At 36.1% G+C, this 132500-nt stretch overlaps 4 protein-coding genes and 1 long non-coding RNA gene across 31 annotated transcripts in view; 3 read left to right on the forward strand and 2 right to left on the reverse strand.

Annotated features, from left to right (window-relative positions):
* LOC125666078 (corticotropin-releasing factor receptor 2-like) overlaps positions 1–9535 on the forward strand; it is a 76521-nt gene extending 66986 nt beyond the window's left edge. The window contains exons 6-13 of one of the 2 annotated variants that reach the window (XR_007366498.2): positions 3314–3467; positions 4136–4220; positions 5805–5886; positions 6790–6875; positions 7056–7191; positions 8075–8116; positions 8484–9312; positions 9418–9535. Coding sequence is in view for 1 of the 2 variants with exons in the window: in XM_048899199.2 (XP_048755156.1) it covers positions 3314–3467; positions 4136–4220; positions 5805–5886; positions 6790–6875; positions 7056–7191; positions 8075–8116; positions 8484–8720 (822 nt within the window). In the remaining variant the exon portion in view is untranslated. Of the gene's footprint in view, positions 1–3313; positions 3468–4135; positions 4221–5804; positions 5887–6789; positions 6876–7055; positions 7192–8074; positions 8117–8483 lie in introns of both variants that reach the window. The other variant, XM_048899199.2, reaches the window with a different exon arrangement.
* A 12408-nt stretch (positions 9536–21943) lies between these two features.
* LOC125666077 (rho GTPase-activating protein 21-like) lies at positions 21944–92085 on the forward strand. 25 transcript variants are annotated; one of them, XM_056151320.1, is made up of 23 exons: positions 22112–22204; positions 25419–25474; positions 42532–42678; positions 48932–48968; positions 52125–52375; positions 52784–54341; positions 59388–59513; positions 61835–61930; positions 63623–63715; positions 64158–64296; positions 65167–65224; positions 66831–66941; positions 69912–70001; positions 70750–70950; positions 71451–71462; positions 72490–72691; positions 73151–73290; positions 74868–74993; positions 75654–75762; positions 76618–76781; positions 81083–81208; positions 83832–83949; positions 88705–92085. In XM_056151320.1, exons 2-23 carry the CDS (start codon positions 25457–25459, stop codon positions 90804–90806), a joined length of 6024 nt encoding a protein of 2007 aa, XP_056007295.1. In that variant the 5' UTR covers positions 22112–22204; positions 25419–25456; the 3' UTR covers positions 90807–92085. The 25 variants fall into 25 exon arrangements, with proteins under 25 accessions (XP_056007303.1, XP_056007302.1, XP_056007295.1 ...); XM_056151328.1 differs by lacking the exons at positions 22112–22204; positions 61835–61930 and adding an exon at positions 21944–21967; XM_056151327.1 differs by lacking the exon at positions 61835–61930 and having other exon boundaries at positions 22065–22204.
* Positions 34607–47379, reverse strand: LOC125666087 (uncharacterized). The gene is made up of 3 exons (XR_007366505.1): positions 47042–47379; positions 45253–45362; positions 34607–35822 (listed from the first exon to the last, which is right to left on the reverse strand). It is a non-coding gene; the product is annotated as an uncharacterized LOC125666087 (long non-coding RNA).
* Positions 92086–95176: 3091 nt separating the features above from the next.
* Positions 95177–132500, reverse strand: part of LOC125665414 (gem-associated protein 2-like) — a 45530-nt gene continuing 8206 nt past the window's right edge. Inside the window, exons 3-10 of one of the 2 annotated variants that reach the window (XM_056151345.1) lie at positions 131320–131380; positions 111707–111794; positions 106541–106630; positions 104798–104857; positions 101861–102028; positions 100826–100894; positions 100616–100726; positions 95177–95560 (exon numbers count right to left, since the gene is read on the reverse strand). In XM_056151345.1, coding sequence (XP_056007320.1) covers positions 95462–95560; positions 100616–100726; positions 100826–100894; positions 101861–102028; positions 104798–104857; positions 106541–106630; positions 111707–111794; positions 131320–131380 — 746 coding nt within the window. In that variant the 3' untranslated portion in view covers positions 95177–95461. Of the gene's footprint in view, positions 95561–100615; positions 100727–100825; positions 100895–101860; positions 102029–104797; positions 104858–106540; positions 106631–111706; positions 111795–115739; positions 119333–131319; positions 131381–132500 lie in introns of those variants that run through there. The other variant, XM_056151344.1, reaches the window with a different exon arrangement.
* The window catches only part of LOC125666079 (glycoprotein 3-alpha-L-fucosyltransferase A-like), a 17426-nt gene continuing 14012 nt past the window's right edge, over positions 129087–132500 (forward strand). Inside the window, exon 1 of the mRNA XM_048899201.2 lies at positions 129087–129174. Coding sequence (XP_048755158.1) covers positions 129123–129174 — 52 coding nt within the window. The 5' untranslated portion in view covers positions 129087–129122. The remainder of the gene's footprint in view (positions 129175–132500) is intronic.

Here is a 132500-nt window from a genome sequence, read left to right on the forward strand (position 1 = left end):
CCTACGGGATATCATTGGTCCACTTTGATCAGTTACTAGTCATAAAAAGCAAGCTTCAGTGTACAATTTACTCAGTATCCTGAAATATTCGCTGCGTGTTATTTTCGATACAGTTGATTTTATCCCTTTTTCAAATTCACCCAAGGCGTTTTTGCTACTAAGAGCACTAGTACTCACTATTCCCTAGTGGTATTTAGGAGATGGCAGATGTAGGCCAGTCTGAATGGGGGCGAGTATTTCCTTGTATACTTCAAGCTCACTAAGCTCTACGGACTTTCAATTGTTTTATGATTGAATGGGGTACCCTGCACTTCCTAACCTTACTTCATACAACCATGACTTCAAATTCATAAAACTCTAACTTCAACTTTATAAAACCCTAGCTTCAACTTCCTGAAATTATAACTTCAATTTTAAAAAAAATCTAACTTCAATATACTATGTCCATAACTTCTAGCTAATAAAACCAGCTGAACATTTTGTTAATGAGCCCTAACTTTTAAAGGACACATCTCGTGTTTTCAAAGTATACAACATTACATGCATTTTGTCTTCTTTATGCTTATAGTAATTAATTCTAATAGTTCGTTCACCGAAATTTTGCGATAATTAACCACAATACAGACTTAAATCTAAGCCCCGATTTCAAAAAGTCAAGTTAATTAGGTAGGTAGTCACGTGGTACAGTGACGTCACATGCGCCCTTCGGATTGTGAAAGTACTGCGAGATATTATTAAAAACTCAACTTTTAGGGGCCTAATTTATTTACCATGGGCAACATTTAAATCGATGTTGACAAATTGTCCGAGTTTTATATGTGTTCGCCACCAGTGCACAATGTTTAAAACCCTAACTTCTGATTTGACGTGCGTGAGAGACATTTTTATTTGTGGCATTGTTTGCGCGTCTTCCTGAAAAATAATGGTGACGAAACAGATCAGCTTAAAATCTCGATTGCATAACTTTGTAGTTTTCTCTAAACAAGTACGATCAAGAAATCACTAATTAACCACGCAGACAGTGTATCAGCTAATCTCAGGCAGACAAAGGGAAATATTGTTATAGATTTTTGGATCATGCGACGTGATTTGAAATAGGTGATTAATTGCATGATACCCATTCCTAGAACTCATTTGTAGCGAACTTAAATGCATTTAGATGATATTGTGGCAAAAAGAAGGAAGAAAAACACTTCACGTTTTAAATCCACACAAGAAAGGCAGCTTTATTAGATTGTTTTAATTTTCATGGAAACACTAACAACGCCTCTGTGTACATGTATTTCCCCCATACCTACAGAGTTAAACCACTTCCGGATAGTGTCTATGATTTGTGTTACTACACTCAATAAGGGTTTTCAACTCTGACATTTCGCGCCACATTTTTGTAGTTTTCACTCTGTTTGCTCGCTATTTACCGATATTTCTTCAACTGCCGGTTTTGGTTTTTATTTGCATTTACATGTATCCATTATTTTTTGTTGTTGTTGTTGTTATTACATGTAGCAAAGGACACTTTGCAGGCCTTTGTTTTAAGAATCAAAAAATATAAGGAAATCGAGTTTGAGAAAAAAAAAACCAGAAAAGGGAACTCGCATACGGAACTTACATAAATAAACTACCGGTATACCATACAGCAATGATAATTAGATAAGGAATAATATTGACGATCTCTCAAAATGAATTATACGAGCCTCACGTCGTATACCGGCGGAAAGCGCGAGGTATTACACCTTCGGGTATTTTCAAAATAAAACTGAATTTATAGATATATCCAATGACTTCACAAATGCATATTCTGCATAAAATTCGGTATTTTTGAACTAAACCTTTGCAATATTTAGCACTGCTGATTAACGGTATGTTGACAGGGCTGAGAATTTACTTTCCAGCTAACGGTATTTATATGTATTTGTCCACATGTCGTCATACGGCTTAGGAATACACCGTGAAATATGTAAAAATCAAACTGGAAAACATCGAAAGAGGATTTTTGTGTTTGATTATTATTTAAGAATTGTTTGTAGATGATAAACTATCAGACGATACATTTGAATTTCCTGGGAATTAAATAAATAATGGAGGCTGGTTTGATATGCAGATTTATCTAAAAACATGACATAGCGTCTTCCATGTTCTGCTCTTTTGAACTTTTCTCTCCTTCTATACAAAAGAGTAATTGGCAAACGACATGTTTATCATTGAAGTATTCGATATAAAATCAGTGACGTTTGTTTGAGATAAACAGCATTATGACTTTGTCTCGAAAAGAATGGGACTATTTCTCAATCATGAAAAAGGTTTATATCATGGCGGTTGTTTTTTTTAATGTCCACAGATATAATTATGAAGTCGGCAGATTTGTTTTCTTCTCCAAATTGGTATAATCAAGGAGTCCATCAAAAGTGTGGAGATTGAGCATAAAATGATGTCTATTCAATGGCTATAAAATGAAAACGAAAGGGAGTATTTTGCCCCTAATCCCTGAATAAAACTGTCATTATGCACGTGCTTCCTTGTCTTTTTGTTGAATCGTCATTGCTGGTTAACAGATTTCGCTTACGTTAGGATAAAAACAAAAATTCAAATCAAGAGGGATCTGTACATAGAGGGGGTGTTAGAACACTATCTGTACATAGAGGGGGTGTTAGAACACTAACTGTACATAGAGGGGGGGGGGGGGTTAGAACACTAACACGGATCAAACTCGTCTTTTTCTGTTTAAATTTTGAAATCGAGGAGGGGGTGGAGTGGTGGGGAAGGGGTTGCTACATGCGACTCCACACTTCTAGATCTACGGTGATAAAACATATGAAACATGGGTGTTATAACATCACAGAATGACTCCAGTCCTATTCAACATTTTAGAACTACACTGTACCAGAGAAACTACCACATGCAGAACATTTTTAAAATTGATTAAAAAAAATTGTTCTCGATTTTTTCTCTCTCGGTGGAACACAGAGTCGCTGTCTGACTGTCCGTCCGTCCGAGTTCATATCTTCTAAACCTTTCATCAGAAATTGATCATAAAGCCTTGGGACAGGGCCCTTTAGACCAAGGTCATTTTGAAAGGTCAATGTCACTCAGAACATAAACCTTATATGAAGAAAAAGTTCATTATTTTAACAGTTTTTGAACGGGTATTGATCATATATCACACAATATTTGTCTAGTTTGTTCACAATACGTGAATGTATAAGCAATATATACCTTCAAAATTCCAACAGACTAGACAATTATTCCGTGATAAGTTATTCGTATTTGTGCAGTTAAATTCTGTCTATATATCGGTAGTTATTGCATATTTCAGTGGGCCTGTAAACTGGAGGTAGTTATATTCAACTATGCTCAGATGACCAATTTCTTCTGGATGTTAGTGGAGGGCCTCTATCTACATATAATCATCGTGTGGACATACTCCGCAGACAAAATCAGAAAGTGGTACTTCATTGTGCTGGGGTGGGGTAGGTATATGTAATCTCGGGATCAACGAGACTTTATTTTCAGCGAGACTTTTCGGGAATTTAACGTTAACTTTCTTCATCTCCATATACACGGTACATACAAAAGTATATGATAGTAAATGTCATGCGAGATGTCGTCACGAATTTACGTTGCGATAACTTTTGTTGTCGTGAGTACTAACAACTACAACGAAGGTTAAACAATGCATATTTCTGTCCCAGTAATCAAGTTAATTTTCTCTTGACTGTGCCAACATACAAGATATTTACGTTCTAATGCGATGCAATGAGTTTATTTTGGCATGAAGCATATGCATTAACCATATAAACTGCAAGTAGATATGTGCTGGTATGCATTAGATAAAAAGTGCAATTGATGCGATAGGTACTTTTTATATGTGTGTTAGAACTAGCCCAAGAAATTTCATTATTAATATGTACGGTATACAACCAAAAAAAAAATCCCCCCAAAAATTGCCACGTTTTTATTTTCGCCCATTTTACCTTTATACCAGAAATGACCGAATTTGAAACTGGACAAATTCGAACTTGGCAGCAATGAGAGAAAACTTTGTGCGAATTAAAAATGAATGTTGATACTTTTGGGCGAAATTATCACAAGTCGATATTGTCCTTCTATTCAGATTTTGAACTCTTTTTTTTTCCAGGTATACCTTTGATGATTATCGCTGTGTGGGTGGCCCTGCGAGTCTATTCCACTTCAGAACACCAAAAAAGCTCTGCGTTACTTGAGTAAGCATGATGTGCATACATGTATCTGTTAAATGACACAGAAAACAACTATCGACACATTTGTCTGTCCGTTCGATTAAAAATGCATTGACCCACAATTGTTCCGCAGCATAGATTCACAACTCCTTATATTATATCAATTTTCAACTTCATAATGGATTGACCCACAACTTCTTCAAAGAATGCAGAGTCACTGTTAGCACGAGACTGAACATTTTGTATGGTACAGTTCAATTCAGGGGATGGTTGCCGCTTTATTCAAAGTAGAATTTGTGCGATTTTTATAGGTGCTGGTTGCCACATTACCCATCATTATTGTAGCGGACAGTATAAGAGGGAACTTATACTGCCTCACTAGAGAGCTAGCTTTTCTGGTGATATGGTAGAGCCTCTCTCTTGATCACGCAAGTTAAGCAACGGCGAGCATGATCAGCACTTGGCTGGGTGACCGCTACACGTTACAAATATGTGGCAGCGTAGTGACTCTGGTGTTTGGTGGGGCTTCTTCAGGTAGAGTCTCTTCGGAGCTCTTGGACTTCGTGTCCATGTACAGACGTAGTTTCGTCCGGGGACGACGGTGGTTGTCGTCTGGAACGGTGGGTGCCGTTACTGAGCAGGTGCCAAACACTCAGAGAGAACTCACGTTAAGCTTCGGGACGAAGCTTCCCCGAGCGGGGGTAAGTGTAGCGGACAGTATAAGAGGGAACTTATTCTGCCTCACTAGAGAGCTAGCTTTTCTGGTGATGTGGTAGAGTCTCTCTGTGGCGAACGTGATCAGCACTTGGCTGGGTGACCGCCACACGTTACAATATTTATATGTTTTGTAGGTGCTGATGTGTCTCTCTGTTTTGTAGGTGCTGATGTCCCTCTGTTTTGTAGGTGCTGATGTATCTCTGTTTTGTAGGTGCTGATGTCTCTCTGTTTTGTAGGTGCTGATGTGTCTCTGTTTTGTAGGTGCTGATGTGTCTCTCTTTTGTAGGTGCTGATGTATCTCTGTGTTGTAGGTGCTGATGTGTCTCTCTGTTTTGTAGGTGCTGATGTCCCTCTGTTTTGTAGGTGCTGATGTCTCTCTGTTTTGTAGGTGCTGACATGTCTCTCTGTTTTGTAGGTGCTGATGTCTCTCTGTTTTGTAGGTGCTGATGTCTCTGTTTTGTAGGTGCTGATGTATCTCTGTGTTGTAGGTGCTGATGTCTCTCTGTTTTGTAGGTGCTGATGTCTCTGTTTTGTAGGTGCTGATGTGTCCCTGTTTTGTAGGTGCTGATGTGTCTCTGTTTTGTAGGTACTGATGGGTCTCTCTGTTTTGTAGGAGCTGACATGTCCCTCTGTTTTGTAGGTGCTGATGTATCTGTTTTGTAGGTACTGATGTGTCTCTGTTTGTAGGTGCTGATGTCTCTCTGTTTTGTAGGTACTGATGTCTCTCTGTGTTGTAGGTGCTGATGTCTCTCTGTGTTGTAGGTGCTGATGTCTCTCTGTTTTGTAGGTGCTGACATGTCTCTCTGTTTTGTAGGTGCTGATGTATCTCTGTGTTGTAGGTGCTGATGTCTCTCTGTTTTGTAGGTGCTGATGTGTCTCTCTGTTTTGTAGGTGCTGGTTGCCGCGTTACTCATCGTCACAAAGCGATCCTTTAGATTATGTGTACGTGGGCCCCACTCTACTGGTATTAGGCGTACGTATTACAGATACTTCATTAACATTGCTTATAAAGAAGGATGTAGAGGCACCGCCCATTCTATTCATACGGCGATACGGATGTTTCCAGCATGGCTGGTAAAGGAAACAAGTAATCAGCATTGTTTGTTGGAAACACCGCGGTGGTCTATAAGGGTAGAGCGTTCGCCCCGCATGCGGAAGGCCGGGGTTCGAATCCAGGACGCGACAGACCTAAGTAATTAAAACAGGCAGTGACAGTTCCATCGCCAAACGCTCAGCATCAGGTGTGAATGTCATGGATCCTCGGAGATGACCTTAAAAACGGATGTCCCGTGTCACAGGAGGTGTGGCACGCTAAAGAATCCTCATTGCTCAATGGCCGTAAGCGCCTAGCATAGGTCTAAATTTGAAGCCCTCCTTCGGTCTTGGTGACGTGTTCATAAGTGAAAATTTCTTGAGAGAGATGTTAAACAAGATACAACCTATCAATGGGTCAAATACTGTCTGACATGTTTCATAACGTTTCTTAGGCCGTTCTTAGCACACTGATTTTGACTACGGATAACTCCGTTTACCTGATCAAAATATAGGGCTTACGGCGGGTGTGACCTGTCGACAGGGGGTGCTTACTCCTCCTAGACACCTGATCCCACCTCTGGTATGCCCAGGGGTCCGTGTTTGCCCAACTCTTTATTTTGTATTGCTTACAGGAGTTATGAGATTGATCATTGTTCGTTATCTTCGCCTTTCATACAATCAATAAATCAATCAAAATACTCACTTCTGAGTCCGAAAACGCAGTCAGCATGGTTTATTGGACACTTTCAGAGTACTTGCTTCTAAGTAAAACAAAACTCTACTGGAATGAGTTCACCTAGTTAGGTCATGGTATGATTGTTTTCATTTTATTTCTTTTCAGATAAATATGCTGTTTCTCGCAACAATTATTTGGGTTTTAGTGACGAAATTGAGAGCGTCAAACAGCCTGGAAACAAGGCAACTTAGGTCTGTGAATTATTGTCGCACAAAAGTTTCAAGTCTTTGACTTTTATGTCTGGTAGTCTAACTAAATGACCCCAATGAAGTACATCTCTCTTAGTGTTTATGGCAATCAGGTTAATGTAAGAGAGATGAATGATGAAGACGACTGTTTTATTGGTTTTTATTCGGAATTTTCATTTCCAGAAAGGCTGTAAAGGCTACATTGTTGCTGTTCCCGCTGTTGGGAATTACGTATCTCCTATTTATTTGGCCCCCCACAGATCACAAAGCTGTAGTGGAGGCCCACAAATTTATCAACACCTTTTTGCAATCTTTTCAGGTAAAGTACAATCTTATTTTCACGACAGTTTCATTCTCATTATATTCACTATAAACCGAAAACTTGGCGACAATAGAGAGAAATAAAAGCATGGCTGGACTGAAAGCTGTGAGATAACTCGCCTACTCTATTTAGCCAGACCTGCATGTGCAATATGAATTTAAGAAAGTCTACGATTTTATGAAAAGGCAGTGCATAATCAATGTGATGTCATTATGAAAGTTTGAAAAAAGAGTGAAAGTTTGAAAAAACATAATATGTCACTAAATTTGGCTTTTAATAACGAAGTATATTAGTGGATAATGACATCTCCTGGGCCGGAAGGTCAAAGGTTAATTTCATCGTATATTAATGGATTGAAAATGTTTTGTCCTTCAGACGAACTTCAAGTTTTTCGATCGAGGAAGATTGGCCATAAATATCTATTATAAGGTCTAAAGTAATATTAGAACGATCCTTTTAAAAATGGATTTCACCCCTATCCCTTTCGGGTGAAAGTTTTTCCACAAAAAGGTCGATTTCGCAAGGTCTCTAACTACCGTTCCAATGAGGCAAAAATGGTCTCATCTTGGGTTGCAACCCCATCCCTTCCCTTTGAAAATTTGTGGATCCGCCCCTGTCAAGTTTTGCTACAGTCTTCATGGGTTATTGATGATATGAATTGTTTCTAATGCATGATGGTACTAGTTGGACACGTTATATACTTCATAGATAAAAGTTGGAATGGCAAGTTTTACGTCATGTGTTTTTAAATTTCGCTATATCTTCAGGAAGATTAGCACCATTGGAATTCTCTTTTTCGTATGGTTTATATAATTTAAAGGTGATTAAATAATTCCTATTCAAAATATAAATTGTTGATTTCTATTTTTTTTTTTTTCAGGGCTTCTTTGTCGCTTTGTTTTACTGTTTTCTGAATGGAGAGGTAAGAAACTAGACCCGGAAGTATTTCAAATCTGCGTACAGTCAACACACTAGATACTGTAAACCAACATTTATTGGCGGCTACTTTATTTCGCGAATTTTGACGTCTCTGTATGTGTGAAATATTCTCGAGAGGGTCGTTAAACAATATGCTATCAATCGATTCACCTGTGGTAAACTGGTTCGCGGGGAGGAATTTTCGCGATCAGACAGATGACAGAAATTCAAGGACTGGTTGGCGACAAGAAATATTCGCGACGATGAGATTCTCGCTAATCTCGCGAAATTGTCTCGCACGTGAATAAACCTTGGTTTACAGTAGTTTATTAAAGAAAGGATAAGAAAGTTAACCTTCTTTTGATTCACAGGTAAAGTCCGTGTTAAAGAAGAAATTCTCTACGCTCCGAGAAAATCGGACTTTGGCGACTCGATGTACAAAGACGTCCATAGGCTGGGCCAATGACATCACTATTCATAAAGACATGGGCGCCCTCACCAACGGCGACCATGTTATGTTTGCAACCCCCCGTAGTGAAAGGCCTGGAAAGAGATTGTCCAATAACAACAGTCGAGATGATGAAATGGAGTCGGAAAAAATGTTGTAGTGTCCTGTTCTCAATCGGAAGGGTTGTATACTACCATAAGTTAATGTCTTTAAATGGTTATTCAGTCGGCTGAGGGGTGGTACATGTATTAGTATCTATAATTGGGACCTAAAGCACAGACACGCGTTATAGGCGAATTATTATATCCTATTACATATGTATATAATCAGTGTATTATCAATTATCGAAAAAAAAAGTTCAGGACTATATTTCGTGAATTTCATGGCTGACTCTGTGTATTTCACGATTGTGTGCAAAGAGAAGAGGAAGAAGGCTTATATAGGCGCTGCCTGCTGCCTAATCCTTATTATGTTATTCATAATAAAGACTGTTTAAATTAAGATTGTGTGTAAAGATTGAGAATGTAAGAATACCGGTATGTAAAGTGCACCTGTTTTTTTATTGCGTGTAATATTAGTTTAACACATGTTGCTATAGTATAGTAGCGGGTCTTGAGGGGGTTACGGGGGTTGCAAATAAAAATAAAGTAACTTTTTGTCATTTTTGTTTCATCAACACCTCCTTTCTTGGGTGGCAAAGGACTTTGAGTAGCACCCAACCCCCGGAAAATTTTCTGGATCCGCCACTTCTGGTACATATATAACATTTGTACAAATGCAATACATATTCTTCTCAATTGATGTATGTCATTCGCTCGATACATTAATTTTGGTTCATTAAAAATGCTTTTTTACAGAATGTCTTGTCTACGCTGAATAGTCTCTTGGTGTGGTAATTTGAATTTGCTTCAAACCTGATTGGATCTTGTGAAGTACTCTTAATTTTGTATTCTTTATTAAATATAGGAATTATGAGATTGTTCACTGTTCGTTATTTGTCGTGTACGAGTTAATCTCGGCTGAGATTCTGCTCGACTGAATATTTGGACTACCCCCTTCACCGAATCTCGGAGCAGTCCTTCATAATTCATGTCGGGAAAGGAAAATTACTTTCACCTTTGGCCGGTTCTAGCAATTAATGTGCACTTAGGTGACACTGTTGTTTACTTCAAATAAGTTGGATGACTTTTAAACCAACTCTGTATCATTAATAATGCTGCACTACCTACCGTCTAAGTATGTAAATTTCATGAAATTAACTATCACTAGATTTTCCGTTCAAAAGATGACTTGCAATATTGTATCTATAGGTTTCTTTTTCTTCACATTTTAGCGATATACAAGACGGTATGTGAAGAACAGACTTTAGGAACTCTTCACTTTCAGGAGATAAAATATTGTGCCGTGGAGGTCATTATTTGAACGGAAAATTTAGTGACTGTTTTCATTTTGGTATTGTCATACCTAGACGGTAAGCATTGCAATATTAATAGTGATAGAGAGTGAATTTAACAGTCGAATCACTTATTTGAAGCGAACAGGAGTGTCACCTAAGTGCACATTAATTGGTAGACTCGGCCGAAGCTGAAAATAAATTTTCAGATATGAAGGACTGCTCCGAGATTCGGTGAAGACGACAGTCCAAATATCCAACGGAGATTAAGGTACGGGTTATAATAGGGTCCCAGTACCCCTTCTTTGTCGTAAGAGCCGATTAAATGGGGGCGGTCCTTCAGATAAGACCGAAAAAACCGAGGCCCCAGCAGGTGTGGCACGATAAAGATCCATCCGTGCTGAAAGGCCATGAGCGCCGAACATACAATGTAGGCCTAGATACAGACCAGGTACATTTGAAGGCGGTGCTTATTTTCTCGGTCTTTAACCTTTATTATGACTTGATGTGATGTAAAAAAAAAAAAAAAAAAAAAAAAAAAATTGTTGGCAGTCCCTTTATCAGTTTTGTGTCCTTCGGTTACCCATTATTCAATCATAAGAGGTCTGAAGAGTGGCGCCACCTGCAGGAAGCCCCAGGTGGTACATGTACCCCTACAACCCTAAATTGAGGGAGGACAGTGATAATGGATGACTCATCATTTATGGTCCCCTACCTTGCCTCCATACTCCTTCCGTGGACTCTTCAAATATTAAGTTGTTATCAACCGTAATTATGACCTGATGTGATGTAAACATAAGAACTTTCGGGTGAGCTCAAATGCGGCCAAAGGGTGCTGTGACCCCCTTTTAGTATACTATGGGTTCTAATACATTACAGTCTATCTCTTGACCAGTTTTGTGTCATTCGGTCACCCCCATAATCAATCATAAGAGAGTTCTGTAGAGTGACCCCACCCTCAGGCACCCCACCCTCAGGCACCCCACCCTCAGGCACCCCACGTGCTACCCCTATATAGTCACAAACATTGGGAACTTTCGGGTGAGCTAAATTTCCTTCAAGTATCAAATTAGATAATAAGGTATGTATTTATCGATTGTTTGAAAATTTATCAATTTTCGTCGATTATTTACCGTTGCGGTGATCTTGAGGTGGAGCGTTCGCCCCGCATGCGGAAGGCCGGGGTTCTAATCTTGACCGCGATAGACTTAAGTCGTTATATTAGGTAGTCATAGTTCCATCGCAAAACGCTCGGCATCAGGTGTGAATGTCACGGGTCCTCAGAGATTACCTTAAAAACGGATGTCCCGTGTCATAGCAGATGTGACACGATAAAAATCCCTACCTGCTCAAAAGACGATAGTGCCGATCATAGGCCTAAATTGAAGCCCTCCACCGGTATTAGTGACGTCTCCATATGAGTAAAAACTTCTCGAGAGGGGCGTTAAACAAGATACAATTAATCATCGATTATTTCCTCATTTTTTTAGTATTCCTTCTGCATGAGTACTTTCAGTACTTTGATGGATTTTCTAAGCTTTATGGCAGGGTCTGTAAGCCAGCACTCGGAACTACTCGGATGGAACGTAACGGAATCAGCCGAGGATTGCCGATTGATAAGCCCGTGAACTGATACAATTGGAAGTTCCGAGAACTCAAACACACACAAATTGCATACGTCATACAATTTACTTTCGTTTTTACTATAGGCCTAGTAATATGTTGTACGGTGTGACCGTTGAGACGAGCGAAGCCCATTAACATCTTGCAACACGACTTTTATCCGCCTCTTCATTTAACGTGGGAAATATAACGCGCTTGGTGTAAACAGTTACAAATTGTGACGTCATATTAGCTGCAATGTTTTTTCTTTTCTCAAACCAAGCAAAAACAAAACGTTTGAAGCTATGAGAAAGCTTTTCTGGAATTTAGAAACATTAATTGTACTTTCTAAACAGTCTAATTATTTTAATTACGTGATTGTCAATGAAGTATACCGCCAATCTCTACCTAGAGTTATCGTTCCTTACAAGGAACGACAACTCTGGGTAGAGATTACTTACTTATCACCCTACACAATGTAATATAGTTGAGCTTGACCTGCTAATATAAAACACGACGATTGAGTGCCTGTAATAAACCATTTGAATAAATAACAAGCAAATTAAATTGCCCTGAAACATTTAACCTATCGATACCACCAATTTATACTTAGAGCTGACCGACCTACGGCCATACGGCCTACTAATTCTCATGCTTGTTCTGTATGTGAAACTGCATTTAAAACCAGTGTTTTAGGTCAGAAATGTTGTAGGATATCCATCTTGAGAGGGCATTTATGATCCGTTTGTTTACAAATGTACTTTTAGTGAAATAAACCACTAACGAAATGATAAATATTACTTACGAAAAAGACTGTCAAACTTTGAGCCATGTTGGATGCAGAAGGTGAAGGTCAGAATTAGCGCATGCGCAATAGCCTAGTCCTAAAGTTGCGAATAGTGAGATTCGATTGGTATACCACAGTGACGGCGACATTTTTCCGGAGGCATTATGGGTAGTCCCCATCATTTTTCAGCTGATGAAGAGCAAACCACGTGACTAATCATTGGAGCGAGCTCGTCGCGTCGCTTCGCGACGCGAGCTTCGCTCGCTATTAACTCGTACCCGAGATGCATATCAAAAATCTTTTGTAAGTGGAGGTACAGAGTCAACACTAATTAGGATGTGATTGAGTTCATGGGCTTTGGATATGATCCACTTCACGGGCCTGGCTCTAACACTAAATAGGATGTGATTGAGTTCACGGGCCTGACTCTAACACTAATTAGGATATGATCCAGTTCACCTGCATCTAACCCAATCCTTGTAAACCCTAACCCAGTCCCTGTAGAGCATAGCCCAGTCCCTGTAGAGCATAACCTTTTTAGGATCTGTAGATGTGCGGAACGAATGTCATTTTCTCTGAAAATGCATGCATGTGCATGCACGTGCATTAGATTTTTTGTTTACAAAGTTTGGAATGCGTCTAACTTTTTTGTTTTTCAATGAAATCGTTTGATATTTATATCGTAGGTGAAGCTTGAGACCCTTAACTGTTTGGCATGGTCAAAACTTCAATTTTGCACGTGCATGTAAGTGTGCTTCAATTTGATTGGATAATACAAAAACGCCTATAACTTTCACGTCAATAAAGGAAAATTAATTATATTTACAGGATAGGTAGACATGCCAAATATCTACAGATCGATGCATTAAAAATTGCAAACGCGCATGCACGTGCATTGTCTTTTGAAGGTTCAATTCTTTCAATGACCATAACTTTTTTATTTTTTGTCAAAATCATTTGAAACTTGGGTTGTGTATGTATCTTGGGATTCTTAACAAAGGTATATAGTCATAACTACTATCCAGCACGTGCATGCACGTGTGCTATATTCTGTTTGGACGATTTTCAAATCGCCATAACTTTCTTATAAATGATGGAAACAATATGAAATTTATGCTGTAAGTATATCTATCAAATGTCTATTGAATGACATCAACATTGATGCTGAGTCATACTGACTTACGCGTGTATGCACGTGCATAACTTTTCTTTCATTTTTCAATGTCAAATGTACGTTTTGACCCCCACCTAGATTCAGTTACGTTGAGGGGAAGTTGACCCTGCAAATTAAATTGGAACTTAAATCGAAAAACTGAGACTGTGATGATCAATAGGCAATTTTTTTTTTTAATATCCTATGATTACCTAGTAAGCAATACACTCTGATGGCTCGTTTAACGCTGGAATTTGTTTTGACGTGAGAGTCGGCAGTGAATTTTTACCGATCAAGTTGAACTTTTTACAGTTTCAATCTTATTGGAAATAAGATTGCAAATAAACTGTACTTAGCATTGCCCTTTGCTATCGTGTCTTGTAAAGGTTGACAAGAATTGTCACCTTTTTTTCTTCAAGAATTTTGATATGAATAAAATGATTGTCCAGAGGATCGCCCGTTCGCACGTGGGATTTGGGGTTGTGCAGTAGATCGAACAAATTAAAACCATGGGCACAATGTGAATTATTTTTATTTTACAGGATATCGGAAATCAATAGTCCGTCATTCTCACAGTATTTGGAATTTATATATTTTTAAAGAAGTTATCATTTGAAATTTTACATCATACTATCATATGGCCGAGACATACAAGTGGGTGTTTTTGTACATGCGCGTTTTATCAATATGCGAATTAAGTGAGAGCACTGTTAAATAGCAGATATTCATAATTAAGGTATTTTTGTACGCATTGTGGTATTATGGGGTGTATTATGATAAATAGTGTCGAATTTCCAGTGTTTGAATTTAATACCATTCAAAAGATAATATTTTTATTACTATTTACACAATGTGGCGTCACTATTTTCCCTCTTAAAATTATCGAATTTTTCAGTCGTAATTAGAAAAATAGATATTTAATGATAAAATGATACATGTTTTCCAAAAGATCGTAATGAACTTAAACGTACATGTAGAAGCATACATTATTTACAGATATCTGCTTTCTGTAAATAGTCGCGTTCGTTTTAGATAAATATGTTTGTTGTACGTAAGTTATTCCAGTTCAGATGTTGATCGTCTGAAATAAAGAATAAGAGTGGCGTGACTCGAAGCGACGTATTCTGGTACCTTGTGTAAAACATTTCATCTAGAAAAATAATAAAATCACGACTTTTTAAAATTCAAAATTAAACTTAAACACTGGAAATTTTACACTATTTATCATAATACACCTCACAAGAAAAAAGGTGTCGAGGTGACCGCAAAATGGCAAAAATGACTTTTTATTTTTATTAAAAACATCAACTAAGGGGGGAGGGGGTCGTAATCGTCGGTCCGTCACTGCCATTGCCCTTTATTGAATTTGAACATTAAGGTCCAACTTGGTTAAAGGTTAAGGCTACAAATAGTTCATATCCATTAGGCCTGTATATCCGTCCTACTCTAGGAATAGGGTTTATAATGAAATAGTTGCATGTTTTAAGATTTGAAGAAGAAAATCTGTCTTGAAAACACAATTTCATTTCACCCAAGAATATCAGATTTCTGTTAGAAACACATGCCTATGGTTCACACATTGCAGTCCTTTTTTTAAAGGATAGCAACGTGTTTTTTCACATTACTTTAATTGTTTTAATTTGGTCGATCTACTTCACCACCTTAAATCCCCGGCGCAAACGGGCGATCTCCTGCACAATCATTCCAATTTCTTGAAAAACAAGAGCCAATTCCTGTCACCCTTTACAAGACATGATAACAAAGGGCGGTGTTAAGTACATTTTATTTGCAATTTTATATAGAATAAAATTGAAACTGTTTTTTAAAAAGTTCAAATTGATTGGTAAAAATTCACTACCGACTCTGGCGTCAAAACAAATGCCAGCGTCAAACGAGTCATCAGAGTGTATTGTTAACTAGGAAATCTTAGAATATCAAATTGTCCAGAGCATCATATTCTTAATATTTCAATTTAAGGCCCAATTTAATTTGCACGGGTCAACTTACCCCCCCCCCTCCCCCAACGCAACTGAGTCTAGGGGGAGGGGTCTACTGCACAATCGGATATCAGTAACGCGATTTTTCTTTCACGACTTTTTTTGTTGCGCAGTAGATCGATTGGTGCCTTTGTTCAATTGTCAAAGCACAGTGTAGCAAGAATTATATCGCACTGCATTTGAAATATTTTATAAAGTACAAACATCGCAATGAACTCTTAAATAAGCATAAGTGCCCTAAGTGAAGAAATGATTAATATAACATACAGATAAAGTCAGTATTACTATATATGGATATCCACTTCCGCTCCTATCCGGGGTTGAACTTTCCACCTGTGGAACTAAATCTAGCTGCATGTAACCAGCGCGCTAGACCGCTCGACCATCTCGTATGATCTACACAATTCTAAATGACGATTTCTAAATGACGATGGAACTTGCGCTACGCTGTCACACGCAACAGTCATTGCGTACATTATGTATATATATATATAAAGCTTCTGAAGATTTGAAATGAAAGCGCTAAAGCTTTACTAAACGTCTTCGTGTTTCATTTTTATTTTTTACCTATATATATATATATATATATATATATATATATAAATTCCGCACTAAATACTTCCATTTTGCATTATATATATATATATATATATATATATATATATATATACTAGATAGTGAATTTACCTGTTCAAGCATTTTTGATGATGGCATGTGATTGTTTCTCCTGTTTTCTAGGTACCCGATATACAAAACATAAAAAAATCAAGAATTTTATTGCTATGTAATGCAAACTTTAATATCAAATGAAAAATAACTAACATACACATTTATCAACCCCCCAATTTTTTTTTTTAAATTGACAAGGCATAATTATAAGAATTATCTGTTATAAGAGATTAACATTAATCCCAATGAGTAAAACACATTTCCGACATATAAAATCAATTAGATTATAACCCACCCACCCCATCCCCCAAAGTGTATGGTATGACCACGATATATCAAAATGTGCGAAGAAAAGTAAGGGTTACTATACAAATTCTTAATTTCTATATCCCGTGGGGATCCGGGGTAGAGTAGGTCCTCAGCACCCCTTGCTTGTCGTAAGAGGCGACTAAATGGGGCGGTCCTTTGGATGAGACTGCAAAAACCGAGGCCCCGTGTCACAGCAGGTGTGGCGCGATAAAGACCCCTCACAGCTCAAAGGCCATAAGCACCGAGCATAATAAGCCTAAATTTTGCAGCCCTTCACCGACAATGGTGACGTCTCCATATGAGTGAAAAATTCTCGAGAGGGACGTGAAACAATATAAAATTAATCAATCTTAATTTCTATAAAGGGAGATAACTCAGAGAAAAATATCTAATTAACAACGAATGGGTTTAGCATCGTCTACTCTCTCCGCCATCTTTATCCAATAAAACTCAGACATATTATTTTCGCAAAAGATTTAGTGCTACAGATTTCTGATAATAAATGTTTTATGGATCAGATACCTTAAATAAAATATTCGAGTATCAAATCAAGTTACAATTGATGTGTTTCCTTGAAAATAGTTTAGAAGGCTAAAACAAATTTGCGGCAGAGTATATGCTTTGCATCAAAATTATCTTGCTAACTTGGTTTTGTTGTAATGTTGTGCCCCCTTTCGATAATGAACAACAATAAGTATATCCTAATTAACTTTCTGATCAATGTCAAACAGTAGAGACGTATTGACCCTCAATGCTATATATATATATACATATATAATTAGCCTTGACCTACTAGAGTTTGTTCTTTTGAGATGATCCAATTACATGTACTAGTATGAAAGCGTCTGGTATTGTGTACCAGACGTTCTAGAGAAAAGAGCACGGTCTTGGTGATTTTCAGGATAGCAAAATGATTTAGATAAAGATTCGTTAATTTAAAAAAAAACCTGAAAATTTAGCTGATGAACAGAGATAAATTTATTACATTATCGTCTTCTTGCTTTAAACCATTTTCGAAACGCTACAGATCGCCATCATAACGACACGATAGGGGCACATTGTGTCTTGTTCCATATTTCTGGGGGGAGGGGGATTAAGCTGATCTACAATTTCAAAGGGTCTTTTTCTTCTTCATTTGACTGATCGACAAATCTAATTTTAGGGGTTCACCAAAAAAAAAAAAAAAAAACAAATTTGGCATTCAAAATGAAAACTCCATGAATTCTACGTGCTCTGAATATCGTGTTCAGAACGTAATTAAATTTGCTTTCGGAAATAATGATGGCATTGATAAATATTGCTATATATCAGTCTCCATTACAAATTACGAAAATCTTTAAGGATTTGTTTACAGCAACCAAGAATCCAATTAAATGGTCTATATTGATTGAGATCATGTTGGAGATTTTTTGGTTTTTTATACTACTTGTGTTTAACCTGATTCCTCTTCATTACTGCGTGTTGAGTGTATATTGCTAGGATACGTCTTTGATATTTTATTAAGCTTGTTAATGGCAAAACGGATTCCAATTTAATATACACGATCAGTCATAGCATGTCAATAAGATTTTACAAAATTAATTTATTAATTAGCAATATCATATTTACCAGGATATGGAGATTTGTATACATGTATAAGTGTGTGTCACTAAAAGACATGTGATTGTACGTTCCTTTATAGAAGTCGATGAAGAAAGCGTCAAACCCGTTCCCGGGATGCCGTAGGGAAAAGGAAGTGACGAAAGTACCAAAGGTCATGGGATTATTAATCAACAAAAGCCGTAAATATCCTGACTTAAAATTTAGAGGAGGTGACAAATATTCTTATAGGTGTTAGTGAAATTAGTAACAAATCCTTGATATAAGCTCCTAGATACTAATATATCAAATCTTTGGTGGAAGTAAATTACAAAATCGCCAAATCCCCCGGGTGAATGTCTCTGATGAAAATAAGAAAATATGAAAATAAGGGAAAGGTTCACCAGAAACGGGTCAGATACAAGAGTGGCCATTACATTTATCAAATATTGGTTAATGTCATAATTTGGGTAAACCATATACCTGAAAAGTGCTGAGAAGACGATTGCATGGGTTTACATAGCACGTTTGTAGGTTATTTGAATCTGCAATTGACCATTTTGGATTTTGGAGAGGGATCTGAAGGAAGACAATTGAATATATTTTTGATGTTGAATTCAGAGAAGAGGGGGAAATGGTCAGATATTTCGTATTTGAAACCTTTATATTACATATTTTATTAAAAACACACTCGAAATACCCAAGGAATTGAACACTAAAATATATAAGGAGGGGATATCCTATGTTTTCCGAAAGTGCTCTTCAATTTCAAGCACCTGTGATTGAGTACTTTAATGCCCAATTTCTGAAAACTTTTGACGTACATTTCATTATTAAAGTTTTAGTATTCCCAATTATTACGTAAAATCATGAAAAATAAAAATCATAAATCCATAATGTCAAATACTTCTTTTTTCTGATCTATTACAATTTTTTTTTATCTATGCTGTTATTGAAGTGTTACCTAGATTAATATGAAACACGCCAGACAGCATTTTACGCAATAACAGGTGGTATTGGTAAATTAAATCGATATTTAACGACCTTGATTAAAGCGAAATGAATGATAATTAATTACATATTGATAGATGAATGATATAATTACATATTGATAATTGAATAATAATTACATACGGACTAATTCGAAAAAAATTTCCCCTGATGTGGTCAGTTACATGTAAATGTATATCGCCGGTGTAGCATTAAATAGTGGCCTCGGGGGTCATTTTTCATCGGATGTTTGAGGCATTGAAAATTGAACGTGAAATTTTGACCCTTGTTAAAAATAACCCTTAGAGATCATTCTAGCGGTTAAATTTTAACACTGAAAATTGACCATAAATGTACAAAATGGTTTCTGTATAATCCACATATCGGACAAGTGGTGGGGGCATATTTCAGGGGGGTGGGGTGGTATTTATTTTTTTAACCACATTTCATATATTGCTAGTCTCAATTAAGAAACCCGATAGGCCGAAAATTGTTTGCATGGGTCAGTATCATTGCGATCGGGTTTTGGAATAATGGTTGTCAGAGACCAGGATGTTGGAGATGTAACATGTTAAAATATGCAGGAGACACTACGGATTACTCCGTTTACCTGATCACGATGTGGGGCTCGCGGCGGGTGTGGCCGGTCGACAGGGGATATGCTTACTCCTCCTGGGCACCTGATCCCACCTCTGGTATATCCAGGGGTCCGTGTTTGCCCAATTCTCTGTTTTGTATTGCTTATAGAAGGTGGGATTGGTCACTGTTCGTTATCTTCGCCTTCCCTTACTATTGTCAGGAAGGTGTTTAAGAATTTCGTAGTGAATTTGGTTTGGATCGACTGTAGTATTATGAGATTTAGTAGAAAACCCATGCGAACGAATCGTGCTCCTTTGTTAGCTGACCTGTTAAAGTGTTTTTACATTCATATGAAGCAGAATTTATTTAAAAAAAACAAAACAAAACTTCTACATAAGAAGAAAAATGTCTTGCTGTGGCCTTCAATTCGACATTTAGATATATCGACGACGTTTTATCTATTAACAATGATAACTTTCATTCATATACATGTCGATTCGATATACCCCTGTGAGCTCGATTTAAAAGACACCCACAGTGTCTCCCACTTCTGCTTCATACTTAGGTATTCTATTGAGAGTAGATATTAACGGCAAACTAACAACTCAACTTTATGACAAACTGGATGATTTCAGCTTCTCCATCGTCAACTTCCCATATTTATGTAGCATTATTCCATTATCACCTGTTTATGGTATTTATATCTCGCAACTGATTCGATACGCAAGAACTTGTTCTGCGTATGGTCAGTTTTTAAATGGAGGCAACCTACCGACAAACAAGTTCATGGCTCAGTAGTTTCAACAGTCTCAACATTTCACAAATTTTATGGTCGTTATAACGATCTAGTTTGCCATTACAACCTATCATTGGGTCAAATGCAGTCTGACGTGTTTCAAACCAATTGTTAGGCCGTTCTTGGCACACTGATTTTGACTAGGGATAACTCCGTTGACCTGATCAGGATATAGGGCCCAAGGCGGGTGTGACCGGTCAACAGGGGATGCTTACTTCTCCTAGGTACTTGATCCCACCTCTGGTGTGTCCAGGGGTCTGTGTTTGCCCAACTATCTATTTTGTATTGCTTATAGGAGTTATAAGATTGATCACTGTTCGTTATCTTCATCTATTATAAGTTCGACCAATGTGTAGGGTTCATTGCAATTTTCTTCGTTAGTTGTCTGTTTTATGATACGATGTATAGAATTTTATTTTATCTTTATTTATGCGTTTTCTGAAATTTGAAAACATGTTGACTGATGACCATATTTTTTCGAAATAGCTTCAGCTAATTCATTTTACATATCTTTTTGGTTAAATTGTCAGAATATCATTTCCAACTTTCAGGTGTTGTTTGGTTGATTGTTTAACGTCCCGTTCGAGAATTTTACACTCACATGGACGCTATGTCATTCTATAATTTGTAGTTTTTAATGTTTTAATGTCAGAATTAAATTTTTGTTTGAATTGATCAAGTGAATTAAGTTTTGAATTTAGCCAATTTGGATTACATGTGTTATTTTGCCAAATGTTTGAAAGTCCGCAACTGTTAAGGATATTTAAGGCGTATTGTTTTATGATATTATTACTTAATTTAATCTTTACTTTTTAAAGTTTAATTTTGTGTCAAAATGAGATTTATGCGTTTGTATTAATACGCACATGGGGTGTTGGCCAAATTCACCATACACTATGCAAATTGCAAAATTTAAGGTGGCCTCTTTCTATAATTGCCTTATTTAAAAATCCCCATCCTTCACATCTATTTAACACTTTTATCAACTAAATCGAATTGACATTTGATAGATTATGTTAACGTCCTTTTCTAGGAATCTTGAGAGATTCTGATATGCTAAATTAATTAATTATGAATAGATCTAAATTGGATATGTTAGGCGCATTGGCACGGTTCAAGAAAACGATATTTAACTACTTTTCCTCCCTTAATAATATCAAAATAACGAAAAGACGACAAATTGTAAAATGGCATAAATCAGCCACCATACATAGCCCCTAGGCCACAGGGTTTTGACACAATATGAGCAAACTGGTATTTACATATATAGTATAATAGTGAGCTCACTATTATACTAGCAGTTTGCTCACATTGTGTTAAAACCCTGTGCCCTAGGCTAGCCACTACGACCAGTCCTTTACATATGTAACTTTTCCGAAGACATTATCCCCCAAGCGACTGTTTACAATATTGTTTGATTTACATACTTTTAATAGTAATTTACCATAGGCGCTGACCGAAGCTGCTAGCTTGTGGGACGAAACATATTATGTACGAGTTGCTGCAGGACACAAAACGGAAATGTGAACAGGTAGACTAAATTTAGCAGTGCAGGTGTGTTAATTATTTTCAGTATTTCATTAATGAACAGAGCATATATACTATTGATTAATTTCGACTACTACATATATTTTATGCATTGACACGGTTCATAGAATCTTAGAAATATCAAAAAGCTTCTGTGTGTGACGGCATGGTTTGTAATGTAAACAAACATGGCGCGGGTTGTAGTTCTTTTAAAAAACCGCAGTGCAACATGAATCTTTACTAGAGAGGAAAACATATGTAAAGGTTGGTACAAAATTTCCTAATCCTCAGCATGCAATAATCTGCACCGCAATGAACTGCAATGATTAAAAGTCAAACTGTTTTAACAAACGTGTCGGCGTAATATTAACTTTAGACAGATATGTTAGACAGTTAGAATGGGCTTACAAGTTACGTTTTAGTGTCGTGCTTTTCTTCTCCAAACATTGCGTATCAGGCTAAAGTTGCAATTTATCTGTTAATTTGGTATGTTCGTAAACCTGCTTGTACGATGTGTCTTAATCCAAAATTCCTCTGACTCACAACTGTTTTGACCCTTATTCATTTCAATATAAAAAAAAAAATGCTGGATAAGAGTAAGTGAAATCTTGGTTTAATAGATATTTATTATACTTGTATAAATTAATGTATTATGCATATAGCACATAGGTAGATAAAAAGTTCAGTTGAGCCCATGGTTTAGTTAAGATAACAGAACCAAGTTTGAAAAGTATTACTTGCTGAATTACCATAGCAATAACATCATTTTTTTTTAATACATAGTCATAGAACTTTTAAGGCTTGAAATAATAATGTGTGATTCCAGTTTCCTGATCTACCCCTATTTTTCCATCCCTGACCCCAATTTTCGAAAGCTTTGGATGGGATGAAATTCTCGTAGTTATAAATTAGTTGCCCCTTGGTTACACCATAGACATGTCTATCGTTACACCAAAAAGTTGATGACACTAGATATTTTTTATTACTGTTTGATTGGAAAGTGATCAAAGTGGCAAGGCTAATTATGAAAGGAAGGGTAGAATGACCAATAAAGTTTGGAGCCAGATGAAATTCAACCAGGTCTTTTTACTACTTCTTTGCCTCCCCCTCCCCAAATTGGAAAAAAAAAAAAACCCACCAAAATTTGTTCTGCCTACCCTATTTCTTGAGAACATGTAATAAGAACTTTGCAATTAATTTTATTTGGCTTAAGCTCTGTCGCTAAAACCAAAAAATAATAACAAAAGAAATGGTGATCATTAAATATGCCGGTAAACGGTGGAGTTGGCAATATTGCAGCAGAGCTAGGAGTACAAGCGCATGAAGGATTACATAATGGCAGTATTTGGTCATTTAGATCATATTGATCGTAAGGCTTCTGTGTTTGAAATTGGTTCAAAACTTGGTCGCTGTGCCAAAACAAGATAACATAGACCTCATCGAATTGGCATAGACCGCAACATTGAAAAAAAAAATTAACACAAATTCAAAACAAATTCAAAACATTGTTAATTGCTTCTAATGTACAAATAAACAGAATAAATAATAGAATTCAAAGCATATTTTCTTTCCATTTCCATAACAATGTACTCCTTTTCTCATAACGTTTATCAGATGTTGACTTTTGGGATAACTTTATTGCTTTAAACGTAGAAAATCAGCATAGACAATTTGGTCTATCACAGTCACAATCGGCATAGACTGGTGTCATTTGACATAGACTCGATCTATTGGTTAACTTCAAACACTGAGGCTTATGGTAAGGTTACAACGATACACTTACCGTATGATACGATATGTATTACGTTACAGATCTGACAATATACATTTATTGCATGATAGTGAGGAAGATATGAAGATTTATTCACCCAAGAAAAAAAATTTCCCCGAGGGCAACGCCCGGGAATATGATTTTTCTTGGGTGAATAAATCTTCATATCTCCCGAACATTCATGAAATAAATTGTTTATTATACCGAAACAAAGCAAGACTCAAAAGTGCATTTGAAATTGGAGTCCGCTCATCTGTATACATTGTATGTAGCTGAGATCGTCCTAACGGTAACACCACACCGTCAACGTATTACGGTAGAGGGTACAAACAACGAAATACAGTGATATGATAACCAGTGTTTGTATTTCCATTCTCCTTGAATGTTGATTTACTTGCTTGTTTTTGTATTAACCAAACCATGCGATTCAACTGTGTATCAGAGACCCGCATAATTTGTACCTTACGAACTATGAAAGTAGAATGACTGACTTATTGTGACGTCATAATACACTTCTTCTACCTTGACGTTAAATTTATGGGAATGCACGAGGTTGCCCAAGGGGTAAATATGATTGGGAGATATGATGTTTGAGAGGGAGATATGAAGTTTTGTCATCCCTGGCATGTAACTGTCTAAACCAATCAGATTACGCGTTGCATAGAATTCTCATACTGAGGTGTAATAATACGATACATATCATGATAACTTTTAAGATTCTATGAATAATAACAAATAAACAGTTCGCTCCTTTGGTTTCATTTAATTGCATCTTACTGCTACAACTGCATGTTTTTCTTTTAAAAGATCAAATTTTTTAAACATCAACATGATCTACCGTTTTCTTTCGTTGCACTGAATCCAAAATGCTCTGGGACCCATACTGGAGTTTTATGAGTTGCTGGGGGAGAAATAATTCAGTGGCACAGTCTGCACCATGCTTTCTATTATCGAAATTTAGCCAATTTTACAACATAGTCTTAAAGCCAAATGGAACGGTTCAAATCAATGCGGACCGAGAATACCGAACGACAGTATAGTGTGAATTGAACCGTACCATAACATCACCCTGATATACTGTTTCACGGTTGATTGTTGTAGCCTTACTGCGATATCATATCATCCGATATTATGGTAATTGAAGCTTAAATTGATACATAGATGGTATAAATTTGAAGTTTGTCATATTAGCTGGCTTTCAATGTTTTTGGAAGGAATGTCTGCATGAAAATTAGTGATTTTATGCTAGAAAGTTGAAAATAGTGAGAAAATGTAAATTTTTGATGATGACACAATGTAGGTAATTTGGTCAGATTGAGAAATACAACTGTGTAAACGGGTTGGATTCTTTTTCTCATTTAAACACAGTGGTATACATGTTACATGTATAGTTCTTTTCAGGACTTGTCTGCCTCACTTAATTGTTATAAATCATAAAATCCATTTGGAATCTGGTTAAATTCTCCTTCATCTTTGGTGGAAGGAAATAATTTGACATGAATTCTATCAAGCCAAAAATGAAAAAGGAAATTTGAAATATAATGCTGGGCATTGCTTCTACAGAACCTGCTGAGTGAGTTGTAAATTTTTGCTGTTTGCATTATTGTTACGTAATATTGCCCTATGATGGGAAATCATCATCTTAAGTTATAAATTGTGTCTGTTATTGGGTGAGACTCGTCTACAATTGTTTTTAATTTGTTTCAGGCCTGACAATCTTGCTATAAGATGCCTACTCTGTAACAATGGATGTGGATAAAGAGGTACTTTTCAGGACATAGTTTTATATATATATATATATATATATATATATATATATATATATATATAATCCAAATAGAAAGAGTTGATATCACACAGTCAAAATAATTCAATAAAAAAAGCAGGAAAATATACAGTTCCAAAATATATTTAAATATATTTTGGAACTGTATATTTTCCTGCTTTTTTTATTGAATTATATATATATATATGTGTGTGTGTGTGTGTGTGTGTGTGTATATAATTTGTAAGATATGTACAGTGATATTTGGAGATTGAAAACTTTTAAATTTAATTCATTTAGTTACAAAAAGTAGTTTTAGAAGGAATGAATAAGTTCTTTCTCTCCTCCTGGAGAACAGGGCCTCTAACACACATTTTCCAGTTTTTCCAGTCTTGTGCTGATCTTGCTGTTTCAGTCCAGTTTGTAAACCCCCACTGCTCTCTTTCTCTCTCTTTTTTTATGACTCCCTGCTGGACTCAAACCCAATGATCTACGTAAAGGATATAAGCCAGAAATTGTCCATCATTCTGTGAGAGAAAGAACTGATCGAGGCCCGTACTAGGTGGTTGATTGTTTAACGTCCCTCTTGAGAATTTTTGACTTTTATGAGGACGTCGCCATTGCAGACGAAAGGCTGCAAAATTTATGCTTGGCAGTTGCGGCTGTTAAGGGGGGGGGGGGGGGGGGGGGGGGTGTTGTTATTGTGCCACACCTGCTGTAACAAGAGGCCTTGGTTTTTGCTGTCTCATCTGAAGGACTGCCCCATTTAGTCACCTGTTATGACAAGCTAGGGGTACTGAGTTCCCTCTGTAGGTGGGACAAATCACCCCCACCCCTACATCTCTCAAGGTCTCTTCCTCTCTATGGGGGATCGCAATAAAAATTGTCCATAATAAACATTTCTTTACACACACCCTCCTTAAAGAACGGACATCAGTTTTAATCTAAATAGGGAACAATTATTGATACAGTACTGCCACTGTAAGAATAATTTGTTCAAATTTGAGGTAATTTACGTACATCATCGTCGCAAACCATGGCCAATATGTACACTCCTCTGCGGACTCTGGACCGTGGCTTGAGACAATGAATGTACATATGCAGTCCAGCCTTGTTGGTCTGAACTTGATGGTGTCAACAAAAAACTTTAAAATATTCGAGGGTTCAAGATTTTGAGGTTAAAATGCATAATGAAAATTTAGTTGAGACTTCCAACTCACTTTGATGTACATGCATCCAAGGTTCATGTATTCGAAATATCAATGTTCGGGATTCTGAAGTTCAGCTGTATTTAAACTCACATAGAAATTTAGCTTGTCTATGATTAGGACCCCTCCCCGAAAGAAACACCCTTTATTGATTTAGTACACCATTTTTACACAGTCCTACACTATGTGCAGACCCAAGTTCTACAATGCATATATACATGTACAGAGATTTATCTACTAGGCTGTTTTTACTACCGGTAAAGGGTACCTTTCCCCTTTGACAACTAATGTATATTTCCCTTCCACTGGTAAAAATTCCCCTTCAGTTATAGAAACTAACACAAAATTGTATGAGAATTTAAACAAAAATCATTTCTATATACATATTTTAAGTAATTTTCTATAATTATCAGAGCCTTACAATATGGAGAAGAATAAATAATCAATTCTTATGCCAGTTTTGAGATATATTATAATCGGAGGATGTCCTCCACCCCACCCCCTCCCTTGGAAACTCACGACTGCATTCTCAAAAATTCATCTTTAATATGAAATGGGTAGTAACCTCTAAAAGCTGGATAAATCCCTGATGTATATTGTTGCAATTATTTGCTGGTACTGTTCGTAAAGGAGGATAACTCCTGCAGGTTTATTTGGTTTCATTTGAACACACTGTATGTGGTATTGATGTATAACAGTGTTAAATTTTTATACTGATTGCAGCTATTACATGTACAGATACTTATTTTGAAGTTTGAATCGGCTGACTTAATTAGGTAGAGATTCCCTCTCTTCTCTGAAAGCATTTTGTAAAAGTCCTGGGATATTTTTTTTTTCACAAAAAAATATTGGATTGTTCTTTCATAGTGACCCTCTCTCGATGATATTTTCTCCCCCGAAAAAGTATCAAATTCTCAGACAGTGAAAGTATGACCAGGGGTTCACAAAGATTTATCCATACTGAACAATGTATTTTTAAACACAAGAAGGGTAGATGGCACATACTTTTTTTTTTTTTAATTCTCAGAAAGTGAAAGTATAGGGGTTCACAAATATTTCTCCAGACTGAATATCTCTGATTTAAATTCTTTCTGAAGCCCTGCGACATTACAACATGCTTCATAGATTGTTTTTATAAAGCTTTTCTGACATGTAATCACAGAAAACGTGATAAAATAAGTCCCGGTAATGGGTGTTTTTCATTTCTTTATCATCATGAGCAGGTTTTCTTGCATTATAACTAAAAATACAGAAGACCCATACACTGTCAAAGGAAACATGTTCAAAACAGCTGGGCTTGTTTCTACAGGCGAGTTGTTTATGTATAAAGTTTGAAGTCTGTCTGATCGATACACAGCTTGTTTAATGCGATACAGCTGTAATGAGCTTATATAAAATTAGGCCTGTGAACCTTCAATAGGAGTCATAGAGTAAAAAGTGGATTAGAAATTGTCTGTTGAAACTCGTGTATAGATCAGTACTACACACATCAATGTGGCTCATTCGTTTAGTCTGATGAGAATATAGAGGGCAATATCTTCATTTGTCACATGTACAGACAGACTATAACTAGACAAACTGCATAGTTTGGAGTGGACAAGATTTGATGTGGTGTAAATGTTATTTTAACTTGCAAAACACATCAAAGAGAATGACCCTTTAACGTGGTGACAATTCAGTCATCGTTACAGTATAGGAACTAGTCTTGAGTGAATAATGTATATTTCATTACTTCATCATTCCAACAAACAAACATCAATCTTGTGATGACATATTTGCACAAAATTTATTTTTTTTAAGAATAGTACATGTATTATTAAGTAATTTTGGGCCCATTGGGCATTACAGAGATACCAAAGGTACTTGAAATTAGATCAAATGAGAGAGAGAGAGAGAGAGAGAGAGAGAGGAGAGAGAGAGAGAGAGAGAGAGAGAGAGAGAGGATTCCTAAATGAAAACAGAGGAAAATAGAAGACATAGCACGAATGATTTTATTTATGTTACAAGAGCCAAAACAGAATATTTTAGAAGATCTTTCATCATTTCATTACCAACTTTATGGAATTGTTTTACCATTATCATGATTATTAATAATGTTATTAGAAATTGCACAACTTTGACATTATAAGCATATAGTCAATAATTCATATTGTACTAAATTTACCTGTTTGAATTTCTTTAATTGTATGACATTACATCTTATTCAGAAAGTTTCTACTAAATATTAACTCATTTTGATAAGTAATATGATTTGTTTTCTTTAAGAATTTGTCATATCTGACTTTTCTTTATCATGTATTGTTTATTCGATAAGTTGGTAAAATCCTTGTTTAAGACTTGAAGATCTGAATACTTCTCTCATCCTCATATACAGTAAGCTAGAACATGTGATATCACCTACTATAAAATCTATTTATTACAAAGACTTAATTTCTACATCAAATTAAAATATTAAAAGTTCTAATTAATCCTTGCAATTTTTTTATTTGTTTGACTCATACTACTAATTCTACACCTCAGGTGAATTTAATTGGACCATGGTCATTAAATATTAATACAAAGTGTAAATATAGATTAGTTTGATATTGATTAAAGTTAACCATTAATTTAACGCATATACCCTGTTACTTATTTGGCTCACCATTTTACATTAAGTTCAAAGCTTCAAGTGGAGAGCATTATTAGAGTAATAAACCATAACCGTATATGCTGTGTGTTTCATCTGGCCGAAAGGTATGCCAATCCAAGTTATCGATGTTTCCAAAAATATTTCCACTGTTTATACTTTTGAACTGATTCTGTTTGGCTCCTGGAGATAATGTGAAATGTTTCACGATTTCTTTCTGGTGTTCTTCGTTCAGTATACACACACCACAGAAAATTTGAAGTTTACACAGGGAAATTTGTAATGTGATGGAAAATTTTATTGTCCAGTTCCGGAAGGCAAAAGTGGCTTCTCACCGAAAGAATGTCTATGTAAGTTGGTAGAGGAATTGGTACAGGTCTGTTGGTCATGTGACTTGAGGGTCCTGCGTAAATTGCTGAAGAAAGCTATAATGTTAACAAAATCCATCTTTAATTGTGTTAGATGTATAGATAAAGATTGAATTTGTTTTTATGCTTTGGATTTTTTTCTTGAGGGGTGCAGGGATGTTTATCTTTAATACAGCTAATGTATGTGTGAATTTTATTGCTCATAAAACTGATACTTCGAATTCACATTTTCATTTAGGAATTGCACCTTTTGTTCTGAAGTTAAAAAGTTTTCATTTAACACATGCATTTAATTTTAGAAAATCCTAGACTTTTTTCATGCAACATGTTGTTGTCACACAGAATACTGTGGTTTTTTCCAATGATTTCTATTTTGATTTACAATTTATTTCAATTGAATTTAAACCTGGAATACACTCACTGATTTTTATCAAAAGTTTAAGGTCGGGATAATTAAGTCAGATTTCAAATGAAATCCTGATGGGGGCGATTTAAAGGGAAGGAAAGTTCTGGCTGTGTATAAATGGTGTGCCTTTCATGTAAACAAACAATTTTTTATATGTGCCTTGATGGAATTAAATTATATATGTCACCGGGATACTAGATATAATTATATGCTTTGAACACCGCCATCGGTCATTCAGATGTGAAGACTGAGAATTAGTGCTAGAAATTTAAATTACTATGTGAAATGCAAGTGTTTTGCTCAAAGTTAGATTTAGATATAGGATGTACATGATATCTCATATGTTATCTTGACAGGTTATGAAATTTGATAAATGCGACAAAAAATTTGGGGTAATATTTATTTTTTGTGTGATTTAGAATTGCCATGATCATATGGCATCTTTGCGTGCTGGCCATTTCTCTGAACTCTGGGAATACACACACACACACCACTCTGTACATGATGTAGTGTTTCGACTTCATGCAGGTGGACATGAATTGTTGTGATCATTTCATGCTGGTGGGAAAATACAGCCCAGGTAATCATACATACATATTACGTCTGTGTCATTTCAGCTTTGGTGTGTGGGATCCTCCGGGCTCCTCCGAGGTTTTGTGGGTAATTTATTGAATTTATTGCCCCATGTTTAAAAGCGGGAATACGTTCCATTCTGTTGATTTGAGTTCAGGTATTTGGTACTTATTTAATGAATTTGATAATATTTAGTTAATTCTTGTTGTTGAGGTTGAGTTCTGGGTGTAATTTTTAAGCATTATACATTGCATAATTGAATGTCTTTATACAATAATGCCTAATTGTTACGATTGAGATCCTTCACTAGATTAATCTTATTCAAACTATATTATGTACATATACCATGTTACCTACTGTACAAACTTCAAATTAGGCAATGATGACGTCTCCGTATGAGTGAAAAATTCATTCTCTCTCTCTGTCTCTCTCTCTCTCTCTCTCTCTCTCTCTCTCTCTCTCTCTCTCTCTGTCTCTCTCTCTCTCTGTCTCTCTCTCTCTCTCTGTCTCTGTCTCTCTCAGACATACCTTAACTAACCCTACTGGAATTAGTAACAGTAAGTGCAGGGTGATGATTATGATCTATCTGACATTTTTAGAGTTCTTATTGTAGAATCACACTCCTGCTAATTGACTTATAATTCAGATCCTATAATCAAGACTTTTAACACCTAATTAACTTTTTATCTCATTTAATCTCATTCAGTCATGAGAATTGTCCGACCCTTTGGATGTTTGTCTGTGTGATGTCTGATAGAGTTTAGTCTTGGGCTCAGGGAATTATACCAATTACAAGTAATGACCCATACAAACCCAGGCAATTGTACATTCCATTGGTGCCTTTAAAAAATCCCCTTGGCCTAATTTGATATAATTTGGAAGTGTACTACAAAGAAATTTTTAAGGTTTTTAGTTTGTGAGGTATGTGCAGTGTATGATAACAAATAGAGAGCTATTTTTAGATCTTGGGTGAGCTATTTCTATTGGTCTGTGTTTGTTGTGTGCTGGGACGGTGCATTAAACATTGAACATTTTTATAACTTCCTCTGATTATATAGCTATCCTTCCAATTCTTTTCAAATTTGGTATGAAGCACCTTTGGTATAAGGGGGACATAAATTGTAAATTTAAAGACTCCTGCACACTGGGTCTAATGGGCATGGTAAAAATTGACCAATTTTAAAAAAAAATCTTCTCTAAATCAGCCTATCTGTAAGATAAACTAAATGTAAAGCTATGTAGAGCAGGCCATGGCAGGTCAAGGCCTCTACTAAAATTGTAAATTTCATGATCACCTGGGTAGAGATTCTGACTCAAGGGCAGGGCCAAACTTGGGAAATGGTGCTTATGTGTAAAACATTTGGATCAATAATTAAATTTCTTTGCCCATGGGGCTTAGAAGGTTATTGTTTAACTAATATTCAGGTGAGCTATAAGGCCTTCATGTTTCTTGTTGAGAGATGTGAATGTTTATGATGATGGGTTGAGATAACCTAGAACTAGTATTTATAGTTAAATATGTACATTGTGGGGACCTTGAACTAGTATTAAAGTTAAAACATGTACATTGTGGGGACCTTGAACTAGTATTAAAGTTAAAACATGTACATTGTGGAGACCTAGAACTAGTATTATAGTTAAAACATGTACATTGTGGAGACCTAGAACTAGTATTTATAGTTAAAACATGTACATTGTGGGGACCTTGAACTAGTATTTATAGTTAAAACATGTACATTGTGGGGACCTTGAACTAGTATTAAAGTTAAAACATGTACATTGTGGAGACCTTGAACTAGTATTAAAGTTAAAACATGTACATTGTGGAGACCTTGAACTAGTATTAAAGTTAAAACATGTACATTGTGGGGACCTTGAACTAGTATTAAAGTTAAAACATGTACATTGTGGGGACCTTGAACTAGTATTAAAGTTAAAACATGTACATTGTGGAGACCTAGAACTAGTATTAAAGTTAAAACATGTACATTGTGGAGACCTAGAACTAGTATTAAAGTTAAAACATGTACATTGTGGGGACCTTGAACTAGTATTAAAGTTAAAACATGTACATTGTGGAGACCTAGAACTAGTATTTATAGTTAAAACATGTACATTGTGGGGACCTATAGAACTAGTATTATAGTTAAAACATGTACATTGTGGGGACCTAGAACTAGTATTAAAGTTAAAACATGTACATTGTGGGGACCTATAGAACTAGTATTATAGTTAAAACATGTACATTGTGGGGACCTAGAACTAGTATTAAAGTTAAAACATGTACATTGTGGGGACCTTGAACTAGTATTAAAGTTAAAACATGTACATTGTGGGGACCTTGAACTAGTATTAAAGTTAAAACATGTACATTGTGGGGACCTATAGAACTAGTATTATAGTTAAAACATGTACATTGTGGGGACTTAATTATTACGTATTTATAGTTAAAACATGTACATTGTGGGGAACTAGAACTAATTAAGGATCATAGTTGAAACATATATGAAGGATTTAAGATGTAACAATAAGTTTGGGATAAAATTTAACTACTTTGATGAAATTTTCATTCTTTTGCTTTAAAAGTCATGCAGTCTTAATTCTACAGTCTCTCTCTCTTTCTCTCTCTTGCTCGCTCTCTCTCTCTGTCTCTCTCTCTCAAATAAGGTAAAATTAGTAATTAAATGTAAACTTTGAATTTTTAAGGGGTTTATAATTGTATCACCAAAATAAAGAAAACACTTAATTATTATCAGCTCAGAAAACAACATCCCAGCTAGGCTTTAACAGAATTTTATAACCATAAATAATACCAGTAAATTACAGATTTATATAAATTAGTTCCATGAATTAATCCTTAAAATTACATCCTAATACAAAAGTGTATATAAATTAAGATAAACAGTGTCCTTGAGGAACTGAAAAGTATGTATGTAATGAGTTCTAACTTTAATAGTCCAGTATTAAAGTGGCATTGTATACAGTGCTGTGGATATCAGATTATAGATACCTAAATGCATTTTAAAAGTATCACAACATTGTTTCTATTGTGTCATGGGCAGAGACCATTAAAAGGTGGTGGTGATCTTTCACAATTTAGATAAAAGGGTCACAAAGTGCATTTTAATCAACATGGAATGACATTGATAGGGTTTTTAAACATTTATAAAACATGGAGATCAGAGAGAACGCCCCGCAGTGAGTGTTTTCAATGCATGTAATTGAAGGACATTTAACACAACTAAATCCTCTGCTTTAAGATGTGTATCTCTGTCACTCTGATTGTCTTCTCTGTAAGTGTATGTCTAATTTTACCCCCTCCAACAGAGTGGCCCTGTCTTCACCTGCTGTGTGTTTTGTCTCCCCACTCTTCAAGGCTGAGGGATACGATTCCTGTAAACTCAGACCTATAAGGAGATTTTGTGCTTGACTTGAGTTTCATGTCAGCCATGACACAAAGGAAGTGAGTTTAGAAGATAGGGATTATCACTGTATTTGTGTGTTACTTAACGCATCTCAACACAAGTTCCCACCCTGACTGGTCTAGTGCGATGGTCGGTTAATTACGCTTTGAACAGGTAGAAAATCCCAGGTGAGGGGTTTTACAATCTGATGTTACTCAAGGTGTGATCCCTGTAATGTCATCTGTCTGATTGTTAAGGGGAGATAACTCTCTGGCTTTGTTTTGAAAGTGATTCCAGAAGGTGATAAGATTGGCTGTGTGTGACTATTAAGTCCACTCCTGTGTCGGAGTTTATTTGGATAGCAGAGTAACTTTATACTGAAGCCTCGGAGATAAGTCTTGACGAGTATCTATAAGTGATTTTGAGGTTTGAAGACCATATTGGGTGTCTGCATGCGGGCGTTGTGGTTTATGTAGATGTCAAATGGTATATTCCATATCATGTACCTGAAACTATTTATAGATCAGACACCGAATGGTAACTATTAATTTTTTACCTTTGCAATTAAAGGACATTATATATATATAATTAACTCTTGATTTAAAGCTGCAGCATTATGTGAACAGGAATAGAGTGAATTTTTAATTATATGCCCCCGGGCCTGGTAATCGGATATTATGAAGTACGTCTGTCGGTATGAAACATTGTGGTTCATATATTGTCTCTTGTATTTCCAAAATTGAAATTTATTTCTTATATTCTACATTTATATCTTTTTGGAATTCCCAGTCGTGAAAAGACACATGTTATGTTTATTAATATTCATATGTACATCATGTTCACAACTGCAGCTCGTTCATGGGGAAATTGACTAGCATTACAATTTGTAAGTCAAAGGAAGAAAGACCTCGGAAATGTGTAAATATTTAGGATTAAATTCATAGTGACTGGATATACCCGCTCAACATTGTGAAGAAATACTTCGTCCGGGAATCTGCTTAAAGCAGCTGCGCCCCTTCTCTCCAAGACATCAATCTAAATCTGTTTGTTTACTCGATATACTTCTCCCAGTGAAGCCCTCAAGATGCTATGTATATCTGAGTTTTTTAATTAGCACTTTGCATACTTGAGATATCACAAGAATTTCCATGTTTGTTTGGGATCAGGTTTGTTTGGTCTATGCTGTATTTTGTTTGAGTAATTGTTCTTCTTACAGTTTTAGATTTGGAGATTATATAAGTCTATTAAGTGAACTGCATCATGCACACACAGGTTAATTATGGATTAGTACTGTGATGTACTGTAATGTATATATGAATAGTAATGGAAGATTGTACTATATATATATATATATAGTTAAATTTCATCTTCTTTATTGAAAAATTAATTATTGTTAGAGATTCTCTGACATCATCATCACAATTCTATGACTCATTGTTTTTACATTTTTCTGGTAGAGTTCACTTGTACAAAACTTGGTTAAAGGCCATATTGTTTGTAATTTTAGGAAATAAAAGTGGTTTGATTATAGACATTTGATATGGGTTGAGAATCTATGAAAAATCCCCATTCCATTAAGTTGTGGTTAAGATGATGGAGAGAGAGAGTTTTCACAATACAAGCCCGTGGATGAGTCAGGTGGATTGAGATCATCCAATACACATCTGTTTTGAGGGATTATCAGGGTTTATGATAATACAGAAGTGTGCAGATTTCCAGTCTACAGCCAGTGTTCCTCAGCTGGCATCGGTGTTTATTTACCTAAAAAAAAATGAGACATTCATCTTTTGTTTTTCCACATTATGTTTTGAATTTATCAAAAACATTGTAGAAAGTTCAGGGTTGTTAATTTTTTTCCACGTTGACCTCTATCCTTGAAAGATTCATTATACAACTGTATATTTAGCCTCAATTGATTAATGATATACATTGGTTTAGTTGCATGTGACATTCACCCTGAATATATGTCTTGGAAAGGAAATTGTTTTTGGAAAGGGAAATCGGTTGAAAATGTGCTGTATTTCTTTACGTAAAAGATGGTGGAAAAACGAAGTTATATATAATAGTATTTATCTATATAAAAGATCCCCGTGGTCTATAGTAAAAGATCCCTTGATCTATAGTATTATTCTATAGAAGATCCCTTGGTCTATAGTAAAAGATCCCTTGATCTATAGTATTATTCTATAGAAGATCCCTTGATCTATAGTAAAAGATCCCTTGATCTATAGTATTATTCTATGGAAGATCCCTTGGTCTATAGTAAAAGATCCCTTGATCTATAGTATTATTCTATAGAAGATCCCTTGATCTATAGTAAAAGATCCCTTGATCTATAGTATTATTCTATGGAAGATCCCTTGGTCTATAGTAAAAGATCCCTTGATCTATAGTATTATTCTATAGAAGATCCCTTGGTCTATAGTAAAAGATCCCTTGATCTATAGTATCATTCTATAGAAGATCCCTTGGTCTATATAGTAAAAGATCCCTTGATCTATAGTATTATTCTATAGAAGTGCTTTCTCAAAATAATAAAAAGTAAACTACAACTGTAAAAATTTTGAAATTAAGACATTTAATGGACCTAATTAGCTCAGGTATATTAACACCTCATGTGCTATTTTTATTAGAGTTAATTTGAGTGCATGCTGAGGTATGCATGTGAGGAAAAGAATATTTTAAGAATTGAAAAAAAATGTAGACCTCAATTGTAAGAATTTGGGAAAATATGATTTTATGAATTTTGCCTGCATCAGAGTGTGTGTATCATGTTCATCCTCAAATATTTTATTAGAAAATATTTGATAGCGTGGATCATGATATTTTGAAATCTATACAAAGGAAGTTTTATTGTACATTAAATTAACCTCAATTATTTACATGTAAAAATATTTAGAGAAATATTAAAGGGAAAAGTGGCTTCACCTGTAGAAGAAACTGTCCATTGTATTAAGGGCCCTTCTGTTTAGTTAAAGCCCACATCATACCTACACGGCCTTAGGAATTCATAGCTCTGCGGTTTATGAATGAGTCGTCTAGGTCATTTTCATGACCTGGAAAACCTCATGGTTCTCATTTTATGCTGATGGGAGAGAGAGAGAGAGAGGGGGGGAAATGATGTGTTGTTGAACTGTTTTTGTATGTGAAAGGAACTTTGAAGAGACTACCAGCTTAAGTTCTGTTTGAGGAGAAGACACAAAGTGTACCACGTGTAGGTATATGACTTGATTGGCTGTTAGTTCACTCGGCATGCCAGGAGAATTCAGATTTTGACAGAATTTTGATATACTGTCCGTGACACGGGGTCAGACTGTATTTTGATTGAAAGCTTTAATTCTGGGATGTGGCTTGCTTACTAAGTTGAATCATACTCATCGGACTAAAGTCTAAGGTAAGTTTAAGTAAATATCTCAAATTAGATTGGTGGGCTAGCTTATATGCTCATGATGTATGCCTCTATAATATAACAGGTATTTATAGATCTCGTCTATCAGGTCAAATATGAAGTGAAATATATACACAGGCAAACTTCAGTCCCGTACTGTGTTGTTATAATTAAATATATGCCGTCCGTCTTTTGACTGAACAAAGGTAATGTATTTCTGAATAAATTATTAAATGTAATACGGCTTATAAGGATCATTTGTGACACAACTTTAAAGTTTCAGCTATATATTTCAGTGGACTTGCATTACAAGAGGAAGGACGAATTATTTTTATGTATATAATGTTAGTTCACCTTGAGGATGTTAAATTAAGGTACATTAGCGGTGGTGAACGAATATTAATGTTGAGCTAGGAGGGAGTGACTGTATAAGACATCATATCACCTGACTCCAACATTACGTTGTGGAAGTCAATACTTAATGCGTAATTCTATAGCAATTTCAGTATGATTTCACCTGTTGATGTAACTAATAGACTAAGGTGTGAATTGAAATCTTACCTCCATTTTTTCTGTGTGATAATCAGGTTTGTTTGGTGCATGGTTGCATGTACTTTACATGTAAATCAACTTAATTGTATGACTGCAGATTCAGAGAATTTTTATGTTTGTTGTTTTGACTCGGGAGGGTTGCCTTAATTTATCATGTAAACAAAGTTTCTTTATTGATTGTGTGTGTGTATGTATATGTGCATTGTGTGTAGTTTTAAAATTGAATGTTCATGAAAATGATGTCTTAACTGATATAAATTCATGGATTTATCAAAGTACTTTTTACTACTGGTAAATTTAGGTACCTTAAAAATTTCCTCTTTTGATAATTAAAGAATAGATATTTCCCCTTTTACAGGTAAAACATTTCCCTTTAATTGTAGAAAACTTAGATTGGAAAATTTTCCTACGAAAGATTGTATATAAATTATAACAAAAATATTTTTTAAAAAACCCCATATTTTACTATTATAAGAATCTAATAATGACCAGCCATTATACATTGTAATGTGAGAAAAATTTAAGAAATTTACACACACACACACACACACCCCCCCCCCCCCCCCCCCCTTCTCCATCCCAAACTGTCCGTGAGATTCTCACAGATTAATAACTTAGTGTCAGTTAAAATGTTTGGTGTAAATCTGCAAACAGATGAACACGCACAGATGGATTAACTGATGGATGCTGCATGCACTGGTGCAAACGAAACAAAAAACACCTAACTGTGTACCCTTCTAATAAACAGAGCTAGCAAAATGTTGGCAAACTAATAAACGGTTAAGTATATTCCTTTTAGTAATGAAGTGTTTTCCTGTACGAATTCACTTTCAGTATCCATCATGATTCAGAGGAGGTCCTTGTTTTAAGGTTTATGTTTGACACTACAAAATTACCCTTGTTATTAGTACACATATATTCAGGAATTCTAAGAATGCAAATTTGAAGTAAATTGCGATATATCAATGTGTGTGATAAGTTCAATATTAGTGGATTTGAACTGTAGGAATATGATGTTCTCTTTGGTATAACAGTGGTAGAATTAAATTCTCTCAGTGGAGCTATATATCAGTTGATTCATGAAATAGTAAATCTCAGTTGAACAATACATGAAATTGAAAAGAAAGAATTGTATGACTAGGGCACCTGCTAAAGATAATAAGAAAGGTGAGAAGAATGTTCTTGTAGGAGATAAATTAGCTGTTTTCTCGGGATATGAATCAGAGGGATGCCTTCAATTCGTTTCTCTCTGATGTTAAAGAATATCTTTGTTTTCACAGCCAGGGGCCTTTTTTATACACAGTTCATCTTCAGTATTAAAACCACACTAGAAACACAGTGCATGTTTTTCTGTCTTTCAGAATGAAATCAGACAGCATGATAGATGGAGGACTTAATTAACATCAATAATTATTCTCTGGTCAGGTTATAACATTGACAGATCAACTTCAGGTCACGTCATCATGTTCAGATAAAAGTGGACAGAATTTAGTCTTTTGAAGACTGCTGTAATTCATTATTTCAATTAAGTCTTAATATATTTTGAAGACTGTTGTAATTCGTTTGTTATTTTCACGTCCTTATTAAGTGGTGGTAGATTGTCAGGTGTTTGCTATCTGATTGAAGGGTAATAAATAGATGTGGCTGTATCTATTAGATAACGCTGATAATTGGCTTGTAGCTTTATCACACGTATAACATGACTTAATGTATCTATAGTGTATCTGTATGAGAGATATGACTTCAATTTTAAGTGTGTTACATGAACAGACTCTGAAGCAGTACTACTCCAAATGAACTGTTCCTACTATTCTGTTCTCAACTAGAAGTGAATTGTTCCATTCTCACACCAACCGTTCCATTTAAACTGTTCAGCGTTCCATTCTCACACTAACTGTTCCATTCAATTCAGTGTTCCATTCTTACACCAACCGTTCCATTCTCACACCAACCATTCCATTCAAACTGTTCAGCGTTCCATTCTCACACTAACTGTTCCATTCAATTCAGTGTTCCATTCTTACACCAACCGTTCCATTCTCACACCAACCATTCCATTCAAACTGTTCAGTGTTCCATTCTCACACTAACTGTTCCATTCAATTCAGTATTCCATTCTTACACCAACCGTTCCATTCTCACACCAACCATTCCATTCAAACTGTTCAGTGTTCCATTCTCACACTAACTGTTCCATTCAATTCAGTGTTCCATTCTTACACCAACCGTTCCATTCAAACTGCATGTTTAGTGTTCCATTCCAAGACCAAACTGTTCTGTTTCCAGACCAAACTGTTCCATTCTTGTTTAATCTGGTCGTTCTTGATAAGGTGTTCATTCCTTCATTAATTGTTTGTTCTTGCATGGTCATTGAACATTACGTTCAGTCTGAGACATCAGGGTCTGTATGAAGGCTATTAAGCCTGTAACTTTACACAGGGTGGGGGGGGGATGATTTTTGTCCCCTGATTATGGTCTATAGAGTTCATTCCCCTGACTTTACAGGAGACAGTACATAATGCTTTAAATGCATATATAATATATGCCAGGTTTACATTAATAGGCTGCTTTAGAGATAGACTTGAGCTTTAGAACTTGTTGAAATTTCAGCTAATGAGTGCCAGTAATTATATGCTTGTAGAATGTTTTATGATTTTATGACAGGAGAGTATAGTGACAGTATACTACATGTAAGAGTGGGTAGTTGAAATCTACATTGGTATTAATGAGCAACTATGTTGAGCTCCCATTGGCTATAAACCTTAATTGTTAAACTTCCATTGGGCAAATGAAAGATCATGAGGATATATGTGAGCTGATCTGTAATTGGAGAATGCGCAGATCTTATTTTTCTTGTATCAATATCAGAAATTGTTTCCCGGACTAGGGAGGGGGAGTCCTAATTAATTGATGACATACATGCAAACATAAAATATGTAGGTGTGTATACAATCTTCAAATGAGAATCCATACTCGTGGGGATTAATGACACTCTTTAGAATTTAATTTGTTATAACATACCTTTGTATAAGCGGGTGATTAAGCTAACGTCTTAATTTAACTGCAATATGAAAGTATTGAGATACATGTAATTGTCTCTAAAATTCAACTGTGTATTTTCCCCTGTGGTATTTTCTAAAAAATTAAAGAATATGTCGAATGAAAGTTCTCTGTTTATAAATACAACATTACGCAATCATGTGACGGGGGAGACTTGTTTTCGGAAACATGATAGGTACATGGAATGCTGTCTTAACATATGGTGTTGTCAGGTGACGTCATGAAGACCAGATTACTCCTCCTCACAGAATCAAGAGAAAAGATATGGAGTGTTGGAAATAATGAGCTCACCTCCCCCATAATGTTGTTCTTCCTGCTGTGTGTTGTATTATCTTCAAACAATCATACTGTCCTTAACTGCAGGGTCACATCTTCCACGTAGAAATGAATATGGTGAGAAAATACGATCAGTATGATTGCAGCATATTTTTATCCCACATCTAGAGACATTCGTGGCATAACATTGGCCAAGATCAGAGAAGATGAGGCACAGTAATGGTTTGACAGACATTGAGTTTGTGACTCGATGATTTGGCAGTTTCCCCCTCCTCCTGTTTATACAAGTGACACTTTGGGATTTCTTCTTTGTGAATCACACCTGCGTAATCATGTCTTTGATTCTGTAATCTGGTTCCCTTTTTTTGGCCACACTTTGCCGTCATCTGACTTCAGATTTCGAGGTTCACACTCAGGTGTTTCGACAGTTTGAACAGGCTTGTCACTTATTTTTGTTTTTCGAAAATGAGCGATCATGAACTGGTAAGTAAATAACACAAGTATTGTATTCAAATTATGCTTATGAGAGATCATGATATCTTTGCTTGTGTACTTTTAGTTATCGATATTACAAGAAACACAATATCTGAAGTGATATATTTTTAATTCCATTCCTACTCCATTGTTAAATTGTTGAAAAGGTATGATTTTGAAAAGCTCAAAGTCTGCTAATTATATGTAATGGGCGGCTTATGAATGTAGATCGATTGAGTCATATTTTTGTTGAAGTTTAGTTTTGACTACTATAAAAGTGGGAATATAAGCGTGGGGGAAATTTACACTAATTACGCGGCCACGTAATAAGCATGTAAATTTTCCCCATGTGTATAGTATAATTATTTGGTATAATATATACCGCTTATTTTTCCCACACGCGTATTTGAATGTTGGACGTGGGGAAACACGTTCTAAACACCTGGCGTAAATAACCACTTTCACAGTACATGTATTTCCAAAGCAAACCAAAACTGAAATGATTTGAGTATTGCATTTGATATAATATGTCATAGCTTTAACTCCATATGCAATGTGTATTATGTCTCCGGATGAGTGAAGATTCTCGAGAGGGACGTTCAACATTATACAATCAATTTCAATTACTACATGAAATTGGATTTATAGACTTGAAACTGTGAAAATATTTAGAGTATTCATTAGACTTGTGTATACAACAGACTTTATTTTTCCTTTCAGAGTGATGGCGACCAAACTATAATTGACTCAGTGGTGACCAGATGGCCTGCTCCAAAGACGATACTTATTCCTAAAACTGACCAGGGTTACGGCTTCACCCTGAGGCATTTCATCTTCTATCCACCCAACACTTCCACTCAAGAAGAGGTTAGTGTCGCACCTATAAGAGTTCAGCTTCTTCATATTCTGCTGTTTGACTGCGACCTCAGGATTGTGAGGTTAGCAGGGCTAGCTGTTGCTACAGGTTTTGGGACCGGGTCCCGATTCCTTTAGATGGGGATATTTATCGGAATTTTTTAGTCAAGTTGGGAAACTTTTGATTGATACAATCACCCAGTTTTTTTGTTTTAATCATAGATTTAGGTTTTTTCCTTCTTCTATAATTTAACAAACAATGTTCATTTGAGAAATGTATCTTACTTGCATTGTCTCAAAATTGGGAATTTTTAGACTTATTGTAATTGGGAAATGTTTTGCGTATTTTCCTTATATTGGATCTATAATATTAGGAGATTGACGGCCCTGGTTAATTTCTTTGCCTTTGAACCCCACTCTCAGGCACCAAATTTATTACCCACCCAGCGCTAAAGCCCTATGGGAGGGGGACTCTTTATCATACCCATGTACTGCTGCACAGAAACTCCCAGAAGTTCTTTTCGCCCGCCCATTCTCAGGTGCTTTATCCTTTACCCATTCATCAACGCTGGGACAGATAAGTTATCCTTTTAAGGCCTTCAGACCCATTAGCCTGTACTGTCTAGATAGGAACAGGCCAACAATGTAACCCTACCTTTTACCCCCACCCCCAATTTTTCTATCCTCGCCCTCCTGATGTTTTCGCCTAGGACAATATTTGTCACTATCTGTTTTAATGACTTAGATATGTTGCGGCCGGGATTCGAACCCCGGCCATCCACATGTAGGGCGAATGCTCTACCTTTCGACCACCCTGGTGGTGGGAGAAAAAAAGAGATCATTTGTCGTAAGAAAGATGAGCCATCGATCTGTACATGTGCTGGACAAACATTTATGTTTCTTACAATGAAGATAAGCATTTATTTTAATGTTGTTGAATATTTCCTGTAATTGCAAATTAATTATAGGGGAGCTATTGCTGTTGGTCTGTGTCCGTCGACTTGTGTCCTCCGCTGTACGTTAATACTACTGAACATGTTTAATGTTTTCTTGATAATTGCCCTCCAGTTCTTTTCAAATTTGGTATGAAACATCTTAATAGGACAAGGAGAACAAATAAACTATAAATTTCAGGACTCCTTTACTCCCCAGGGCCTTAAGGGTGGGGCAAACTTTGACCCAATTATCAAAAATCTTCTCTACAATCACACATTTATAAGAAAAACTTAAAATGCATAATCATGCAGAGGAGGGAGGCCTCGATCTACCAAAATTGTAAATGTTATGATCCCTGGGATAAAGGTAATTCTGACTCTATAGCTCAGGTCTGCAGGCCAAACTTAGCATATATATATATATATATATATATATATATATATATATATAATGTAGTGTTTATGTATAAATCATTAAAATAACATCTTCTGTAATGCTTAATATTGATACTAAATTGAAGGTAAATAGATATTTAGAAGGAGCAGAAAGTCCTTTACCAAAATCATAAATTACATGATCCCATGGCACTAGGGATTTTGGCACCATGGGTGCATGATATATGGAAAAGGATGAAAATGTTCAGAATGATTAAATTGATGTCTTTATCATTTGAAAGACTCCTTTGCTGGTACTATATAAAAACTAAATGTATATTTCGGAAAAGCAGATAGGGATGTTTCAAAATTGTAGGGGTGGATCGAGGTTCCAATCGAGTAGGGGTGGATCGAGGTTCCAATCAAGGACACAGGTCAATAATGGTCATATACTGTTAAGGACATGCACGTCATTTGTAACATTTTCCCGAAAATATTTTTTCATCTCATCGATACAAAGAGTTCTTGTAATGATTCCTGAAAAGGGGTAGATGTAGATTTTATATTGTAGTGATATTAGCATACTTTGTATTATATTGACTGGGAAGCCAGTGGTCAGATCACATACACTAGTAAGGCCAAGTAAAATTAATTAGTAGATTATCATTCCCGCCCGCCCCTCGAAAATCGCCACTCCCCAATTTTTTTTATTTTTCAAAATTACGATTTCCGGATATTTTTATGTCCGGTCCGGTATCATAAATGTATTTTGTTTCACTTTGCCTTTTAGAAACCCAAATACACATGTAATTATGATTTATAAAGCCTTTTCTCAATGAGAGAAGGCATTTTCGAGGTCAAGAATACCATGGCGAAAAATAAAAAATTAAATCCTCCCACCCGCCCCATTTTTTGGTGAAGTTTGAATGATAATCTACTAATTAATTTTACTTGGCCTTAAATGCAAGGGTCCCAGGTTTGATACCAGATTGTTCCGAAGGTTTTTCTTTCCTTCTTTGCTGTGTGTTACAGTAATATCTGTGAATGCAACTAATTGTAACACACAAGATAACTTTGATACAAAGCATCTAATCAGCCACTAATTGTTTTCTAGATAATTATTTTAATCTTCCACATACTCAATCGGAGAGGTGTGAAAATGTGTATCTGCCGTGTAAGGGGTTAAGAGTGTTAATTTACATATAGAGTGCTCAGTGAATGCACATGCAGTAAGTGAAGGATGAACGCATGGAGAAATGGAAAAGCTAGAACGTACAAATTATCTTCTCACTGGTGTGGTGTAGATCCTTTCTGGGATTGTAATAGAAATAAAGGTCCATTCAGAGATAGGGACTGGATTGAGAGAGCTGTTTGTTGCCCAGTCACCTGCAGATCAAGAAATTATGAGAATTGAAATTTTAAAAACTCTTTTGTGAGTTGCGCATGCTGAACGATGATAAAGACTTTTGTATCAAATGACAATTAAGTTTGTTTTTAAAAAAAAAAATTGTGGTATGCATATATTTTGTTTCATTATTTGCATGCTTCACATGATATACAAATAGATGATCGTTTATCGAATTGAGTGAACAGGTATTGGTGCTAGTATTTCATACATGACTTAACAAATTATCTAATTTTATTTTATGATCCAATTGTCTGCGGTGTTTTGCATGCTTTTTGTAAAGCGTTGATCTCTTTGAGCTAGTTGCCAATTTTTTTAACATCTATCTCTGACAAAAAGACAAGTTTATTTTGAAAATTAACAAACTCACCCCAGATTCACCTTTCCCTCACATAATCAAGATAAAGAATCTTTGAAGAGTTGATTTTACGGCAGATTTTGACATTTGATGAAAAAAAAAAAATCAAGATTTTAATCTGTTAAATACTTGGAGATCCGAGGCATATTTTAGGCACCTTTATCCATGAGTCAAGAAAGGGGCATTCGCTAATATAGACAGATAATCAGAGAGACCGTCTGCAGGGAATTACGTGTTTTTTCTTGAGCTGTTCTAGTTATAGATGTAGGTTTTAGAATCAGGGTAAAAAAATATCCTTAAACCATATGTACACGTCCCTCAATACAAAGTATCAAAACTATTTTGGAACTCTTCAGAAAAAGAAGGTATGAGAATTATGGGTCACTTGATTGTTTATAAATTAGTGATGGATGGCTATATTAAAGACTATATATTCATTTCTGATATATGTCTGATATAAAGATTATTTTTAGATTTTTTTTGCTTGTCAAGAATATTCAGAAAAATATGAGGTCATGCACCTTTATCGTCTGTCTCCTCCTCCCCCCCCCCCCCCCCCCCCCCCCCCCCCCCCCCCATGCAATATGCCTGAACTACTTGGGCTGATCTGCAGATACTATTTGATAGTTACATGTGCTTGTTTACTAAAAAGTTGCTTAAGTTAACTCAGAAAATGAGATCTCAGACATACACTGTACTAAATATTTAAAATGATAAAAGTATCGGAGACGAAATAATTCTGTATTCATGTCCAAGATTGCATGGTTATTCGTGAATTAAGGGGCCTTAACTCTGTATAGCAGGTAGAGACCATGATTATGCCTTAAAATCAATGAGTTGATGTATAAGTGGTTGTAGGTTCTAATATTTTACTTTTCAAATGTAAAAATCAGCTGATGGAAGCATTTTTTTGTTGTTAAATAATTACATTTAAATTGTATTACTATATATAGATTTGATGTATAAGATATATTATGTAAGTACAAAATATTGAATGTACAAAACTATGGATTACGTATCAAGTTTTACCTGAATTTGGTGACCCTTTAATATTTCCAACAATACAAAATTGTCCCTGTAGAAGAATGACATTGGTGTACATGTGCCCTTCTGGCATTTCTTTATCTCTCATGTAACTTTAACCTGTCCTTAGATCTGTTTTGAAATTTGAAATAAGCATTCTGTCTTTCTCTCTCTATCAGTGTAAGAGGTTGTGATGAAGCCTATTTCTTTCATTTATAAAAGCTTGTACCTGTGTAATGTGCTTTTGACATTGAGGTACCCCATACTCTATACATTTACCTGTGTGTGTATATTTGACAATCCATCCAGACCCATTGGAATGTGATGCTGTCAATCTAGAGGGAGGTTGTTTGAGTTCAGGGACTGCCAAGGTGACCTTCACAAGGTAATCCCAGAATTAATCCAATAGAACTTGGCACTGAATCACACCAACAGCTGGCAACATCAGGAACACAGGGGCATATCAGTTCAACAAAACATTGTCAGATTAAGTACAGTACGTAGATGTTCCAACGAGGACAGTAGAGGCGGCCCATTGTTTTGGCTGCATGTGATGAAAGTGTTTTTTGAATGAATTCCAAAATGACTTGGGTATGTGTAGGACATGCTACAAGATTAGATAATGTTTGGATGTTATGATTATACAATCCACAGAGAAAACTTGTTCTCAACCAAGTTTGTTTTTTGGCCACATACAATTTCTACGTTGTAGTTTGAAGTGGGCGTTACATATGTAAGAAAATTAATGGACGTGCAGGTTGATAATGATGTTCAAAAATTTGTATAGTGTATGTGATGACAATAGAACTCTTATTGAAACTAAATACAAGCATTGGAACTAATTTATTATCATACATGGTCTTAGGCCTTATATGCTCGGGGCTTATGGCCTTTGAGCAGGGAAGGATCTTTATGGTGCCACACATGCTGTGACACAGGGCCTTGATGTTTCTCATCTGAAGGACCACCCCATTTAATCACTGTTAATTGCTACTCAAATGGACATAACATAACACATCATTGATTATTTATAACTATTGTCATCAGATGAGAAACAGTTTAAAATGGAGGTAATTAAGATACCTGAAGTTGACAATAAATTCTATTGAAAGTGTCATCTGACTTGGTATGATATTTGTGAACAAGTCAGTGGGAAGTCTCATCTCTGTTCATACATCCAAAAAAAAAATAAACAGCTAGGTTGTGATATAAGGAAATCGCTTTGTTATGTGAGTGTTCAGTATGCTGGTGGATGTGCACTCATCTATAGGTGCATGTATGAAATAATTAAGGTAGATTGGATTATTAATGAGAACCAGATTTTATACAGTCTCTGATAATTGGTGACAAGTGGGGAGAGGAATTTTAAGATGGATATTTTAGAGTTAAAAGGTCGAAGATTTAGTCTTGGTTAGAGTAAGTAATATTCCATACTGCTGTATATTGCTCTATACTGTAAGTGGTTTTAATTTCGCGGTGCTAAAAGTTTGCGGTTTTTTATATTGGTCTAATTGCGGTGGTTTTATTTTTGTGGAATTCAATTCAATTCAGATTACTGGTAACTGTTCAAAACGTATTGTGTCACACTTGCAAAATGATTGCGGTTGTTTTAATTTCGCGGGAAAATCCCTGACCGCGAACATAGCGAAATTAAAACTACAGCAATAATTTCCCCATTTACAGTATTTTCAGAATTATAATTTGATTATTATTGGTGTTCTCGATATAATCACTGTAGTGTGGATGGAGGTTATATGGAAACTGGAATATTACTAAGGTTATATGGAAACTGGAATATTACTAAGGTTATATGGAAACTGGAATATTTTTTAATTAACTCAAGGTTTTAATTTTAATCGGATCCATACACAATGTGTTGATGCTGACCACCATGCACTCGGGCCTGGATTTCTCAAAAATATTAATGAAGTCAAAACTTGGACCTTAAGTCTGAGGTTTAACTCTAATTTTAACGTCCGCTCAAACAACAGAAAACTCTGACGAGATTTTTCCAAGAAATAATAGTCACTGCAATTCATTTTTTTTTTTCTCCTTCTTAAAACTTCATGATGTGACTTAAGTAATTCACTCAGTAACTACATGTAATTCAATATCCTAAGTTCATCGTCTGATCAGGACATAATTTAATAATGTGTTTTGTTCTTGCAGGTCACAGAAAAAGACCAAGATGACAGTGCAAATAAAAGTATGTTCTTTGTTGTCGGCGGAGTTATTTCCCTTTTGACATCACTGACCTAGAGACTAGCATAATGAAATTCCTGCAGCACTTTTAAAAACCCCCGAGTTTAAATTTTTGTGGCTTCAGGTTTAATCAGATCATCTGGATAAGAGAAAGACCTGACGGGTTATTCCTGTGTTCTTGTGAAGGACAAATATTTGTGTGAATGGAGGTTTGAATAACCCTTGTGTGTTTTATTTGTTGACACTGTTTTAAAGCAATGGAGTCATCAGCTGTCATTTGACAACTTTATTGAGATTAATATCTGATTACTATCATAGTATGCACTTTATTTATGTGTACTATTCCACAGATGCTACAAAGATATAGAGTAATTTAATAAACAAATTCTAGTTGGTGCCTCAGAATTTAGAGCATGCATGGATTAATTGATATCTTGTTGACAGATTAAACTAGCTGTTTTCTTTCAAACAAGGTACAAATTGAGACTTTTAACATATAGTTTTGTAATTGCCTTTTTGACCAAGCACTGCATGAGGATTAGAAGTAAAAACGGTAGCCCTTAACTATCATAGGGTGGGGGTGGGAGGGCTTGCACATACCGGGATGGTCAAAATTTGTGGCACGTTTTCACCTACAGCTCAGCTGAGAACTTTATATGAATGAGGAATGCTCAAATGGGATGTATATCAAAGAAACATATAGCATTTTTACAAAAATAATGATTTTATTAACTTTCATAAAATCTTCATTCTTTCCTTCATCTTATTTTATCATAATTATCCAGATTTTGGGGTATTGTAATGTGATAACTGAATCAGAGTTTTGAAAAAAAAAGTTTTTTTAGTGAGATTATATAAATTAAAACATGCTGTTTGATGCTATAAAAATCATATTTTACACATATATAGTAACGAGTATTAAAATACTGCAGGCGTGGATCTAACTTCTATAAATCTAGAATCCAGGGTTGCATTTTACAAAGGAACTTGCCACTAAAAACAAACAACTTTACATACTGGAATTCTCCCGTTTATTGTAAGATAAATCACTCCCATGTAAACCAGTGAAAACACAAAGTTGTAAATTAAGTTTCAGAAACTTTTTATTTCCCTTAATTTAAACTAATAAGTTTGTAATAAATTGAAGACTTGCGACTTTGTCATAAGTTGTTTTGTAAAACGGGCCCCAGATTTCCCCCAAAAGTTAAATAGATTGCTGTACTATCAACAGACTTGCCATTGATAAGAAATTCGTTTAATAAAAAATATGTAAACAAGCAAACAATGTGAGCCATACATACTGGTAAATTAACATGTCCAAGCTACATAAAGAATACAGTAATATGGTCTGTGTCAGAGTGTCACAGCTAAAGAGAATGATGTCAGCTGATGTAGAAGTAGGTAATGTGGGAAGGTGATGGTAGGAGAGAGATGGGTGGATGGTAGGAGAGAGATGGGTGGATGGTAGGGGAGAGATGGGTGGATGGTTGTATGTACTGTAATGCTTTTGTGATGGTAGGAGAGAGATGGGTGGATGGTAGGAGAGAGATGGGTGGATGGTAGGAGAGAGATGGGTGGATGGTTGTATGTACTGTTATGTTTTTCTGATGGTGGGAGAGAGATGGGTGGATGGTTGTATGTACTGTAATGTTTTTCTGATGGTAGGAGAGAGATGGGTGGATGGTAGGAGAGAGATGGGTGGATGGTAGGAGAGAGATGGGTGGATGGTTGTATGTACTGTAATGTTTTTCTGATGGTAGGAGAGAGATGGGTGGATGGTTGTATGTACTGTAATGTTTTTCTGATGGAAAAGAGTGGTCTCTCATCTTTATGATAGATATACTAAACAATATTTTATGAAAAAGAAGTTATTGAGATAATTTAACCCTGATCCACAAATTACACATTGTTCCATTGACATGAGAAATTCGCTATACGCTATACTTTGCTCTACCTCATAACGAATTCAGAGGAAAGGGGGGGGGGGGGTAAATAGGATCTGAAATTCCGTATTCAGCAGTGTCTATTTTTAAGTATGTCTGCTCATGTTTCTGTAAAAAAAATTATTGTTGATAGCTGATTAGTGATGAAACGATTGTCGCCGATGATCGATTGTCGGTCGTTCAGAGACCTACGATGCTACTAATCGATTACAAAATAAAAGTCGCCGACATCGTTGACCAAACAAAATCCGGAAATCACTTCAACTTTGTTCAAATTTTATTTTCTGTATGTCAAACCCGATCAAAAATAAGCAAACAAAATGGCGGGAGATATGAAGGACGGTAACAACAATGACATTCAACAGTCAAATAAAGGAGCCTATCTCTGATATCTTTGATACATTGAGATTATAGATAAATTCCATCACTTGATATATTGGAATACTGATTTATTTACCTGTGAACAAATGAAACAAAAAAGAATTCAAAAGTTGTTTCCATACATTTAATGATTCTGTTACATCTAATTTGAGGGGAAAACACTTAAATGCCAATTCCGATTATAATCGATTATTAATTGATTACTTGTGTCCGATTATTACCGATAATCGATTATGGTTTTTGGTCCGATTGCCCATCACTATAGCTGATGAAAACTTTCTCAGTTTATCATAAAGTTAGAACAGTATAGAATATGACTCATTGTTTCATAGTTCAAGCACATGGATGAGTTAGTTCCCCTTATTGTGCAGTGACTTAATTGACCCCGGATGAGATATCCATAATTTTATACTGGAGTGTGTGGGGAAAAAATCTATCTGAGGGTGAAGACAGGCATCCTCCAATCAAATATTAATACAGATAATGTAAATTTTCTCCACAGTGAATTATTAACTTACATACAATGATTTGGTCATTGTTTCTATAAAAACAAAAGAAATTCTAATGTCAAAATTGCAACAAAGGATTGCAGGATATATGTATGAATGCTAGTAGTGATTTTTATGTACTGTAAAGCTGTTTTTATACTCATTTTGGTAAGAAACGGCAGATATATGACTTTGACAGACCCTTAAAATTATGTTACCTTGACTTTAGGAGGAGGGTAATTTATGCATCAATTAATGAAACTCAAAGGTGTAGTTAATAATTTTGATACAACTAGTCTATTATTTTCACTCAGGGCCCTTTTGATGTTTGATATTTATGTATTTTAGGCCCCTCCTACAAACGTAAACGCCTCAGTTTCCTGGATCCGATGGATACCATCTTTGTTAAAAATGTTCGAACCTACAGTCCAGCTTATGACGCGGGTTTAAAGACGGGGGATCGAGTGATAACTGTGAATAACCAGCCTGTATCTCAGAAATCGTACGCTCAAGTGATTGGTCTCATTCAGCAGAGCGAGGGAATCCTGAAGCTAGAGGTGCTTACAAAAGACGAGGACAAGGAGGACACATGCCAAGTGGTGAGTCTACAGGGTGACACAAAAGAGGGGTCACCTGATAAAAGGGAAAGGTAGATGGTGTATAAGTAAGAGGTATAATTATAAATTGTTATAAAATTTTGTTTTTACGCATTGTGAATTGTATGCCATTCACTATCTGTTTAATTTGCATTTTTTTTAAAATTTAAGATAAGTTTTTTTTACTGATAGATAAAAATATATGACACAGATGTTCTTTGTTTGAAAACAGTCATGTCTAAACAAATGGAATTGATTGAAGCATCAGAAAGTAATTACTCGCCAGTCATGTACACAGCATGTTTATTATCTGCCCACATCCATACACAGGATTCCCTGTTCCAAGATGTGTGAAGCAGAAATTAGAGATGACATTCATTTGGTTCTGTCAAATCTTGATTCTATTTCCAGACCTGTAAAAGTCCAGCACAGACACAGCAGGCAGAGTTGTGTCAGAATCCACTGGAAAAGACCACCCTGTACAGAAATCCACCCTTTCGCAAATTCACTTCTAGCGACGATCTGCGAGAGAGGCCAAGGTCACTTCTGGCTAAAGAAGAAATTGCCCCAAACTCGGAGGATCGAATTCTTGTGAAAAGCATGGATCCCCCCAGTAAGTTAAAGACATCGACGTCTTATACGTCGGGTCTGAGTGTGTTTCGTGAGCCGTGGAATTCAACAGGAAGTGCTGGAATGAAAGAGCCCCCTTCTCGAGAATTTGTGGAAAGGAGGAGGGATTTCGAAACGAGGGCAAAGGAGAATCATGAAATCTCGCCGAACAGAGCATATTCTTTTGGATTGTTTTACAATGATAAGACAAGAAGTTCCAGTGATTTGTCAAATGCGGTGCCGCGCCGCCAGGAGCACGTGTTACACCCCACCGATTCTCAGGAGAATATCTGTAAATCAAACAAAACTCACACAAGAGTGATTCCCCTTGAGAATAGACAATCAAGGGAGATAATTCAGGATAAAACAGGGTATGCTGCATCTTCATCATCGTCTTCGTCGCGTCATAGTTTTCCAGATTCAGTTTCGAGTCGTATGTCTTCATCAGCTTCATCAGGACTTCAAAGTGTGCCAAATTCAAAGTCCGAATATCACACTGCAACAAGACAATATATACCCGTGGTCTCGGCACAACCCTCAATTTCGCACAAAATGTCAGCAAGTGTCGACAGTTTAGACTCGGGTTCTCGGTATCACAATCCCGAGAGAAATGTCCGTACACGGATATACGAACAACCAAACCAAGGGGGAGGGAGAACATTCATTGTGAAAATTGGAGACCGACATTACGAAGGAGGGGTTAGTCCTGGAAACGCACAAAGTGAAATGAAAGGGAACACTGTGAGGCAGGTCCCTAGGTACGGCACAGCGTTTGCCCTCACACGATCTCCCATGTCTGATCAGGGAAGAGTTGTGTCTCAGAAGAAATTCATGTTTGAAAATGGCAAAAGTGATAATACTCAGGCAAAGGCCACGGTGGATCATTACAAAACAGAAATCGACAAGATTACCTCTCATGGCAAATTTAGCAGTGTTGCAAATAGAGTGCAGAGTTTTGAAAAAGAGGAACAGTCACCAAGTTCAAACATCCGAATCCATCGGCGGTCATCTCAGGAACGTTGTGTATCTATGCCACCAGATTCATTAGGCCAATCAAGTCATTCGTCTCAACAGTCATATCAGGATTCTGCTCCAATCAGAATTTATGTCTCACAGGGATCTGGAAATTCCTCAAGCTCACCAATTGTGGAAATTGTTCCCATGTATCCGAACAATGGCAATAAATCAGTATCCGCCTCGCAGGAAGTGACATCACAGCCAATCATTCATATAAAACAGTCGGATGATGTTGATGGTGCTGCACTGAGCCGACGTAAGGAAGATGAGGAAATTAGTCATTCGTCAAAACCTGTCCGAAAACCCTCCTTCCTAGCTGCCGTCAATGCTTCCCAGCAAAGATGTAAGTCACTGTTTTATTCACTTATTTGTTTGAATATAGTAAGAGTTATCACCCTTTGATTGTGCTTTAGAGAAAACATTATATTTCTCTCTCTTGTATAATCTATTAGGGAGTTTTTTGATGACATGAATCCACTGTCATTTGTACACAGGGCTTAAATTTCTTGGGGGGGGGGGGGGGGGGGGGGGGGGAATCAATCTTAAGGTTGAGTTTTCTTTTTTGAGTAGTCTAATTTAGAGTAAAATCTCAGATTTAAGTCCAAGTTTTGATGTAAGGATTTTTCCAGAAATCCAGGACTGGGTAATTTAAGATGACATGTTCTGGTGTTGTGTTTCCCTTGTACTTGACTGGTACAGTACAGAAAAATCCTCCCATTAATGACACAATGGCTGTATTTTGATTGCATCATTACTAACATATTGCTGCAGTTTGCGGGGGAGGGGTGGGGGTGGGGAGCTGTTGAGGTCATTGGTTGAGGAGGTACACATGGAGATAATAGTGTATAGAACTGCTTGGCTGTAATTCTCGGGAATGGACTGCACCATCTTATAGGTCTGGTCCAATTTTAACCCCTGAGAAATGTGGTCCTCTTAAGATTTGAAAGTTTGATGGTTCAGTCGGAGAGGTCACCAGTCAGACAAACTAAACTGTCATCTGCATTTTAAATTGTCAGTATATGATGCACTGAAATGCTGAATAGTATATTATGTGTTAAGGTTATTATCTTTCGGTAGTTTAAAAAGCGCTTTCAGAGTCACTTTCACTTTGTAGGGCTTAGACAACCGGTAGTACTTAAAGTGACTTATGATACCTCTTAATTGGTTTGGCCATATGTAAACCATATGCTAATAAATATGGCGCGAGACTGCATGGTTTTAATAAAAAAAAATCTTAAGTTATTCTAGACATTGGGTGAATCATGTTACACAAGAAAAAGTGCATTCAGACTGGGAATTTAGAATGTGAATACTGTTTAAATATATGCATGAAATGCTGTATTGTGTCTCTTGGGGTTATCGTTTTTCTCAGTCGAGCTAAATAAGGAAGGATGCGCAGCAGATAAATGCCCTAATGCAGTCGAGTGCAGACGGATTGAAATTGACAAGTGCATGCTCTTATAAAAACACAAGATTGCTCGACAAGTCAAATGTAAACAGCACATCATGGTGGAGATTGTGTTTAAACATGAAAGCTACATGATTTTCGTTTCCTTTTTTTGTGTGTGTTGTAATTCTGTGATTTGGGTTTGTTTAATGTGGTGACTACATTTTTACATAGTGATAATTCGCTCTGATAAGGAGAAGCACGGAGAAATTGGATTTGCTTTGTCGTGTTTAAAAATTCAACTAGATAATGAAAGTTGGGAATTTGCCGAGAAGAAATGGGATTAAATCTGGTGGATTATATTCAGATTAGATGGATTTTTTTTTTATTTCTGAAGGAATTCTAGTGCAGTGAATATATTTTATAGTCTGCTCTCTTATACGTACAAGAAATTCAGTGATATTACCAAGGTGGAAAACACGGACACTCATGCTTAACATGCAATCACAACTCTATGAAACTTCTGCTACATTTTTGTTAGGAATATTTCTCTCAGAAATAACCATGATAATGGGAAAGAATAAGGACAATTGTATACCTTTTATATTATTGCCCGTGGATATGAACTGTGAAAATGCTTAGAGAAGTATGTGGTATGATATTGTGTATTGACTCCTGTCAGGCAGTACTTGTTGCATTCTGTTGTCGCGCGTGAACTTCATTAACATAACCCCTTAGTTTTGAGAGAAAACACATTGGAAATGTTTTGAAAGGAAAAATACACAGCTGATAATAACCCTTGGATTTTGAGTGGGGGGGACAGATATGTTGATCAGCATCATGGCTTTGGATTGCGACCAATTTCTGAATCTGTTTGACACCAAAATCAAGGAAATGTACACAGGACTGGGCTTGGCACACACATGGCCAAGCGGAGAACTCGACTCGCCAACCGAAGGTTCCTGCTGCATTTTATTCATGTTTTAAAAGTTTATTTCTGTTGGTTCCTTATTGTGGTTATGAACTTGCAACAAAATATTTCAACTGATTACCCTTAAACTATATAATACACAAGAATTTATGATAATGGCCTCTTCCTACTCTTTTAAAATCCTTGACAGTTGCGTATTGTGAGGAAATAATAATACTTATTGAGATAATTTAGGATTAGTCCATGTGTCAGTGTACACTATAAATGTGACCCTAAAATGACAATATGTAGCCAGAGTGACTTTCATTTAGTTTTCAATGTACCTCAATACCTTCCTTACAACACCCACCCCCCACCCCCCCCCCCCCCCCCCCCCCCCAACACCCCCCCATTCAAACTAATATTTTAGATTTGATGTCGATTTTAAGACAGCCAGGTAGGAAAATTCTTCGCAGGTAAATATTTGGTTGTCAAAACGTTTGAAGGTCACAGAAAACATAAATCTCAATTATATAACAGGTAGTTTCAATTTGAGCTGTCTGTATAGGTAACTCTGATCTCCAGCTGTCTGGATAACTCTGATCTCCATTTGTCTGGATAACTCTGATCTCCATCTGTCTGGATAACTCTGATCTCCATCTGTCTGGATAACTCTGATCTTCTGCTGTCTGGATAACTCTGATCTTCTGCTGTCTGGATAATTCTGATCTCCAGTTGTCTGGATAACTCTGATCTTCTGCTGTCTGGATAACTCTGATCTTCTGCTGTCTGGATAACTCTGATCTTCTGCTGTCTGGATAACTCTGATCTCCAGTTGTCTGGATAACTCTGATCTTCTGCTGTCTGGATAACTCTGATCTTCTGCTGTCTGGATAACTCTAATCACCATCTGTCTGGATAACTCTTATCTCCAGTTGTCTGGATAACTCTGATCTCCAGTTGTCTGGATAACTCTGACATCCATCTGTCTGGATAACTCTAATCTCCATCTGTCTGGATAACTCTGATCTCTATCTGTCTGGATAACTTTGATCTCCAGTTTTCTGGATAACTCTAATCTCCATCTGTCTGGATAACTCTGATCATCTGCTGTCTGGATAACTCTGATCTCCATCTGTCTGTCTGGATAACTCTGACCTTCATCTGTCTAGATAACTCTGATCTCCAGCTGTCTGGATAACTCTGATTTCCATCTGTCTGGATAACTGATCTCCAGCTGTCTAGATGACTCTGTCAGCTATAGTCAATTCAGACGGAAAATGTTTTGTAGGAAGTTGCATTGATAGTATGCAAGGTACATGAGGAAATATATCCATTGATTTGTACTGGGAAGGAAAGGGGTGACAACTATACATTATTCCAATATTTAAAATACTAAATAGGCAATATGGAAGTAGTTTGGGGGAAAATATCACAAGTTTGTATTTATTGTAACTTGTAGACATTATTGATTATAAATTAAGTCATATAGTGAAGTCATTTATAAAATGAATATAAGTTAATTATTACATGCAGTACCATTATGGAAAGTCTTCAAGTGATTCAAATTCCTTCAGGTCATGCAATCATAATGATTTAAACTAACATTCTGCCAATAGTAAATGCTGTAGATGTGTTAGCTTAGAAGCTTATTTTGTTTATATTACGTGTAAGTTATTTAAACTGTCACACAATTACAATAATATACGTATTATACTTAATTATGACATTTTTCACATATTCTGAAGGTTCAGTGTATTGAGTCATTTAAATTAATACATTCTAAACTGAGTATATCCACCTTTTTTCAGATTATTAATACATTACTTTATAGCTAGTATATGATATTTATAACTATTGTTATGTACAGACTGACAGACAGACAGAACAGAAATTAAAGCTTTAGTGAGCTTATATAAAAGCAATATGGATTGATTCTTTATCAGCTGACTTTTGTTAGATTTTCCCCTGATTAGGATATGAAAAGTACACAAGGCCTTTGTACTAATAAACACTGAAGTATTTAAACTCTGTGCCTTATTTATAGATCTATATGATTCTACAATCCAGGAAGATGATGCACGTATATATATTAAATGCTTTGAAATGTTATCATGATCAAATAGCTTTTTCTACATTATTTAGAATAGATTGAATCGGATTCCTGGGTGTGAGATATTTAGGTAGATAAAGAAACAAACATTACATTTATACCCAACACACTCTTTGATGGATCAAACAGCCCACTATTTCAAAGTGTGATCTATAAAAATATTGAACTGTCAGAGATATATAAGTTAAAATTATGATAATAAATACAGTTGTGCTTGTCAATGTACAGTCATATTACCTGGCAGCTATTAATATACACACATCAATTAATTTGACACTTCACATATTAAGTTACATCCCTTGTCTGCCATCGTGTGGTTAAATATATCCTTGTTGGTCTTAATAATTTTCTGATCTGTAGCTTTATATTTGACATTTGTTATTTTTCCATCAATTGTAATCATGCAACTACAATAATACCCTAGGGTGGGGCAACCCCTAAACTTGTATGAAAATTTCATAACTAGCTAGTATTATTCACAGTGAAAAATTTCTTTATAACCTCTTACATTTGGTAAGGTAAAGAAGGAAAGCTGATTTTCACCAATTGAACTTTGGCTGTCCCCACAAAGGGACGTAATTTATGGTATTTAAGTGTTATTCCACTTTTTTACATGTACAACTTTAAAAAAGAACCAACAATTTTCTTTTACATTTTACTGTTAATTATTTCGAACATTTTCTCGAGTGTGAAGATTTTACTGTGAATTTAAGCAGCTCCTGCACCGGCTCCTGTTCTAAAGTTTTGCAGTACTATCGGAGTTTTGCGAGACTTCGATCCCCAAAAGGCAGTAGAAAATAGATAAAAAGGAAACTCACAACATTTTAACCTGAATGTTCTCATCAACCATTCGAGGACCAACAGAACTTGCATGTATGCTGAACAAATCAACAGAATCTGCCCTGGAAGTGTACGATGATCCGGCAGTCTGGATATTTCTGATCTAGAATAACTCTTATATAACTTGTGTGTATTGTAGACTCGGAGAGCCAATCAAGTTCAGAACATCTGTCAAGTCCGGAACCCCCACCTGTCAATCATTCCACCAGCCCAGCCTGGGGTAGTCCCCTCTCTCCTAGTGCAACCTTCAATACCTCAGACAAAGGTAAAACTAACAGACAGAGACTGACCTCTAGTTTCTACATTGTCTTTGCATGTTTTGAAGTCTAGCCAGATTCTAATGCTGTAAACCTGTCCTCAGGTACAGTTAGCGATCAGCAATTTGTCCCTTCAAAAATATTACTTTCAATTTCTAAAGGAGTAAAAATTATAATCGCGATAAACATGCAGTCTCAAATTTGAAATTTAAAGACTTAATTAATTTTCATTAAAAGATGAAAATGTCCATATCGAAGAAAAGTGATGCAATTTTTTAATTTTGTGGTCTTTTTTTTCTTTCTTTCAATCACTTAGATGTGCAGGAAAAGTAAATGAGATTGTATTGTGTTAAAGTTTGGGCTCTATATTTTTTAGGGGGCAAAAAAGACTGAAAAACCCGTCATTTCTATATCAGTTTTATACCAACCTCAGAAATGGTTGGAAAATCTCATCTGTATAATATCAGAATTCTGAATGTCATTGATTTTGATAATATTGAGGTGCATTGAGATTCTTGCACGAATCTTAAGTAATATTTAAATGATTTAAATCTGAAGTATAATATCTAAATGATTTAAATCTGAAGTACAATATCTAAATGATTTAAATCTGAAGTATGATATCTAAATGATTTAAATCTGACAGAAGTACAATATCTAAATGATTTAAATCTGAAGTAATATCTAAATGATTTAAATCTGAAGTAATATATATCTAAATGATTTAAATCTGAAGTATATAATATCTAAATGATTTAAAACTGAAGTAAATATCTGAATGATTTAAATCTGACAGAAGTACGATATCTAAATGATTTAAATCTAAAGTAATATCTAAATGATTTAAATCTGAAGTAATATCTAAATGATTTAAATCTGAAGTAATAGCTAAATGATTTAGATACAGGACTGTTGATTGTGGGATTACAAACATAAAATTCTTTAATTCATTTTGTATGCACAACTTGCTGACTTTTTTAAAAAACCCTGTTAATACCAATGAATTTAAAAATAATCAAGCCGTACGTCATTTAGTGCAGTCTCAAATACGACGTTTTATTATGATATTGGATGCTTTGAAAAAGAAATAGACCCAGTAGTAATGGATGTGCTATGATCATGGTGGCTGTTCTATAAATTGTCAAAATTTCTTGTCATGATGGCTGTCCTATAAATTGTCAAAATTCCTTGTCATTTTGTCTGTTGACGGGAGGATTTTATGATACTCTGTTTAAGAACGTTCTGAAAGGTTGGGTATAAAAATGATTCTGGAGGGAAAACACTATACAGAAATGTTGATCAGAGTTGTCCTTAATTTAGAGCTGAAGGAAACGAATGTATTTTTGTGAATGTAAGAGAAATACAAATTTTCTATGGCATATAAAACCATCATGGAGTAGAAAGGCATGACTGTTCATTCTTAGTCCTGATAACTGTGTCAAGGTCAAGAGACTAATGATGGTGTCAAGGTCAAGAGACTAAAGATGAAAAACGTCCTTGGGCTCAAATGTATGCATCACAGTAGCACTGCATCATTTACACATTCTATTGTTTGTAGTTTACAAAAATTTCAAACTATATCCCTTGTAAATGTCCATGGAGTGCAGAGAAAATTGTTAGACGGGTGTTGTGTAAGGTTTACAGTCTTCGTAAGGATGATTTCAGCATTCAGTGGAGTATAGTTCAAAATTTATGATATCACAAACATTTTGAGTGATTGTCTGCATTTACACTAAGTAATTGTGCTTAGTGTTTTTATGTTTTTGTAATCAGAGATTTGGGAGCATATGGTTTTCAGTCTATCAGTCAGTCTGTCTGTCTGCAGAAACTATAACCTTGGTCGTAACTTTACAATGGATGGTGGTAGGGTTTTCGTATTTCACATGTATAACCACTGTGACAACTCTGCTGGGGAAGTCCGTGCTTCACAAACACATCTTGTTTTTAATGCATTTAACTGGACTGGGTATATATTATATTTTAGTAATTATCATATTATGTTCTATAAATTTTTCTCTTGTCCAGATTTTGAGATATAATCCTTTTACCATCTTTTATTTAGTTTTAATTTCACAGCGATAGTTTCAGAATGATTTGTTCACCTGCCCAATCGTTCTGGTAGTGTCATTGAGTTCTATCCAGTTTTATTTTGTAATGCAGCCTGACTATCTAGTTTGCCTTTTCATTTCTATTATTTAGTGTTACTTTAACATCATTTGGATGTGTATTTCATGTGATTTAGTAACCCTTCTACTTGGCTAAAATATTAACATATAGTGTACTTTGATGATCGGACTTGATCCATATATCATACGTTGTTCTTTTGCAGACTTTTCAACTGCCTCTAATTGTTCTGCAATAGCTTTGACTAGTACCCCTGTTAAAGAACCAGTCCAAACAGTTATTTTGCGAAAAAAGACAAGAAGTATTTCATTTATTGGTGTATTTTCTTAAATATCTATTAACCTCAGTAGTGCACGATTTGTTTGGGAAAACATTTTTAGATTTCTAATAGGGTTTTGGACTGAATTTATGCACTTATATGGTCTGAGTGGTTTTGGTGTAATTTAAAGCTAGCATGGCAAAATGAAATTTTATAGCGAAAGCCACAAAGAAATACAAAAATGTTTTGTACATTTATAATCACTTAAAAAATGCTAGCTTTAAAATGCCCTAGTAGCTAATGATTTTGTTTTTTCACAAACTTTGTGACACACGTACAAATCCATATCACTCAATAACAGAACTTTCAATGTGAAGCACAACTAAACCCAGGTTTTATAATTCCTCTGCTTTTTTTCTGAATAACTCATGAGGATACATATCCCCCCTCCATTTCCTAGACTGATGAAGGAGAAGGCTGGATTAGGCATTGTGCCTGCATGATGCTGAGGTCCTTAATTCATAACTTTCGAAAATAGATATTTTTCATAAGGAAAACAATGTGCACTCGCCGGGATTGTTTTCCAGGGGGAGTCTTTGTCTGTATAGTAGGATTATACTACAGACATGTCTGTGAATTTTTATTAAATTAAACCGATCCCAGGCATAGATACACTGGATACATGGGCACCATGGCTGTCCACTAGTCATTAGAATTTAAAGAGATGAAAATGCAGATCCAGGTATTTAAAGGGGGAATGTGTAGATAGATCCAGGATTTTAATGAGTGTGGGGGGTGTAGATTGATCCAAGATTTTAGTGTGTGTTTGGGGGGTGTAGATTGATCCAAGATTTTAGTGTGTGTTTGGGGGGTGTAGATTGATCCAAGATTTTAGTGTGTGTTTGGGGGGTGTAGATTGATCCAAGATTTTTGTGTGTGTTTGGGGATTTTAGAGGGGGGGGGGGGTGTAGATAGATCCAAGATTTTAGTGGGGGATGTAGATAGATCCAAGATTTTAGTGGGGGATGTAGATAGATCCAAGATTTTAGTGGGGGGTGTAGATAGATCCAAGATTTTAGTGGGGGGTGTAGATAGATCCAAGATTTTAGTGGGGGGTGTAGATAGATCCAAGATTTTAGTGGGAGGGGTTGGGTGATCTTTTGCCGAGGTTCACGGGCTCCGACTACATTGTTTATCTTCATACTGATATGTACATAGAGGCCCCTGGATGGTAATATTGACCTGGGATTATTGTGTACGAATTCCCAGATCAGTTTACCCTTTTAACACTTACTGAGCTATGACTGTCACAGTGACTTTTGTGCATGTTTTACTGTGTAAATCACATTTTATTTTTGAGAATTCGTTGTAATTTTGCATGACTCATTTGCGAAAATTTACGTCTCTTGAATGAACGTTTATGTGTAGAAAACTTATTAAGGTAATAAATAATGAGCGCAAAGTTTTGTCTCATGAATTATTACTCATTAATTTATGTACACAAAAATCAGGTCTCGCGAAATGAAACGTAATGTACAGTATTCTGGTCAGATTGTGTAACACTTCGTTTATTATAACAAGTAAACCATGTAGCATTTTGTGTAAACTTATAATGCAGTGTGTTTGATTTTTGTTGCCTGTGTGTTATAACACTATTGAGATTTGGTAGCCTTTCTGTAGCGCTCTATTAATTGTTTGATCCAGATATTAACAGTAACTGTCTCCGTATTGCAGTCCTGCCTGTCACCACAACAGATGACATCGCTATACCAAGTACACCAATCAAAGATAAAAAATCACATGTGGTGCTCCGACGAAAGTCAGAAAGTAAGGACAAGAAATTAAAGTCGCAAATTTTCACTGGCATGGGGAGAAATGCAAAAATTATTAAACAACTTCTCCCTATGGCTATTCTAAATGTTGTTGAAAATCTATCCAAATTTCTGGTTTTCCCCCTCAAGAACTGTTTGTTTTGAACATATTTTATTGTATCTGAATACAAATGGATTGGAAACGACTTATGTAAGTTCATCTCCAGTCAGGAGCTGTGCATGTCCTTGTAGATTTCAGAACTCGGTGTAATAACTATGCTCGTCCTTGTAGATTTTCGGGTTTTGTATTGCTGAATGTGCATTTTCTTGTAAATTGTAGGGATTTCACCGGGGCATGTTGTGTAAATTAAAGAGTTGTGTGGCAATATATCTAACTGAGCGTGTAAATATCAGGAATTTTTGTCGATAACTAAGCATGTCCGTTTTGTTAATTATAGCTTCCCCTGATGATGAGGCAATCAAATTGCAGAGACGGACATCGTACCTCATGGCAACAGCCAAAGACAGGGACTCACACAAATTGTCATTGGACAAGACTCACTCTCCCAGCCAATCACAAACAGAGATACATGTTCAGTAAGTAAATCATAGTGCTGTGTAGGTCACTTTCTTATTACAAAGTCTTTGTCTAAAATGAAAACTATAATAGATAATTTATTTGGGGGGGGGGGGGGGGGTTGCAGATTACAATTTGTTTTATTTTTTAGAATGTTAAATAGTTAAATTTTTACACTTTATCACTTTCATTTGTGAAACCCTATAGTATAGCAGAATTATGTTTTGAATGTAAATGAATTTGATTTACAAGACAAATTTTTGGCATTATTAGTTTTTTTTCTGTACAGTAGATTTCAGGATCAATGGGATGAATTTTGTGCTAGCCTCATATTTATATCACCTGCCTGATTTCACACCCATGGTAATACTGTATATAAATCAGGGGGGGGGGGGTTGAATAGTTAGCCCCCTTCCTTTTGTAGGGTCAAGGGATCTTCAGGGCCACCCCCAGAATTTTAGAATACAGAAACCTGCAATTTTGAGACATTTTTTGTGTATTGGATTGTTTGAATGGGGGCAAGGAGGAAATTTTTTGCACTGGTTAAAATAATTCACTAATCCACCAAGGTACCAGTTTAATATTATAACTAATGGCCCATCATAGTTTTGCTCCACACAGAGTGCTAGGCTAACAGTATAGTACGTGTCAAACTTGTCTTGTAAATCCTGTCTTTGAGGATTATGGAGAAATTTCAATATGGTAATATTTTTTGGCAATTAAAATATTAACTGTAAACATGATAGGAATGTGGTTGGTATAAATAACTGCACCCTCCTTGTATCCATTGAATGTGACATAATGTGCATGTGTGTTCTTGTGAATGCTGTAATCTACAATCTTGTAAATTCTATTAACTGTAATCTACAATCTTGTAAATTCTATTTCAGGATTACACCGCATCAGAAACCCTCCATGCGGAAACTTAAACATTTCTTTGGTGAAAAAGTAAGTGAAAATCTATTAACCATAAAAAATAAAAATAGCTAGCAACAAACTGAAATTAGCAATAATTAGAAACCATGGTTAGCAACATGTAAGTGGGAATAGCTAGCAACAAACTGTAAATAGCAATCATTAGAGACAACAGCTAGCAACACTGTATGGGAAACAATGACTGTAATTGTCAATAATTGGATTGATTGATTGTATATTGTTTTATGTCCATCTTGAGAATATTTCACTCATATGGAGATGTCACCACTGCCGGTGAAGGGCTGTAAAATTTAGGCCTATGCTCAGCGCTTATGGCTTTTGAGCAGGGAGGGATCTTTATCGTGCCACACCTGCTGCGACACGGGGCCTCGGTTTTTGCGATCTCATCCGAAGGACCGCCCCATTTAGTCGCCTCGTACGACCAGCAAGGGGTACTGCAGACCTATTCTAACCCGGATCCCCATTGGAAACGATACCCAACAACACAATGTAATAATCCATCATGCTAGCAACACAATGTAATAATCCATCATGCTAGCAACACAATGTAATAATCCATCATGCTAGCAACACAATGTAATAATCCATCATGCTAGCAACACAATGTAATAATCCATCATGCTAGCAACACAATGCAATAATCCATCATGCTAGCAACACAATGCAATAATCCATCATGCTAGCAACACAATGCAATAATCCATCATGCTAGCAACACAATGCAATAATCCATCATGCTAGCAACACAATGCAATAATCCATCATGCTAGCAACACAATGTGTAATTTTGAATACTTATTACAGCCATTGTCCTTTCTGACCTCTTTTCAGCAGAATTTATAAATCTGATGGGGCGGGGCATGAAGAAAACATCCAGTACATTAAAACATGCTTATAGCAAATAACTGAAGACGGACAATTTAGATTTGTTATAAATGTAATTCATTATATCTAATATAAGTTCATCATATGTTTTAAAACTGATCTAATATAAGTTCATCATATGTTTTAAAACTGCAGGGAATTAAGATCACTTCACTGTAAGCATGAATTCGTTATAAAGATGTTCTCTGTAACCCTACTGTACTGTATTAACTGGCAACCATAAGTAACTATATAAAGGATATTTCTGCCCACAAATCACTTTTATTTTACAACACTTGTATAGTTAAAAGCTTCACAATTTGTGATTAATCAACCTCTATTAAGATCGCCATCTATGTGTGAATCTATACTGTAGTAAGGTGTGGATCCAAGGGAGTGGGCCACAATACGGAAGCAGTAATTTCTTATATACATGTCTCACAACATGTCGAGAAATCTTATGTTTGTTTGCTAACGTAGGTAGGGTACATTAAAAACAAACACAAAATTGATCAAAGAAATTATATACAACACATTTTCAGTATCAGGATCCGAACTATGACATCCGCTGTGTATAATAATATTCTAATGAATAACTCAACCATGTTGTACTTCAATAAGTTGGCATTAGACGAAAGTGTTACCATCTAGATCGAACTTTGGGGAGGGGAGGGGGGGGGGCTGTTATAAAAATGAAGAACTTGACCCACTGACCAGAATACATTCAATCAGCCATTTATTGAATTTTATTTAGACCCCACGGATTATGGAGGCCACAGAGAGGAGACAGGACCCTGCTAGTCCTCTTCAGGAGGTCACCAAGAGAGGCTCTCTGTTGTGTAAAACGGACATCACGGATGGCAAGGTAAGCAGACACATGGTCATTCTCCACAGCAAGGGAAACGACTCAGAGGGGCATATCCCAAGTAAAGAGGATCGTTTGTAGGTAGTGTCATTTCCCAATCAGAGGGAAGACCAGGAAAAGAGTATTTTCCCAATCAGAGGGAAAATTGTGAAAAGTCACTTCCCAATCAGAGGGATGATCGGGAAACGATCATTTCCCAATTAAAGGGAAAATTGGCAAAGAGTCATTTACCAATAAAGGGAAGATTGGAATAAGAAAGGGTCTTATTTCCCATTAAAAGGAAGATCGGAAAAAGAGTCATTTCCCAATCAAAGGGATGATCTGGAAATATTTCATTTTCAAAGCAGAGAATGAAGATTGTTGAATGTGTCATTATCCCAGATAGAAGATGGTAGGAAGAGTCATTTCTTAATGAAGAAAAGTGCAAACAATTGTAGAAAGAATCCTTTCCAGATCAGGGAAAGAAAAGTAGTTTCTCAATCAGAGGTGAAAGATTTCAGAAAGATTTATTATAATCAAGCAAAGAGATTAAAGATCAGGAAACATTTCCTAATCAGGGAAGAAGTTAGATGGGTAAAGTACATGCATAGTGATCAGGGCTGAATTAAACATGAAATGGGGAAGGGGGGAGGGGTTACTGAGATGGAGGAGAATGTTTAACCCGTGTGCATGCAGTTCTAGCTGTTACTAAGAGGTAATTTTGTTGGAGTTGCTCATGCAATGTTTGATGCAACACTAAGCAACCACATAGCTCAGTATGCCAGGTAACGTATTTATATTTTATCTATCCTAGAGATCAATACTATCCTTTATATAAATATTAATAAATTTAAAGAAGAGGGAGGTGGGCTAAATACAACCCTTATCATACCATATTCTTTATCACTTAAAACCATCATTTTATTCATATCTTTAATATATGAAAGTAAGATAAACAAACCTGACAGTGAAATGTGTGAGTTTGTGTATGTAGCGATTTATGTTTAATGGCTGATAAGTTTGTTTATTTATCTTACTGTTGACACAAAAGAGTTTGAACGATGACAGTACGTGTATTATATGGTGGCATTAACAATATCGTTACAAAGCGGTTCTTCTACATGAAGCCATTTTTGTGGAAGCCTTGTAATACGTTTCAAAGCCTGTAAAAACAAAAAGGAAAATATTATGCAATTTACGATATAAAGGGGAAAAAACAACACATTGTGTTCTAAATTTTCAAATGTGTATTTATAAAGCTAATGTTGTTTTGAAGTTTGTTACTAATAGACCTTGTGTTTCTAACATGCAGACTCAGTGTGACCCGTCCTGTGTTGGGGTTTGTATATGATCTGTATCCATGGTAACAATCAATTATCAGGAAATTTCTTATCAATGTACCCTTCCATGTAGATCTGAACAATATTGGAAAGAAAGTGGATCTTTTCATGGTGAAATATTGGCACAATGTTGAACATGTCCCAGTCAGATGTGATCTGCCAAAGTGCATATTCATGCAGTTTTAGAAAAAAAACCTGAAGGACGAGTGAAGAGCGTACTCTAAACGCTTCCTGTAATGTTTTACAGATGATTTCAGATGATGAGTCAGAATTTTCATGTTGTCTCTCCAAAACTGCCTTTGTAGTGTGTCATGTTATTGATTGAGATAATATGCTGAGAAATTCTAAGTTACACCAAGAAAATAACACTTGTAGCAGCCTTCAGTGTTAGAGAAAGGTCAAAGTATGCAGATCAGAGGATCTCGCACTCCAATGTGCCAGTTCAGAAAATGCGGAAAAGTTTTTATGCTTTTTATCCATTTTCTGTGTTCAGTTTTTATTTGTAATTTAGCTGCTTACTATAATACAATAACAGTTCAATTCTAAAGCTAAACTCATAACCAAGAGAAAGCAAATCTGGATAATGTATCTGGACATACAATGTATACATACAGATAAAAAGTACTGCTTAAAATACTCAACAGGGGTCTTGGATTGAAAACAATACATTCTTTGGTGACAAATTTTATACATAAGTGTAAAACCGAAACAAAGTAGCTTTGTGTAATATTGCAAGTCTTTTTTCTCTCATTTAGATTTATATGTACAAAGCTTTTATTATATGGCACAGATTTTCAGTGGGGGGAAAATATCTTGTGAATTAGAAAAGAGGTCTCCATCTTTAATCTGCTGTGTGTATTTTGTGGAGTCATGTATTTTGTGACTACCTTTGCCCCGCTGTTCTCCCTTACCATTCAATTTACAACCTCAACAAACAAAATATTTAAAACCTTGCGGTGTTCTGGAGGTTCGTTATATACCCTTCATTGTTTCGTTGTTGGATACTGTGGATTTCACAGAGTGGGATCCGATTTTCCGGATCACCACACTGGTGTTTTCTGATTCCGTATCAGTATCCTCTGAAACTGATGATGTCACAATGATGTCACAATGCATCAACACAACGTTTTTTTGTGGAAAATATTTACCGCGTCACAAACAAAACTGCATACACAAAATATAATTTCACTGTATATCTGTGTTTTTGATAATTTGGATTACATTTATTTTCTTATAAATGTGGATTTAAAATGCATAAGGGGGTATGTAATAAATTTGTCATTACTATTACTACAGTAACTTGATCCAAGAGTAGGAGCACGTCTCGTTGACAGGCACGGATCATCTGATTCGGATCAAAGTCAACGCTTCACGTCTCGTGTGATCTGATGATCTGTGCCTGTCAACTTGACGTGATCCGACTCTTTGGATCAAGTTACTGTAGTAATAATTTATTAATTTTTAATTACATCCTACAGAAGTTGTTAATTTTTAGCAATGTACAAAATAATGAATGCACAATATTTCGAACTTCAGATAGGATTTATGTGAATTTTTGAATGACTTTGATGAAACAAGTAACATTAGAAGAAATGATAAGTGTATTTATATACAGTTGATTTTATGCTTGTGTCTTTGATTGAATTTGTAGAAAGCCAGTGACAGATCTTGGAAACCGGTGTGGGTGGAGCTAAGAGGTCATGCCCTCTACATTTCCAAGGAGAAGAAAGATCCGGTCATGGTATGTAGACCATTATAAAGAAAATGGCTACCCACTGTAGAGCAGTGGTTAAGTTTAGTGTTTAGACCGGTTTGGTTCTTCTTAAGACTGGTCCCTTTCCAGACTGGTTCCTCTCCAGACTGGTCCCTCTCCAGACTGGTTCCTCTCCAGACTGGTCCCTCTGCAGACTGGTTCCTCTCCAGACTGGTCCCTCTCCAGACTGCTGGTCCCTCTCCAGACTGGTTCCTCTCCCCTTATGGAACCAGTCTTGAGAGGAACCGGTCTGGAGAGGGAGTGGTCTAGAGAGGAAGCGGTCTGGAGAGAGAGCCGGTCTTCTCGTGTTGGAACAAGTTAGATAGAGAGTAAGTGATATCTCCCTACCACTCAGTGTGTCAACTACTGATAGGACTGTTGCAGATTTACGGAGTTGAAAATGCAGATCTTTGCTTAGTGTAGCAACGATTTGAATGAAATATTCTTCCTGAAGTGTAGTGCAGGAAAAGGTAAAGATAGAAATAAAGAACATAATACATACGAGATAATGAACAAAAATGAATAATTAAAAAGGTTAAAATCTCCAGGATTTGTTTTGATCACTTTCTTGCATTTATCGGTGTGTTCAGAGTCGCATAACGGAGGAGACATTTTCGATTGTCTATGACATTTTTAAAAAAAACAACAACATTTTAATCTAAGAAACTTTTTTTGTTGTTCATTGCTTAGCAATCGAGAAAAACTCTAGATAGATGATTTATTGACACAATTTTAGAGTCACACCTTCAGCTTCGATGACCAGCCTGTGTCTATAAAGTCCTGCCTAGTAGACATTGCTCACGATTACACAAAGAAGAAGAATGTCTTCCGACTGAAAACTTTCAATGGCTCGGAATACCTCTTCCAGGCGGAGGAGAATATTACTATGCTGGACTGGATCAGAGCCATTCAATCCAATAACAACCCAGACGCCGATGTAAGTGTCAAGAAACTTAACGGGACTGGTTTTAAATAGTTTGGTTTTGAGGTGTTTTAGGGTGCAGTGTGTTTCTGTGAAATCACTGGTATTCATGTGGTTTGGACACATACCCTCAAATTTAAATCACCCATGAATGTGAAAAAGACAGTTCCTCATCATGAAATTTCTCAAAGCACAAAAATTTAACCCCCATTGAAATAGGTGACCTGAAAGATTGATTTTTTCTTGGTGCACTTTTGACTATTTATATGTTTGTATTATATTGTATTATATAAAGTATTAATTGACTTATAATCTAAGTTTTTGATTGTGTTTTTATTCACATACCATTCTTAAAAGTTAGACAATATTATCTAGGTTCCATTGTGAGTCTTGCTTTCATTTTCGATGCCTAATTAACATTCAAAATACCCACTGCATGCATGCAAACATGTATTATTTTGTAATACTTAATACATGTTAATGAACCTCCATATTTACATTTTCCCTATTTTTAGAAACAATCTTATGTAAGTATGTTTTGTTTAAAAATATCAACCAATTTGGATTAAACTTGGCACACAGAGCTACAATTTCCTTCTGCTAAACATAGATTTCACATGTTCTAGTCTTGATTAAGATGCATGCTATGTGTGTGTTTCATTGTGTGATTGCTGCTTGTAAAGCAAATGAAATCGACGCCCCGGCTATGCCTGTTTTAGTGTGTGACTTTGCTTGGAAGCGAATGAAATCGACGCCCCGGCTATGCCTGTTTTAGTGTGTGACTCTGCTTGGAAGCGAATGAAATTGATGCCCCGGCTATGCCTGTTTTAGTGTGTGACTCTGCTTGGAAGCGAATGAAATCGATGCCCTGGCTATGTGTGTTTTAGTGTGTGACTCTGCTTGAAAGCGAATGAAATTGACGCCCCTGCCCATCACAAATGTGTGTCTCTAGAGAGTTTCTGCTTTCTGAGAACATGAAATCAGTGTTTGAGTCTTGCTATACTAATATTTCAATTTCTCAGAATTTTAACCCCTAGATCCAGATTTGAAGGAATATTGTTTTTCGTTTGTTTGCTTGTCTGTCCTTATATCAGCCTCAGCCAGAACTTTTGAAATTGGGTAATGTGTAAACTTCATGCCAGGAGGAATTCATTGACTTGGGTCAAAAAAGCATAGGAATTCGCCATCTTAGGAATTCAAATTGCAGGCAGCATCATGTTTCTCAAAGACATTTCTTGTTCAGATTTGTAAAAGATAGCATCTTTAATTAGTCAGAAACGACCTACTTTTTTCTTTCTTTTTTTTATTTTTTATTCTTTGTTGATTATGCAGATCAATAGTACAGCAATACTCAGTCTTATAACATGTCAACAAGATAACCAAGAGTTTTCTCCCTTGTGTTAATACATGTATCTCGCACTGCATCATACTCAGAAATAAAAATGTACTTCCTGTTTCATTCTCTTGCATTTACAAAATATTGCTGTCAGTTCTCAGTTTCAGCCCTGTTTTATTTCTCAGTTTCAGTTCTCAGTTTCAGCACTGTTTTTACAGGAGAAGGGAAGAATGGAGACAGATTTGATTCTCCGTAGCAGGAGCCAGATGGAGCTGCAGTCTGCCCCGCCCCTCACCTCTCATGGATCCACCTCCTCCCTCCGCACCTCCCCACAGGTGCCCCCTAAAGCCCCCAAGCAGAGCAGCAAGAACAAGCTCATCAAAATTCCTCACTCGCCCAGTATCAAGAGGAAAAGCAAAGGTAAGTGTTCAGATGGACTTTTCCTTCTATGTTTGCTTAATGTGGTAGAATTGGTTGATGGACAGATGGACCATAGTAGTCAGGCTGGATAACTCGGTGATAAAAGCATTGTGGTTGTAATAAATAGGGCTCTAGGTTCAATTTTACGGTCCAGTCAAAGATTTTATTTGTATATCTAGTTAATATACATTGTGTCTTCCACATTTATGTGTATATATGCGGTAAATAATACAAGATTTTCAAAATTCATTGTTGGGGTAAAGTATTTGTCTTGAAGCTCTTTATCTTACTGCCCTCAAAGAATTATTTTTTGCTGACATTGACAGCAAAATGAAAGCATGAGTGTCAAAAATGTACTCACTGCAGATTAACTGCATTTTATGTATAATCAAAGGGAGAGAACTCTTATTAATTTCAAAACGAACAGCAAACATTCATGAATTTGAACTTTTGTTTAAGAATCCAAGAGCTGGGGACTATCATCTAAGTTGAAGAGTTTCCGTAAGGGCAGCAGTGCCTCCTCGCACCCTGGTGATTCTGAAAACAACGACATGTTCGGGGTGCCTCTAGAGTGTTGCATACCATCTCCTAACAACGACGTAAGCATTGCGTCTAGAAGGAACTGTATCAGTGAATTTTCTAGCCATCACGAAATTTATTTTGATCAAAATTAACTTTGCCCAGAAGTGGGGTTGTTTTGTATGGGTTATATTTCCAATGTTCTTTTGTGTCCCGTTTGAGTGTTTTTCCCTGAACCAGCTGTAGATGAAATCCCACAAATTTTGACCATCAGTGTCCAGTGTATTGGCTGGGATATTTTTGCCTGTTTTAATTTAACTTTTGTCTTCAAGGGTGTATTTAATCTGAGGCAAATGTGTAACCAACGTATAACTGAACCGCTGCGATGGACCAGAGGTTAGCGTTCGCTAGTGATGTATCGATTGTCGCCGACTTTCGATTGTCGGTCGCTATAACTCAAACGATGTGAATAATCGATTGTCATTTTGAAAATCGAAAATCGCTGTCGTCGCTAATATTTTTAATAATACGAATATTTCTGCCGCGACTTATCTAAAATCAAAAATGGCTGACGAAGCTGAATCATCCGATAAGATTGAATGATAATAATGATTGAATATTGTTTAACGTCCCTCATGAGAATCTTTCACTCATATGGAGACGTCACCATTGCTGGTAAAGGCCTGCAAAATTTAGGCCTATGCTCGGAGCTTACAGTCTTCAAACAGGGAGGGATCTTTATGGTGCCACACCTGCTGTGGCATGGGGCCTCAGATTTTGCCTCTTACAACATGCAAGGGGTAATGAGGCTCTATTCTAACCCGGATCCCATAAGAACAACAAAAGTCGAGAGATCTATCCCTAACCCGGGAAAATAAAATCGAAAGTATGGGATTATTTATTTCAAATTTCTAATTATGATTTTAGACGTCTCCATATGAGTGAAAAATTTCCGAGAGAGATGTTGCGCAAGATACAATCAATCTAATGATTTTATTCTAATTAACTTAATATCTAGGGTAAAAAATAAAGTAAATCTAATATATCTATGCCTTAAATTGAAATAATTAAAATTCGATTATTTTTCGATTAATCAATCGAAAAGGTTAATCCGATCATCGATTAATTTGTTTTTTCCCCGATTGCCCATCACTAGCGTTCGCCCGGCATGCGGAAGGTCGGGGTTCGAATCCCGGCTGTGACAGACCTAAGTCGTTAAAACAGGTAGTGACAGTTCCATTGCCAAACACTTGGCATAAGGTGTGAATGTCATGGGTCCTCGGAGATGACCTTAAAAACGGATGTCCTGTGTTATAGTAGGTGTGGCACGCTAAATTCTCAATAGCCATAAGCGCCGAGCATAGGCCTAAATTTGAAGCCCTTCACCGGTCTTGGTGACGTCTCCATATGAGTGAAAAATTCTTGAGAGGGAGACGTTAAACAATATACAATCAATCATGGCATAGCGTCAGTATCAATGATAAACTATATGCCCCCACCCCCCCATCTCTGATTACGGGAGCATAAAAATCACTTCTCCATATGTCAGGGTAGAAACAGTTTGGGAACATGTTCTCACTGTACAGTTACCAAAGAATTATGAATTGTTTTATATCATTTGATTAGTTGTCATTTTCTGTTTTCTTTGTACATGTAGTTTGTGCCTATGATTGTTGACCTTTGCACCAAGATTGTTGAAGCACGGGGGTTAGAGGTCACAGGCGTATACCGTGTCCCTGGCAACACAGCAGCGGTCAATATGATGATGGAAGAACTGAATAAGGTACTAAATGGATTCGTGTCAGTATTAATGTAGTATTAGTGTAGATTTATCGTGTCAGTATTAGTGTACATTTATCGTGTCAGTATTAGTGTACATTTATCGTGTCAGTATTAGTGTACATTTATGTAATAAAAGGCGACAGAAAAGATATCATTGTCACAGTAATAATATATAATTGTATTAACTGTAGACAATGTGTCATTGACGTAACAATATATTTCTTAACTCGGGAATAGATAATGTAAATATTGATATCATGATATATAATTGTATTAACTGTAGACAATGTGTCATTGACATAACAATATATTTCTTTACTCGGGAATAGATAATGTAAATATTGATATCATGATATATAATTGTATTAACTGTAGACAATGTGTCATTGACGTAACAATATATTTCTTTACTCGGGAATAGATAATGTAAATATTGATATCATGATATATAATTGTATTAACTGTAGACAATGTGTCATTGACGTAACAATATATTGCTTAACTCGGGAATAGATAATATATAATTGTATTAACTGTAGACAATGTGTCATTGACGTAAAAATATATTTCTGAACTCGGGAATAGATAATGTAAATATTGACATCATGATAAAAAGGGGGACAGAAAACATGTCATTGATGATATATTATTGTATTACCAGGGTATAGACAACATGAATGTCGACCACGAGAAGTGGTGTGATGTCAATGTCATCAGCAGTCTCCTTAAGACGTTCTTCAGAAACCTTCCTGATCCACTCATCACCTCAGGTACAAAGTCTATAAGGGACTGAGTGATTGTAAAATGTCCATGTTAAATCTCATGTAATGTTATCAGGCTCAAAGTACCGTGTATTGTTAGTTACTGCAGGTCTAGTCATTTTGAAATTGGGAATGTTGAGTGGATTGTTTCTGGAAAAGTTATTTTTTGACGGATTTATTATTTAATAAGTTTATTATTGTCATGAATAGAATATTTTGGCACTTTTTTTCTCTCTGCCCAAAGAGACAGCATTTTCCAGTGTGCAAAAATTTCCAGGTACATGGTAATGTCCCACATTTGAGAATCGGAGAGTCAGTATGAGCTGATTATTGGAGGAAGGAATGTTTAGTCTGTGTATATGAAAATAATGGGAAGATTTGAGGTGATTTCTACGTAATTAGCGAAGCTGATCATGCAGAAATTGCTTCAATTATTGTTTATCAGCTGCAATAAAACATCACACAATTCAAGTTCAGCCAATGATACAAAACATCAGATAATCCTGTCAGTATTTTAGTACTAAAGCGGGAACTATAGAGAACAATCTCTCAAAATATTAGAGCAATGTTGATTGGTGTTAAAATATCACAGTCAACCAAAGATGGCAAGCAACACATGATTGCTAATCGTGACCTTTTTCTTTACAAGTATGCAAAAAATGATGTCACGGTTTTTCATTGAGATTTTGTTTGAAAAACATTGTTGGATAAGATAAGGGTCCTTTTTGCTAGAAACGGCTCATATAGTATTACTCATTTTTAGGGGTGGATCCCATGAATTTGCATGAATTACATGTTGAAATGTTTCAAAGTTGGACATCGATACCGTGTAAATTAAATCTTATGTCATGTATGTTGTAACAGCTCTGTACCAGGACTTCATTGATGCCAACCGCATAGACGACCTGGAGATGAGGATGTTGAAGTTAAAGCGCCTATTACACACTATGCCCGAGCACCATTTTGAGACCTTTAAACATCTTGCTGAACATCTCAACACTGTAGCCAGCTTTGGACATCTGAACAAGGTATAGATAAATAAATATGATTACAGAATGCATGAGTCTATTTAAAGATCAGAATTTAGATTGAAGTCCAATTAATGTTAAGAACTTCTGGGGTTCTGTTCAGATTTCCAGATTTGATTCAGTTCTGGTGTTCCTTACAATCAATCTAATTAAATTCTGATCCTTTGATCCTCTCACATATAGTGCTACACGAGGATCTAACGAAATGGCATACGGAGGTCAAATCTAGTGACCTTTTAATCATACATATTCATTGATATGTCCATCCAATCAGAGAACTCTTTAATATTTGCATTCAGTAAATGAAAAATTCAGGAAAACAACAAATATGGCGACCGAATATTGGCGCACGTTATAAGTTTTGAAAGCTTGCAAGATTCAATCTTTAAAAGATGAACCGAAAGATGTGTTAATAGCTGTGCTGAATATTGAAAACTGTATGGCAGTTTTTCCTACCCTTCGCATGCTCCGGTAAATTAAATCACCGGTCGAATCACATGAACCTTTTCCTCTGCAAGTTTTAATGTCCGTGGATATAACTTCTTGATTTAGGAGTTCCCTTCACTGTCAGTTTCTCTTACAACAAATGAAAATCCACACAAACAACAAATATTTGTCAAACTCTACTCTCTTTGACGTGCCCTCGGCGTGTGTGGCATGTTGTTATTACTGAAATACTTCGGCAGCTATTAGTAAGATTGCAGTGTTCTGAATGACCCAAGTTTACACCGTCGAATTAATGGCCAATGCGCTGATTGGTTAAACTAAAAGGTCACTAGATTTGACCTCCGTATGCAGTTTCGTTAGATCCTTTTGTAGCGATATATGTGAGCGATTCAAAGGATCTAATTTCAATCAGATTTACTTAAGGGCTGTTCCATTAAAACATATGAGGTACCCAGGGAAGGCACTTTAAAATTTGGGTAACCACCCATAGAAGCATAAAAATGTAATGAGGGACCACTCACAGAAGCAATTTCAGATAGTGCGGCACCACCCATAGAAGTGAAATAAATGTGAAATACACTTTTTCTTTAAATTCAATATGTATGAATGACTATTTATAACCCCTGAATAGAGGTCTATTTTCAGATGTTCCCAAGCATGATAGTAAAGAGAAGAGTATCTTGGGTCTCATCACCATTCAAATAACTGGCCATTAATGAAGCTTGATCATAGAACCATCAATTTATTCTATCAAGACTGTCTTTCTTAAACACGATGAACTAAATCAATTTTATAAGTCTACCTGTTCAGAAAAAGCCTAGTATTGTAAATGTTCTATAACAACTATTAAAAGTTTTAAAATTGACTAGTATTTTGTGTATTAAAAAACAAGAAAATGTGTCTCTGCGACACTGATGTCTTAGATATTTGTTACACTACGGCTCATTGCATTGTTCACAAGGATGTTATGGAATGACAACTGGATCCTGTGATCTTAACCTTTGTAAAAAAAATAATAGGGTTCTATATCATTCTAAAAACTATGTACCAAGTTTGATAAACAGTCATCACTGAATGAAGTTCATTTTAGAGAGTGTCCAATGCTAATAGAATAACAACAACTTCTTTGGGAAAACGATGATAAAAAGCTGAAGGACTTGATCCATTTCTGACAGTTGAAGACTTTTATATCCCTCTCCAAATTTGTGTATTTAAGGTGGTACCCAACACCCAAAGGAAATAACTCTGTAAAAATCAGCTAAACCTTTTAATTCGATTTGATATCAAATTTAGAGCATCTCAGTGATCAAAAGTTTGCTTGATGAAATTTCTATATATCTATTGAAATTATTCAAATGAAAATGTGTGGTTGAAATTTCTTGAAATTAATATAAATTTTCCTTCATTGGTCAAAGTAGATACAGTAAGTATAAAACAAAATTTAAAGAAAATTAAATGAGTGAAATTTATGCTCATAATGGTGTTGGGTAACCCCATTAAAATCTATAATTCTGTAGTCATAGTTCAACATAAGATGACAAATACTAATATGAACAGGTAGAACAAGTTTTAATGATTGGAGAAATATTCTTTAAACTTCAACACAAAATACAGTTCTAATCTTTATACAAAAAACAGTGCACAACCAAAACTATATAGATTCTCCAAACTCTAACTTTGGTACTTTATACTCCAATATTAAGTCAATTATTTGAATTGGCATGCTACACAACAATCACCAACTTTTTTACATACCAAATCACCCAGGGTGGACACAAATTTAAAAATAGTAATGCCAATTCGAATAAGTTGCCAATTTGACAAAGACAAATTCTATAAAAATGGCTATTCAAAAATTGGATAAAGCATTTGTCAAATTTAATTGTAATATGACTGTTCAAGAAAGGCCATTGCATATTGCTTTAAAAAGTCACTGACTTGTGTATACATCGGTAACAAATACCTAGAATTCAAAACCATGTCTATAAAATAATAGGTAAAACTAGTTGCAAATCTCTGAAATTCAATGTCACGATTTTGACTTCCTAAACTTTTGAGGGAAAAGTTTTTCCAGTGTCTCATATAAAGAAGTATCAGATATATTTCTACTTTTGATTTCCTTGTCCACAGCAACTAAAAAGTCTGCCTTAGATTTTCTTCCAGTGTGTGTTGGCTTTTGAAAGTGTGTGTGCAATAATACCTTTAATTCAGCAATTGCTAGTAACAATATTGGACCGTCTTTAAAACTATCCAACAATTTCTTCTGCTCTAGTTTATTTCGTTCCTTTTCTTTGACAGTCACATCTTCAACATACTTCACTATTCTGTCTTCTCTTACTCATATAAGATTACTGATAGGTGCAAGATATGAGCTTGACAATATATCTGGGTCACTCTCATCTTCGCAAGCCAAGTGTGTGGGAAGCGAGGCGGACCGAAAACACTTGGCTTGCGAAGATGGGTCACTCTCCATCAAATACTTTCAACTTCCGATTGTCAAGTTATTTGCATATGCCATATAAAGTAGTATTTACATCAATGGACAAGTATGGAGGCGAAAGCTATTTCGTCGGTATTGAAAAGGTTTGAATTTAATATCAAGTTAAAAACCGAACAGCAGACTGCAACAATATGATTTTCCTTTCTTTGTCGAAGTGGCTCAAGTAACTACATTTTCGCGCCGATTGTCAATGTTTAGCTTTTTTCATTAGATCCACCTACAAGATTTCGCGATAACAAGCATGGCGGAGCAGACGAAGAATTTTGCATGCTGTGCATTATAATTAATGAAAAACACCTTTATTAGACATGCCCAAGCACAAAGTTGGTACTCCTTTTGGTGTAAACAACATTTGGGACTAATACACAGAGTTTATTATCGGTTATTCATAAAATTATTTTGCACCATTATGGAGATCCTATGGAATTGTAGCCTCATCCCGAAAACGTCAGAATAAAAAAAATTGGATAGGGCTACATTATTGCAGCTAGAAAAAATCAAAAACCGTTTCAATGGACCACGAGCATGTTTCGTTTTCCATTTTGGACAAGGGAGATAATCCTAATTTCCGGTCGCTATAATTTTAGAGTCAAACCGGAAATGATAACCGGATCGCGGAACCTCATCGACCGAGATAAAATGAAGACAGAAAACGGCGTTTGTTTCACATTCTACTTTCAACCCTTCTCTTCTCTTGTTGCATTCCTCTCAGTTTCGGTAAAAAAAGATTTTATCAAAACAACCACCCACAGATGCAGTTTTCTGGCAGTAGGTACCCACTATAGATGCAATTTTCTACCAATGACAAGCACCCATAGATTTTTTTTTAATTGCCGTCCCCGGGTACCTCATATGTTTTAATGGAACAGCCCTAATACAATACCTTGATGATATCTGTGAATTGTTTTGGGTCATTTTTTGATGTGAGAAATCAGTTGATTGATATTTTTCCTGTGTGTTTTTATTTTTTATGGAAGACGGAATTTTAAGTTCTCATGTAATTGAAAACGTTGAACAATTTTACTTTGTGAACAAGCTTAATTCCTTTACTGATAGTGACATCATGACAGGCTACTTTAATGTTTAGTGGCAAGACCAATTTTGTTCACATAATCAATTATTTGTTTTTTATTGGAAGAAGGTAATAAATAATCTTCTTTTGCATCAGAATTTCAAAAATATGGAAAAAATTGTATATTTATGACATCATATCTGAGGATCTCCATGTTATTTCTACCATGAATTAAAAAGCTGTATGTGCAGTTGTCATTAAAAATGAACCTTGGACGTTCAAGCTGTACCATCAAAGGGAGGTAACTGATATATCTGCTTACTACTGTCATTTGCATTCCAGATGGATGCCCGAAATTTGGCCATTGTGTTTGGTCCGACCTTGATCAAGAAGAAGGACGACGATATGACCTCTATTGTCAGGGATATGTCAGACCAATGTCGGATCATCGAAAGCATCATCCTTCACGTAAGTCATTCACAGAGATTCAGAAAAGGACTTTGAGTGGCAGATTAGCGTTTTTATCATGCCTTTTCCTGCCTGTTGATCATTAGATTGGTGTGATGGTATGATAATGTTTAAGGTGGCACTCCTAGAGTTACAATACATATCTCAGCAGAAGTCTGATCTGTGTAAGCACTGTCTAATCAATTTATCAATAACTTTTAGAAATAGAAATCAATCAACAAATTTTCACTATTACGGTAGCATAGTGTAAAATTAAGAGCATGAAATACAGTGCTCCCTCGATGTGTTGCCAACTTTTGTTCAAGACCAATTTCGGCAATAAAGCAGGGATGGCAATATAACGAATTCACCGTTACAGACATTTCACTGAGCAGTAAAAAGAAATTCAATTCTGTAAATTTATTAAATGTATAAACATTTAGATAATCTTGAGTTTAATTCAGCAATTATTTATAATTAACCTGACCACCTGAATACGTAAGCCCAATAAAATTTGATCATCTGTTTGTGGAAATAAGTGGCATGAGGCATTATGCGGGTTAACATTATAACAGGGGTGTGAATATGAGAAGAAACATGTTCTTTAGGATTTTCAAGCATTAAGCGGCTGGTATTATAAAAGGGGGTAATATATCGGGGAGCACTGTATATGAGAAAATTAGCCAATCTGCAGATGGTGAATTTACATCTTGTATATATCTCATTACACGTGGGGGTGATCATACATCTCGTATATATCTCATCACGCGTGGGGTAATCATACATCTCGTATATATCTCATTACGCGTGGGGGTGATCATACATCTCGTATATATCTCATTACGCATGGGGGTGATCATACATCTCGTATATATCTCATTACGCGTGGGGGTGATGATACATCTCGTATATATCTCATTACGCATGGGGGTGATCATACATCTCGTATATATCTCATTACGCATGGGGGTGATCATACATCTCGTATATATCTCATTACACGTGGGGGTGATCATACATCTCGTATATATCTCATTATGCGTGGGGGTGATCACATCTCGTATATATCTCATTACGCGTGGGGGTGATCATACATCTCGTATATATCTCTACGCGTGGGGGTGATCATTCCTGTGAATACCTTACCTACAGATAGAATAAAAACTACTGTAATGAAATCTTTAATCCACCTGTTTTCAACTCATTCTGAAATTAGATGGAGTACATTTGCAAAACATACCAGAATCACTCAATAGTATCTGTGTGTGGTAAAACTGTATATAAAACATTCAAATAACGCACCAACACTCATTATCGATACATGTAGGTATTGAAAAATTATGAACATTTAGGAAGTGAAAATGGCCAATCTTCTTCTGTGATGTCACACAGTAAGGTCACATGTCACACAGTAAGGTCACATGATCATTAGAAATATACGGGTATTGTGGAAGCACAAAAATTCTTACAAATCGATGTTACAACTTCATTTTTAAACTAGATATTGTATATATCAATATCAAAGAACTTTTTTAAATGAAAAAATAGATGTTTTGATAGAAACTTTTTAAGTACAACAAATTAAAAAGTCTTGGGCATTTCAGTTACCTACCTGGCATTTCAGTTACCTACCTGGCATTTCATCATGCATTTCTAGAAACTTTCGAAAGCATTACTGGGGGAAAATTTGTTTTGAAATCCAATTAAATCATGAGAAAATATACCAAGTCACCTTAGGTCAGTTGATTGTAATGAAAGCTGACTGACCAGACATTCAAATTAAATGATGTTGTATTTTGTAACTCATTACCCTACACCCCCCCCCCCCCCAACAAAACAAACCACCCTCATCATTCTGTCAGTGTGTTGTTTGTCCAGCAAACAGTCTGTCACATGAATTTGAACTGTAGATGAATCGTCTATTTTTATGAGGATTAATTTCCATGGGTTTTGAAAAATGAGCATTGTTTTGAGGGAATTAGATTCCTAGGTTCGAAGACATTTTATTTAAGGAATTAAAAACATTGTTATTCGATGTAATACAATCTAAGTAAGTTGCTACAGTCTACACATTATATAGTGGCTTATCATAAAGCATAAACTGTCCTAACTTCCATATTTACTTTATATCTTTTAAATTGAGTAGATATTAATTCATAATTCCTTATAATATAATTTAGTACAATTCAGTAATTTGACGAACAATTCTAAAGAAAATACAAGTTTTATATAATGCAGAGCAAATTGCTATATAGCAACAGAATGGAAACGAGATATCACCAAAGGTATTGTGACATCATTGCTAGGATGTCAATTTCATGGCAACTTACTTGATACGATATAAAAGAATATTGATTTATATAATAAGTCAAACGTACTAATCAAGTGGAGTTTTGAAAAATAATGAAATGAAATAATTTCCTGTTGAAGTCCAGTTACATTTCCTTGTGAAGAATTTGAATTCATGTGTATGTGCGTACCACAGAAAGAGAAAAAATCAAACCATCACGAAAATGAATCCTTTAAATTCAAGGTTTATATTTGGCATGGCAATTCTTTTTCATTGATACCAAAGGGAGAAAATAGAATGAAAACAGAGTAGGACATTTCTTTTGAATTTGTAAATGCTGTGTACTATTTCCAGAATGACTGGTTCTTCAGCTCCTGGGATCAGGACAGTTACGTCCCCTTGGAGGAGGGCCGTGAAGACGACGAGGTTCCTTTGAACCCGTCGGTGTCTAAAATGAGCTGCGATGAAGACGGTGAGTACTGGAGGCTGATACAGTAGAGGACAGCGGCCCTGTTCACAAAAAATCTTACCATTAAGATGAAAATTTTAAAACACTGTAATTCTTTTACATTTCTTCACTTGTATATTTCTAAATGAGCGAAACTTCTTTATATACACAGGAGAAAAACTGTCATTCTTCCTTGGGGCATAGTTGCACTCAATTGAGTATAAGACAGAGACAAAATTTCTATCTTAGTCGTGAGATTGTTTGTGAAAATGGCCGCTGGTTACAGGGATCTTCATTATTCTGGTCACACAGTGGCTTTGTTCTGCAGTTCACCATGTAAAACACCGGACATGGAACATTCAAGCAAGAAAAGGAGATAGATTTCATAAGTGATATGTAATGAATTAATGGTGATTCCATTGTTATTGTAAAAAAAAAATTTTAATTCTAAAAGAAAGGAATCTGTCCACTTTTTAATGATTTTTTATTTTTTTTTTTGAATTATGATATTTGGGATAGTTCTGTTATTCTAGGATGAGGGGTTGAAGGTCTCGCTGAAAACATGATGGATATTAATGGACAATTTTTTTTCAGGCGTATTATACCGTATTCCCATATATTTGTGAGTGAAACGCCATATTTCAAAAGAAACTATTAAAATCTGAAATTTACACAGAGGAAATGTACATGATGAGTGTACATATGTAATCAAAGATTCATACACCTAATTATTTCTCTAAAAATTATATCATTAACCAGAAAAAGTTTTTATAATGTCATGTTGATTCTCAGATATCAGGAATATAGGCCTGAAAATGTCACAATCAATATCACAGGGCCTGAAAATGTCACAATCAATATCACAGGGCCTGAAAATGTCACGATCAATATCAATATCACAGGGCCTGAAAATGCCACAATCAATATCAATATCACAGGCCTGAAAATGTCACGATCAATGTCAATATCACAGTGCCTGAAAATGTCACGATCAATATCAATATCACAGGGCCTGAAAATGTCACGATCAATATCACAGGGCCTGAAAATGTCACGATCAATATCACAGGGCCTGAAAATGTCACAATCAATATCACAGGGCCTGAAAATGTGACGATCAATATCAATATCACAGGGCCTGAAAATGTCACGATCAATATCAATATCACAGGGCCTGAAAATGTCACAATCAATATCAATATCACAGGCCTGAAAATGTCACGATCAATGTCAATATCACAGTGCCTGAAAATGTCACAATCAATATCACAGGGCCTGAAAATGTCACAATCAATATCACAGGGCCTGAAAATGTCACGATCAATATCAATATCACAGGGCCTGAAAATGTCACGATCAATATCACAGGCCTGAAAATGTCACGATCAATGTCAATATCACAGAGCCTGAAAATGTCACAATCAATATCACAGGGCCTGAAAATGTCACGATCAATATCAATATCACAGGGCCTGAAAATGTCACAATCAATATCAATATCACAGGCCTGAAAATGTCACGATCAATGTCAATATCACAGAGCCTGAAAATGTCACAATCAATATCACAGGGCCTGAAAATGTCACGATCAATATCAATATCACAGGGCCTGAAAATGTCACGATCAATATCAATATCACAGGCCTGAAAATGTCACGATCAATGTCAATATCACAGAGCCTGAAAATGTCATGATCAATGTCAATATCACAGGCCTGAAAATGTCACAATCAATATCAATATCACAGTGCCTGAAAATGTCACAATATCAATATCACAGAGCCTGAAAATGACACGATCAATATCACAGGCCTGAAAATGTCACAATCAATATCAATATCACAGGGCGTGATCACAGGGCCTGAAAATGTCACGATCAATGTCAATATCACAGGGCCTGAAAATGTCACAATCAATATCAATATCACAGAGCCTGAAAATGTCACGATCAATATCACAGGCCTGAAAATGTCACAATCAATGTCAATATCACAGGCCTGAAAATGTCACGATCAATATCAATATCACAGAGCCTGAAAATGACACGATCAATATCACAGGCCTGAAAATGTCACAAACAATATAAATATCACAGGGCCTGAAAATGTCACGATCAATGTCAATATCACAGGGCCTGAAAATGTCACAAACAATATAAATATCACAGGGCCTGAAAATGTCACAATCAATATCAATATCACAGGGCCTGAAAATGTCACGATCAATGTCAATATCACAGGGCGTGAAAATATCACAATCAATATCAATATCACAGTGCCTGAAAATGTCACAATATCAATATCACAGAGCCTGAAAATGACACGATCAATATCACAGTGCCTGAAAATGTCACAATCAATATCAATATCACAGGCCGTGAAAATGTCACGATCAATGTCAATATCACAGGGCCTGAAAATGTCACGATCAATGTCAATATCACAGGCCTGAAAATGTCACAATCAATATCAATATCGAGCCACCACAGAGACTGTACGTGTGTCATTAGATCAGCTGCTGCACACTTATCAGTTTCTGAGCAAGGGAAAGACCCACGGAGACGTTGGGTGTAAATCTACTCATTCTGCAGTGATTGATAAGTTTGTGGTCGAGGATTAAATGATGTATGTCAGGGGCTGTGATGCACATACTGTGATGACAAAATTTGTGAGTAACTGAATAATAGAATTTGCAGTCATGTTTTCACATCTCCAAGAAACAGGTATAATGACAATCAAGCAATGCAATTTTAAGAAACAAAATATAACCCTTATAACCTCATGTAGCTATTCCTATAATTATAAAGGTATCTGTATCGGCAGATTCAAATAGTTTTTGATACTTATTAATGCAATTCTTGTAACAAGGGCTTTCCAAATGTTCCATGATTGTGACCTTGACCTGACATACTTATTAAAGACATTAAACTCTCATTCCTTTGTGACCTTGATATATAAAGCTAACACACTTAATGAAAACGTTAAAATCTTGCTTGTGACCTTAATGTTGAACTTATGCACTTATCAAAAACATTAAAATTGCTTACGACTTGGAAGTTTAGAAATCAATGTAAGATTGCTTTGCTATTGACCTCGGATGCATGACTTTGTATAATGAATTAATTACTGTAACCTTGTAATGATTTACCTCGTGCAATGACATTGACTATTTACTTATCAAACATTTTAGAGTTGCTTATAACTTTTGAACTATAAGTGAAAGGGTTCTAATATTTTGTGGATGTAATCTTAGTGACAGGGCCTTTCTAATAGTGCACATGAGAGGAATTGGATGCAATCGGAGATTCGGGGGAATACTGTTTTTGTCTGTTTATCCACAGGAAGTTTAACTTTGGCCATAACATTTGAATGGAAAGTGATAGTCATATTTCACACATGTATTCTTTGTGACAAAACCTTCTCATTTTAGCCGAGTTGCAACGAAGTTGAACTCGGCTATTGGTTTGGTGATGCGGGCGGGCGGTTGGGCGTCAACAATTGGTTTCCGGATGATAACTCGAAAAGTTTACAATCTAATCAAATGAAACTTTGATATATTGTTGGGTACCAGGTAAGGAAGACCCCTATTGATTTTGGAGAAACATTGTCAAAGGTCAAGGTCACAGTGACTGAAAATAGAATGAAAATTTCAGAAAAATTTGGTTTCCGGATGATAACTCGAAAAGTTTACAATCTAATCAAATGAAACTTTGATATATTGTTGGGTACCAGGTAAGGAAGACCCCTATTGATTTTGGAGAAAAATTGTCAAAGGCCAAGGTCACAGTGACTGAAAATAGAATGAAAATTTCAGAAAAATTTGGTTTCCGGATGATAACTCAGAAAGTTTAAATCCGAATCAAATGAAACTTTGATATATTGTTGGGTACCAGGTAAGGAAGACCCCTATTGAATTTAGAGAAAAAAGGTCAAGGTCACAGTGACCGAATATAGAATGAAAATTTCAGAAATATTTGGTTTCCGGATGATAACTCAGAAAGTTTAAATCCGAATCAAATGATACTTAAAGATATTGTTATGTACCAGGTAAGGAAGACCCCTATTGATTTTGGAGAAAATGGGTCAAAGGTCAAGGTCACAGTGACCGAAAATAGATTTAAAATTCAAAAAAATAAATTAGTTTCCGGAGAATAACTTGAAAATTTTTAATTTGAATCAAATGAAACTTGGTTATATTGTTGGATACCAGCAAAGCAAGGCCCCTATTGATTTTGGAGAAAAAAGGTCAAAGGTCAAGGTCACAGTGACCAAAAATAGATTGCAAACTTCAGACAAATATGGTTTCTGGACAGTAACTTGAAAAGTTTAAAACTGAAATTAGTTCTTCACAATTATAAATATGCCACATCATTCCTGACTTTACAATGTATCCCATGCAACTCGGCTTATGCACCCTTGGGTGCATATATTGATTTTCCTTTTTTACCAAAATTTTTGACCTCATGACCTTGAATTTGGAGTTCGGCCACAGGCAGCATTAATGTTTCACAAAGACATCTTGTTTTTCTATCAAAAACATAGACCGGTTCCTATACATGTATTAGGAGAGGGAGGAATTATAGTTCATGCTTATTTGAAGATTTCCTCTTTTCTGTCACCAAGTGTAGGATTCAAATTATGATACGTTCAGGGTGGACAGTATTCCTATTCCACGAACAAAGAAAAGTAAACAAATTATTCTGCATAATCGAGTGGAAATTAAAGTAAATTGCATGTACATGAAAAATCCCTTACAATAACGTTACCTTTAATTTTTCAGATAACACTGTCAATCCCCGGGATATTGTCTCTTCCATAGTACAAGCAGCCAATCAAAAGCGCAAGAAATCGGCACCATCACTCGGGGAAGATCTCAATATCAGCTTAACAGATGGAGGATTCCGGGAGAGAAACATCGATCTGGAAATCCAGCGCACAAAAATGAAATCGCATTCCGAAATGAAAGCCAGAAGCAGCCCCAATCTTCCAGCTATGGCAGAAAGTGCTCAGGATGCAAGGCAACCCTCATCTAAGCGAACACTGGAAAAAGTGCCAGAGCGTCGACTAGCAATGTCTCATGAGGGAATCGATTCCTCGGAGTGGGAAGTCATGGAGAGGGAGAGAACTGGGTCAAATATGACCCCGCAGTCAAGGCATTTTTCCTCCGACTCACTTGATCGACATGAAGATGTGGAAATGTCACAGAGCACAAGTCCATCATTCAGTCACTCGACGATTGAGGCTCTCAGAAAAATTGAGGAGGAGGCTCGGGCACTGAGAGAAAAAGAAGAGAGGAAACAGCAGAGGGATTTCGAACGGTGGAAATATGAACGCCAGAGGCAGGAAAAAACGTGGAGGGAAATGGACAAAGAAAAAAGCCAAAGTAATGAAAATCTGATGGACTTTGGAACCATTTGGCATTCCACTTCTGATATTTTTAACAAGCTTGCGAGGGGTGAATCAAAGGAAGTTCTGGAGAGGAAATCGAGTGGTGATAAATATGATAGAAACTCTATGGCGAGTGTATCTGATAAATCAGAAAGTTCAAGAAAAAACAGTGCGAGTAGTAATTCAGGAGGGAAATATTTCGTGATTCAAAGCTCCAGAAACAACAGCCGAGATAGACTGTCCCAGGGGAGTGGAGAAATTCCTGCGTTTCCTAGTAAACGAGCCAGTTCCATGGAACGGCTTTTGGAATCCCCAAAGAAGGATTACTTAACTCCCCATTCCAGAAATCCACCAGAAATGGGAAGGTCCAGAAGCGGGGGGAGGGAAAACCGTGAGAATCGGCGCTCAAAAAAAAGATTAAGTAGGAGTGATTCAGCACGAAGGGGGTCTCTAGATTCATTGATAAATCTAGGACGACAGTACTCCCACAATTCATCAGATTCTGAAGATGGCTCCGACCTACTTTCTGATCTCACTTCAACTTTTGATCAAAAACTTCAAATTTTAGTGAACCCAAAATATACACTGAATGGAAGTGCTGTGAAAGGCTCTAATGAATTGCTGGACAAAGAAAGTGCTATTTCATGCCTTCCACCCCAGAAGCCTTTAGCCCAGGCTCAGTGCAATAAATTTGGATTGTGCAGTAGCAATGACATGCTCGAAAAACAATACAGGGACCCAAGTCTGCACCGATCACCCAAGGATGCCAAAATAGGAATCGCGTATCGATTTGAAAGAAACCCACTGGGTAATACGGCTACCACTGCTCAACAGGACAGTGTGCAGGATGGGAGCAGTTCTGTGAATAGTGTGATGTACTATCAGGAGGAAACGAGACCGTCGGCTACAACGCTACTTCCTGTGTCGGCTACAACGCTACTTCCTGTGTCGGCTACAACGCTACTTCCTGTGTCGGCTCATGTACAGGAAATCAGGACTCTGAGTAGCAACATGTACGGATCTAAAGAAATACGACCCAGTTCTAAACTGGAAAGGACCGAGATAAGTATTCCAATTCACAGGCAGCAAGAAAAAACGCCTCAGTATCGTGTTCGGTACGAAAGGTCGGCAAGTACACCGAAAGACCTTGAGCTCGATGTGAATGTTGCAAGGACTCCAGATTTCAAGGGAGGTAACTCCCAAAAACATGTGTTCTCCCCTCCCCCCGAGAGACGAAAGGAAAAACGTCCGAAACGCCGTCACACTGTAAGTGGGACGGATGATTTAGAACACTTTAAGGCCCTGATGACGGTGGTGCATCCACGGGGTGATGGATCTCCGAAAAGATCCGCCTGGGATCAACTTCAGCCTGTGGTCAAGGACATGCCACAGGGGTCAAACCGGTCCATGTTGTCATGGTTACAGAACGAGAGACTACGGGGAAGTACACCAGATTTAAGTATCGAGCAAGAACCAAAGCCAAAGTTTTATTGAAGATGTTATATTTTACGTGAACACATAATTTTGCTCTAAGCATTTGATAGGCTGTTCAGTTATTAGACGATTTTCCTCCCATCATTTGTTATGTTCATGCTTAACAATTGTATGTGTATTTTGTTGTTACAGAGTGCAAAACACCTATGTGATGGAAAAAATCAAAAGAAATAGGAATCAAACTATTTTTCATATTACTTTTTAATTCATTTTCTGAGTTTCTCCATCTGTATAGATTTTTTTAATTTGTAGAAAGATTGATAGATGCACTTCAACTGTTAAATGAATTTGCACAACATGTGATGAGTCTAATCAGAATATAAACCAAGATGTGTTATGCCTGTACATAAAGAACAATTTTACAAATTAATATATTATTTTTTTAATATACTACCATTTATCATTATGACTTATAAAGGGGGGGGGGGGGGGGGGGGGTGGTGAGGTCAAAATATCTATCAGAAATAATTTTCTCTACATCGAGAGTCCAAGCAATTTAAAAATATAAATATATTACATTTTGTTCAGCAGCTAGGCTGAAAATGACACATCCCATTTTATTTGTAAAGATAAAATATGAATATATACAATATATGTGCAGGTCACATATATTTGCGTAAATAATAATTGATGTTAAAGCCCAGATTAAGAGTTTGGGTTGTTTTTTCTCTATGTGACCGAGATGTTTCTCTAGAAAATGTAAGTTAAGGGGTAATAGTTGGTTTTGTATGTGGTTGTTTTTCTATTCGACTCCTCCAGAAAATGGTGTCCATCCGATTGAAACCCTATTCACATTTTGTTATGACATTTTCTAAATTTTACATTGTACATTTTTAGACATAAGATTATATAAACAGAGCTTCGAAGTAACAAGAAGTTGTATGATGAAAGCAGAATGATAATCAATGATAGGTATTTTAACTGGGAAGTATATTGTGATTTAAAGTCTTTATCCTTGTGAGTATTTTTTGTTGAAGAATTTTACACATTTAGTGCTTAGACTGTCATACCTGAACAAATTTAATGGGTTTTTTTTAAATCAGTGGGAAACCTCACAAAACTGATGTTAAAGTAATTCTAAATTATCATTTCTACATTGTTGGTCAGCTTTCGTCTTCCATGACATGATTGATATCTATTTTTGTACATTTTATCATGTGATTAACAAGTTTTGTTGATTACACTGCAGTGGTTGCCATGGTTCTCTGTTGTTACAAGCTGTTCGGTAGTGCACACACATAACAAAAGGATAGTTCCGATATTAAATATACAATTTTAATGAATGATTTTGTCTTTTATTTTGTGAATGCTGATGATGGATTGGAAATATTGACTGTAATTATTTCAGTTGTGTTGTTTATAATCTGTGTTACTAGTAAATTCCAGAGGGGCTATACGTGGGGCATATCGAGTCCAGTGGAACAGGAAATCAACAGTCAGTGCCACTATCTCTGTGTGAGCCACCATTGAAATAAATGCTCTGTTCACATTTAACCTTGTCCATTAAACTAACACTAATCTATAAATAGTAACTAACACTAATCTATAAATAGTAACTGACCCTAATCTATAAATAGTAACTGACACTAATCTTTACATTTGACTTTGTTCATGTACCATGACACACCGTTAGCAATGACACTCAGCCTTGCATGTCAATTGCTTCCATTATTATGATGGAGAGTGGGCATACTGAAGGGGGGAGACAATAAGGCTCTCTTATGTTTCTCGCATGGAGAGTTAAGTTGGTTTGATGAAGGATACCTGAGTCGATGACTTTGGATCATGGAAGATCTATCCAGATTTTGATGCAGACTAAACGTGGTTCAAAATTGAAAAGGGTTACACACACGCATCATTTCATTGATAGTAGCAGACAATACCTTCCTATGTCCAGAGTGGATTGACCATGTGGCCTAAAAATAAATAGGGGTCATTTACTCATTATGAACTACCAATGTACCAAGTTTGGTGTCAAGCAATTGATTCTTAAAATATTAGGAGACAATATATTACTGTGCCCTGTTTTGACCTTGAACCCAAATCTTGTAGGGGTCATCTACTTCTTATGATGTATCAGTGTAGTGAGTTTGATGTCTGTCAAACAAAGAGTTCTAAAAATATTGAATGGACAAAATCTATGTCCATTCTGATTTCAAAATCAATAGGGGCCATCTTACTCCTTAGTATATACCAGTGTACCAAGCTTGATGTCTGTTAAGCAAAGGGTTCTCAAGATATTTTCCCATGTTGAGTATGACCATTGACCATAAAGTCAGTTTGGGTCATCTACTCATCAAGATGTAAAAGTGAACCAAGTTTAATGTCCTTCAAGCAATTTTAAGGGTTATCAAGATATGTAGTGGACAGTATCTTGAACTATCTTTTTATGTACAGTATGACCCTTGACCTCAAAATCAATAAGAGTCTTCTACTTCTAACATGTACCAAGTTTGACATCTTGTCAATCAAAGGGTTCTTAAGATATTGAGTGGTCAGTATATTTCCCATGTCCAGTGTCACTGGTATTAAACTGATGATAGTAACAATCGTTACTATCATCCCAAGATGGCGGAAGGAAATTCCCGAAAGACCACATTTACTTATTATATCTATTTGTATTGTTTATTTGCGAATGATATGTAGGTAAGAAATATCATACACTAGCAACAATCACGATCAGGGGTTATTTTTTCTTTTATACGGCTCATATGAACAGAAAATTCGTTGTTGAAAAAAACAGCGAGGATGATAGTAATGAAAGTTCTTTCGTTACTATCATCATTCATTCCTAAAAATTGACAATGTGACCTCATAATCAATAAGGTCATCTACTCACAATCTACCAGTGTGCCAAGTTTGATGTCTGTCAAGGAAAGGATTCTCAATATATTGAGCAGACAATACCTTCCTATGTCCAGAGTTTTGACCTGAAAATCAATAACGGTTCTCTTCTACTCATAACCAACCCACATGTGAAATATTGTAATGATCAAATGAATGGTTCTCAGGATACTGAGGGAACAACGTGGTCTACAGACAGACCAACAGGTACGAAGCAATATGCCTTTCTTTTTTGAAGGACAGACATAAAAATCCTGTGTAACAGAGAAAATGTGATGGACCAGACTAGGATTCAAAATCCAGGCCTGAATCTCTAATCAGGTGCTCTACCGAGCTATCATCCCTACTAATGCCACAGACACTTGTTTCATACATGGTCATGGGTCACCCCCTTCTATTAGTAAGGAGGAGGTGACCATGTATGAAACAAGTGCCTGTGTGTCTTCACACTTAAAGACATTAAACCGAAGACCTTTATCCAATGACAGACATTTTCACCTGTAAATTCCTGGGGCTGGTTTACAGCACCAAATGTAACAGGAACGAAGAAAATGCAATGGACCAGACGGAGATTCAAACCGGGCCCAGATAGTCTACTGAGCTATCTGGCCACTGGTGATAAAATTCAACTGACCACAACATCTGCATTATTATAACCCATGCAATATGTTGTGGAGGGTAGGTTTTTGAATCATCAGTCCATCCTTTTCTCGTCAACACAACTCCTCTATGTCCCATTTGTACATACAAGTTTAGCCAAAATCTACTATATGGTACATGTACTCAACTAAAACCACTCGGAATAGAATTCCATGTCACTTGTATTTAAAATAGACAAGCTATGTAAATTCCGATTTGATTTGATTTTTTTCTGGAAGTTATGCCCCTTTTGAACCCAGAAATAGATAATCAGTGCAACACTGAAACCGCCAAGCAGAATGCCATGTAACTTTGTATTCAATATGAACATACTATAACTGTATAGATACATGTATGCATATTTACAGGAAATTCTAATTTAATTTGTGGGGAGGGGGAGGGGGGTATGCTCCTTTTGATTCTAGAAGTTTGGCCAAAATATACTATTTGGTGCAACTTACATGAAACCGGCTTTTAAACCATATATAATTAAAATATTTCTGTTTTAATATTTCACTGTAACACAATTGACATTTCTAAACAATAATACATGTATACAGTGTATTTTGACTTAAGTAGTGCCTTCTACGTACATGGGTGAAAATAGCACAGAGGAATACGAAATTGTTGTATTTTAAGCATAACATTTCAGCCATTCATTATGTGTAGCATTGTCACTCATTGTGTGTGTGTGTGTGGGGTGTGTGTGTGTGTGTGTGTGTGTGTGTGTGTGTGTGTGTGTAGCATTGTCACTTGTGTGTGTGTGTGGGGGGGGGGGGGGGGGGGATGTGAGCTTGCTCAATTATTCTTTCATTCACAGCAATACAGATCTACTTCTAAGTTCTCCACATCAAAATCTGGTTTCAGTGCAAAATGATATCCCCCTCAACAAATAATATTTATTCTCAATTCTCATGGAAGTAAAAATGGCACAACCTGAGCCAACACGATAAAAGCTGTTAATTGAATCAAGATTTCAGATGAGTATGTACAATGTGATCTTTTGATGCATTAACAAGCAGCTTTATTTCCATCCACTCTTCCTTTGCCATCATTAGCTGTCAAAACAATCCTTGTATAATTGCACATTTGATCTGGAGTGCTTCTCTCTACATCAACTGGATCCAGCTCTGTGGGAATAAGTTTGGCACATACTTATTTCTTAAAGTGCATCACGTGCCTGGGTCCGCTAAATCTGATTGGTCAAAATACAGAGCTACGAGACAGATAAATAGGTTTAAAGGAACCAAGCGTGGATCCTCGGGACTCTCCTAAAAAAAAAAATAAAAAAAAATTGATCAGCTGGAAAAATATCATCTTACATCTAGAAAATCTACATTGAAATCACTCATTTACAGAGGCACAACTGAACTCTCATGAGGCCCCACTGCAACCCTATATGGCATCTCATACATGTCCCCACCATGAGGCCCCATCGGTAAATGTATCTCCTTAAGCATATCATTATCCCTTAAGATACCACATCCCAATCAATGCATATCATTATCCCTTAAAATACCACATCCCAATCAATGCATATCATTATCCCTTAAGATACCACATCCCAATCAATGCACCATAGTGTTCTCATGAGCTTTCACAACTTTTCCTAGGAAACACTGCTTTTCCAATAAAACCCATCAGGTACCATGTTTCATCATATACATAATCCTACAAACATCAGGCACCACTATCTCACAAGACATCACTGTATCACCACAAACATCAGACACCACTATCTCACTAGACATCACTGTATCACCACAAACATCAGACACCACTATCTCACTAGACATCACTGTACCACCACAAACATCAGACACCACTATCTCACTAGACATCACTGTATCACCACAAACATCAGACACCACTATCTCACTAGATTTCACTGTATCCTCACAAACATCAGACACCACTATCTCACTAGACATCACTATATCACCACAAACATCAGACACCACTATCTCACTAAACGTCACTGTATCACCACAAACATCAGACACCACTATCTCACTAGACATCCCTGTATCACCACAAACATCAGACACCACTATCTCACTAAACGTCACTGTATCACCACAAACATCAGACACCACTATCTCACTAGATATCACTGTATCACCACAAACATCAGACACGACTATCTCACTAGACTTCACTGTATCACCACAAACATCAGACACCACTATCTCACTAGACTTCACTGTATTCTCATAAACATCAGACACCACTATCTCACTAGACATCACTGTACCACCACAAACATCAGACACCACTATCTCACTAGACATCACTGTATCACCACAAACATCAGACACCACTATCTCACTAGATTTCACTGTATCCTCACAAACATCAGACACCACTATCTCACTAGACATCACTATATCACCACAAACATCAGACACCACTATCTCACTAAACGTCACTGTATCACCACAAACATCAGACACCACTATCTCACTAGACATCCCTGTATCACCACAAACATCAGACACCACTATCTCACTAAACGTCACTGTATCACCACAAACATCAGACACCACTATCTCACTAGATATCACTGTATCACCACAAACATCAGACACCACTATCTCACTAGACTTCACTGTATCACCACAAACATCAGACACCACTATCTCACTAGACTTCACTGTATTCTCATAAACATCAGACACCACTATCTCACTAGATATCACTGTATCACCACAAACATCAAACACCACTATCTCACTAGACATCACTATATCACCACAAACATCAAACACCACTATCTCACTACACTTCACTGTATCACTACAAACATCAGACACCAATACCTCACTAGACATCACTGTACCACCACAAACATCAGACACCACTATCTCACTAGATATCACTGTACCACCACAAACATCAGACACCACTATCTCACTAGACATCACTGTACCACCACAAACATCAAACACCACTATCTCACTAGATATCACTGTATCACCACAAACATCAGACACCACTATCTCACTAGATTTCACTGTATCCTCACAAACATCAGACACCACTATCTCACTAGACATCACTATATCACCACAAACATCAGACACCACTATCTCACTAAACGTCACTGTATCACCACAAACATCAGACACCACTATCTCACTAGACATCCCTGTATCACCACAAACATCAGACACCACTATCTCACTAAACGTCACTGTATCACCACAAACATCAGACACCACTATCTCACTAGATATCACTGTATCACCACAAACATCAGACACCACTATCTCACTAGATATCACTGTATCACCACAAACATCAGACACCACTATCTCACTAGACATCACTGTATCACCACAAACATCAGACACCACTATCTCACTAGATATCACTGTATCACCACAAACATCAGACACCACTATCTCACTAGACATCACTGTACCACCACAAACATCAGACACCACTATCTCACTAGACATCACTGTACCACCACAAACATCAGACACCACTATCTCACTAGACATCACTGTATCACCACAAACATCAGACACCACTATCTCACTAGACTTCACTGTATCACCACAAACACCAGACACCACTATCTCACTAGACTTCACTGTACCACCACAAACATCAGACACCACTATCTCACTAGACATCACTGTATCACCACAAACATCAGACACCACTATCTCACTAGATTTCACTGTATCCTCACAAACATCAGACACCACTATCACACTAGACATCACTATATCACCACAAACATCAGACACCACTATCTCACTAAACGTCACTGTATCACCACAAACATCAGACACCACTATCTCACTAGACGTCACTGTATCACCACAAACATCAGACACCACTATCTCACTAAACGTCACTGTATCACCACAAACATCAGACACCACTATCTCACTAGATATCACTGTATCACCACAAACATCAGACACCACTATCTCACTAGACTTCACTGTATCACCACAAACATCAGACACCACTATCTCACTAGACTTCACTGTATTCTCATAAACATCAGACACCACTATCTCACTAGATATCACTGTATCACCACAAACATCAAACACCACTATCTCACTAGACATCACTGTATCACTACAAACATCAGACACCAATATCTCACTAGACATCACTGTACCACCACAAACATCAGACACCACTCTCTCACTAGACTTCACTGTATCACCACAAACATCAGACACCACTATCTCACTAGACACCACTGTACCACCACAAACATCAGACACCACTATCTCACTAGACTTCACAGTATCCTCACAAACATCAGACACCACTATCTCACTACACTTCACTGTACCACCACAAACATCAAACACCACTCTCTCACTATACATCACTGTACCACCACAAACATCAGACACCACTATCTCACTAGATATCACTGTATCCTCACAAACATCAGGCACCACTATCTCACTAGACTTCACTATATCACCACAAACATCACACACTACTATCTCACTAGATATCACTGTACCACCACAATCATCAGACACCACTATCTCACTAGACTTCACTGTACCACCACAAACATCAGACACCACTATCTCACTAGATATCACTGTATCACCACAAACATCAGACACCACTATCTCACTAGACTTCACTGTATCCTCACAAACATCAGACACCACTATCTCACTACACTTCACTGTACCACCACAAACATCAGACACCACTCTCTCACTATACATCACTGTACCACCACAAACATCAGACACCACTATCTCACTAGATATCACTGTATCCTCACAAACATCAGGCACCACTATCTCACTAGACTTCACTATATCACCACAAACATCAGACACTACTATCTCACTAGATATCACTGTACCACCACAAACATCAGACACCACTATCTCACTAGACTTCACTGTACCACCACAAACATCAGACACCACTATCTCACTAGATATCACTGTATCACCACAAACATCAGACACCACTATCTCACTAGACTTCACTGTATCCTCACAAACATCAGACACCACTATCTCACTACACTTCACTGTACCACCACAAACATCAGACACCACTCTCTCACTATACATCACTGTACCACCACAAACATCAGACACCACTATCTCACTAGATATCACTGTATCCTCACAAACATCAGGCACCACTATCTCACTAGACTTCACTATATCACCACAAACATCAGACACTACTATCTCACTAGATATCACTGTACCACCACAAACATCAGACACCACTATCTCACTAGACTTCACTGTACCACCACAAACATCAGACACCACTATCTCACTAGATATCACTGTATCACCACAAACATCAGGCACCACTATCTCACTAGACATACCGTATATACTCGCCTATAAGTCGGATTTTTGGGAGTCAATTTTTTGTCCAAAACTCTATGTCCGACTTATAGGCGCGTCCTAAGAAGATTAGTATTTTTCTGGGCGGCGTAATGTAGTGTTTTTTAAACAAGTCCGACGATTATCATGGACTACCACACAAATGATTATTGTTCACAAATATCTAGACATATTGTATTGTTTATGTATTTTAAAATTATGTATAAAGTACACGTATTTACATATTTATATCTTGTTAAAAATTATTTACATACCGGTAACTAATACTTTTAAGTCAACTAATCTATCGTTTATCGGTAAAATTGAATTACGAACCCGATTTAATATTGAAATATTCATATGTATACCGGCTGAAATATATTTTCATAAAAGATTGAATATTGTTAACAGATAATTTAGATCATCATTCTTGACTCTTAAAAACTCTATTGTTGATACATTGAATTATACCGGAACCCCACCATAACCGCGAGGCGCGTGTCACTAAGAAAACACGCTGTCAGGTACTGGTAATTAGGAAATCATAATTGGGTAGGTAAACAAGGGATCATTGTCCATAATAGATCAAGGCGTGCGTTTAAACCCCAAACAGATATGGCTTGGATATTGAGCACCTCATAATTATTAATTTCTCAAAATATTTTTTGAAACATAGGTAAAAACACTAGAGCATTGACTTGAAATTGTCAACCGATTCTGACAAAAATTTGTACCGACTTACAAGCAGGTCAATGGCAAATTCCTACAAAATAACCTTAAAAAATACAACCGACTTATAGGCGGACCGACTTATAGGCGAGTATATACGGTAACTGTACCACCATCAGTTGCCAGCTTAACTTCTTTCATATACATGAAAAGTGAAGATAATGAACTGTGATAAAACTCATAAATAATACAAAATGAGTAAGGCAATCATGTACCCCTGGACACACCAGAGGTGGGACCACTTACTAGTGTGGCTCTGAGGTTCCCACAGCTACGGGCCAGAGATCTGATGAGTGCGCAGGCCTCGGGAGAGAGGGGCTTCTGCAAGCTGAGAAGCAGGGCGTAGAACCACATACCCTGAGAGACACAAACTTGATGATCAGTACATTGACATTAATGTTGAGTCGGAATCTTTAATCTTAAAGTTTGTTGTACTTGATATTACTGGCGATTTACCTGCTTGTCTGAAAATCCCGTCGCTTCAAACCAGTTGATGTGATATTCTAAAACCTTAATGACTGATGGCTGAAATAAGAAAAGCATGTAAATGTACTTTGCGACACTATGAGAAAAAATTCCGTAAGTCCTTATTAGTCTAATTATCAAATCAAACTAACATTTGAAATGATTTTCATAAAGAAACAAGATTTTCAAAATATGTTTGCATTTGATTTTTTTAGAAAAAAATAAACCTGCAGTTATTTAAACATCTGTGCTACATAAATCTTAAGATATAAGTAATCAAAATTTTGACTTAAGTCTATTCTCAGTTTATAGTCTTGGAGCTAAGATTATTTTTTTCTTCTGTATTTTTATCAAAAATGGAATGGTCCTATATTTTGGGGAATCTGACTTGCTCTAACCAGATGAATTATTATAAAAGTTGGTGTCTTTTTTTAAATATACTTTATTTTATTTACATTTACTTACACAGGTATATTTTCTTAAAGTACATGTAGGTTACACTAATGAGCTTATAAGGCAACTGCTTTGGGAAAATGAACCATGCATAGAGTGATATGACATCAAGCTTTGTCCTTCAATTACTCCCAAGGGTTTTTAAGATGACCAAAGTTGATGTTGTTAATTATGAAAAGAAACCAGAAATATTTGTTTCGATTGTTTGTTTACCCCAACAACTAAAATCATATTCATATCCTTCACCACGCCATTGATTTGTAAGATAAAGAGTTCTAAAATGATTCCTTTAACAGTATGCAAAATTGATTGAAAATCGCAAGTTGGGTGGTTGGGGGTTCTAGCCAAGGGTGATTTTTCCACCATAGGGAAAAATGATACAGATTTTGTGCAATGGGGAAATTCTATACTAGGACATGCTCTCCCCCATGACAGAAAATTTGAACTGGGTATATGCATGCTAAAATTCTCTACATTCAGGAATATTTGATTACTTTCAAATGCTTAGATATAAATGTATAATAAATTCTCTAATTTTTGGTATTATTTCTTAAACTGGGTACGGTTTTATACCTGGTCTAAAGCTGCCACAATGCTCATCAGGGGTAAGACTCCCTCATGCTTTGGTTTTGCCTCTTCCTCCATGATGACCTCTGCTTTGACCTCTTTCTGAGAGACCCCTGGTGGCTGAAGTCTGCCAAAACAGAGTCGACACCAACCCTCCACATCGTTACACTGAGGCTGTTCAATATAGAAACTGCTTTTTAAAAATGTTTTTATCATATTTCGTTTTGTCTCTGGAAGTGTGGTTACCTACAATGCACTTTTTATTTGACAGCTCATACCATCACTGCTTTGGTAAGTTTAATGACAGTATTAGTCTGCACCACACAATTCAATCTACTCTAGACTGGCACGACAATACCCCAATGTGTGAATTGTGATTTCTTTAAAATATCATTCACTTTCGAACTAAAACAAAATGCATCAGAACTAAACAACAGGCCCACACATCTTATTGGTCACCAGAATAATAGTTAAAAGTATCACTAGTTCCAAGGGCCTAATCTGTCACCTGAATAATAGTTAGAAGCATCACTAGTCCCAAGGGCCTAATCGGTCACCTGAATAATAGTTAAAAGTATTACTAGTTCCAAGGGCCTAATCGGTCACCTGAATAATAGTTAAAAGTATCACTATAGTCCCAAGGGTAATGCAATCTAGAACAAGATGTGTTTGTGAAACACAAATGCCCCCAATAATGGCCAATTCTGAAGATGGCCAAGGTCACAAGGGCAAATATCTTGGTACCAGTAGAAAGATCTTGTCAAAAGTGCTCATGTACAATATGAAAGCTCTAATATTTACCATTTAGAAGTTATGACCAATGTAAAAAAAAAAATCAAAAGTAGGTCAAATGTCAATGTCAAAAGGTTCAATACCAACGGAAAGGTCTTGTAACAAGGAATACTCATGTTAAATATCAAAGCTCTATCACTTACTGTTCAAAAGTTATTAGTAAGGTTAAAGTTTTCAAAAAATAGGTCAAACTCCAAGGTCAACGTCACGGGATCAAAAATGTTGGTACCCACGGAAAGGTCTGGTCACAAGGAATACTCATGTGAAATATCTAAGCTCTATCACTTATTGTTCAAAAGTTATTAGCAAGGTTAAAGTTTTCAAAAAGTAGGTCAAACTCCAAGGTCAAGGTCACAGGATAAAAATGTTGGTACCCAGGGAAAGGTCTGGTCACAAGGAATACTCATGTCAAATATCAAAGCTCTATCACTTATTGTTCAAAAGTTATCAGCAAGGTTAAAGTTTTCAAAACACGGGGTCAAAAATGTTGGTACCCACGGAAAGGTCTTGTCACAAGGAATACTCATGTGAAATATCAAAGCTCTATCACTTACTGTTCAAAAGTTATTAGCAAGGTTAAAGTTTCAGACAGAATTACAGACAGGACAAAAACAATATGCCTGCCCCCCCCCCCCCCCCCCCCCGATCTTTGATCTCGGGGGCATAAAAAATTTCCTACCTAAATTCTAATATTCAGCAACAGTATTAAAAACAGATGTGTTCTTAAAATTTCAATCCCCTCAAAAGTGCATACACTGATGAAAGGCTTTACATAGTACATGTATAATATATGTACTAACATATTACGATATGACTAATTTGGACCCATCCTAGAGTTAAAACCCTGAGGTTGCAAAATTCTCCATTTTTTTTTTTTTTACATCCTTTTCTGCTTTTCCTAATTATGCATTTAGGTTCTATACGGTATCAGCAAACTTATAGATGTCCTTCAAATCATAAAATAATTTTGGCACCACCCTGAAACCAAGCCCCTACCCCTGGGATCATCAAATTTACAATTGTGGTAAGGACTACCTGCTCTTTATAAACATCCATTTAGTTTAAATTTAGTATCAATAGTACTAAAGAGGATGTAATTTAATTAAGTATTTTACACATAAACACTACATATGTATATACTAAGTTTGGCCCTGCCATGGGGTCAGAACCCCTACCCCGGGATCATGACATTTACAACTTTGGTTGAGGTCTTCCTGCTCTATATCACTAGTATGCATTTAGTTTTTCCTACACATGTGCGGTTATAGAGAAGATTTTTGAAAATTGGACAATTTTTGGCAGTTTTGTTCCATCCCCCAGGCCTCTGGGGTGCAGGAGACCTAAATTCACCCAGTGAAACAGCACAGAAATGACTGATTTTACACTACATATTTCTGTACATGAAATATTGCGAAATTAAAACTGTATCAGTTGTGAACAAGCTATTGTGGCTAAACGTATATCAAAAATTTACTGAATGCTGCAACACTATGTAAATAAATCTGATTGCTTTTACCAATTGTGACTGAGAAATCCTCTATCCACTCTGTGACAGTCACTTTCAGTAATGCTAGACTTTATATGTGAGGTTAACAAACCACAGAGATAAAACAAAGAAGAATGAGATGGCTTGGTCACGTAATGAGAATGCCCCAGAACAGGATTCCCAAAGTAGCTCTACACTGGACACCACCTGGAAAGAGGAAAAGAGGCAGACCACGTACCACCTGGAGGAGAACCGTGACATCAGAACTAGAGGAAATGGGCTACTCATGGGGACAGGCACAGTATATTGCCAAGGACAGAGCTAGATGGAGACAACTTGTTGAAGCCTTATGTCCCACCGGGGACGAAGAGGATAAGTAAGTAAGTAACAATTAAACCACAGGAAAGATATGTACTTATTCTTACCAATTCATCTCTCTTACTTATTCTTACCAATTCATCTCTCTTACTTATTCTTACCAATTTATCTCCCTTACTTACATGTATTCTTACCAATTTATCTCCCTTACTTACATGTATTCTTACCAATTTATCTCCCTTACTTACATGTATTCTTACCAATTCATCTCTCTTACTTATTCTTACCAATTTATCTCCCTTACTTACATGTATTCTTACCAATTTATCTCCCTTACTTATTCTTACCAATTTATCTCTCTTCAGTAAACCTTTCTTGGCCATCAGTACTTTTTGTCTCTGAAGTTTCTACAATGTAAAACATGTCACAGATCGAGATCACACACTGCAGGACCACCCACCATCTCTTCAAGACACCTGCTACAAACTAATTTTTCTACCTTCTTTTGAAGAGTTCCAATTTTTACAAGTTATGACAAAATTGGGGTGTGTTTGAAAGTTTCCTTTATATTGTAGAGTATTTATTGATACTTATTTACCAATATGATGCAGCTAGAGCAATTTTTAATCAAAATGTGAAAAGAGGTCAGGCGATTACAGTGTCTATATACTGTGAGTGGTTTTAATTTCGCGGTGCTAAACGTTCGCGGTTTTTCACATTGGTCTAATTGCAGTGGTTTTATTTTCGCGGAATTCAAATTTTATGACATGTTAAAACCGTATTGTCTCACACTTGCAAAATGATTGTGGTTGTTTTAATTTAGCGAAAAAAATTCCGACCGCGAACATAGCGAAATTAAAACCACCGTAATCATTTCCCCATTTACAATATATGGGAAAGCTCTGAAAACAAATACCCAGTAAACATTAATAATTTGATCAACTTGACTTGATACAGTTTGTGGTGAATACTAATTTGACATGTTTTGCATATCTATTCATACATGTATTCTGTGCTGAAATATTTGAAAACAGAAACTTAATCTGTATTTCTTTATAGCAAATATCTTTATAACACTGAAAAGAACAAGAGGTACTGTGAGCAATGCTCACTAAGAATACCCCCCCCCCCCCCAATCTCCCAAAGGGTGTTGGTAATAGGTATAAACTACCTCTTTTCTGAGTGTAAAAAACAAATGGCATGACAAACCTTAGGTATTCTCGTTTGTAGGGAGAAATGGATAGGAGATGAAATTAAATGTGCATTTTATTATGATCTTTGCTTTGAAAGGGGACCTTTTTTGAAGGATATGTAACACACCCCACTGGATGGCAAGTGAACAGGTTAATAAAATATACGAGACTCAATGTATGCAACTGACAAATACAAAGTTGTTGAAGTTAATTCTAGTGAAGGATTACATACCAAGGTAAGTATAATTTACATCAACTGCTTCCATGGGATGGTTGTATCTAGGTACACAGCATCTCCATGCGATGAAAAAAGCCGTTAAAGAATTTAAATGGAAATCATATTGCTACTTCGATGTCCAGTGCATTTGACCTTTGACCTTTTGACCCCAAAATCGATAGGGAACATCTTCATCCCATGGGTAGTCCATATGTATGATATGGTGACTGTAGGTGGAAAGGATAACGCTTTAGAGCCCGGAAACCATGTTGCTACTTCGATGTCCAGTGCGTTTGACCTTTGACCTTTTGACCCCAAAATCGATAGGGAACACCTTCATCCCATGGGTAGTCCATATATATGATATGGTGACAGTAGGTGGAAAGGATAATGCTTTAGAGCCTGGAAACCATTGCGTCTACAGACGGACGGACAGAGAGATGGACAATCCGATTCCAGTATACCCCCCCCCCCCCACCCCCACACGCAACTTGTTGCAGGGGGTATAATAATGTATTTTCAAATGATTAACAGAACTCATAAATCTATTGTTAGTACTTTATAATGATTAACACAACTTATGTAAATCTATTGTACTTTGTAATGATTAACAGAACTTATATAAATCTATTGTACTTTATAATGATTAACACAACTTAAATCTATAATGCTTTGATTACCTGACGAAGCTCAGCAAAGTGGGCCGTTTGTAACTTCTGCCATTGTAAGTCAGGGGTGTATCCCTTTGGTGCAGGAAATCGTCCACCATACTAAAATATAAATATACCCCATGGTAAATGTTACGAACTGACAATCATAATGTAATATAACATTGCACAACTAACTCTGATAAATGTTAGAAACTTACTACCATAACCATTAAAATTAACTCCAGTAAATAAAAGACACAGAGCGCTGTAATATAATTCATCAAGCCTGGTACTAATGTTGGCAACCAACCAACACATTGAAATATAATTCATCAAGCCTGGTACTAATGTGGGCAACCAACCTACTCACTGAAATATAATTCATCAAGTCTGGTACTAATGTGGGCAACCAACCAACACACTGAATTATAATTCATCAAGTCTGGTACTATTAAATGTGGTCAACCAACCAACTCACTGAAATATAACTCATCAAGCTTGGTACTAATGTGGGCAACCAACCAACACACTGAAATACAATTCATCAAGTCTGGTACTAATGTGGGCAACCAACCAACTCACTGAAATATAATTCATCAAGCCTGGTACTAATGTGGGCAACCAACCAACACACTGAAATATAATTCATCAAGCCTGGTACTAATGTGGTCAACCAACCAACTCACTGAAATATAATTCATCAAGCCTGGTACTAATGTGGGCAACCAACCAACACACTGAAATATAATTCATCAAGCCTGGTACTAATGTGGGCAACCAAACAACTCACTGAAATATAATTCATCAAGCCTGGTACTAATGTAGGCAACCAACCAACACACTGAAATATAATTCATCAAGTCTGATACTAATGTTGGCAACCAACCAACACATTGAAATATAATTCATCAAGTCTGCTACTAATGTTGGCAACCAACCAACACATTGAAATATAATTCATCAAGTCTGCTACTAATGTTGGCAACCAACCAACACATTGAAATATAATTCATCAAGTCTGCTACTAATGTGGGCAACCAACCAACACACTGTAATATAATTCATCAAGTCTGCTACTAATGTTGGCAACCAACCAACACATTGAAATATAATTCATCAAGTCTGGTACTAATGTTGGCAACCAACCAACACATTGAAATATAATTCATCAAATCTGGTACTAATGTTGGCAACCAACCAACACATTGAAATATAATTCATCAAGTCTGGTACTAATGTTGGCAACCAACCAACACATTGAAATATAATTCATCAAGTCTGGTACTAATGTTGGCAACGAACCAACACATTAAAATATAATTCATCAAGCCTGGTACTAATGTGGGCAACCAACCAACACACTGAAATATAATTCATCAAGTCTGGTACTAATGTTGGCAACCAACCAACACACTGAATTATAATTCATCAAGTCTGGTACTATTAAATGTGGTCAACCAACCAACTCACTGAAATATAACTCATCAAGCTTGGTACTAATGTTGGCAACCAACCAACACACTGAATTATAATTCATCAAGTCTGGTACTATTAAATGTGGTCAACCAACCAACTCACTGAAATATAACTCATCAAGTCTGCTACTAATGTGGGCAACCAACCAACACACTGAAATATAATTCATCAAGCCTGGTACTAATGTGGGCAACCAACCAACACACTGAAATATAATTCCACTAGATGACAGTGTTGTGAATATCTAGTTCTTGAAATATTTCCTGTAACTTAACATGTTTATCAATATAGGTATGGGACAATCTATTGCTGCACCAATGCATCATTATATTCATTTTTGCAATCTGCAGATCTACTCTTCTTCATTACAATGATACCCAACTGTCCATATTTATTCAATCTTCTGAAATTGTAGAAATGTCAGTATCCAGCTATTTTCAGTCTGCATGTAGTGCTCAATGCAAAAGTTTCAAAATTGTGAAAAATCATGAAGGAAGCTCTAAAGTTTTCTAAATCGATCAGTTCCAAATCTGGGGCATGAGACACCATTGCATTACTCATCTATACACAGAAAATGATGTCAAACAAGAGTACTGCAAGTGCATGTACAACATACACCCATAGGACAGTGGAATTCAACCTGGAAGTATATTGTGCACTCTGAATTGATGCCACACACATTCTGATTAGAAAAGCCTTAAAGTAGGACACGGTGTGCCAATCCATCTGACATGTGAACTGATTATGTATTTCTCTAAGAGGGAGGTTGAGACAAAATTTCAGGACAATACCTGTATCCATAACAAAAACAAATCTGGAAAACTGTTTGACCTCTTTTTACTTTTAAAGTATGTCATAGTGTTCCAATCCAGCTGAAATGCTAACTAAACTTGTATTCCTCTGAGAGGAAGCTTGTGACTAAATTTCAGTGCAATATCTGTATCCATAATGAAAATAAGTACAGAAAACTGTTTGATCTATTTTTAGCTCAAACGTAGGTCATGGTACATTAATCCAGCTGAAATGCAAACTCACTCTTAGACTTCTTGAAGAAGAAATTGAGACCAAATTTCAACACTGCACATTCATCTGTTATGGGGAAAAGTCTGGAAACATTACTTTGGACTGACACACAGACAGATGGACAGACCAATCCAGCTGAAATTGAAACTGAACTTGTATTCCTCTGAAAGGAAGCTTGTGACTAAATTTCAGAGCAATATCTGTATCCGTAAACCTACTTTTAGCCCAAATGTAGGTCATTAATGGACCAATCCAGCTGAAATGCAAACTCAGCTTGTATTCCTCCAAGAGGAACCCTGTGACTACATTTCAGGGCAATATCTGTATCCATAATGAAAAAAGTCCAGAAAACTGTTTGACCTATTTTTAACTTAAAAGTAGGTCATGGATGGACCAATCCAGCTGAATTGCAAACTGAACTTGTATTCCTCCGAGAGGAAGCTTGTAACTAAATTTCAGGGTAATACTGTATCTGTAATGGAACAAGAGGCCCATGGGCCACATTGCTCACCTGAGTCACCTTGGTCCATATCAGAAGACTTTCCCAGAGATGTCAACCCTGATTGATTAAAAAGAGGAGTAAAAACTAAGGCCGGGGGTTTGGGACCTGCCTAGGGCCCCAATGGGGTCCAGGAGCGAAGCCCCAGACAGGGGTTCAGGAGCCCGCAGGCCCCTGAAAAAATACGGAAAATAGCATTTTTAGAAGGCTTTTTATCATGTGTGAAAATCCCTCTTCAACATGCAAAAATATACATTACAGATATGAAAATGAAAAGACATGGGGTAAGTGTCAAAGAGACTGCACTCCATCCATGAGAAAAAGAGGGAATTTAAAAATCTAGAGGTCTCCACAAGGCTTTCAACAAGGGTGGAATTTCACTCCTTGTGAAAAGCTCTAAATTGTCCCAAATAAATAAAACATGTATATGTAAAATTATACTGCTCTCACCTAAATATTACAAAAATATACATGTAACATAACATTTAACACAAAGACAAACCTATGACCACAATTCCTGACTTTGGACAGACACATGAGACATGTGGTGGGGTTAAACTAGTTTGGTGAGATCTGAACTCTCCCCAACAAGTGGCGTGTCCGCCATTGTTACAATGATTGAAAATGTGCTTTTAATCTGCATCACTTAAACGTTTCTTATTACACTAATCCATACTATGCATTATGCATCTCAACGATACGGATCAAAATTCTAACATTTTAATAAAAACCGGACCGAGAACGAAAAATATCCGGATTTTTTTACAGATCGGAGTTTTAAGGTACTGAAGTCGGAGAGCGGATTTTCGGTTGAAAAATCGGAGAAACTCTGCCCAAATCAGGGTGGTTGGCATCTCTGCTTTCCATATATATTTGCATGTAAAACCGTAGTCCCTATTATGGCCCCAAACCTATCCCTGGAGGCCATGGTTTTTTCAAACTTGAATCTACACTATGTCAGAAAGCTTTCATGTAAATGTGAACTTCTTTGGCCCAATGGTTCTTGAGAAGAAGATTTTTAAAGATTTTCCCTATATATTTGTATGTAAAACTTTGATCCCCTATTGTGGCCCCATCCTACCCCAGGAGGCCATGATTTTAACAAACCTGAATCTGCACTATATCAGAAAGCTTTCATATAAATCTCAGCTTTTCTGGCTCAGTGATTCTTGGGAAGATTTTTAAAGATTTTTCCTATATATTTGTATGTAAAACTTTGAACCCCTATTGTGGCCCCATCTGACCCCCGGGGACCATGATTTTAACAATTTAGAATCTGCACTATATCAGGAAGCTTTCATATAAATCTCAGCTTTTCTGGCTCGGTGGTTCTTAAGAAGAAGAATTTTTAAAGATTTTTCCTATATATTTGTATCCAAAAATTTGATCCCCTATTGTGGCCCCATCCGACCCCCGGGGGCCATGATTTTAACAATTTAGAATCTGCACTATATCAGGAAGCTTTCATATAAATCTCAGCTTTTCTGGCTTTGTGGTTCTTGAGATGATTTTTTAATGACCCTACCCTATTTTTACCTTTTCTTGATTATCTTGGAAGGTGGCCTGGCCCTTTATTTTAACAATTTAGAATTCCCTTTACCTAAGGATGTTATGTGCCAACTTTGGTTGAAATTGGCCCAGTGGTTTTTGAGAAGAAGTCAAAAATGTTAAAAGTTTACAGATGGATGGAGAAACGGACAGACGGACGGACGCCGAAATACGGGTGATCAGAATAGCTCACTTGAGCTTTTAGCTCAGGTGAGCTAAAAAAAGTCCAGAAAACTATTTGATCTATTTTTAGCCCCAAAGTAGGTCAAGGACAGACCAATCCAACTGAAATTCAAACTGAACTTGTATTCCTCAAAAAGGAAATCTTTGCCTAAATTTCAGGACAATATCTGTATCCATAATGAAAAAATGTGCAGAAATCTGTTTGACCTACTTTTAGCCCTAAAGTACTACATGTACAATTGTACATTGTAGGTCACGGACGGTGACAATCGTTTCATCACAGTAATTTTCTCAGTCGTATGATTGATCAGTACTTTAACAACACTAATCTAATGAACCCACAGCATTCAAAGCAAAAAGTAGAAAAAATACCTGCTTTTTAGCATTGGAAAAGGGGCCTTGTTTCAGCGCCCTAGAGACCCTAAAAAAATCCCTGAATCATTATGTTTGGATAAATATTTTCTTACTTCTCTTATCTTGACTGTCTGCCTCTGTAGAAACGGGGAGGTGTCAATATCTGCTACAACGATCTGGGGGCAGTCCTTAGCTTCCTCCCTACAAAAACATCAAATCACATGACTCATTCCAAATGTAAAATAAAGCATTGTATTGGCCTCAGAAATGTTAATGATTGTATAATAAAGCATTATATTGACCTCAGAATGTTAATAATTGTATAATGTTAATAATTGTAAATTGTATAAAAAAGCATTGTATTGACCTCAGAAATGTTGATAATTGTATAATGTTAATAATTGTATGATAAATATATATTATTACTACAGTAACTTGATCCGAAGAGTCGGATCATGTCGAGTTGACAGGCGCGGATCATCAGATCACACGAGACGCGAAGCGTCGAGTTTGATCTGATGATCCGCGCCTGTCAACGAGACGTGATCCAACTCTTCGGATCAAGTTACTGTAGTAATGATAAATTTATTATATACCCCCTTGTGCATTTTAAATCCACATTTATAAGATAATAAATGTTATCCAAATAATCAAAAACACAGACATACCATGAAATTATGTTTTGTATACGCAGGTTCGTTTGTGACGCGGTCAACATTTTCCACAAATAACGTTGCGTTGTTGCATTGTGACGTCATCGTGACAGCATCAGTTTCAGAGGATACTGATACGGAATCAGAAAACCACAGTGTGGTGATCCGGAAAACCGGATCACACGCTGTGAAATCCACAGTATCAACGAACGATACATTGATGGGTATATAATAAAGCTATGTATTGACCTCAGAAATGAGTATAATACTAACACATTATTTGAAAAATAACACTCACAAGTTATTTCAAACACAATTGTAAACATGTTAAATAACACTCACAAGTTATTTCAAACACAATTGTAAACATGTTAAATAACACTCACAAGTTATTTCAAACACAATTGTAAACATGTTAAATAACACTCACAATTTATTTCAAACACAATTGTAAATATGTTTTTTTCAATAACACACTATGTTTATATTTCATTCTTATGGGGGGGGGGGGGGGGGGGGGGGGTCATTGATTTTGTCTGAAATCTTTGGTCTTTTGTATTTCCCATTGATGCATATTGCAATCTGGGATTCCATGATGTAAGAGAAAATGCAGTGTGCAATACACAGGTGTGTAGCAGGTGTTGACTAGTAGTATTTTACTCATTACCCTGAAATGTTACTTGTTATTTTTGGTTGAAATTTTTATCAACAAAAGAGCAATTTTCCTCACTTTTCCGAAGACTTTGAATACTTTTCCTGGATTAAGCAAGGTTTGAAGTAAAACAGACATTTGTTATTGCCTTGATGCACCTGTGGAAGTCTACAATGCCCATGGTGTGAAGTAAGGCAGGTTGACACAAAATAACACAAACAAGTTAAATGAAAATAACCTGTTTGAGTTTTTAATTAAAGCTGTATGACCCGATGTTCATGTATTATTTTTTAACATAATTACTTTAAAGCAGATTAATTACTTTATAAAGTCATTAACTTTCCCTTAATTACATGTTTGAAAACATCTGCATGTAAAAGAAAACAGTGCGAATCTTATTTAGAAAGTAAATATAGTGGGTACATATATAAATCATCCCATAATAGACGTCTATGAATAGACCCACACGCGTCAGGGGAATCCCAACATGATGTATTAACTCATACGCAACTGTCTAGTTTTAAGGCTGAAAGAGCGTAAAACAATGAATTGCGAAGAGGTATTTGATATTTTTATTTCTATTAAACTTATGGTACGGTACTGTTATAACAAAATACACAGCTTTACACAGATAAGACCACCGATGATCTGAAAGTTTGAACTGGTCACTTGACTGTCACTTGAAATGGCAGAGTGACACGTTTATTTGTAAACATCGATTTAAAATCAAATAATTTGGAAATAATTAATGATATGTCGTACATATGGCATGCTAAATTCACAAAAATGAGCTAAACATAGTTTCACAGTTGATAAACTAAGTTTATCGACTGTAAAATATAATTTACGGACCGTAAACTATAGTTAACGACTCGTTTACAATAGTTTTCATCCGTAAAACTATATTTAACAGTTGTAAACTATAGTTTACAAATGCTTATCCAAGTTTATCTGTCTTTAAATAAACGTTAACAATAGATTTTGCTGATAAATCCAGATTCACATTTGTAAACTATAATTTACATTCGTTAACTATAGTTCACAATTGTTAATCCTAGTTTCACAAATTGTGATACTATATTTATCAGATAAACTATGTTTAACATTCATTATTATAGTTTTGATTGTAAACTATAGCTAACTGCCATTTTTACTCATAAACTATATTAAACAAAACTGTGTTTATCACATTTTTGTGAATTCGGCGCATTAAATGACTATAAACTATATCTTACAAACCGTAAACTATCATTGATTTACATTCGTTAATAATAGTTTAGACTTGTAAACCATAGTTTACAATCATGAAACCATATTTATCAGACAAACTATGTTTTGCAATCGCTAATGATTGTTTTCATTGTTAATTATAGTTTACGCTTGTGAAACATAGATTATCTGTTAACTATGGTTTACAGATGTGAAATATAGATTAACGTCGTTAACTATATTTTATGGTCCGTAAACTATAATTTACAGTCGATAAACCTAGTTTATCAACTGTGAAACTTTGTTTAGCTCATTTTTGTGAATTTGGCATGCCATATGTACAGCCTGATAACTACATACATGCGATGATTTAAAAGCGCTTTTACGAGATGAAAAAAAAATATTGTAATTCGTACCATACAGCTTTAAGAAAAGAATAATATTGATGAAGGACAGAGTCATTGAGAGCAAAGAGAGGCAACTCATTGTGACCAAAAAATATATAATACAGTATAGTGGGGGTTTTCTGCGGGTCTAGATTTGCTGGCTCAAAGGTAATAAGCTGATAATTTTAGCAGATAATTTTCAAATAAGAACATTTACACATGCTGTCCAGTGGGCCCAAAATTCCTAATTTGTTTTAGTTTTGCTAAAATTTCTTAGAAAATGTTAAATTCAATGGGAAATCCTTTCACCTGCAAATCCTTAAAAAAAAAAATTTCCCTGTCAATTCCTATTTCTTAAAAATATATTTCTATTCTATCAATTTTGACAATGCATTCATACTAAATTTGATCAGTGAACCCATGTTTATTGCTTGTGACTTTGTGACAAAGATTTGACTATTAAAGTTATACCAGGGAGTTATACCCAATAATACACGTATCAACACTTCGCCACGAGTTACGTCCCTTTGCGGGGTCAGCCAAAGGTCAATCGGTGAAAAACCAAGTTTTCCTTCTTTACCTTACCAAATGTAAGATGTTATTACTTTGAATTTTAGCCAATTACCAAGTTTTCATACAAGTTAATGGGTTGCCCCAATCTGGGGCATATTGTAGTTAACTGCAATTGATGGAAAAATAACAGATGTCAAAGCTACAGATTGGAAAATTACAAAGCCCAACGTAGGGAAATACGATTTTTATCCGGAAGATGGCGGACAAGGGACGTAACTTTCGTAAAGTGTTGATACGTGTATAGCTGGAAGCTAGACGCCCTTCCTACACGAAGAGTATTTTTTGCACTAGTTTCTTCACTGTCAAAATTGTGAAAGTAAGACCATTAATAAATGTCTAAAACTGCCCTAATTTAGTAATAAAATTCCTAATTTGAGCCCTAAATTTTCGTAATTCCAGCCCTAAAATTAGCCCTTATTTTTTTGTCAGCCTGTGTAAATGTACCTAAATTTGAAAATTTTCATTCATGCAGACATGTTTTATATGTAAAAAGAATATATTCAGGACGGGGAAATGTCGTCCAAAATAAAATAGACCAAAGGTCAAAGGTTTGACTGTCAAAAGATACACAATAACATCGCTAATTACTCCCACTGATTAAGAATTTGATTAAGGGACCGAGGAAGTTGGGGAATGCAGGAAAACGTCACCGTGTCAACAGATAGCACAATACCTTACTCTACGTAGGTATTCGTTCCCAGAGGTGGGAGGAATGTTTAGATCAAAATCATCATTGTCTTCATTGTTGATAGCAAACGCCTGAGGTTGTAAATCGTCCTCTACAAGACTGTCTTCGCTTTCCATCTTTTAGTGATTTGTATCGTATGTGATATGTTTTAATTCCGTTTAAATTGAATCCTGAACCCGATCGAATTTTCCTCACTCTTTGCCGATTACATAATCGGCCGAGGGTTCCTCTACAAATCCCAATGATAGTCACTTCCTCATGAATGTGTTGCAGTTGTAAACGATGCGCAGCTAAATATTCTGAATATTCACTTACAAGAAGATAATTCACTTTAAAGGGACATGGACACGATTTGAGCCTAAAATGTTTAGAATGCTTAACTAAGATATTTCTAATAGTTAGCAAAAATTTCAATAACAGTTGTCAAGATACATGAGAGATACAGAGCTCACAATGTCATGTTATATAAACAAGGCTCGTGACGTGTTTTGTTTGTAAACATAGGTTAAATATACAAGTAAAAGTTTGTTTAAAGCAGATTTTTTTTTCAATTCACAAGTTAATTCTGAATACTATCAAATACTTTCTAGTGTTTGGCACATCTCATTTTCTTTTAAACACATATAATTTAAACGAAAATTAGTAATACACTGCATTTGTGAATAGTCTTTTCAATTTCTTGGACCGTTGTACATAATTAACCTCAATCTTTTTAACCTTTTGATTAAATCTTTTATTTATCTGCTTTTTTTTTTTACCCAGTTACAGTGAATTAATTCTATGATTATAAGGTCTAAAAAAAAAAAAAAACATGCATGGTGCTCCAGGCTCTTTTTACTTTCCATGGACCATTTTACAGTACACGCAGATCTACGTTTTTAACAAAACGATAGTCCAAGAAATGGAGGAAAATATTTTAAACCAACCAACAAACCTTATAGATAATGTAAGAACTTCTAAATGAATTGAATAATAGAATCTGGAGCGCCCTAGACTCCTGAATCCACCCCTGGTATTTCGTATAGGTTAATGTCCGAGTACCTCTCCATTCCGTAAAAGTAATGGAGCCGAGACCTCGAAGGGGGGGGGGGGGGGGGGGGGGGGGGTCAAGGTCCATTGTTTTAAGGAATGGAGAGGAACGAGGACATTGACCGACTTAAAATCCATCCCCAGTTTAAATCTAACTATAATTGTAACTCATTGGAGATTTTTTCTCCATTAACTAAAGAAATACTATTAAATATATTAGAATTGTATATGATACTAGTAAAGAGTTTTGTCATATGAAACATCTATTGCTTGATTTTATACGTCTTTATTATGGTACATTGATGTCTCTGTGCGTCCGTCCGTCCGTCAATTCGGGGTTTTCTGTTTCTAATTTCATTTCTCTGTCACATATCAAGCTGAAGCTTGCTATGTTGCATCTTTGTGGATCATTCTAGATCATAATTGCAAGTTCGGTCCATTTTGACCTCTTTTGCAGGAGTTTTGCCCCTTTATTTGAAAATAATTGTTATATGGAAGGTACATAATTTGTCCGGTAAACTCCTCCCACAATTTTCAAGTGAGAACCATCTTGTTTACAGAATGTTTGTATGGATATTGAAGATGTGCACGTGGCAAGAAATTATAATTTTCTTAAATTTTTGAGAAAAATACAGGTTATTGAACTTAGTCAGTTTTGAGAAAATATTACAAGGAGATTACATGGTTTGCTCGAGGAACTTCTCCCACAGTTTTTAAATGAGAACCTTATTTTACAAAGTGTTTCTATGGGTGTTGAAGGTGTGCATAAGGTAAGAATTGTGCTTTTCTTCGATTTTTATTTTAAAGAAAATTACAAGTTATTGAACCTAATCAGTTTTGAGTAATTATTGAATAATTTGTCTTTAAATTTTTCCTTCCACAGTTTCAAGTGGGGACCTTCTTATTTTACGGAGTATTTGAACGGGTATGGAAGATGTACATGTGGCAAGGATTTTGATTTTCCTCAATACTTAAGAAAATTACAGGTTGTTGAACTTACTCTATTTTGAGGAAATACATGTATTACATAAAATAAAGGACATTGTTTGTCCTTATAATTTCTCTCACAGTTTAGAAGCTATGGTAGTTGTAAATAACTTGAAGATGTGCATAGTGGAAGAATATTAATTCTCAGCATTTATTTTTTATTTTCTTTGACGTTTTAGATATTGAGAAGCTGTTGAACTTGGTCAAATTTGGGGGAATATTTTACACAGAGAACCCTTGGTTGGTCTATCTGCCCTCTGTCACAGTTTTAAACTAAGACCCTTTATTCATATTATGCAAAAAAGTATGTCACAACCTGATACTACCTGAAGCAAATTTCTACAAATTATGGCTGAAGAAAATTAAACATCCTATGTAAGCACTTTCACGGGCGTATTATGTACCGTGTACGGTGCTAAGGTTGTTAATGTCCTCAGCGGCTCAGCTGATAGAGCTTCGGACATTCATTAGGTTCAATTCCCAGCTTTGCTATGTACATTCTCTTAAAACTTATTTTTTAAGCTCGATAGTGACAGAGGGGGGTAGGGGAAACTTGTTTATAAATAATCAAATTTAACTCGACAGAACATTACTACATATACTAAGTAGTTATCTGAAACTCTCTCATGAATAATGGAGAGCTTAAACAATAGAATGGCATCGCAGGTGGAGTTTAACAGGGGTTCGTGTTTGCCCTATACTCTTAATTTTGTATTCTTTATAGGAGTTAAAAGATTTATCTGCGACACTGTTCGTTATATTTACGTTTCCATATTAGAATGGGCATTGTTTAGATTTATGTTACAGTACACGACACGAGTTTTCTACACCCCACCGTGGAAAGACCACGGTGGAAAATCCTCAGAGATACACCGTGTCCTCCGTGTTCCACGTGTCCTGTGCTGTAGGTTATGCCTGGACAGTTGCCAAATGATGGAGTGAAGGTGGGCATCTGTAGAGCAATATCACTGTTTGGATCCAGTGTATACATAGTTATTACATGTACCTTGGTGCTAATGGGGGACTGCTTATAACAATCAAAGTACTGAGAATACTGATGGGAGTTCATTTATGTAGATTTACACCAGAAGCTTTTAGGATTGAAGATTATTTTTAAAAATAATAGATTTTAGACTGTATCTTGTTTAACGTCTCTCTCGAGAATTTCTACTCATATGGAGACCGGCGTCACCAAAACCGATAAAGAGCTTCAAATTTAGGCCTTTCCTCGGCGCTTACGGCCATTGAGCAGTGAGGGTTCTTTAGCGTGCCACACCTACTGTGACACGAGACATTCGTTTTTAAGGTCATCTTCGAGGACCCGTGACATTCACACCTGATGCCGAGCGTTTGGCGATGGAAATGTCACTACCTGTTTTAACGACTTAGGTTTGTCGCGGTTGGGATTCGAACCCCGGCCTTCCGCATGCGGGGCGAACGCTCTAACCTCTATACCTCCGCGGCGGTAAAACAAAATAATAAAAAAAAAGTCCCCTCAAAAGTCATAAACGTATGCATGAGCGTATGTCGTGACGATAGCGTACAAAGTGCAATTAATTATGACTACATACCTATACAAAAACTGGTAAATTAACACTTTATCTGGATTGTATTTTACATTCCAGCATATTAAATACTCATAAAATTGTTCATTTTTTGTCAAAATATGTCACTGCAATGATATTCTAGCACAAGAATGTTTTTGAAAAATTTCACGCATAACTTTAAAATTCTTGGGTTTATGCTAATTTTAAAAAAAAATTCTACAACTCCTCTTTAGATAAAATGGGGGAGGGATTGACATGACTTACAAAACTAACTTATACTTAAACATAAGACATATACATCTACTTATCCTTTATCTTTAGAATCTTACTTAAATTTAGAAATCCATTTCCTAGAGCTCAATGCAAATCATTTAGAAAAATCACCACCTACGTAACTTCGTAACCATTAACATTTGACAGTGTATGTTTTTACTGTTTTCCGCCACACTAAACAATTTTTCAGTCATCTGATGGCGCCCAATTTTTATTGGTGGAAGAGAGAATTCAGATACAATGTATCTGAGAAGAGACCATCGACCTTCCGAAAATAAACTGGGAACCTTTCTAACTTACCAACGTGAGCGGGATTCGAACCCGCGCCGACCAGAGGTGAGAGGCCGTGGGATTTTTGAGCGCGATGCTCTAACCACTCGGCCACGGATGCCCTTTCAATTGACAGTGGAATATCTACAGTTTACTCAATCTACAAAAATAGTAATATGGTCTTTATTAATTTTGCAGAGGTAAAAAGTCGAAGATCACGAACAACAACCAATCTCCTATAAAGGATACAAAATTAATAAAGAGTTGTCAATGGGCAAACACGGAGCCATGTACATATCAGATCAGGCGCCTAGGAGGAGTAAACATCCCCTTTCGACCGGTCACATCCGCCATGAGCCCTATATCTTGATCAAGTAAACGCACAGGTGCTTGTATACATGACTTCCACCCCTCCCCTCTCCTTGTGTCTTTGAATGGTATTTTGTTTTTATGAGGATTAGGGTTACAGTAAGGGTTAGGCTTTCTGGTGAGGGTTGCTGGTGAGGGTTGCTGATGTAGATTGCAGTTATGGTTACAGCTAGGGTTGCTGGTGTAGGTTGCAGTTATGGTTACATCTAGGGTTGCTGGTGTAAGTTGCAGTTATGGTTACAGCTAGGGTTGCTGGTGTAGGTTGCAATTGCAGTTATGGTTACAGCTAGGGTTGCTGGTGTAGATTGCAGTTATGGTTACAGCTAGGGTTGCTGGTTAGGGTTGCAGTTATGGTTACGTCTAGGGTTGCTGGTTAGGGTTGCAGTTATGGTTACAGCTAGGGTTGCTGGTGTAGGTTGCAGTTATGGTTACAGTTAGGGCTGCTGATGTAGGTTGAAGTTATGGTTACATCTAGGGTTGCTGGTTAGGGTTGCAGTTAGGGTTAGGTTTACACCATGGGTTAGCGTTACTGGCGAGTTTTAGAAATTTAAAGTGTATACGTTCAATGATTTCAACATTTTCAAATTCAGAAATTTCACAGCCATTCGTCAAAATTAGTACAACTTTATCACAAAGATCCAGCTGAGGCTCTATCAGGGGCGGGTCCAGGAATTGTGGTTACGGGGGCGCCACTTTATGAGGCAGGGGGTATAGGGGCCGCTCCCGGAAGCTCCTGGATTTTATAGATTTTATAGGGCTTGAAATATTTCTTATTTAGTCATTTGTATTATTTTATATCATTTTTAATCAGGTGAAATTAATTAAATGACGCAAATTTTACGGGTTTTTGAAAGAAAAAAAAAAGGTTCTCACAATAAAGTAATTAAAGAAATCAAAAGATTTGTTATTTATTTCTCCGGGAGTGGAAGAAATTGTTGCTTCTTTTATCGTATTGTACATTTTTCTATACAAGATACCACGATTTACATTAAAAAACAAAAATAGGGGGAGGGGCGCGCGGCGGCTGCGCCCCCTTAAATCCGCCACTGGAGAGAAATGCGTTAATCATATATGTTATTGCAGAAAGGGATGTGTTAATTATAGATGTTGTTGCAGGAAGAAGAGAGTCTAAGCGTCGTTTTATCAGATAGGTGGGGAGTGGATCCAGCTCACACAACTTGTCTATTGATGGGCTTGACTTTGTTGAAGAACAACTCGGATCTTAGCCATCTTGTTTATGAAGAAATCTGAAAACCCCTCTACAAGATCAACACCAGCTGGAGTACTCGATAACACAAAAAGCTATGTATGGTGTGATACGAAAAATTAGACAATTTAATTTATCTGTAGAATGTCAATTTGATCTATTTGATAAAGTGGTTGTACCTGTTTTACTTTATGGATGTGGAATTTGGGGTTATGAAAATCTTGATATAATTGAACGTGTACATTTAAAATTTTTGAAAACTATTTTTAATTTGAAAAGCTCAACTCCTAGTTATATGATATATGGGGAATCTGGGCGTTTTCCGATGTATATCAAGGTTTATTCAATTAAGAATGATTACATACTGGGCAAAATTGTTATACTCAGAAAATAAAATTGTTAATATTGTTTATAGATATTTTTGTACCCAATATGAAAAAGTTGGATATAAAAACCTTTGGATTGACTGTGTTCAAAAATTTTTAAACATGTGTGGACTTTCAAATATTTGGAATGAGCAAGGTTATTGCGTAAATGTTAAATGGTTATCTACAACAGTTAACCTGATTTTGAAAGATCAATTTATTCAGAAGTGGTCTTCTGATATTAACGACTCTTCTAAAGGCCAGGTTTATAAACTTTTCAAATATTGTTTTGGTTTAGAGAAATATGTACTTACTCTGCCTGTAAAATTAAGAAAACTATTTATGAAATTTCGCACTTCAAATCACCGATTACCCATAGAGACAGGAATATGGCATGGTATTCCCCTGAATGAAAGACTATGTACATTTTGTAATAAAGGAGAAATAGGAGATGAATTCCATTTCATTTTACAGTGTCCAACTTTTTCACAATTAAGGAAAAAATACATAGACAAATTTTTTTTATGAAAGACCAAATGTTCTCAAGTTTTCTAATCTATTGTCAACTCAAGATATGTTAAATATTAAGAAATCTGTGTTTTTATTTCTCATATTTTTGAGATTATCTGTTGTTCTTCTACTCCCTCCTAAACGTATTACTATTATGTTTATTTATACATACATTGTATATTATGTTTATTTATACATACATTGTATATTATGTTTATTTATACATACAGTGTATATTATGTTTATTTATACATACATTGTATATTATGTTTATTTATACATACAGTGTATATTATGTTTATTTATACATACATTGTATATTATGTTTATTTATACATACATTGTATATTATGTTCCCCTCCGGTATCTAAGAAAGCTGTATTATTCCATATATGAACCTCTGACGATTTTTCTTGCATGTACATTGCATTATATTTATTGTACCTCATGTACCGTTTAACATGGTTTGAGTGAAATAAATTGAATTGGGTGCTGTTTCCCCATAAGATCCTTGGTGATCTTGAAAAGCTGCATAAAATTTATGCCTCAATTTTGCATGAATAGTAGTATTTCGGTGTTTGCTAAAGTTGACACAGTCCCTATGCAACATTAAAATTTGAATAGAAAATGGCTTCTGATTTTTTTTTTTTTTTTTTTACGATAATCAGAATTCTTTCAAATTTGGACATGGGTCCAAATCTAAGGACGATAACACTTTCTTACCATTTCTTTTGTAAGCTTTGATCAATGATGTCGATAGAAAAACAATGCACTGATACGTAGATCTATATAAAGTGAAAATAAATAAAGCATAACATACCATAATTTCTGATATCTGGTAGAAATTTCACCGTGTCTCAAATAGCTCGCGTTAGAGTCTCGGGAGCTGCGAGATAGTCCCTGATTTTATGCTCTACGTAACACTGATAAAGGATAGGCGAGGATAACGAACAGTGATCAATCTCATAACTCCTATAAGCAATACAAAATAGAGAGTTGGGAAAACACGGACCCCTGGACACACCAGAGGCGGGACCAGGTGCCCAGGAGGAGTAAGCATCCCCTGTCGACCAGTCACACCCGTCGTGAGCCCTATATCCTGATCAGGTAAACGGAGTTATCCGTAGTCAAAATCAGTGTGTCAAGAACGGCCTAACAATCGGTATGAAACACGTTAGACAGCAATTGACCCAATGATAGGTTGTATTGACGAACTAGATCGTTATAACGACCATAGAATTTGCGAAATGCTGACTTCAATCGAGGCTGATGAAACCCCTGTACCATCAACTTGTTTGTAAGTAGCTTACCTCGATTTAATATTAAATCGTTCGGATATGTTCCGAACACGTTAGTAGGGGTGAATGATATAGGGATCATTTTTCTGTTCTATTTACATACTTAGGATTATCCAGTTGAACTCTAACTGTGTTCCCCTTAGAAAGCCCTTTAATGTGGCTCACTACAACCTGAAATAGCTTCTCAAATCAGTACAAATTGATTTAATCATAAAAGATATGATGAAATATAATAAGTATATAGGCCAAAAAGGCAGAAAATATGCAAATTTGGATAAAAACATGATTTTCAAAAAAAAAATTATTTCAACACATACAAGTAACTCGAAGTTCAAGGGACCTTGATAAAACTTCGAGAGATCGAGAGTTCGAAATTCGGAAATTGAAGGTCCGCCAGTATGGTTAAGATTTTACAGTAACCGGAAATGTATACCAACAAGATCATTAATCCGAGATTCCTCTGACTCTTAACCCCGCTTTTATTTTGTGACTTCTGCGGGGGAGAGTCAGAGCGGATTCCATATTGAAAAGTGGGAATTCAGCGACACCAGCTGGTGTCGCTGCTTTACCTACCTCTTACAACTTTATTTCGCGGACCCATCTTCCAAGACGCAAGGATTCAGTTATCGGAAGATTATTCTACAAATACATCATGATTAATACGATGCTATCGCCGTTAAAACGATGGAATTTTGTGTTTACATGTGCTGACGTCATGCGCAAAGAAATCAAATGGCGAGGCGGCAACCTAATTCAAGTGATGCTCCATTTGTCGGTGTTAGGGCCGTTTAAACGGCGATAGCATCGTATTAATCATGATCTATTTATAGATTTATCTTCCGTTAACTGAATTCTCACGTCTTGGAAGATAGATCCGCGAAATAAAGTTGTAAGAGGTAGGTAAAGCAGCGACACCAGCTGGTGTCGTTGAATTCCCACTTTTCAATATGGAGTCCGCTCTGACTCTCCCCCGCACATGTCAAATATAAAAGCGGGGGTAAGAGTCAGAGGAATCTCGGATTACAAGATCATATGATATCGTTTTGACATGTTTTCCTTCATATACACGTATCAACACTTCGCCGCAAGTTACGTCCCTTTGCGGGGTCAGCCAAAGGTCAATCGGTGAAAAATCCAGTTTTCCTTCTTTACCTTACCAAATGTAAGATGTTATTACTTTGAATTTTAGCCAATTACCAAGTTTTCATACAAGTTAATGGGTTGTCCCAATCTGGGGCATATTGTAGTTGACTGCAATTGATGGAAAAATAACAGATGTCAAAGCTACAGATAGGAAAATTACAAAGCCCAACGTAGGGAAATACGATTTTTATCCGGAAGATGGCGGACAAGGGACGTAACTTTCGCGAAGTGTTGATACGTGTATTCGTCAGGTACTTTGATATCAAAATAAAAAACCTATTTTGCATTAATAAAAACATTTCAAAGTTAATTTATGTATTTATTTGTTCTTTAATCATGCTTAGATAGGCATACAAACCAAGTTCAGATGATGCTTTACTATCGCAAACTAAACTGAGCACAATGTTATGTCGCTTTACCCAAAACAAGAATTCTAACGAAAGAGTAAAGCGATGTGTTAAAGTAACTTTACACAAAGAACAAACTCGAGAAATTCAACAGTCTGTAGATCTCTAGATTATCTATAAAACTTACTCTTTCGTTGTCACGTCAAACAAATTCTAGATTTCATTCATAGTCGGATTATATATTATTTTAATCAGCACGACTCAAAACCCCCTGCAGTGCAAGCTGGGTGTAAACTGACCAATTAACCAATTATATACTCAAGTGTGTCACCTCCACAAAGAAGTACCGGCGATGTTTCAACTATGTAAACACCTAATTACACTTCCGGCATTCAACAAAATCCAGGTAAGGCCCAAGCGGAAATTATTACACGCTTGTGTCAAAAAAATTCAGAACTATTTTTCTTAAATTTCGCACCACAAATCACCGCCTCCCTATAGAGACTGGTAGATGGATTGGTATTCCATATAATGAAAGATTTTGTGTTTTGTGTAACGAATCGAAATTGCAGACGAATTCCATTATATATTAGAATGCAGTACTTTGTCAAATATTAGAAAAGAATACCTACACAGTAGGTATTACACAAGACCTAATGTTATTAAATTTCATGAAATTATGTCAACCAGTAAGGTTAAAACACTTAAAAAACTCTGTATGTTTATCTCAAAAATCTATGAGTTAGTCTGTCCTCCTTAATATATTTTGTAAATACTTTTTCAATACATGTATATTGTATATTTGTACATACTCTGACCTTATTCTTACTCAAATGTATGTTTACTTAATGCACCTCATGTACCATGTATAATGTTGTTTGAGTGAATAAAATGAACTTGAACATGTAACGGTGGGTATACGCTACCCCCACTTCGAGAGATCAAGAGTGAAAAACAATGAAATGTGTTTTATGGGACCCAACTTCACTTCGAGAGATCGAACGTTCGAGAGATCGATAGTAAATTTGCTTTGTTATATAGAGAAAAAACTCGGGACCATGATTTCACTTCGAGAGATCGAGAACTTCGAGAGATCGAAGTTCGCGCCATCGAGAGTCACCTGTACATGTATGAACAAAAGACTGGCGGATTTGAACTCGAGATCTGCGGTTTATACCCACTGAGCTACGATGACAGACAAACAAATTGATCAATACGAATAATTTCACAAAACATTTAAAAATCGCCACATTGTGACGTAGTGTCATAACGAGTACAAGCTTCAGTGTAGTGAGCTACCTTAATCTCCCTTCATAATGAGATTGCTGGTTTTTGGCGAGTAGACGTTCTGGGAATAAACCCTTTCAATGCGATTTAGAACAATAGTTTCAATAATGCTAAACTTTGTTTGCGGTTTTGTCAGGGCACTATAATTATACACCTGAATGGTTTACATCGGTAACATTTGACTGCGGCATAATTATGTTATTCGCTCCGCGGAGCGAATCAGTTTGACATGCTTGGTTTATACGTGTTAACTATTGACTTTTTATAATCATGCTATTTATTCCGTTTATAAAAGCAAAAATCATTCATACACATTTACGGAATAAATGCTATATTTAAGTACGTAGAATACATGCTAATTCGTTCCGCGGAGCGAATAACATGATGATGCCAACAGTGCTCTTTTACAGCCAGATAAGAAAAATGATAGGGGGGGGGGGGGGGGGGGTATGTACATCCGAATACAGGCTGAAAATTTTAACGATTTCAAACTCAATTAACTGTAGCCAGGTGTTGGAGTTTGGATCCACCTACTTGTGGTTCAGGTTGTCTTGTGTCCTTTGTGTTTGTATGTCACGAGACTAGTAAGAGGTAGAGAGAAAGAGCGTATGAGAGAGAGAGAGAGAGAGAGAGAGAGAGAGTATGTGTGTCAGTTGTGTTCACATACCTACTAAAAACCATTTTTACCTGTCCGCCCCATACCTATGAGCACCGTCAAGGTTGCTGCATTGTATAGGGTTATGCAGACTGGTAAGATTTATCTATTATATTTATAGTTCAGAGGTTAATGCTATACATTCAATATAAGAAATCTTTCTAGTTTCTATGCATAAAGTTAATTTGGTGATACCTAGAGTTAGTGAACAGCATGTAAAGTATGAATGTTACGTATTTTGTACGAATGCTGTAGGTTTTTTCCATAGAATACAATATTTAGACACCCAAGAATTGTTCCTGATCTATCGATGGGTTACATAACAATTAAAAAGTATGTACACTGGCTTATACGTAATCAACAACATTGCTAATTTCACAAGTTAGTGTAACCAGATGACCTTAAGACTTGATTGTATTATCACTTATATTAGTCTTCCATTATCTTTATCGATTATATTAGCCTTAATTACCGATTATATTATTAAATTTACAATGTATGCGAGTGATGCAGGCCTGTGGAATCGCACTGATCATATTTAGTCATTTTAGCTGATGAAATTATGTAAGCCGCATTGCAAACAAATACATAAAGGTCACCATGTTTTGTACAACCTTTATGAGTAAAACTCGCGATACTGTTATTCCAGTACCTGCATCACCCATAGATGATTGGCACTTGGGACAGTTTTGTTACCAAAAATGTACACTACTGCAGCTGCGTTTATTATAGCGCATTAGTGTCAACAATGTTAATCACGTACCCATTTCATATATATATTTACGTTTGTAAATTTGTAAGGAGGAGAAGAGAATAGAACCTGGTATTGTATTTGAATGTTGCGGAGTTTGTGTTAGAAATAAACTTTGAAACCAACGCGAGTTGAGTATAGTTAAGACTTTGTTGGTGAAGTCTGAGTAATAAGACTTTGTTAGTATAAGTCTTCAGGTTAAGACTTTGCTGGAAGAAGTCTTAAACAAATAATCCGGTTAAATTAGATCTCCACTATGTCACAGCTATTTACTATACACAAAGGCTCATGTATAGTAAGCCTATACGCAGCAAGGGTCCAGTAAACCCCCCTTTTTTTTGGTTAATTGCATGCTTGGGTGGTTTTTGATTGGTCAAAGAGACTTGGAATTCACGGGGTACGCGTCTTGGCCGGTCATTTTCACAAGGAAATAACGCCATCTGGACGTCTATGGAACTACGTCCCATGTTTTTATATCATAGGTAAATATACCTGTATGACTTTTTCTAAGTTTATTGATTGATTATACAAGGTGATTATCATCGTTCAATTGTCTCATTGATTTATTTCTCTATCTCTTAGAATTTCAAAGTGTCATTTTTGCATTATAGTTTGTTATAAGAAATTTATCCGATACAAGTTGTCTATTAGTTTGAAAGGGTACTTGAAATTAGATTGTAATGTTGTACAGAAGGTTGTAAATACTTTGTATTATATGTACATAATCATATCAAAAGTGGGGTGCAAATAATGGTGCTTAATTTTAAAGAACTATGACTAATTTGGAGAGAAAAAACCAACACTTTAACGCCCATCTCTTTGATAATGTAAATTTTACGAGGATGCTAGAAGATGACCGACTTGTCACATATTTCAAAAGCTTATCATTTTACATTTATTGAACCATACATGTAATACAATGGTAGATTGCCATATACCATCGTCGGACGATGCATGTGTATATAAAATTGAATACGCTTAACCCGTAAAACAGCAAAACTAACTCAACGAAAATTGATTATCCCTGTCAGTATCAATCACATATTGGTGGGTTCATAAATAATTTTTCAGGAATTTAATTCTATACATGTATTTGTACAAATGTTTTAAGAAAACATGCATAACACAAATATAAATTAGGAAAAGGATTAAAGACTTGAATTAGCAAAATCTTGAGAGAGAGAGAGAGAGAGAGAGAGAGAGAGAGAGAGAGAGAGAGAGAGAGAGAGAACTGGCTGGGGGAAAAACCGGTCACAAGTATGTTTATATCTGTTACATAACAATTTCTGTCTGCTTCAACGCCCATCATCAATCATCGCTCCCTCGTGTCATGATGACTACGCCCATCGGGTGTCTGCACATAATCAACAATATTATATGGGGTAAGTGACTTGTACCATAGTTTGGCGTGCTTTCGTTTGTTAAAAGTGTGGGTTATTTGTACATAACCCACACTTTTCTTTAAACCCCGCCCACATTCTCGAAAAAAAAAAAAAAAATCACTGTCCACTGTATGAAGTTCCTACAGATCAAAATTGCACATATCAAACACGGATAACTGACTCAGACTAAGTTCTCCAAATACATTATAGATATTCGCACTGAATCTCATTTAAACCTTGATACAAGATAATATCGTCAATGGTCTCGTCCCAAAGATTTTCTATTTCCATATTCTCCTCAAGTCGAGAAACACGTGTACGTAGAAATACGGGTATCATTTATAAAGAGTTTTATAAAAGACCCAGTCACGTGATAAGAACGCGTTTGAGAGATAAACTTGTTTAGCGGACAGAGTGAATCAGACTTGCGTTTCTTTTATGGTTTCGCGTCTTACAATTCTTAAATTTTTTTTCTCTCTTATGTTTCACCATTTTAAAAAAAAATCTATTGTATATACATGTAAATGTTTTTCCAGCCAATTTAGTCAAAATATGTATTAGAATGAAGGATTCAAAAGAGTAACCACCATCGTCCGTTGAATATATTGCTAAATTTTTAAACAGAAAAATGCTCCAATGCAAGGTGAAGATAACGAACAGTGATCAATCTCATAACTCCTACAAGAAATATGGGTTCTTAGAATTTTATTTGAATTTTTTAATTTCAATTCTTTAAAGCCAATACCGGTACTAAAAGTCGGAGAATGCGTAAATGTTAAATAAAAATATCAAAACCAACAGTCCAAACATTTATATGCACTTTAAAAACAAATAATGAACATACATTTTTCGGTGATAGAAAGTCATTATGATAGAAATATATGGTGTACAAAGTGTAATGTAAAGACATAACAATTGGCATCATATTGTAAACAGGCGACCGCGCTTCCGAAAGCTATAATAAAATATAGTGAATAATAGTAAACTATGGTACAAGTAGTAGTTACCCCATATGATATTGTTGGTATCTGCACATAACCAACAATATTATATGGGGTAACTACTACACATACTTACTGGTATTCCTTAGATCTTGCTAACACGTTTCATAAAGTATCTCGGCGTGCAGCGTCGCAATTCGTACCCTCATGTATTTTCAAAAAGTGAAATTTGTTTTTAATTAACGCGTTTGAAATGTGCATATCATGCACAAAACGTGCATCGAATCAAATATCAGAATTAAGGGAAAGGCACATCGTTGCTTTTATGAACAAAATATTACTGATATCGTATTTGACAGCTAGTCTTTAACGACAACAATTAATCCTTGTATAACGATTGAGGTAACTCATTACACCAGATCTTTATTTAATGGATCGTTAAAACCCTCTTATGAAGTATAATTTCACCATCGAAAAATTGATACAAGCTCTAAAGTATTTTTTTTGTGTGTGTGTGTGTGTGTGTGTGTGTGTGTGTGTGTGTGTGTGTGATTTATCCCGGAATGATAAATATTGTATTTTGTAAGATAATCTAGAGTCCACATTTCGTTGTGATTTGAAGCACAATATGATATTCATATCATGCACCAAATCACAGCGTTTGGACCCAAGAATCTCTTATTTGCAAACAAAACAACCTTTTTCTCATTCCAGGAAAAGTCTTTTAAAAAAATCAATTAAAATAATTCAGAGCTTGTATCACTCTTTCAATGGTGGTATTGTTACGGGGTTGCAAACCGGTTCTAATGACCACACAGACCATCCGTGACAGGTTATGAGTTTATTGAAGAAATAAATCTATTTCTGACATGTAAATAGCAGCTCTGAAACATAATAAACAATTATAAGCATACACAATCACACACCACATAAAATATACAAATACTAGGGAAATAATTTCAATACAATGAACACAAAATTATTCGTCCATTATTTTGTGTAAAGTTTAAGAAAAATTATAAAATAACATTTAAATCTCAAAATGAGGCTCTTTACCCATAATGCATTTAAATATAATAAATCTTATCATTTATGACATTTATGCAAACTAAATGGTAAAGTACACATCGAACACACACAAAAGAAATTATATGACAAATACAAGTTAGACATCACAGAAATACATACAAAACAATGATCTTACCAGATATATGGTACCAGAGCCAAAATATCAAAAATAGGAAGATAACTGATTTTCAAGGAACCTGTATAAAATATTAATTCTATTTTACTCCTTTGTTAAATATGAAATAAAGTACATAATTTCATTTCTTTCATTCATTAACACATTCACACCAATAAATATGTTAAGATTCATTTTCTTACCTCAAGTCAGAAAAAAGATGTCAAAAGATATGCAAAGAAAACCACCCTTCAACACTCTGCTAGTGAATACAACTGACTATCTAAAAATCCAACAGAACTCACCAAACCCATGACATATAACCTTTGACACTAAGCCTAGCCAACCAAAATGAATTAAATAGACCATGAACAACAACTGCATGCATGGTTTAATCATAAGGAAAGCCATTAAGGTCATAATTACATTACTACATATCTAAATAGAGAAATATGGAAGACCATTATAGAATCCAATAAAAGTTTATGTTTTGCAACTTACATATTTTATTTACACTAAAAATAAAATAAATTATTGATATTAATTCACCCTACTACAGTATCATAATACACGTATGAACACTTTGCGAAAGTTACGTCCCTTGTCCGCCATGTCCCGGATAAAAATCGTATTTCCCTACGTTGGCCTTTGTAATTTTCCTATCTGTAGCTTTGACATCTGTTATTTTCCCATCAATTACAGTCAACTACAATATGCCCCAGATTGGGGCAACCCATCAACTTGTATGAAAACTTGGTAATTGGCTAAAATTCAAAGTAATAACATCTTACATTTGGTAAGGTAAAGAAGGAAAACTTGGTTTTTCACCGATTGACCTTTGCCTGACCCCGCAAAGGGACGTAACTCGCGGCGAAGTGTTGATAGGTGTATTCATAAGAGGTGTAATGAGCTACCTTAAACTCATATCAATCTATCACCCATCGCGAAGACAGTGGCCATTGAAGGCTAATTTATGACGTAACACCGTCGGTTCCGGTTGATTTCATCAGCAGGACTGAGTCACGAACAGTTCAGTTTGGAGCCGAAGGGATTTAAGCCCGTTCTTTCACAAGAAAAACGTTCAGTTGAGTCGCAGACCAGGCAGACGGTACACGTTTCTTCATAGAAATGTCTCAACCTCAATTTCTCATAACTCAAATGATGGATCCACAGTTCACATAGTCTTTTCTTTTCAAAAGACT

Source organism: Ostrea edulis, chromosome 10 (assembly GCF_947568905.1).
Source record: "Ostrea edulis chromosome 10, xbOstEdul1.1, whole genome shotgun sequence".
Classification (NCBI taxonomy): domain Eukaryota; kingdom Metazoa; phylum Mollusca; class Bivalvia; order Ostreida; family Ostreidae; genus Ostrea; species Ostrea edulis.

Coding starts and splice junctions, on each gene's coding strand:
- LOC125666077 (XM_056151317.1), top strand. CDS start 29,598: ATGGAAAATTTTATTGTCCAGTTCCGGAAGGCAAAAGTGGCTTCTCAC. Junction 48,969..52,124: donor AGATGACAGTGCAAATAAAA/GTATGTTCTTTG, acceptor TATGTATTTTAG/GCCCCTCCTACAAACGTAAA. Junction 61,931..63,622: donor TTTGCGAAAAAAGACAAGAA/GTATTTCATTTA, acceptor TCCGTATTGCAG/TCCTGCCTGTCACCACAACA.